Source organism: Tachysurus vachellii, chromosome 4 (assembly GCF_030014155.1).
Source record: "Tachysurus vachellii isolate PV-2020 chromosome 4, HZAU_Pvac_v1, whole genome shotgun sequence".
In the NCBI taxonomy this organism is placed as follows: Eukaryota; Metazoa; Chordata; class Actinopteri; order Siluriformes; family Bagridae; genus Tachysurus; species Tachysurus vachellii.
In genome coordinates this window covers 17,290,842-17,435,020 of record NC_083463.1, presented here as the reverse complement: position 1 = coordinate 17,435,020, position 144,179 = coordinate 17,290,842, and the positions used below count along the sequence as shown (strand labels likewise).

General features: G+C 38.5%; 4 protein-coding genes across 14 annotated transcripts in view; 1 reads left to right on the top strand and 3 right to left on the bottom strand.

Moving 5' to 3' along the window:
• LOC132844556 (membrane-associated guanylate kinase, WW and PDZ domain-containing protein 3) overlaps nt 1–35,220 on the bottom strand; it is a 104,149-nt gene extending 68,929 nt beyond the window's left edge. For 2 of the 3 annotated variants that reach the window (XM_060868114.1, XM_060868115.1), the window contains exons 1-2: nt 35,043–35,220; nt 34,181–34,639 (exon numbers count right to left, since the gene is read on the bottom strand). In XM_060868114.1, coding sequence (XP_060724097.1) covers nt 34,181–34,487 — 307 coding nt within the window. In that variant the 5' untranslated portion in view covers nt 34,488–34,639; nt 35,043–35,220. Of the gene's footprint in view, nt 1–34,180; nt 34,645–35,042 lie in introns of all 3 variants that reach the window. The other variant, XM_060868113.1, reaches the window with a different exon arrangement.
• Nucleotides 35,221–38,299: 3,079 nt separating this feature from the next.
• lrig2 (leucine-rich repeats and immunoglobulin-like domains 2) lies at nt 38,300–57,481 on the bottom strand. Of its 3 annotated transcripts, none has more exons than XM_060868116.1 (18): nt 56,902–57,481; nt 55,645–55,719; nt 54,939–55,073; nt 54,407–54,547; nt 54,038–54,181; nt 53,683–53,826; nt 52,933–53,076; nt 52,110–52,190; nt 50,799–50,870; nt 50,600–50,668; nt 49,343–49,506; nt 47,781–48,092; nt 46,741–47,022; nt 46,152–46,595; nt 42,811–42,963; nt 41,865–42,017; nt 41,521–41,742; nt 38,300–40,245 (listed from the first exon to the last, which is right to left on the bottom strand). In XM_060868116.1, exons 1-18 carry the CDS (start codon nt 57,087–57,089, stop codon nt 40,058–40,060), a joined length of 3,111 nt encoding a protein of 1,036 aa, XP_060724099.1. In that variant the 5' UTR covers nt 57,090–57,481; the 3' UTR covers nt 38,300–40,057. The 3 variants fall into 3 exon arrangements, with proteins under 3 accessions (XP_060724099.1, XP_060724100.1, XP_060724101.1); XM_060868117.1 differs by having other exon boundaries at nt 41,521–41,751; nt 41,877–42,017; nt 56,902–57,480; XM_060868118.1 differs by having other exon boundaries at nt 41,877–42,017; nt 56,902–57,480.
• Nucleotides 57,482–63,982: 6,501 nt separating this feature from the next.
• Nucleotides 63,983–77,308, top strand: padi2 (peptidyl arginine deiminase, type II). Of its 2 annotated transcripts, none has more exons than XM_060868110.1 (16): nt 63,983–64,181; nt 67,446–67,620; nt 68,718–68,787; nt 69,345–69,406; nt 69,503–69,620; nt 70,870–71,022; nt 71,398–71,588; nt 71,699–71,802; nt 72,584–72,695; nt 72,902–73,009; nt 73,779–73,930; nt 74,394–74,541; nt 74,721–74,814; nt 74,897–74,970; nt 75,149–75,280; nt 76,401–77,308. In XM_060868110.1, exons 1-16 carry the CDS (start codon nt 64,024–64,026, stop codon nt 76,632–76,634), a joined length of 2,085 nt encoding a protein of 694 aa, XP_060724093.1. In that variant the 5' UTR covers nt 63,983–64,023; the 3' UTR covers nt 76,635–77,308. The 2 variants fall into 2 exon arrangements, with proteins under 2 accessions (XP_060724093.1, XP_060724094.1); XM_060868111.1 differs by lacking the exon at nt 63,983–64,181 and adding an exon at nt 65,821–66,046.
• A 238-nt stretch (nt 77,309–77,546) lies between these two features.
• rap1gapb (RAP1 GTPase activating protein b) lies at nt 77,547–115,704 on the bottom strand. 6 transcript variants are annotated; one of them, XM_060868105.1, is made up of 24 exons: nt 115,542–115,704; nt 111,678–111,713; nt 97,119–97,215; nt 88,140–88,187; nt 87,616–87,654; nt 87,330–87,518; nt 87,031–87,134; nt 85,360–85,438; nt 85,224–85,277; nt 85,056–85,139; nt 84,871–84,971; nt 84,524–84,653; nt 83,761–83,916; nt 83,511–83,582; nt 83,292–83,378; nt 82,035–82,178; nt 81,774–81,905; nt 81,217–81,326; nt 81,017–81,130; nt 80,341–80,482; nt 80,065–80,170; nt 79,602–79,663; nt 79,438–79,486; nt 77,547–79,224 (listed from the first exon to the last, which is right to left on the bottom strand). In XM_060868105.1, exons 1-23 carry the CDS (start codon nt 115,583–115,585, stop codon nt 79,478–79,480), a joined length of 2,139 nt encoding a protein of 712 aa, XP_060724088.1. In that variant the 5' UTR covers nt 115,586–115,704; the 3' UTR covers nt 77,547–79,224; nt 79,438–79,477. The 6 variants fall into 6 exon arrangements, with proteins under 6 accessions (XP_060724088.1, XP_060724087.1, XP_060724091.1 ...); XM_060868104.1 differs by having other exon boundaries at nt 81,017–81,133; nt 115,542–115,701; XM_060868108.1 differs by lacking the exon at nt 115,542–115,704 and adding an exon at nt 114,833–114,885 and having other exon boundaries at nt 81,017–81,133.
• Between the last annotated feature and the right edge of the window lie 28,475 nt (nt 115,705–144,179).

The following is a 144,179-nucleotide window of genomic DNA, read 5'->3' as shown; positions in this document are numbered from 1 at the left end:
GTGTTGCCACCTTGGTCCTGTTTTCCTACCAAAAAAAACCCCACTCATGTACGGTCATGCACAGTTCGCCCTTTCAATCAGGTTAATTTGGCAAAGAAGCATTATTGTTCAGAAGGCAGCTCTTTATACAGTATATTGTATGTGTAAATGACATCTGCACATATACTATAAAAATTCTACAAAAATCACTAAAACTCTTCTTTGCTTGATTGTGTCTGGTTATAGACATAGTGGGAACCTGCATCAGTATAACTGCTAACCTAACAGTACAATAAGCTGCAGCTTTTTCAGGAACCTCAACCAGTTTGGAAACAGCTCCTTTAAGCACCAACCATGTGGGTAAGAGTCATTCCTCAAAGGACCTCAAAGAACCAGCAGGATTCTCAGTCACTGACCTCTTTAAAAGTAGTCTTAAGGATTCTACAGAGGCTTCTGCTGCTGTAGTAAACCTCCATAAATCACAAAGAAACCCCAGGTATCTTCTCATTTTATAGGACAGTATGTTTACTCACACAGCACGTGAGCTAATTAACACATGATATATTACCACTAAACATTACACAACCTGTTTATCATGCCCCAATTCTGTATTACTGCAATATGTCCCTAATCTTTAGGAGCGCCTGGAAGAAAAAGCCATATAAAACATTTAAAGATATTTAATGCGCAATGACCACATTATATCATGACATCGTAACAATCGTCTTAAACCCCCAATTAGATCCTCTTCCTAGTAAAACATAAAATGCACTTTACCCTAATTAGTAAAATCAGAAGCTAGGCAATTCACCCACGCATGTTATGAATTAACAGCCTTTCATATACATCAGTATATTCCAGATAAACCATTAGTAGTCTTTGCCCACACATGTGGTGGGTGGAGGTGAACAAGAGTCAATATTCAAAAGCACTTCCTTAAGGTGTTGCGGTGATCACGCTTTACATCTTATAATGAGCTTTGTGCAATGACACTTAGAACAAAGCAATTATATATTAATTGGTTGGGAAGGATAATCCATACCCTTAACCACTTTATAGCTATTGCATGGGCTAGTCACAATAAATAATCACCTCACTGCGATTATTTAAACTGATCTGCATCATTTGAGTTGATAAGAATGAATCAATACCTTCCATAATCCAGTGGTTATATGAAAAATGTATGTAGGTGGCAACCACAACACTTCTTCTTAATAGCTTGTAAATGTAATGGAACTGATGCATTAACAAATGTAATTATTATTTGAACATATTGAGGGTTTGATCTAATTACTGTTTTGTAACTATGTTGATAGAATAATCATCCTAACTGTAATTGTATATTGTCCACTTCCACGCATAAAGATTGAATTTTTTTTTTTTTAAACACAGAGATGGTTTTACTTTCACCAGTTTACTTTACAAATGGTTTATTATCACTGGCAGTGTGTTATTACTCTATTCAATTCTACATTTATTGTATCTTATATTATGAAGTCAACAGAATGGGCCCTTAAACAGTCCCGGGATTATGTAATATGACAATTAATCTTCATCTTCAAATAACCACCTGCTCCTGGTCAAGAAGGATCCAGATCCTATCCTGGGAACACTGGGGCAATGAGGCAGTTACACAACCCGGATGGGACCGCAGATAAATGCTGGCAGCATATACGAAGTTTAGTCAATAGGCAATTCAGTGTACTCTGTCCTTTTACTGGCTCCCATATATGTTTGCACAAAGACATATAGAGAACATTCAACTCCACACATACAACAACCCAAGCTCAGGATTAACCCTGCCACCCTGGAGCTGAGGCAACAGCACCACACACTTCAACCAAATTTCATAAGTGTGATAAGACTATTCTCATCCCAGAATCCACTACAGTTCACTTCGAGCTGAATGCAACCTAATTTTCTGCGGAGGTCCATCTTCAGTTACATCACGGTCCTTTCCTAGATTTTATTCTCCTGTGTAAAAGCTTTCTTTCTTTCATTTGCAGTCCATATGTGACAAGTAAGCAACAAAAAAAAGAAAAAGAAAAACACCCATGACCCCAGCAGATGGCCTCAAGATCAGTGCACTAGAGCCAAATGAAGAATGCTGTGCATGCTAAGTTGAAAGCATTTAACTCAAGTTAATGCATCCAAGAACAGTGATTGGAATATGATTATATGCAGTCAACCATGCTCATATTTGCTGTGACATGTGCTTATTGGAGAAGATAAGCAACAAGGGATGAAGGACAGCTGAACTGGGAGAGGAAGGATGTGAGAAAAGGTGTCTATCAGCAAATGATTGCACTGAGTGAGTGTGTTATTACATTTTGGTGAGGTGTCAAAGTGTGTTAGCCCCCAGATCTGATTACAGTGCCATAGCCATGTATAAGTTAAAGCTATTCTGACATGCCTTTAAGTCCCCAGTGTCCTCTGGGTGAGTAGGAGCTGCAAGTAAATAGTCTTTGCAGTGTGATATTTCACTTAAATGGGAGTGAGAACAGAGAACAGAGCCGGTGAACAGAGACCAATATTGTGTTAGACAGTTAGCATCACTTGTTTTTTGCATTTGTGTATAGTGAAAAAGAGCCATAGTGTATAGTGAAAGGAGGGAAGGATGGGTATTTCAGAATTCTACTAAATATGTTGATATCAGTTCAAGAACTCCTACAGAAAACAGCTCTGGTAATGAGTCATTCAATCGATTAAATTTTTTTTTTTGCTACATCAAAAATCAATAAACTCTCAAAATAAAGGCCTTACTGCTTTCACGTTTGAGATAAAACAAAAACTAATGGCATGCACTGCAGAAGAAAACAGTGCAATGGGAAAATGGCCTACAGCAGCACATTCTGGATTTTGTGACCTACAAAAATAACCCAACCAGTCCAATTCTTTAAAGCCAACTGCCCTGAACAATTCAGTTTTCCCCAATTCATATGTTCCACACTAATAGTGACCAGCAACGATAGAATCTCAGGGTAAGTGCGCTTTAAAGACACTGTTAAAAAAAAAAAAAAAAGGCTTATTCTTTTTGCATGGACGCAGCCAGGATATAAAACCACTATCAATGTGGACAACAAAGGCACAACCTTTTGTACAAGCAATAACTGCTTCAAAATGACTCCTATTGTCTTTGGAAGCTTGGGAGTTCAGAACAAACACGGACTGCTGGGCAGGTTCTCTGTCTCCTTATTGCGACTCTACAAAAGTAATGTGATTATGAACGAGCTCCTGGAAAATCAACCCCCTTAGGAGATGAGACCAATTACTCTGTTGTTTGCTTGCAAGACTAAGACCACTCCTGAGTTTCTTAAGTGATTACAAGAGAGAAAGTCAACCTACACAGCAATATGACAGTTTGCTATATGATGCCTTTGTTGTTTGTTTATGTAGTGGGAGTCGCTAAAGCCTCTTAGTTTGGTCGAGGTCATAAAAATGACTTCAATCCTGTTTGCTCTGAGGTGAAACTGAATGCTGAAAGAGAGTTAGAGAGAGAAATACAATGATGAAGGTTAGTTTTGCAGTCCATCAACCCACTGAAAATATAGAAAGACATTAAGCCAAAAGATAGCATTACCCCACCACAGCAAATCTATCCTACTTGTTTAGAAAGGCAGGAGATCATTCAGGTAGAATGAAATATGAGCCAGATAAACACCTTCCTAAAGAAAACTATGTTACCCAAAGAGCATTTGGTTTTATGATGGCTACAGTAAGCCTTCTAAATGCTTTGGAGGGCATACACAGGACCACAGATAAGGCCAACGAGCATCTGCATTTTCCTTTCTGACACCATGCTGATGTTTATCTGCAAGGAGACTGACACTGCCAACACTCATGAGACCGGCTAACTCTCGAAGCTGAACAGACAGCACACACTCACACACTTTCAGAAAGCAGAAAAAAAAAAAACAAGAAAAAAGGCAAAACTCTAATCATCCCCAGTTCTTCATTTCTCACCATCAAACCCTTTAGAAATGCAATTCAGGACAACTAACCCCTCTATTATCACAGCAGCAATCTAACAACTGGTGTTCTTGCAGCCAACAAGAAGTCATTATTTCACTGCTGATGATGATCTAGGAGCTGTGCAATGATTGAGTTTTCTACACAGAGAGAGAGAGGGAGAGAGAGAGAGAGAGAGAGAGAGAGAGAGAGAGAGAGAAGCAAGATGATCTGGGCATAGGTTGAAAGAGATACAGCATGAATAACAAGGTAATCGTGACTGTATGACCCCTACTGTGTAACCTCATCATGATGCGACCAAGGCAAGGTTCTGCTCTGGTTTATGTGAAACTCAGCTGGGATCTCTCTGCTACATTACGTATTCCATCAATAAGCCCATCTAAGCTCACATCATCATTACTACTGGGAGTCACTGCAGCTACCAAGCAGAGGATATTCAGGGTTCCTCAGCTTCATACAGCTAAAGATATGGAGGGGGTTTTTAAATATGTACCGTTCCTCTCGTTACAAGACTTCGCCATCCATTAGAGCGTACGCTGCTTCCAGAATTTTTTTGTTCTGAAATTCTTCTTAGACAGCACATAGTTTCAAGTCATTATAAAATCCTTGTTATGTTCATACACAGTATGTTATACCTTGATATCTATATCAGCGCTGAAATAAGTAATTTCTGCTTTCATGGGGAAAGTTTTAAACCAATTTAATTGTTAAACCAATTCACAGATGTTACATCCACAGAATGACCTGATCATTACCCAATACTGTTAACACACTGCACGGTGTGACAGAAAAATGATCTTCAATAGTAAATGAAATGACTGAATTCATCAAATCATTATGCTTTTGTCAGCATTTTATAACAGCAAAAACCACTCAAAGGTTTGCTTTACAGTGGTATTATCAAGGATTAACATCGTGCTGAAAAGTAATCAACACCGGGGTGGTGTGATGTGGCCACACTGAGAGCAGAGGTATGTTATCATGCAAAAATGGAATCTTTTCAGTAATGCAACTCTGCTTAGTCAGAAGGCATGCCTTAATGTCATATAACAGTACAGGAAGTTCTGGTCAGAACATGACTAATAGTTTCACAATTATGCTAATTCTTTAGTAACAGCTTATTTAAGGGGACTTGTACAATGGAGTGTACTCATGGTGTACGTCTATAGTAGTTGATGTGGTGATGTTTCTTGTTAGAAGAAATGTTACATTACTGGAAGGAGTCTCAGTTATTTATAACTAGCTGACTCGCTTTGTAACAAAGTGCATTCTTAAGAGAGAGAGAGAGAGAGAGAGAGAGAGAGAGAGAGAGAGAGAGAGAGAGAGAGAGAGAGAGAATGATAGTGAGAGAGAGAGAGAGAGAGAGAGAGAGAGAGAGAGAGAGAGTGTGAGAGAGAGAGAGAGAGAGAGAGAGAGAGAGAGAGAGTGATAGTGAGAGAGAAAGAGAGAGAAAGAGAAAGAATGATGGTGAGAGAGAGAGAGAGAGAGAGAGAGAGAGAGAGAGAGAGAGAGAGAGAGTAAGAGAGAGAGAGTGAGAGAGAGAGAGAGAGAGAGAGTGAGAGAGAGAGTGAGAGAGAGAGAGTTAGAGAGAGAGAGTGAGAGAGAGAGAGAGAGAGAGTGAGAGAGAGAGAGAGAGAGAGAGAGAGAGAGAGTGAGAGAGAGAGAGTAAGAGAGAGAGTGAGAGAGAGAGAGAGAGAGAGAGAGAGAGAGAGAGAATGATAGTGAGAGAGAAAGAGAGAGAGAGAGAAAGAATGATGGTGAGAGAGAGAGAGAGTGAGAGAGAGAGAGAGAGCGCGATAGTGAGAGAGAAAGAGAGAGAAAGAGAAAGAATGATGGTGAGAGAGAGAGAGAGAGAGAGTGAGAGAGAGAGTGAGAGAGAGAGAGTAAGAGAGAGAGAGTGAGAGAGAGAGAGAGAGAGAGAGAGAGAGAGAGAGAGAGAGAGAGAGAGAGAGAGAGAGAGAGAGAGCGAGAGAGAGCGTGATAGTGAGAGAGAAGTGTGTTTATTGCAGCTATAATGTAAGTGAGAACAGGAACCTAAGACATTTTAAATGAAATTAAATTACACATTGTATTTGCTGACAAATGGCTGTGGTAAAAACAAAATAAAACAAAACATATGCCAGTGTTACAAGATACAAAAATGTATTATTCTCCTAATACTCCTTCTCCTCAGGAGCTCCATACGTATTGTTCTCCTACTTCTCCTAATCATTTTTTCACTGATAGTCATGTTGTGAGACATCTGAAAAAAAAACATAGTCCATTTAACCACTTACATCATAGCAGCTATAAATATTTGTTCTTTTTTCATTTTGTCTGGAAGTTAATGAGCCTAAATAAAGGCAGGTTCCTTTATATAGGTTCCTATGACAAACCTCTGACTGTACAAAGTGCTGACACTGGAGACTCCTTCAAAAAATGGAAAATCAACAGAAAAACTTAACCACTTATATTTGCAAAAAAACTATATATGAGGTCTTTGTGTAAGCAGCGTAAGACTGTGTGTAAGACCTCTAAACAGTAATGTGCTCAAATGAAAAGAAAATCGAGAGCTTGTTCGACTATACTGCCTCATTTACAGAAGCGATCTGATCGAGGCACAGTAATATACATTTAGAAAGAGATAAGCTTTACTTTTGAATTATCATAACGTCTAAATATATTCGACTATAAGAAGTGCACTCGAGAGTACGTTTGAAAGTCTGCAATTTTGCTTTTGTGAGTATATTTAAGATAAATACACTACGTGCTATGACAAGTATTAGTGCATTTTTCTACGAGTTTAAGTCGATGAGGAAAACGGCAGAAGGACAGACGAATAAAAATATAATGAGAGGATGGTCCGTATGCCAGCAGCAAAAGCTGTTAGTAGTGTTGCACTTGGAAGTCGCTTCTCAAACAAATCACATCTTTCAGAAGCAGCAAAGGACACATGGAAAAAGAGTTCCTGTTACAACAAGATTCAGGGCTAGATTTATTAAATTGTATGCACCTGATTTAATGTGAAGGGGGGCACGGTGGCTTAGTGGTTAGCACGTTCGCCTCACACCTCCAGGGTTGGGGTTCGATTCCCGCCTCCACCTTGTGTGTGTGGAGTTTGCATGTTCTCCCCGTGCCTCGGGGGTTTCCTCCGGGTACTCCGGTTTCCTCCCCCGGTCCAAAGACATGCATGGTAGGTTGATTGGCATGTCCTTAGTGTGTGAGTGAATGAGAGTGTGTGTGTGTGTGTGCCCTGCGATGGGTTGGCACTCCGTCCAGGGTGTATCCTGCCTTGATGCCCGATGACGCCTGAGATCGGCTCAGGCTCCCCGTGACCTGAGGTAGTTCGGATAAGCGGTAGAAAATGAGTGAGTGAGTGAGTGATTTAATGTGCAATTAGGCTGTATTCTTAATAATAATAACTTTTGTGTCTAGTAGCTAAATGTCGTACAAGCTTACACACACAATGTTGCAGGTGGGAAATATTAAGGGGGGAAATAGGGAAAAGAAATAAAGTGTAATTGCTTACATATTCCAGTCATTGTTCCAAATTTTGGGCAGATAGCAGCTGGAGGTTTTTGACATCCCCAAATCAGCAGTACATTAGCACCATGCATGCTCTGTGTGCAGTTCAAATCAAGTGAAGATTTCTCATTCCTCATTTGTCATCTTTCATGTCATTTTATTAAATTCCTCCTGTAACTCCAATAATCAGGAAAGTATTGTCGTTTCTTCAGGAGCACAGTGTAACACATTACGTTCGTTAGCATGCCATACGGTACAACAAGTAAAAATAGTGCAAATAAATGACAGTAGGAAACGAGTGCAAAATGCACGATAAATAACCAGGACTCTAAGTACTCAGCACGAGTACATGGCAACTAAACAGGACGACAGAATAGTTGGAAGCTAGATGAAAGAAACCAGTGCAAATAACTGTCTAAACTGCACATATCATGAGGTGAAAAAGCAGATTTAAAAAATGTACAGTAGCACAATGTCATTGCCCATGAGATTTTTTTTTCTAATAAATTATATTTATTAGTTCCACAATATGTAATAATGAATGGCCACTGCATTACCTTTGTGAAAAAACTATTCAGAAAAGCTACATCAATTAATACCACTATCTTTCTGGAAGCTTTTTTGGAGATCTGGCAACCAGATATAACTGTCATTGTCATTGCATCACATTTATTGGAGTAAATCGCTCACTTTTTTTTTTAATTGCACACTTTTTTACGAAGCTGATTACTCGGCTCAAAAAGTCTTTTCATTAGATCAAATCTAATGGACGAATGAGGCGAATTAATGCCCTGCACACCGATTACTTTTTCTGAAATGAGAGTCTTCATTTAATAACTTCACTTATTAATGCATTTATCTCTTCCATACTGAACTTGCACTTCCTTATTAGTCCTGAGCTTTAGCACAGTTCCACAATAGGTCATTTCCATCACTCCACCTCGGAACAAACTGCAGACTGCTACTCGCACCAAGTGTTTAGTGTTTAATAGGCATCCCAGGCACACTTTGCGTGATGAGCTACAGCCTTAGCAATACTAACATTAAAGCCTGAAGTATTATAAAAAGTGTGTGTGTGTTTGCAGTTATATTAAATCATATTTCTGCCACGCCTCTTCATGTGCGTACATCCAGCCTCGGTGAGCAGTGAGACAGTCGTTCATGGAATTTTTATTAGAATCAGCTCTAGGTCATTGTCAAACACTCGGTTCTGTAGAGATGCACCGCACAATGCAGGCCAGGTGTTCAAAATGCAGTATTCATTAATATAATGCACTATAACCCAGACGTAATTATGGCTATTCGCAGACATCCAAGCAGACTCCATTTAAAACCCTAGTCCCAGCTTTCTCCATCATTTAATCATAGAAAGATGCAGCATAGCAGGATGGAGGAATGATTTAGAAAGAATACAACTAGGACAATGGCATTAATAATAAATTGTGCTGTGTCATTTTTACATATACAGTATGCTATTTGATAGATTTGTTTCTATTGAACTAATGCATTCATTTAAATGTATTTCTGTATCTAAGCTGAATGAAGTAGCAGAGTCCGTCCTTTAACCCGGTAAAGTCACGTCTGCTGGGGTTACACCATCAAATTTCATCGTCTCTGTTATGGGGTATTGAGTCTTCTTTGCCTGTTTTTTTCCTCTGTCATTTTCTCTCTTTCCTTCATGCACACAATGCTCATTTAAAAACTACTGAATGTGGGATTTTAGATTTAGATTCACTCTCTCTGGTTCTGAGAAACTCTATTGCCAACTATTTACTGCAGAACAATTTGTAATGTTTGTGCTGTGACTTGCTGTTTAGTTCGGTAGTACACAGTTTGTGAGCTAGCTCAGTATTTACAGTAGTGTGTCTCATATAGTAGATATTTCTCATTGTGACATTCCGAACCAGCATCAGCGCACATGCACCACTTATATACTACAGTGTTCGTTCTTAAGTCTCATAAAAAATACATATTCTACAGAATGAATTATTCACCTAGCCATAACTAGCTAGCTGAATTATACACTACGGTTGAAGGGGAAGAGGTCGACCTGATGTAATCTTACCGTGAGCTGTATGCACTGGATTGTGGGATGAATGCAGAAGGTTTAGTCGATGCTCTGTGATTCTCCAGGCCTGTTAGATACAGCTAAAACACCAAGTCTAGTTATCTGGCTAAAATATAGAGAAAATGTAGAGAACACAACTATAATACCTCATCATTTTAAATTGTTCCCTGTTATTGTTTGCTCTCCAGTCTGTCAAATAAAACTGTGTTTTATCTTAAACTCACATGGATGAAAAACACAGACTGGAACGAGCAGAGAGCTCAATGTAAGAGTTTGTGTAAGAGTCACCAACACCTTCTATTAATCACAGGTCAGCTTTCATGAGCTCTCTAGATCAACCTGCTCAAAAAAAAACAACAACAAATATAAACCAAATCAGCTGTTATTTAATAGCGTTCCACCAAATGACAATAATGTTTCTTATCCTGAAAAAAAAAAAACTCTATTGGTCTGTAATCATTATTCCTTTTTTTTTATACAATGCAAAAGAAATGACATCTTAGCAGGTGAAAATATCTTGAATGTTAAATGTACCTAGTATTTCCTATTACAAGGATACAACAATCAAATCAAATCAAACATACAATGATTAAATGGTAAATTTCTAGAGATTTCTATTGTTTAACCTTTAAATTTTCTTAATCTACTGGCAGGTGATTGCTTCTTTCTAGAAATGAAAGTTTAGAAAGAGCACAATATTCTGCCAATAACAAAAAAAACATATAAAGTATGAAATAAGCAAAACAAATCTAAAAATAGGTTTAATGAGCATATATTTGGCTCACTAATTTTATCATAAGAAATAAATAAATCTGACAATATCAAAGATATTTTCTCTTTGTAAGGTGCCATTTTTGCAGTGTAGTATAATGTTGGACTGTTTGACTCCTCACACACTCTCCTGATTGGCTGTGGCTCCTGTCATTAACTGCGTAGCAGGCTTCAGTTTGGGACAGGAGGCTGTTTGATATGTCTGAGCTGACACACAACATGCAGACGAATTTCTTAGCAATTCTGATCCATGACTGCTGAGAGTGAATTAATATTACAGAACTGTCATGCAATCTCACTGCAGCTCAGGAACATCAGATTATAGTGAACGTTTCTCAATAATCCTTCATTTGAAATCCTAAGCAATTTAGCTTTAAGCATCTGTAAGTAAACAAAACTGATTGCTTATTTTGTAACTGTGTCTGTGTCTCTATATGTGTGTGAATGTGGGATAAAAGAGACACACAGATAGAGACAGATAGTCAGGAGAGAGACAGACACACAAACGCCATGGGGGAACAGAGAGAGATGGAGCTCCAAAGGCATTTGCCTATTTGATAAGAAATGAGAAGAACCAACTGTGCATCTGAGCTTAGAAATGGATTTATTCAGGCTTAGACTTTTTCACACAGACAAGGTGAAAGAATCCTCCAGACACTGCCACACATTTATACACATTTGGGAGAGAAAGAGTTACAAAAGGGAGAGAGAAAAAACAGTAGAGGAGGAAACGCTGAGAGAAAGACAGAGTGGGTTGGAGGGATATTTATGCACATGGTGGTGAAGGTCAGAGTGTTACTATCTACATCAACCCTATACACTGACCTCAATCTACACACATACACACACTCTCACGTACACGCTCACATACATACACACTCACACATATACACACACATACACACACTCACATGCACACAGATTCACAAATATACACACACACTCACGTACACTCTCACATACATACACACTCACACATATACACACACATACACACACACGCACACATATACACACACACATACATTCCCTGCTACACACACACTCACACATATACACACTTACATACACAGAATTACATACACACACACACACTCACACATATACACCTACATATACACACATACAAACACACACACATACACACACAAACAGAGCCATCCTTTATGTTCTGCTATCATGAGGCTGAACCTCTGATTAAAATGGGCATTTGTTTATCGTGTGTGTGTGTGTGTGTGTGCACAGAGGCCACAGGCTTGCTGATGAGAGAACAGGGCAGATGTAAGGTTATAGAGATAGAGGAAATGATAGGCAGTTCAAAGATAATGCTGCAAAATGGATTTTAGATTTTCTGCAAGACAACCACATATTTTTTGTTTGCTTGCGTGTCTTTTGAGGATACAATTTGCTTTCAGGCATTTATTTAAAAAAACAACAAAACATCAAACACACAGATACATGCACATCTGGTGCTCGACGCCTACATGCTAGTGTTGAGACAGTTTATTTATGATATATTAGAAACGTTCCAGACAAATAAGTCACAGGGTCACAACCTGACACAGCTTGAAATCTGTCTTGATCTCAATCAGTCTCTAAAACAAGCTTCAGTGCAAAATCACGCAGACAAACGAGCTGTACACAGACTGTGTGACATGCATGGCAAGAGAGGATGTGGCAGCTTGATTACTTTCCTCCTAGCTTGACATCACTTTCGGTTAATCCATCCGACATCCCAACCATGCAGCTATATCTGTTCAAACGTCAGCCTTCTTCTATTACTTTACGGCGCTAGCTGCAGATCTACCTGTGAGGGGAAAAAACAGCTACCTACAGTACATTCACCCACTTACATGCCTTAGTTGCCTGGGTGCACTGGGATAATGCAAACTGCTACACTAATGCAAAGTGCAAGTGCTAATTGGACTGTTAATGTTGGTGTTAAGTGTTTCCAGGCTTTTTTATCTGTAAAATGGACTTTGCTGGCCATAAGAGGTGATTTCGCAATGAATGAGCAATCTATACAGACCTACACTGACAATGCCACCTTGACTACGTGATAAGAAATGAGATGTATGATACTTTAACAAGGTTTCATTTACATCGTACGATTAGAAGATTAATATACAAATAGAGTTAATATTTGTACCTTCGAGGATCAGACATAACATTAAAACGACTGGCAGGTGATGTGAATAACAATGATTATCTCTTACAATGGTACCTTTCATGGAGTGGGATTTATTTGACAGCAAGTGAAAAGTCATAGTTCTCATGTGTTGAAAGCATGAAAATGGGCAAGTATAAGGATCTGAATGACTTTAACAAGAGCAAAAATATGATGGCTAGATGACTGGGTCAAAGCATCTCTCTATGTGGTGGTTAGTACCTACCAAAAGTGATCCAACCGGTGGAAAGGCGACGGGGTCATGGGCATATGAGCATCAGAACTGGACCATGAAAGAAGGTGGCCTGATCTGTTTAATAACAGTTTATTTTTGTGTGTGAGTCTTTTAACTAGGTAATATAAGTTCAACATGTGAAATCATTACAGCATGAAAGGATCCCCTAACTGAAACAAACGCACATCTTTCAGGTCCCTCTTTTTTTTCCCCCTTTAGTTCAATGATATTTATGTCAGGTAGATTTTATTCACATTCAGTCTGACTCACATTTCGCTTGAATGAGTTGGTTTTTAAGTGTCTCGCATTTCGTCTTAGCAAGAAGTCACAAACGTTACAGCTAAATTGTAGATGGTGGGAAGGGATATAAACATACATGGAAATGAATAATAAACTTTTGCCTGTGAAATCTGTTGGAAAATCTCTTCTATCCTCTGTGATAAATCTCTCTTCCTCATATTATTTAGATATATCTATAAAAAGCATGAAATCAAAAGTAATACACGAGGATGTCTTGTGCACAGTACTTGTTTGTCTCTTTAAAAACAAATAGTCAGAGAGAGAGAACTAGTCACTGCTGACACTAACCACCAACTTTCTCTTCAGAGTGGGCATTGTTACTGGACAAAGCAAGAGTTTGTGAGTTTGCCTCTGAGTAGAAGGAGCAAACAGTGGAAGAAATTGGAGCTTGTGTAATAAAGAATAGCAAACAAACAAAAAGAAGGTGGCTGCTTCTGTGCAGTAATGCTGTGGCAGGAGTAACAGTGAGGTATAGGAATATGTTGGAGTTGCCTTAAACTCACAGAGCAGAGCTCAAATAGCTCAAAAACACTAGCTTCAAACTCGTTCAAAGGCATGCGATCGATGATAAAGGTAAAGCCGCTGAGCTTTCAACTTCTTTACACATATGCCTATACAGAGCATAGCATAAAATCTTTAAGGACTATGTCTTAGGGCTAAAAACCTTACACACAACTAGGCAACAAGTTGTTCCGTGTGTGTGAGTGTGTGTAGAGATTGGGCGGCAGTGAATTTGGGCTCTGGGCACACTATTCTTTTCTGGGAAGTATTACCTGAGTATGAAGAGGATTGTTTTTGCTCACTTCATTTCTCTAGTGCTGAGATACGGTAGAGAAATTAAGCATGTGTGGTGTGTGTGTCTTCAAAAAGAGCTTTGAATAGGACACAGAGAGCTTAATGAACTATTGTGCACTGAAATCCAAGTAAAAAAAACACTGGCTTTAATCTTTAGCAATGAGGAATTGATACAGTCTCATGAACTGACGTTCCATTAACTGGAAAACAACGATGCTCTAGAGCCAGGAGCATCAAATGGAACGGGGTTTTATCTGGCCTCAACCCATCCCAACACATTTTTTCTTTAAAATGACTTCTGTAGAAAGTGTAAAAAGAAATGTCTATAGAAAAAAGATCTATATGGTCCTACTGTCAAGACATACTGAAATATAGAAGCATATACAAGTGATACTGTAAGTCACATTTAAACCTGCTTCTAAAAACAGCCCTGTCTGAGTGTGTGTGTGTGTGTGTGTGTGTGTGTGTGTTTACAAACAAAAATGCTGTCCTTATCTAGTAAACTGAAAACGATAAGTGCTTTTAAGCTGAGCATCAGAAAAAAGCGCGGGGTGTGAGAATGCCAAAAGGAATCGCTAATGAAAAATGGACGTACACTTCTATCAGCAGTTCTGTTTTAAACAAGATGACCTCCTCGTTTTAAAGGGGATTACTTATTAATCTTACTTGTAGTAGTAGTATTTTTTCATTGCATTACAGTAAATTTCTATCATATAGAGCAGTATATAGTGTGTATGAGAGAATTCTTTTATACCATAAGTAGAGTTTATGAAACATGGGTGAAATGCTGTTAAAAAAAATAAAAAAAAAAATAAATAAATAAATAAATAAATAAATAAGCATGGCTCTCGAGTGAAGCAGGTGCTAGTCTTCAGCCTGCACAGTTGGTAGCTGTCAAGTCAGAGCTGACTGGAGCATGGGGAATTGCAGGTGACCAAACTGTGGAGAAAAATGTAATGGAATAAATCACTGTAATTAAATTTCTGCAAAATATTCTGCAAAATGTTGGGATAAATACATTGTTTTCTTTCAGCCATCATAATTATTGTAGGTATCTGTTTAATGTGAAGCAGTGGGTGATTGCTCAAGAGAGTCCGTTGAATTGAATGAGTGGGTTTGTGTGTGTGTGTGTGTGTGTGTGTGTGTGTGTGTGTGTGTGTGTGTGTGTGTGTGTGTGTGTGTGTGTTTTAGATTAGTTGGGTTAAGGCCTATCACAAACAGCACCCCAATAAAAATTGAATGAATAAGCTGGTTCAACAAAGGCAGGCCACACTCTCACTCACACACACACCAACACACAAATACTTATTTAATAAAACAATAAAAACATATACACACAAATATGCATATTCAACTTATTCACTAGAACAAACACATCCCACTGAATTTCACACACACACATACACACACATACACACACACACACACACATACACATACTCTCTCACATTTCGGCTATTGTCAACAGTCGACAGTTCTAGGAAAATAATTTGCAGTCATCCGATCAGTTGTGTGATTCCTGTTGATTGGAACACAGCGTGAACTATTTCCTCTAAACAAAGGACAAAAGATCATATACACGCACAAGCATACACAAATACATACACACAAACAGATAAAACAGCTCCCATCCTTTCAGCACCACTGCCCTCTGCTTTACCCTTGGGCCTGTAACCCATAGCAACACTCACACACACACACACACACATCTCACATACCACACATATCACCCAAACCTTTTGACTTTAAGCTGGGTCTGAATATATTATAACTGTCAAGCATTCAAATATATACACACACACATACACACACACACACACACACACACACACACACAATAGTAGAAATAAACAGCCAAGGAATCGTGTATGTCCTTGGACATAAGCGCTAGCTCAGTGGAGCAAAAAAGGATGCCATTCAATTGAAAAAGAGGTCATCTGAGGGAAAGAAATGGTGAAAGCAATGTCAGAGAAAGAAAGAAAGAAAGAAAGAAAGAAAGAAAGAAAGAAAGAAAGAAAGAAAGAAAGAAAGACAGAGAGAGAGAGAGAGAGAGAGAGAGAGAGAGAGAGAGAGGGAGAGAGAGAGAGAGAGAGAGAGAGAGGGAGAGAGAGAGAGAGAGAGAGAGAGAGGGAGAGAGTGCACTTGATGTGAAAAGCTAGAGAACATGTCTGTGTCCTGTCACTTTGGATGAAGCAGTAGCAGCTGATGTCTCAATACGATTTTCGCCGTGAGATTGAGAAGAGAAAGAAAGAGTAGCTGTAGCTCTTGTGGGTCATTCCTGATGCCCTTGTTCACTCTGTAAACAGGGTTGAAGTTTGAATGCTGTATTTTTTTCTCACCCCAGTAGTGAGACATGTTCCCTGTGGCACTAGTTGCTTTAACTGCTATCTTCCTGTCCAGAGTCCTTTCATACATATCTATACAGCTTGGTACACTAAACTATACGACCAGCTCACACTGTCAGCTTCAAGCCCTGAGCCTGCTCCTGTAGCAAACTAGCAATTCTCACTGGCCAGAGCTCAACACGGCCACTCGAGAGAATGCTTCAACTGAAAATAGATCTCCTAGGCTCACAGTTACCTGCAGCTGAAAGGCTTTGCTGACTCTTTGACACACTCTTTGATATACACAAGCTGTGTATATCACATTTTATATCAAGCGTATAACAAGGGTTGACCTTTGCAATCTCCTACTTTTTTCTGTTTTTTTCTACTTTAGTCCTGCTTTTCCATCAGAGTACGTAAATGCCGGGTAATTTACCAGAACTCTGAATATGGTAGTTTCTGAGAGCAGCTCACATAGTTGCTGATATACAGTATGAGGCACGTTTTCTTCATGATGCAAAGGCAAAATAAAGAGAGGTGGGAAAAATGGCATATGCTGTCCAGGAATATGGAAGAAATTATGTAAATATGAAGAAATAAGTTAGGAAGGGAGATGAAGAAATGAAGAAAAGCACAGAAAGCACAAAATGCCATTGGCTCCAGCTGGGATCTTGTTGGTAAATGAATGTCAACTCTAGAAGAGCATGTTCATCACTATGGGGAGTCAGAAGCACAGGTAATTTTCCAGCTCTATGTCAGTGACTCACATAGGGAGCCACAAACAACAAAATGACATTTCTAATTTTTCGATTCTCGGCTCTCTTCTGCTCATGATGTTCCTTTTTGACCTGTCAGTGATAATGATATGTTCTGGGCAGAAATTCTCCCGCTTTGGTCAAATCTCAACCACTCGATAACTTTCTCCTGGCACAAGACAGATACCAGCTGGGGAGGATGAGACAAACACATGCTAACTAAGCCAACAACTATATATTTTCAATGTTCTTTCACAGGGCAGTGTATCGCAGTCAGAGGAAAATGATATCTGCCCTCTTCTGCATAAATAAGCTCACAGACACACACAACTGGCTGTGATTGACAAGGGATAGAGAGTGAGAATGGGATCCCTCCAACCAGAGAACACAGCTCTCTAGATTCCTGGCATCACTGTCATTAGAATTTTCAAAACTAGGGTTAGGGTTAGAGTAAGGGTTTTTTTGTTTCACCTCTCAAGAGCCACGTTTTCTGGTTTTGTGGAAAGTGATAGCTCAGTGGTTAAGATGTTGGACTACTGATCAGAACGTTTTGAGTATTTTACAGAACGTAAATATCAACTCCACCAAGCTGCCACTTCTGGGCCCTCAACCTTCAACTGCTCAGTTGTGTAAATGAGATAGATGTATGTTGCTCTGAATAAGGGCATAACGCTGAGAGCTATGTGATGGGAGAAGTGTGATTGTAAACAGGTAAGTGTCATTAGTAATCAGGTCGTGTAGCCTGAGGATCAAGGGAGTTTTAGTCCATAGCTGCGAGAGTTACAGACACCGGTAACACTTTCAATGACCATTAAACACAGCAGTTTTAATATTAAATGACAGCAAATTGGATAAATGGGTTATAAAATGCCAGAATAGTGAATGTCTAATAGTGAATGAATTATTAATGTGTACTACTCATAATTCTTTCCAGACCGGTTGAATAAAATGTGGTTGGAATCCCATAACTAGTAACTAAAGTAAGACATCTCCCAACTCATTTCAGGTTAAGCAGGTTTTGTTCTGCTTTCACACAACCGTACACATACACACCCACATACAGACTGGTATGAAGAGATTCCAGACATTCTCAACATGTGTGAAACTACCAGCCCTGAATGTCCTTTCTCCAAATACAAGTTGCGAAATGTTCTTTCTCCCCTTCACCTTTCTCTCTCTCTCTATCTCTCTCTCTCTCTCTCTTTAATCCCTGGCTCAGACTTCAGAGCTGTCACACAGTGTTCTCCCATCATAGCAGATAAGTCGTCTCGGCTTCTGTGCATCTCCATGCAGCTCCGTGCACCAAGCAGTCTGAAAACACTAAAAGTGTTGTCCACAGCATCAAGCCATTTTTATAGAGTGCCCAAAAATGTATTTTAATCCAAAATGAAATCCAATGCTATAGAATATCCTAGCATGCATAATAATGTGTTTATATCGCTGTAGACAGTATGGAATCAGTTCGGTAATAATATGGAGGATGGGACAGAATGTAGCAGTGCATCTGTTTATCCAATTGCAAGGCAGCTGTTTTAAAATGTAGGTCTCTAGTAGGGGCAAAAAGGAGCAGATCTTTCTGTGTAGTATATTTCCATTTATGTATATGTTACTACAGTTACATTATGTTATATACACCTAACCTAAACCTCAGAACTTTGCAATCCACCAGAGCAGTTTCAGTGCATCTGGGCATTGATTCCAAAAGTCTCCTAAACTCTACTGAAACACCATGAACCCAATTTATTCAACAACTTTTTATTCAACTCCAAATTCAACTTCAACTTTCCCTCAGTTGGTTTTTTGGTGATGGCAGTAAAGACAGCAGTGAAAGGTCCAAAATCAATCCAAAATCTCCCCTAGGTGTATAAGTGAATCACGATCTGGTGACTATGAAGGTCACAGGATATAATTTACATCATTTTCATCCTCATTAAACCGTTCAATGAGCCCTTGAGCTCTGTGGATGAGGACAATACCATCCTAGAGGAGACCACTCTCACAAGGCTAGAAATGATTCTTCATAATATAATATATATATGAAATATATAAATATAAATTTAGATATTCCATTCATTCTCTCCTATAAGGAAACACGATAAAGCCAATCCATGGAAAATATATTCCACATGATAAATAGCTTTAAGGTAAGAGTTAGGTGCTGACATAATACAGTATTTATGATCATTGAGCCATATTGAATAGGGTTATATCATAACTGTGGCAACAGCGTTTTTAATATTAGATACTCTGATTTATTTGTACAGTCCAAATAGATTCATTCAACCCTGCCGAACAGAACTGAAAGCTAAATTATTGACATCTAGTTTTAGTTCTTACTATGTTATAAACACTAAGTAGTTTCAGTTACTTCTGGTCAGTGGTGTTTTTTTTTGTGATGCAATCTAAAGCAACACAAGATGTTATTTGGCCTGAATGAGCCCCTTTGGGCCTGATTAAACAGATTTTGTTTTAGGGCAATACCAGATCAAATTTCTGATGAAAGCACACTGTATGACATAACTGGAGCACACTGATTGGCTTTTACAGCAACCTGTAGAAAGTGAGGTGTTTCACAAGCAGTCTATCATATCCCTTAAGAAATTGTTTCTCTCAGTGTATAGACTGACAGCATATTCATATAGCAACGGTGGATAATTCTTTAGCAATGCCATGCAGTCATTTCAGACTCAACATAACTATTATAATTTTCAAAGCATCTGTTCAGTAACTGACAGTATTTGATTCATACACACAGAACACGTTTCATTTGGGCTCCAAACTACTACAATTGTATCTGTCTTGTGTTTCGCCAAAGAATTTAACATCATAATGTAAATTCTAGCAAAGATTTTGCAAAGTACTACTCAAGCATTTGTTAGAATATTATCTAACAGTAATTCTCATTTTTACAGGGAGGAGAGGAAGGTAAAAGCTTCCTGTATTTTTTTTTTTCTGAACTTGATATTGACTGGAGGCACGGTGGCGTAGTGGTTAGCACGTTCGCCTCACACCTCCAGGGTTGGAGGTTCGATTCCTGCCTCCGCCTTGTGTGTGTGGAGTTTGCATGTTCTCCCCGTGCCTCGGGGGTTTCCTCCGGGTACTCCGGTTTCCCCCCCCAGTCCAAAGACATGCATGGTAGGTTGATTGGCATCTCTGGAAAAATTGTCCGTAGTGTGTGAGTGCGTGAGTGAATGAGAGTGTGTGTGTGCCCTGCGATGGGTTGGCACTCCGTCCAGGGTGTATCCTGCCTTGATGCCCGATGACGCCTGAGATAGGCACAGGCTCCCCGTGACCCGAGGTAGTTCGGATAAGCGGTAGAAAATGAGTGAGAGTGAGTGATATTGACTGTTAAAAATTTTAAACAAACCTTGTGCTGAATTTTTGCTGTGTTTGTATTAGGGATGTACCGATACCACTTTTTCTCTTCCGATCCGATTCCGATACCAGAGTTTGCCAGTACCGGCCGGTACCGATCCGATATCTGTGTTCTTTTCTACCTCTAAAGAATGTACAACTCGTTTAGTTATTAAGATTTATTTGTTTCTGGCAAAGAAATACAAAAATGCCCATTACTGGATGAAAAATGAAAACACAAGAAACCTTAAAAAAGTATTAATGCAGTAGCAAACAGTACATTTAACAGTTAGAGGTATAACAATCTAAACCATATATACTGCAATTATTAAATGAAATTATTTTTTGAAGAAAAGGCAATATTTTAAAGTGAATCTTAAATTAGAACTCTTGAAACACAATGCAAACTGTATTAAACAGTAAACCTTGCACCCAAACGAGCGACATGTTTAACGAGGTAAATGAAAAGGGCGCCTGCTAAACTTGCCTGTCTGTCGCAGGCGGTTGTGCAACATATTTCCTGTAAAACTTATTATATTTATTTTCATTAATGTAATTTAATATATAAGTGTATTTTTCTTATAAGTTCAAGCAATAGTTAGTTAATTGACATTATTCAACCACCATGGGCATGGGCGTCGGAAGCAAATAAAAAGTGGGCGTGTCCTGTCCCACACACATATAATGATTCCAACGCCCAGGATTTCAGGGAGCAGGAGCGTGGTCAATGCTGTAGGTAAAAAGCGGAATGGAGTTTAATTTACTAGGGCATTCCTCAATCGGAATGGATTCGACTGGCGGTGCTCTGAAAAGTGCGATACCCATGACCACGGGTATCGGATATGGATCGGTCACGCGCCACTGATACCCGATCCACTCAAAATGCTTGGATTTTGGATTTTTTCTTGGCCATCAGAATGAGAAAAAACTTTGATTCAGAGAGTTTGTTTGTGGCATGATGTTGGTGCCAGACAGACAGGTTTGAGTAGTTTATCTACTGTATAACTGATGATCTCTTGAGATTTTCACACACAACAATCTCTACTCAGAATGGTTCAATAAAGAAAAACATCCAGTGAGAAGCAGTTCTGTTGATAGAAATGCCTTGCAGATGAAAGCGGTCAAAGATGAACGGCCAGACTGATTCAAGCTGAGAGAACGACTTCTGTAGCTCAGTGAACCACTCTGTACAATTGTGCTGTGTGAAAAGCATCTCAGAATGCACAACATGTCAAACCTAAATATGGATGGGCTACAACAGCAGAACACCAGAAATCTGAGGCTGCAATGGGTATATAGGCTCACCAAAACGAGACAGCTAAAGACCGGAAAAAAATAACTTGGTCTGATGAATCTCAATTTCTGGACGCAGGATGTGACAAAGCATGACAATGAGCTCAGTGGTCTTCCCAGTCACCAGATCTGAATCCAGTGGAGAAACTTTGTGATGCAGAATCTTTGGGATAGGACAGGAGATTTGTAGCCTGAAAGTGCACCTTAAAAATCTTCAGGATTTGCGTGATGCAATGTTTACATGGACCAAAATTTCAATATAATGTATCCAACATTTTGTGGAATCCATCCATGCCACAAAGAATTAAGGCTGTTTTGCAATCAAAAGGAAACCCTACCCGTATAATGTTTAGCTACTATTTAGTATAGTGTTCCTAACAAAGTGCTCAGTGAGTGTAGCTTTATCCCTGCTATAATACAGCCTCTGTCTCTGTTTAGACTCATCCAGATTAGATAAGGCAGGAGACTGGAGGATTTGCAATATTAGAGTTATATAAAATCCAATAATCCCCAGGCTGTGTGTACATGTACACATGAAGTCTACATGTATGCGTTTAATGTGAGATGGAGAAATACTCTAGTTATTATTTTCCCTCAAGCACTAATAGTCAGTCCCTTTAAATCAAACCGTAGTTAATGCAGTGTCTGGATAAACATGATATTTTATTGATTGACTCATGATGCATCAATTCTGAGGGCAAAATGTAAGTTTCAAATCTGTTTGTGCATATTTTATATGTAATTAAAATCTGGCATGTTATATAGTAATCTGGCATACGCTTGAAAGACTGAATCTTAACTGTGCATATGAAACACCATGTACATGCAAAATGCACTTTTCAGCATCTTATATATGCATTTGGTGGTGGAAAAAATATTAGAGAAATAGGTGGAGAAATAAAAAGTGGTTTGGTTGATTACATGTTCCAATCATTGGGAAAATAAACCAGACCTTAGGATGTGAAGCATTGTGCATAATTTAAAATACTATTTACTAAAATAAATTTCAAAACCAGGTAAAAATGATCACTGTGTGTGTGGCTTTTAGTTTTATAGGCAGTCTCAAACACCGGCATGTTTTTTTTTTTAATTCAGTCTCATAGATGAGTTTTATTTATGATCAAATGTATAGAAATATGAGACCATTTTAGAACTGTTTAAGAAAACTACAGTCTGTTATTTTTTATTTCTCTTTGACAATTTGACTGCTTTTGTCGAGAAGCTCTGGCAGCATTCATGATAACACAAAACTCTACATTAGGAACACGTCCTCCAGTTTTGTTCACATCAAAAAATGAAATTCAACAGATTATACAGGACTTCTTTTTCACATGCCAGTTAAACCCAAAAAAAAGGAGTACAGTTTAATTGCATACATTTACACAAATGAATCACTACTATCATTCTGCTGAAAACCGCTTTTTTATTAACTCTTTTTACTAGAGGTCAAAAAATTTAATTTGCGCCTGTTTTGCTATGCCTGTGATCAGCATTGAATATTTTTACCCAATTATAGGTGGACAATGGCTCATATGAAAGTAGACACTCTGTATATACCTAGCCTACTAGGGGTAATAAAAATGTTTATATCTTCAAAGATAAAGATGATATATTATACAAAAACTGTTCTTTGAGGTGCCTTAACCACTAAAACTCTGTATGACGTTATCCAAAATGAGGTAAAAACAACTCACACTAAAAGCCAACAGTTTCCTGACTAACTTTATATCAGGTGATAAAATTTAAAATTTCAGACAAGTCTATTGAACGCCAGTGTACTGGTAAAAAGGGTTAAAACCAATTAGTACTCAAATATCTTCAACCACAATAACGCCTGTCACATAAATTACTTTTCTGCTTAATTTGCTTTTTAAACCAATTATTTCTGTTGTTCAACTTGCAGCTCTTCAGAATTACAAAGATGCTGCCGTCCATTTCTGCCACTTCACCTCAGCTTTTAAAGCAGAGCATTTATTAAGTGTCGTAGGCACGGTTAGTGTGATGAGCTTAATTTTACACACATCTAGCCACGAGTGTGTTAGAAATATAATATAATAATCACACACACACACACACACACACACACACTCCTAGCACGAGCTAGTGATGGTTGCTGTTCAGAGAAACCCAGCTCTTGTCCAGTCATGGTGGTGCATAAATAAGCAGAGCACTGGGGAAATGAGAGGAAACCACATGGATTGGTCTGGCACCATGCCTGTTGCTGTGCCAACCACAACAATAAGCCATACCATCTCACACATACACACACAAAGGAGGTTTAACACTAGGATACACCACTTTAGTCAGATTCTAATTTCTGGTGTGTTGCTCAATTTTGTGTTTATTGTTTTATTAACCTGCTGTCCTTGTAATAAAACCCCCAAATAAAGCTGACTTGGAAATATCATGTATTTGGCCTGCATAATAAGAGACTCCAGATGAATAGGCCAGGATATTAGGAGAGGGTTAAGAGCAACAGAGCAAGACAGTAATTAAATCCAGTAAATGACTAGTAATGACTAGATGAGAGAAAATGCCTTTTTGTACATCAATCTGTTATCATTTGAACTATTAAGGTTGTTGTTTGTTTGTTTTATTAAATATAACAGAATTGAACATTTTTTTTCCAGTTTCTTTTTAATATATTCTGTAAAATGTAGCTATAGTCACCATCCACCTACCTGACACTCACTCTGACTGAACCTGGACCTGTCACTCACGTGGCTTTAAAGGGGTTGTCAAGTGTTAGGTTATTTAAATACGCTCCTTTTATGATGCATGGTATTGAAAGGCAATGCTGTCTCATTCCCAGGCACTTAAAGACCGCCTCTGGGACAGGTACACAAATTAGATAATCATTGGCACTAAACTTATAATACTGTTAAACGCTGTGATTTTTCCAGTTTTATAATATTCTAGAGCCTGTGATATTAGGATGAGGAGGAAAACTCCTCAAAGTTAATAAATCTTCCTCGCTGAGGAATTTTGGAGTCAGTGAATGCTGTTAGAATTATAAACTTCAGGGGGAGGGAGAAACGAATGTTACTAAACATAACCAATGTTTCCAATTTTACAAATTGCAATTTAAAATGTTATATATCATTTACTTTTATATGCCTATAATCTGACACACAAATCTCAGGTTTATATTCTACATTGTATATTATATTATACTGTATATGTGCTCTTCTAATATGCTATCGTCTCTATAGTAATAACTTCGCACTGTACATAATTGAAGTCTAATTTTAAACAGATTAAATAAACAAGAAAAGCAGTTCTTTTTCTGCAGTGTCAGCACGTTGTTGCAGTCTGAGGAAAAGCTGTCAGTTTTCTATCATGGAAAAGTCAAGACAGAGAGCTTAATGCTTTCATGACAAGCTGCATTTTATTTACTTTTTTTTGTCTTAACACCTTCAAGTGAGAGAAATAAATAGAAGCCGATGAGAGAACTGTTTATAGCTGTTTTATTCATAATGGATAACTTAAATTTAAGATATATAAATGTTCATTCATAAATAAAAATAATTTAATGATTGCCATATTACTGAAATATAAGAGGAATGAAGTGATGTCAGTAATTCCATTTCAAGTCAAGCCGCAACATCCAGTCGCTGATTATTACATCACATTCTGTTTTATTACTTACATGAACCTTTCCTATTACTACAAAGATAAAATATATATTCCTCTGACTACCTGTCCCAAGGAGATTTCTGAACAGTGATTAAGTCTGGTTTTAAGATTAAAAGATATAAGGCTAGCTCTATAATTCACAACTGAAGAACTGTTTAATCAAAGATCAGGTCTAATATGTATGGGAAACAGACCTCCAGGGTTCAAGACAAGAGCAATGATAAAGGGAGGGCAATGTCAATCATAGAAAGATTTAACCAGCTTTCAAAGCCTTATCTCTTGTAGAATACCAACGCTTTGAAATAAGGTTTTAGGAAAATCAGCTAGAGATATCTGGTAAATTCACACATATTCTTTCAGCAATATGCAAAGTAAGTTCACCACTTAATGTTATTGATGGAATATTATATGAATCCATATTAGCAATGCATTTCAGTGCTCCTTCATGCCATCAATACAAAGGCAATGCATGCGTCGTATTTGTTTACCGTCAAACTCTCGATACGTGCAGTGCCTTTAACAAGACAGTTACTATACTCTCAGTTGAAACTGTTGGTATGCCAGTGACTCACAGAAATAGAATGTCTGCATCTAAAGAGGATGGATGAAGTGCGGGGAGGTGGATGAGCAAGGAGAGCATTTCATAAAAAATAAAAAACAAGAAGAGCCGGAACCACTAAAGACATGATCGAAAAAAGGAGATAGATTCAACAAAAGTGGCCACATAAACTGTTAGCCTTTGCTGTGCCAATGTACATGTACACACAGATTCTGTCAGCTCTTATGCCACTTTGTTACAGTGATGTATGCTTGTATTTTCTGGACATGGAATTCTAGTCTACACAAAGTGACAAGCTATTTGTATCTATTTTTTATATGATTATTAATCATTGAAGGGTTAACAAGTATCCTACTAACCCTGCCTCATATAATAACCTGTTAGAATTAACACAAGGTCTGTTTCCTGGACTGCTGCATTCTTGCCTTTGCCTTTGACTGAACATGACATTACAAAAAATCACATTCATCAACCATTAGGAAAACCAAAAAGCTTTCAAAGAGACAGACCACTGTTAATATGTGCAGGTAATTGATATAAAAACACATCATTGGGCACAATCAGGGACAGAAAAACAAAACAAAAGTTTACAAAAAGGAACAGTGAGATGCCAGCATTACTAACAAGAACATCCTACCATGCATGGAGGAAAACTACATTTTAACTCGACTCCCTAGTGAATTTCTTTTTATATTCACATCCTATCTCCTACAATAAATTGGCTTTTCCACTGCTGAATATTTTTTGTGTTTGGTCTATCCGCTGGTTTAGCTGAAAAGCAGAAAAGCATAGATTTGTGATTTCTCAAAAATAATAAATCATAAATACTACTGCTGTACATGTTGGCACCTCTGCAGATGAAGATTTGCTAGAAAATATGAATCCTGAGCATAAACATGCCACATATTGAGAAGGACAGTGAGGAAACCTCACCAAGTGGCACTACTATTTGAATTGTGCCTTGTTGACAGATGAGACCACAACTGAACTTTCTGGCCATGAACAGAACCTGTATGTTTGGGGGGGGAAATGCTGACAACATACAAGAAACTGTAAGCAACTACCAAAGATTCTGGCCAACCGCACCTAACTAATGGGAAAACCTCACCCGAGTGAACAGTACACCTACACATTAGGGAACACCCACAATTCCTCCAAGATGAATATGTTCTGCGTAGGCACATGAAATACCTTGGTAATTACATTTCAGTATGGCTGTAACTATTTCTGTTAGATGACAAATTACTAGCAGTGTCCCATTCCTACCACTAAATACTAATAAATGAAAATAATAACAATTCACTTAATCAACTTAACAATACTGAGATACCAACAGCCATGCAAACTTAGGTGTAAGTAAATTCTGTTTCTTTATTCAGGTAAACACTACCAGCCCAAGTTTCTCCAAGATTAGAAACTAAAATAAGTTATTAATATTTAATGCTAAATGATTAAGACACCTTTTCTCTTTCTCCTCTATACATTTATTTCCTTTCTCCTACCTCCTTTTTCCTAACAATGCTTGTATAGGTTATATATGTGTATGAACGCATACTCACATCTTCTCAGTTCTTATTTAACTTGCACTTGGTATTGTTCTTCATATTTGTGTTACACTGCACTTTATTGTCCAAGTTCTGTGGTAATAAAAATGAAGAAAGAAAGAAAGAAAGAAAGAAAGAAAGAAAGAAAGAAAGAAAGAAAGAAAGAAAGAAAGAAAGAAAGAAATTCCAATTTCAAAAATGTTTTAGGTTGCTGTACCAAGCTGAAAGCTAGAGATTTGGAGTGTGTGTGAAACATGGTGTGAAAACAATTGGGGCAGATACAAGAGTAATGAAATGTTAATGAGTTTGTCCTCTTAATCAATTTCACAGTGTGCAAACACCTGACAAAGACAGGTGACTCTTTTTTCTTTGCTTTTCTTCCCTTTCTGATCCTGTACAACCCACAATTTTAAATAAATAGAACTCAAATTAAACTAAATAAAGATGATCAAAGTACCTGTTTCAGCTTTATTTACAATGTAGTAACTGATGTCTTTAGATTAGAGGTGTGAATATATATATATATATTTATATATTTTTTTCAATCTTTACTGCATGGTACTGCATGTTCGAAAACGTTTTAAGCGATGTTACATGACCTTATATTTTGTGCCACAAAATAGATGCTTCAGGCTTTCATTTCTTATAAGTGCTACGATTGCAACCTCTTCTTGCCTCTATATATCCTTCTTGCCCCTATATATTATAAATACAACAATACACTATAAAACAGTTTTCCAAGATTCCTCCGAACTACAGTACATTACACAGAAAACATTAAAATAGTTGTTCATATATATTCTGTGCTTGCTGGCAAAGGATTACACACCACAGTAATATAAGATCTTAAATATAGCATAATATTCTCTGCTCGACTAAAGTATCCAAAAACTCTTCATGCACCCTGAAAAGAGACAAAAAAAAAACTATCAGCCTTGAACAAATTATATTCCTCCTTATTGTCCAGTAATTCTGGTGCCTTTGACAGTTTCCAGTATTGCTGGTTATGATGCCTGGTTACACCGTGAAATATGGCAATGGATCTGGTATTTTTGCAGCCGGTGGTCAAGCGGCTCTTGTCAAGATTGATAGCATCATAAATTCTGCTAAGTACCAGGATATTTCAGAGCAAAAACTAATTAAATTTGGTTAAAACATGGCTGTAGACAGATTTTCAAAAAAGATAATGATTTGAAACATACATCTAAATCAATACAGAAACAGATGATTCATTACTATGCAGTAGTCATTTCAGGCTCTGGATTTGAAGCCTGATGAAAAAATGTGGTCTGAACCGAATAGGGAATTCCACATGTGAAAAATCTTTTTAGCAGTATAAAGAAGTTTCAAATATTCCTTTATATTCTGAGCATTTCTGTAATATTATATGCATAAAAGAAAAGTTTTACCAGTATGTTTTCAGCCCTACACTCCACTGTGGTTTAGTTACAGAAAATAGTATCTTAATCACTAAGGAAAAAATATAGAATCAATTCGTTAGATTTATTTTATGAAGAACTGCGTCACTTAATTTGGAACAGAAAGATTTGCTTTGTCTTACACTATACTATTGGCTTCATGAAGCCCAGTGTTAGTGCAGTGTTCCTAATAACGATTTCCCTGAGTGTAGACGCCATACCACAAGATGGCCAAATTTGAATGTGCAAATAAATACAGAGATGAGTCACAAAGGTTTCATCAATGTGAAAGAAAAGCCAATGTGTGGCAAAAGAAAGGATCTGCTCATGATCCAAAATATATGAGCTTGGCCAAGCACAGTGATGAGTTTTGCTTACCTAAAAATCGAGTGGACTGCCACCAGAATTTGTTCCAAAATCTGTTTAATCTGAAGTCTGATCTGTTTAACACATCTAGATGTAAATATTAGGAAATGAAAGCCGAAATGATACTTTATCATATTCTGCGTTTGAATTCAAGCCCAGCTATCTTTAGTGTTTAGCAAAAACAAAACAGTGTGCCTTGCCGTTTCATTACTTTTGGAGGGGAATGTAACAGATGAACGATGACTTGTAGAATAAACTGCTGTATCATTTCTCATTAAAAGCTGATCCTCATGCCTCTTTTCTTTTGTCTGTGTGCAGGAATCTGACTCAATACATCTATTATTTATAGACACTAAATTACACAATAGGCCCAGACCTGAGCAACATACTCACAGGAGATGAATTCCTCTACAGTCAAACTTACACAAAAGACAACAGAGACACACACACTTATCAACGTATGCACACACATGACCGGAAGGCCTAGGTCTCAGCTGGCACTTCAGTAACACTTCCAGTTGAACTGTTATTCACAACCCAGCCCAATTTTCCCGCCACACAGCAACTTTCTTCCAACTACACATCACTATATTTACAGATCACACATCCGCTCTGACATGGCATCAAAAATTCATCACTTATCATGCTCTGTAACAGCACAAACGCATCATCAAAAATCCATGCAGGCTGTAAAAATATTAAAGCCCATCCAAGTATGAATAGGGTTTTACTGCAAACAAAAACATAACAGATCAGTCATCACATGTACACTATATGGCCAACATCATTTGGACACCTGACCATCATAATCACCGGACTGAACATCAATGCCTGATCTCTGGATGTTGTGATATTATTGTTTCCATTCCAAGAAACTTGAATGGCTGTATGTTTATAATTTCCGTGCTATTAGACTAATGCTTGTATTCTAAAATATATTAGCATTTAGCAAAGAAAACACATAACCATTGATATGGTGAAGTTTTCTGTAAAGCTACTTTCATTTATACATTTATATAGGGTCTCCAATGTCAGTTGATTGTAATGGTAAATATTCAGTCTTGGAAAAGTCTTCATGTCAGAGGAGTTTGCACTTTCCATTTTGAGCTGATAATTTTGGGTTGTTTTTTTTTTTTAAAGAGAGAGACAGACAGACAGAAAGAGAGAGAGAAAGAGAGAAAGAGAGAGAGAGAGAGAGAGGCTGGTGAAGTGGCTAAGAGCTGCTATTATGTAAGAGAGAACTGCATTTTTGCAGACAATCCTAGAGAATATAACTATAAATGAACAGAGTGTCATTCTATAATCTATTAAAAATTTGGTTTTAAAAAACACAACTTTGGTGTGATAACAGTATTTATGCTCCACATCAAGCCACAGTGTTGTTGATTATTTTCCTATAAGGATGTCCTGTCAGATAGTTCTCCCTTATTTATTTAGAGATTACTTTAATATTGTGTGTGTGTGTGTGTGTGTGTGTGTGTGTGTGTGTGTGTGTGTGTGTGTGTGTGTGTGTGTGTGTGTGTGTGTGTGCTACTGGAAGTCCAATTCCTTGTGTTTTTAGTCATATTTGGCAAATATAACTGCTTCTGTCTCATCTTTTAAGGCACCATTTGCACAAATATTTAGTAAACGTATAGAAAACTTACTCATTTTAGTTTACACTATCTTACACAAAATTATGTATGGTCTACAGTTTATGGAGCTTACCATGTCAATATTTATTAGCTGGGACGTGCTGGCTTAGTACTACAGTAGGTTTTAACAGTCTAATGGATTTTATGGCCTATGCTCAGATTTAGCAACATTACATCACTGACTTAAGGTGAACAGACGGTGTACAGAATCTGAGGTATTTTTAGATTGCTATGTGAAGCAGCCTGTCATTCTCACTACGAGACCAGCATTGTCCCGGTTTCTATAGCCATGATGGGTATTCTAGTTTTACCTATGTTTGCACAGAGCACACACACACACACACACACAGCACATGTACACATACTGCTGTATGTTTTTAATATTTTGCCTTGAATCTTCTTACACAGAAATGATGAAATTTAATTAAATTTTATCTTCACCCATCAAGTTTACTTAGGTCATGTGTGCCTGAAATATTGGTGACCTTTTCTACAGTCACTGCCTGTTGTTCTTCCTCTCTTGATGGTCCTACACCATTTTTAATACCATTCATCATTTCTATGGTAATAACACTATCTTTCCTCTGTTCCATAGCAACAGCCATATTTCCTTTCCATTTCAAACACTTTAATGCCTCAGTAGAAATAAATCTATCTGCAGAGTTGAAGAAATGCTCACCTTTCATAAGAGACAAGCCATTTGCTCAGATGGAACAAGTTGAACATGTTCCACATACACTGATTTAGACTTCAATCAAAATACAGGCAGGTTAACAGGCACTTATGCCAGTAATACAACAGGTCATGACTACAGGCTGTTATTTGTAATATAGTGATGAATGTCTATATTTTTTAATTAAATTTGTGATATTGGTGTTAATTTGTTTCTTATCCACTATTCAAAGCTGGCCCAATATCCCAGTCCCATCCCACGCAACCTTACTCTCAATTACACTGACACCTTTTCAGTGAATTAAAGCAGAAGTGTTCAGATTTCCGCATGTAGTTGTTTGGGCCAACTCAGAGTCCTCTGTGTGCATGCTGTAGAGATTAGCTGTGAGATTTGGATCTGTTAAGCTCCCTTGGAGCTCGGACACACCTGGTTCATCCTTCATGCACAATTCTGAGGCAGGAAACCACAGAGGTATGAACAAGGCTAAGAACCAGGGCAGCAGACTTTCCACTGACACATCACTGACAGCGAGTTCTTCAGAGAGGGAAAGGAGAAAAGGCCTTTCATTTTTTATCAACCCCATATCCACAACAGAATACCAAAAATGTTCCTACTCCCTATAAATGTGTACAACATTCAGTATGAAATACTACCTCTTCTGGTTCAGTATGAACTCCTGGTGCTTTACAGCTGGACAATGAACCGAAGCATACTTTTGAAAGCAAAGAGGTGGAATGTTCTGCAATGGCCAAGTCAGTCACCTTACCTGAATCTAACCAAGCATGTCTTTCATTTTCTACAGGTCTGGCAGAGCACCACCAGGGAGCAAACCCAGTTCAGATCAACTATATGCAAGTATTAAAAATAACAGTTTCATTTACCTAAAGTGAGATTCATATTCACATTCAGTTCATATTCATTATTTAATTTCAACTCCTACATATGGTGGGAGACAGTTATAACTATTAATAAATAAAGTAATAACTATTTTCACACACACACACATATACTATATATATATATATATATATATATATATATATATATATATATATATATATATATACACGTATATATATACGTATATATATATATATATACGTGTATGTATATATATATATATATATATATATATATATATATATATATATATATATATATATATATATATATATATATACACGTATATATATATATAACAAAACTTAACCTGACTAAAATTCCAAATGTCATGTATGAAATACATTATAACAGATATAGAAAAGTAAAACACATAAAATGCTTTATGCCCAAATGATTTCTCTATGCTAGTTACAGAGCTAACTTTAGCAATAGCGTCTGTATCAATAAAGTTGGGTTAATTAGCTGTCGCTTACCTGAGCGCACTGCTATGCAGTATCTCTGCGAAAATTGTCAAAAGCAACTGGACAACTACAAGGTAAAATAAACCTTTATAAAACCACTACATTCATATTTCTTCGTTTGATTCATTTTTTTTGATGCTTCGTTATTCTCAGTGCATCATTTAACAGAGCAACAGTTTTAGCGCACATGCTCGTTAACAGAGTGTGTTATTGTATATCTGTACATTGCTGTGATTTATAATCTCATTATTTTCCGTCACCCCAAAAAAAGAAGGGTTTCCCTTTAAATCTTGTTCCTTTCATGGTTCTGTCCTCTTTTCTGCTCTGAGTTTTTCCTCTTCACTGTCATCTATAGCTTTAGATTTCACTAAGAGGAGCACAGGCTTTAATTTTTAGTCCTACAATAACCCCAACTGTCTTCTTATTGGGTAAAGATGTGGACTATTAATTGCATTCTTATAAATATTTGCCATTTTTATACAGATTATGGTCTTTTGTCCACACATGCATACTGAACCCGCAGCCAACCTACACTGACTGACTCAACACTGACTGACTCATCACCATCACAAAACACCAACACCATCACACAACACCATCACACAACACCAACACCATCAATACAATCACAAGAGACTTTTTTGCTAGATGGTAACTTTTTAGTCATCTTCACTTTTTTTTAACTTTTATTCGACTTTAGCTTTAGGTCGAATCAGAGCCTGGCAACAAATCTAGTCAAACATTAGTGAGTGTCCTGCACTTGATATGGCTTCTCCAGCTCATGTCACATTGTGCTCTTTTGACCAAAGTGTTTCTGAGCAAGTCTATGTTCCCAGCAACCAATCACTGATCTCCATTGTTCCCCATGACCAATCATTGTTCGCCATTGTTCTCATTGACTAACCACTGATTGCCATTGTTTCCCATGACCAATCACTGTATGCCATTGTTTCCCATGACCAATCACGGAATGCCATTGTTTTCCATGACCAATCACTGATCGCTCCCCATTGTTTACTATGACCAATCACTGGCATTTAATCTCACATCTGATCACTAATATGTCTCCAGTATCTTACCTGCACACTTCTCTCTAATCGGAAAGCAATTTATCTGTAGCTGTTTTCCTTCATGCCTGGTTCTTTTTGTAATTATGTAAATACTGGGTCTGTTGTGCCAAGACCAAAGCCTCCTTCTTGTATATGTACGACGTTATAGTCTGTTCCTTTTAAATTCAGGTTAAAATAAATCCCCCCATTCCATTCCATTCAATTCCATTCCTAATCTCTCCAGATTATATTTCTTTGAACAGTGACTTTTCAGATGAAAATATCAGATATGCATGTCGTCATCTGGCGACTTCTAGCTACTTTTCGAACATGCATTAGCTACTTTCTTCTGAAAAGAGTTCGGACACACAAAGACAATACAACACGCTGTGTGGTAAACACGTGTGTAAGGGACCCTTTTACCTGGTTTCACGGTCTTTATGCGGATGGGCTCTCTGAAGTGGCGGATCACGGCGTGCGTGTCTCGGTTGGTCAGGCCGCTCACGGGCGTGCCGTTCACCTCCAGTAGCACGTCACCATAGTAGGGCAGCGAGCCAACGTGACATACGAGTGCATCGAGATCCATGTGTCCGAGGAAGGGGAAGAGGCCATGTTCAGCTCCTCCGAGCAGCTCGACCACGGAGCCGAACTCTCCCGCACCTCCCCACGACACGGCGCACTCACGCACTTTGGTCGCCCAGTGTTTCTTCCTCTTCAGCGCTTTGGACATGCTGCTCCTCTGTTTCCTTCAGTTCAGCTTTCAGCAGGAATCAGGTTGCTCTGCTTTCAGCCCAACATCAGCGCGTAGATGTCCAGATGTTGCTCCTCCGACCTCATCATTCACAGCCGAGTCTCGCTACATGACGCGCTCCACATCTGGAGCTACACTTCAAATAAAAAATAAATAAAAAAACAAGCTGGAAAAAACGAATTTACATGACAATTTGTTTGAAGTGTTGGGTTACGATTTTAAGTTCATCAAAATATTCTATTTAGAAATAGTCGCGCGCAAAGACTGAATACGGTCCTTTGGGTTGGTTCTAAGTTCCCCAAAGTCACATCAGTAAACAAGTGATAAGTGAATGCACAGATTTCCTCCCAGCGAGCTCGAGACTGTGCATCTACAATAACACCCCTAACGAGTGACCCTTTGAGATGTCAGGGTGTTACAATGACATCACTACAAACATCCTTTAGTCCTTTAGTCTAATGCATAAAGACGGCAATCACATCTGTAGCGGGTTATCTGAAACTGTCATTCCGCCTTCATCCGGTCTCCACGCACCTGACATCACTGACCAGCCACTGATTATCCAGACGGACTGAGCTGTCTGCTTTATTCTCTACACCAGCAACACCAGGCGTTTCTTCTAGCCGCTAAAAACCGCTTGCAGCTTTTTATCTTCCACAGGCGATGATTTCATACAGTCGCTTCCGACGCGCGCGCGCAACTGCCGGCTAGGCGAGTGCGTGTCTGTCTGTGTGTACGTGTGTGTGTGTGTGTGTGTGTGTGTGCGTGTGCGCGCTCGAGCTCCTGTCAACAAAAACGTAAAGAGCAGACGAAACGGCCCTGTGATTGGCTGTCTGACGGGCGTTATGTAAATCAGCCCGGTGATCAAACCCCTGTATAGTATCCAAAACAGTGCGGGGGGGATTAGTGCCACAGGTGGCGCACTATTATAGCAAAATATCATGCTTATAGAAAGCTACGTCTGTTACCTAACACTGCCTTGCTATTAGCAGACTCTTTATAGAGGTTTTTTCTTTCTTTCTTTCTTTCTTTCTTTCTTTCTTTCTTTCTTTCTTTCTTTAATTTTTTTATTGCCTTAAGGCGACATTATACCATTAGAGGAAATCTAGGTGTCATAGACGAAAAAGAAACATTTATAAAACATCAATCTGCATAGCCAACATCATATGCATTAAAAAGCATTGTTTAATCATCCTCAATCTTAATCATCATCATCACTTTCTCCCTGTAGATTTGATGCCATCACTGTACCTCCATCTTCACCCTTGTCATCATCCTCACACCTCACTATTTCTTTTTCCATGGAAGTTTGCTCATCATCTTCCACCTTACTAAATGCCAGCTCATACTCAATACCATCACCTGGGAGTTCTACCTCTGCATTACTTTATTATATTTTAATTTAGTAGGGCTCGGATTTGACTAGATTTAGTCAAACATATAGAACTTGTTCTAAAATGTGGTACTACATTTTATGGGCTGGGATGTGGTAGCCTCGTGGTTAAGGTGTTGGGCTACGAATGGGAAGGTTGAGAGTTTGATTCCTATGTCCACCAGGTTCCCACTGCTGGGCCACTGAGAAAGGCCCTTAACCCTCAATTGCTCAGTTGTATAAAAATGTAAATTTCTCTGGATAAGGTTGTCTGATAAATGCTGTAAATGTACTACAGAAGACGCAGTTTGTCTCTACAACTTCTATTTCCAATGGTTACCATGTAGAAGGATCCTCATAAGACATTGACTTGATGCAGCAAGCCAAATTGTTCTTGGTTCAATAGATCATTAGGGTCAAATTATATATCGGAAAGTAATTTTAAATGTATATTGTATGCATGTTTCATTTGAAAGATGTACCACTGATGGCTCCAAACCCATCTGCATATAACCTAAAATATCCACTTAAAATAGCTTACATATTAATAAAAAAAAAACAACCTTTGCCATTTACAGCATTCCACAGACACTCTTACTCAGAGCGACGTACATTATCTCACTTTTATACAACTGAGCAATTGAGGGTTAAGGGCCTTGCTCAGGGGCCCACAATGGCAGCCTGTTGGATTTGGGATTGAACCCACAACCTTCTGATTGGTAGCCCAACACCTTAACCACTAGGCTACCACATGCCTGACCGAGGTTAGACCGAGGTTAAGCCGAGGTGCACCTTCATCTGATTATTCCCTTTTTTAAATAGTATAATTGTCCCCTACAAAAAAGATTCAATGCATCATATACATAATTAAGCCCAAATGAATAAATCTCTCCAGAGCACCACCTTATGGTCAAGTGCGGTAACACTACTTTTTCATACCAATCTCCTGATCCTTCAATTTGCAGTGACTTAATGAGGCACTTCACTGGCACCCAGACAAACCTCTGCTGATTTCATTTGGCGGTCTGTAAATTAGCTTAATCTTCTGCTTAATTAAAGACATGTAAAGACAAGCTGATTTTAAGACCTTCACAGCACATCCCCTCTCCTCTCAAAGCCAAACACTTCTCAGTGAAAACAGCCACCTGGTGTCATGTGAAGCAGTTTACATTTCACATATTCTGACAAAAAAGGGATGAAATAAAAAGTCTGAAAGCAAGAGAGTCAAGAACGAGCAGATCTGCCATAACATACTTCTAACTTAAATCATTTGTGAGTATTAAATTGATAAATTCACCATAGCTGGAGCTCTCTGAAGGCTCAAGATATATAATTGCACTGCATTTGCTGTGGGCTTTGAAGTTTCATGTAGTGCAGTGTTAGTCTGCATAAATATCCCTCTGAGTTATATAGAAAGGGTGCAGTATGTTGTTGGATGATGACTTGGTGTATGCATCTATTATTGATGACACAGCAGCGCAGTTTAGTGGCAGACAGTGGTAGGGGCTTTGATCCCATCCCCAGAATATCCTGCACAGCACTTCGCCCATAAGCCCAGAATGAAAACTTTCAGGTGAAGTGTTTAGTGAGAGGTAAATGTATCTAAAAACAATTTTTTAAGCCAGCCAACACTTTACTTTTCATGAGATGTTTTGACCCAATTCAGTCATGGTGCTACAAAAGTGCTACCTTGCTAACATGAGCAGCTGCATTTCTGAAGCATGCAGAAAGAGTCATATCAACACTTTCTGGTATCATCATTTAGCTGTAGGAACACAAAGCATCAGCGTGTAGACACTTAACATCAGAATTCGCATTTTATTGTTTAATATGCAACGTTTTTTAAACAAAGTTCTTTATACATGCTTTACAGAATGTACAGGTACAATAATGGAAAAACAAATAAAAAAAAAACCAAAACATTAAAGCAGCACTGGAAGTGTCAAAGCATTAAAGCTAAACTTTGGTTCAATTTCAGAAAAAATTGATGTGTGAGCTGTGAACTGAATGCAAAATTTCCGCTTACTTTTGTGCCCTTCAACACAAACGATTAGATCATTCCTATTAAGAGAAGTTCAGTAAAAACCTTTATAACTGTACCATTACGTGTCTTCCGTATAGGACAGAATTTACTTTGCCTTGAATTTCCGACAGTATTAGTGTGCAAGTAGCTGCAGTGATATGCTCTACAGTTATTAACTCCAAATCTTTGCTGCTTTTAATACCTGGAAATCTTCACCATAAAACTCTGGGAGCATACATGTTGATCGCTGTTGATCTTCATAGAACTGGATGAAACCGTAGGTTTGCTCACGGATTTGTAAAGTGGAATAAAGGATTATGTGCAAATCAAGACAGCACGCTGAAAAGAAAGCAATACATCAACCTATGTTCATTAGATTGAAATAATAACCAAATATTAGAACTGATTCAAACTTTAAATAAATACAACAGAACACATAACCGATACATACTGTATCTAGCTGTAGTGACGTAATGCTGTAGTGCATTGCACAATACATACATTTTACAATTACATGTTAGAGTACCTCAGTTTTCTCTCAGTCTTTCATTCTTTTTTTTTCACACTCATACTCGGTAACACACAAACTCTTTGGAACACATTATCCACCTGTTGGATGTGCAGCATTTATAGGATTGTACCAAGTGTGGGTGAAATCAGACAATCACAGAAAAAAGAAAGATAGAAAGAATGTGGCATTCTGTAACGAACGTCTGTCTACGTACTATAGACAAAGTGTTAACGGCCGGGACAAAATCGGCCGCTAAGGAGAGGAATTGTTTTGTTTCTGGTCCAAACATACAGCTTATTTCATGGTGATATATTTCTGTAAGCTGATTCTCTAAGTAGTGTCCCTCACTACAGCACTGTTAAATTACAGAAGTAGATTTCAGACACATACAATTTAGCAGTGATGGGAATAACAGACCAAACTAAATATATAAGCGCTGGGTTTTTACTTTAAATGGAATTTATCTCTGCAGTCTTGTGCATCATGCTGAACATGATAACACTGACGTCGTCGCTGTTATGAACGTACCCGATGCTGTCACTGACTCGGATGCCTTAGTGGTGCTTAGTAGTGCGGCCATCTTTAAGAGTATTAAAAACTGATCTGTGTTACAGATATCTGATCTGGTAATCAGCTCAAGGCCAATTGTACAAATAAAATTCAGAATTAGACAGAGCAATAAACCATGTCTGATACACACTTTAAGTGCCCTATAGGCTTCAAAATGCATGGGAGGAACTGGTACATACATTTATCAGTACAGTGAAGGGAAGAGCCATAGTAATAGCTACAGAACTGGATACAAATAGTCAAAAAATATAGGAATGCATCGTATTTGGGGGGGAACGTGGTCATGGACTCTATTCCGTGTGGAGGACCCTGTAAAACTGCTTTAGCTCGATTGTCAACGTTGCAACTGTTGCAATGTTTTTTTTTAAACAAAGAGGGAATGGGGTACGTCTGTCTTTGTGAAAAGCACTTTGAAACAAACAACAAACAACAGATAAAACTTCGTTTTATAATACTGGATAGGAAGCAGGGGAACGGCCTCCAACTGTAATAAAGCAAAAAATGTTCCCGGTCACCTTTCACGATGCAACTAAAAGGAAAAAGTAATGCAGAATGGATAATCGTCTCCATCTCTGACTGCCTGACCTCCTATGTATTTTCGACATTTCTCTATTAATTCATAACGACTATTCAACAGAATTAATTCGTATAAGAATTTTTTTTTAAAGCCAGTGCAGCATAAAAGAGGGCTGGCTCAATACTTTGGCATACACATGGGAGTTTGTGTTCACCACAGTAGGGGATGAAAGGGCAAAAAAAAATCTTTAAGATAAAAGGCAGAGTGAGAAAGACTCTTTACAAGAAACATTACATTCAGAGTCTTAACTAATAACAGAGGATTAGTGTGCATAGAATCATGGGGAGGATCATCACCTTGTCCTAGAAAAGGTTGTTCTCAAGAAACACACACCAGCAGGATCCAACGAGGAGACGTGACAGGATGTAAACACAGAAGAAAATAGAATTTGGGATTCTTTTTTTCTTTTTTTGACAGAGTACGAGTTTTCTTGGAAGAGGTAGTGGGATTGTAGGGCGCGCTGAGCAGGGCGTAAATGCTGGGTGTTTTTTGGGCTCTATGTGTTCGGTGGGTTGTGATCCTGAGAGTTAGTCCTGTATGAGGCTTCCTCTAGCCCTCCTATTCTATCCTCATGCTCGTTCCCATTAGAGGGAGCCGTTGGTGGCTTGTGTACAGTCACTGAGCCTTGGGGCAACTCGGAGGAATGAGGGTCTACTCCGCTCCAAAACGATCTGCTTGGAATATCTGCAGAGACACAAACAGGCTGTGTGAGAAAGCAGAATGAGCAGTACGGTGCTGTGATACTGCAGTTAACAGAGGAAAGGACGCTCCATCCCTTCTAACCAAACGGCACAACCATTTTTTCACCCTTGGCACCGAATCACAGATGGACAATGCAATTTATTTTTTACATTAGATTTAACAATGGAACAATCCATGTATACACATCAAGCCTCAGAGGTACATTATGGATGAAAAAAAGATGCAAGACAGCTGACGACACTGGTAGACAAGACATCTTACAAGCGTCTTAAATTAGCCCACAATGAGCAATTTTGTTCTGTATTCTGCTAAAGCTAGTGGCATTGCATTACATATGTTTGACATTTGCCATTGACTTGGAAATGATTTATATTTCCGGTTAGTATAGCACTTGGGGCTTAATATTTTTCTTTAGGAATAAACATTTTATGTTTTACAGAAGCAAGTGTTTATATTGGAAAACATCTAAATACTTTTTAAGTCATTAAAAAAATCTAATGAATATTTATATCGTCGCTGTCGGGCGGAAACCTCGTATGTCCAAATTTTGTCAATTTCATATTTTTTCACATATCGATGCTATTGGTCAGTCCCCACGTGGGTCTGTTATTTTTACTAGTTATTAACCAATCTAAAGTCTTGAAAATAGCTTGAGTGCAAATCTCTTAACTCCATTGGACACTTCAACTGTCTGAGAAATCTCGTAACTCCACCTCTTCTTCACTCCGTGGGAGCGCTTCGCAGCATTGCATTATGTGTATTGCATCACTTATAGCTCTTAAACCTTTAAAATAGAGTTTAGGAAGATGTATGCAACTACAGTCATTAGCTGTGGTTAACTATTGAACCCTTGTCTCTTGTCAAAAGGCTCAACGTGACCGCAGACTTTATTAAACACTGCTGGCAGCAGTGACGTCTGTGTCCGTACCATTCTTATCAATGACAGCATAATCTCGTATCTCCCTGCTCCCAAGTCATAAAGCTTGTATCTCCGATAAAACATGACTTTGGGAAAATGTTGTGTTAATGTTGGTACACAACAGTATGATAGCAATATAAGGTATAACAACAACTTTAACGATACAATGTTTAATAACTCAAAAAATACGCCGTTTTTTTTTTATTTCCTGAAAAATAATGGTTTTGGAGATACGAGGATTCCGCCCGACAGCGACGATATTTAATTGCATCATGAACTGAGCGCATTACCCCATGTCGTTACCCCAATATATTATTTATTTGAGTGTGTGCTCTGACCTTTGCTTCTGTAGTGGTGTAAGACATGGTGTTGGGTCTCCTGAGTGTCCGGGGTGATCATTGTATCATCGTGCTGCCCCTCTCTACCTGTGTCTCTGGGTAGCTGGGCATCCAGAGCATCATCTTCACTCAGATAGGAGTAGTGGCAGTAGTCCCGTGTGCGAGAGTAGATGTTAGCGTTGTCGTAACAGTCTGAGCAGATGACCAACGGGGCCGTGCCGCCTGAGAGAGCTGGAGAATAAATGACAGTGTTAGCATCTGTTCTATGCATCAAGTGCTGCATTTTCCTCATCCCAAAGAGTTCAAATGATTAATAAATGTGTTATCATTTCTGTATGTACCACATGACCACAGACCATTGGACACGTGCGCTAGATTTTCCCTCGTCTCGCCCGGATGGAAGCTGCTTCGTCCAGCAAACAGAGACCCGACACGATTACCCAGCATCCCACTAGTCTCTGGATCTATCTCTCCTCCCACATCACCATAACACACACCTAGGGCAGAAGAGAAAAACATAAATGTTTGTTATATCTTAAAAAAAATAATAATCTAAATGAATTGCTGAATTGGTGTGCTATAAGGCTTGTGATGCTTTGTGTAATGTCACTGATGTGCTAGTATTTCAAATGTTAAAAACAAGCTTATTAACACAAAGGCCAAGTTTGCTACCTTACTATGTATTCCTCAACATTTAGATGTGCTATCGAATCACAAATACAGCTCAATACAAAAATGAATTTAAGAGCCATTATAAATTGTTTCCCAAATTAAGTCCTGAAAAAAAATAAATAACAGATTTAACATAAATGTATACTCACTGTACACTTTTTTTTAGGAACACCTGCACATTCATGCAGTCATCTAACTAATAATGTGGCAGCTTTGCAATACAAAAAAAACCTTACTGATAGACAGGCTAAGTAACGTTCATATCAAACATCAAAATAAAAAGAACAGGATTCTTGCTTTGTATCTGATTTGTGTGTTGTGTTGCTGCCATATGACTAGCTGACTGGACAACCTCATGAACATGCAGGTGTAAAAGTGTCCCTATTTATGTCGACGATCACCCCACTTTATCTACACTCCATTTCTGATTCCCACAGAGGGGAAACAAGTGTTTTTTTTAGTCCAGGGAATATATAGTAACTTTCAAAACTTGGGGGAAAAACTTCTGAGTCAAAGTTGTGCGCTATAATGTTTAAATGTGCAGTGTCACCCTTTCTAATATGTCTGTACACAAGAAATCAATAAAGGTTCTTTTCTGCAGAGAACCCGACACCTTACCATCAGTTCCTTTATGAGCATAGCCATTAGTCAGGGAGGGCATGAGCTGCTGATGACTTCCTGCCTCAGAGTTGCTGTAGCCTTCCTGAGGTTCAGACAGCGTGCCCTGGGATGACAGATAACTGGGGATGTCCGCTGGCAGGTTCATTTCATCTGAAACACAGTTTTACCAGTTATGTTCGTCTGTGAACATTAGGAGAAACATAAAGCACAGCCTATGAACAGACACAGGCCTAATGACATTTGCTTGTTGTGGTGGCATTTGTCATTGTGTGTCTATGTGAAATCTGAAGTTAGGAGTGCTAGGTAGAAGACGAGTTTCTTCTAAAGCACTTAAATGAAACTAATTGGACGTGGATGTTATGTTCTTTATTAAACAGAGACTAAGAAGAGTCCAATTGAGTATGTAGCTTTAAATATCCCTCTTGGATACCACTACACACAGAGAACTTGTCCAACACACCATGGAGTTGGCATAATTTTAATACCCTAGACATTACTTGGATATCTGGATAGGAACACTTTTTTCCCTTTACTCAGTCTACTGTCTACTCAAAGTTCTCACTAATTATTGTTTACAAGCCATCAGGGAGCAATTATAGAATTCCTTCAGAGATTTTTCACACTTCCTCTCAAATTTAGTTGTTTCAGTAGAAAGAGCAATGATAAGGAAACATTCATCTTGATTATATAGGAGACCAACTGACGTGTGTTTACATCAGACCCACTCACTACGGAGAGCACGTCACGTCGTCGCTGACAATAATAATAATAATAAGGAATCTCTAAAGTAACATTTAGGATTTTTTTTTATTTTCCTGCCCTAAGCCATTGCACATATGTTTACATATAGACCACAAGAAAAAAGAATTGCATTTACACAAATGAATCAGTTCAACAGTTTAAATATACTTGATTTTTAATACTGTGTGTTGTTCCCTCGATGATCAACCGCTATTATGTTTTGTTAAACTGCACACTGTTCCTCAGAAAAATGCTCCAGGTCTTGCACATTATTTGCTTTTCCTGCAACCTCTGCATATTGGACCTCTTTCCAACAGCAATATGGTTCAGAGATCCATCTTTTCACACTGAGGGACTCGTAAAGGGCTATTATAAAAGGTGCAAACATTCACTTGAGAAGGCAACAAACCACATTAGTAGCTAGGGGTATGTAAAGCTTTGAACAGGAAGATCTGTGTAAATCGTTATTATTTTCTTTAAATATCTTTAAAACCTTTTCCTTTTAGTACTTCCCTTTTTTGCTACAGTCGATATTTACATGTTATCCAAAAGACAAACTGAATCAAGCATATGGCAACTTTTGAACTGTATTTATGTAAATACAGTTATTACTGTGGCTCATGGTACAAGTCAACATCTGTTATGTGAAATAGCTTATTCGGGGCAGAATTCTGTATAACTGTATAGATGAACTGAAATGATATTTGTTCACGACAACATTTCATTAGAACAAATTTCACCAGAACAACTGGTTTTACTCAAAACATTTCAATAACAGACAACTGTCTGTCTTAGAGCCACTGCTATATAATTGTCACATGCACACCCCAGGGCTCCTATTTACAGAAAGATTAGATCAGACATTTTGTGTCCCTTCAACACATTCAGTACTGTAATTATTTCTAATCTCATTATTGGGTGTCACCCTGAAGAGCATGGATTCACTACTGAGCCACTGCTCCACTCGGGCATAAAACAGAATGATCCTCTAAGATTCAGTCGCTTGCATGAAGAAAAACCTCATCAAGTCAAAGTATTATCAAGTTTATTTTAACTTTGATTCTAAATAAACTTTAGGGATTATTACACACAAATGTTCTGTAATCACTTTTAGGTTTTTAATAACTTTTTAAAAGCTTTGAAGGCTGAGTTAATCTTCCCATTTTAAATTCTCTCTAAAACCCAATCCACCATTATTACTACTCTGTGAATTAACACAGACCAACTGCTCCATCCTTTAGGCTTCATAGCCTTATCCATTTACATGCAACACTTAGGCTTTATGCATAGTTTCAATTACGGCTGTCACAGTTTTGATCCGTTTTAAATCAGGCTAAATTAGAAAATTAACTTCCCTAAAGGGCATACAAAAATAACGTTTTTTAAAAGCTCTGTTTCTGAGTTAACTGTGTACTGGTGAAGTTGTATAAAACTGTAACAGGGAACACTTGAGAAATATCACCCTTATATTTATATACCGTTTTTTCCGCACTATAAGGCGCACCTAAGAGCCTTAAATTTTCTCAAAAATCGGCCGTGCACCTAATAATCCGGTGCGCCTTGTGTGTGCACTGAGTTCCAAAAATCTGTAAAAATGTTGTTGTGCGACTTTGGTAAGCACTCCGCTTGATTGACTGTCAGACCATTTCCTGCTGACACAGGGACGTAATACATACATTACGCTGACAGCGATAAACCAATCAGAGAACATTACGTAATACGTACAGTGCGTACGCTTATCTCCGCCACGCCAACCGGTAGGTATACTACCGGTATGTTGCAAAACAACATTTGTTTCTGCCTAACCATTATGCGCTCCACACTCCAGTCCAGTAGGTGGCAGTTAATGCACCTTAAGTTGGTTTGCCATCCACCAATAAAAATCAGAAGACGACGACGACAACATTTTTTTGTCTAAGGACCGCCAAAAATGGCACCATTGAAGAGACATGCTTATGAGGCACAATTCAAACTACATGCTATCAGTTACGCGGTTGTAAATGGGAATAGAGCAGCTGCGAAAGATTTCAACATCAATGAATCTATGGTTCAGAAGTGGAAGAAGCAAGAAAATGAACTGCGCCAAATTAAGAAGACACAGTAGATGAGGACTTTGATGGATTTGTGGGAGAAGATTGATTAAAAAATAATGTGTGTGTATTGTTAAATAGTAGAATAAAGTTTAACTAAACTCACTGTTTTGCTTCTGTTACCTTTTTTGTAGACCGTATGTTTTAGCATGCGCCTTATAACACGGTGTGCCTTATAATACGGTGTGCCTTATAATACGGTGCGCCTTATGTATGGGTTAAGTACAGAAATAGACCCCGTAATTGAGACTGCACCTTATAAGCGCGGTGCGCTTTATAGTGCGGAAAATACGGTATTTAAACTTTCTCAGCTGTTTGTGAAAGAGTCAGTGTGCAGGTGAGTCGCACTGGGGAAATACAGCTTTGTCTTTACGTGTGCTACTGCAATAAAGCCTGAAAGAATATTAGTAAATAAATAAGTTTTACAGTTACTGTGGCAGCAATGTTTCAGTGCCCTTAGTGAATTATTCGCTTAGTGAATTATTCTGTGCTTGCCGAGCCACCTACCTGTGTTAGTGATGCTGTAGTCCTCACTCTTGCGTCTCATGTGGTAGATGACTATCACCCAAACCAGAGACGTGCCCACCACACAACACACAACCACCATCACCACAATGCCCACTGTAGTCCAGCCATCCGGGTCGTAGCCACCGCTAGCCGGCTCACAGTTAGGAGAGGATGAGACGCTGAGGTAAATGTGTCCGCGCTCCGTTCCGAGTGTGTTGGACATAATGCAGGTGTACTTCCCTGCATCTGCAGACCTGGCATCCACGATAATAAGCAGCTGATTGGCTGCTGCAAAAAAGTGACGCTCCGTCAACAGCAACGGGCCGTCATCTTTTGTCCAATTCAAGCGGGGAGCGGGGCTCCCACGGGCTATGCACTGAAGAACAGCAGTCTCACCACGTGCCACTGTACGATCCTCTAGAGGGCGCTGAAATGATGGCGTTTCTGTACGGTGAAGGAAAAGAAAGAAATTAATATATTTCAAAATTATCCAAAAGAATCTGATTTGTGAATGTTTTCATTAGATAAAGACAATGCACCCAAATCCTGTTTCAGCATGTTGTGATGTTATTAATTATACAGTGCATACCCAAAACAGTGAGTGTGGCATTAGCTGACAGACTCCCCGCCTCGTTTTTGGCAGTGCAGCTGTACACGCCCATGTCCTCTGCCTTCACGTTGGCGATAAAAAACATGTCGTCTTCTGGCATGACATGCATCCTTCTCTCACGGGCAGCAGGAAAGTTGATGCCCCCATCCTTCTGCCAGGCAATCTGGGGTGGAGGGTGTCCCTCTGCCGCACACTCCAAACGTGCCACGGTGCCAGTCCGGATCGTCAGATCCATAGGCGTCTTCAGGAAGGAGGGCAGCTCTGGTAATAGTGCATACTTAAAGTCAAGGATTCTGTTACAAGATTCAAATATTTTGCTTGTCTAGCTGATTATTTATTTTTTTTTTGCATATAACAGGATACACCACCCCAGGCACACACGCAGGCCAAGACACAGCCTTGTTATAATAAAAATAAACAACCCAGATTCCTATTAAACCCTATCCGTATGCATGTGTTTTATGTCCTGCATTTGCAGTTCTGTGATAATCTTATTTGGGCCTGAAATTTTTGTTTCTCAGTGCTGCTTGAGCACAAAAGCCCCTCACACCTCTGAATTACCAAAAGCCAGAATAATCACATTACCCTGGCTGGCTCCCCAGAGGGCTACATAATCTTTGCTCTTCTGAAATTGGAAATTAAATTAGAAGAGTCCAAAAACAACCACACAGAGATACAATAGCTAAAGAGCAGAGGCAGAAAGAAAACTTATTTCACAACCAACAAACGCAAAATAGTCTTCCAGTAGCTCAGCAACACCAAAACCCAGAAGGGATGCAGCAAAATATTCCGCTATGATTGACACAGTGAGAAAAGCTTCATATGGTCTATTCATAGAAAGCCTAGGGCTCTTTGATATGTAAACATCACTGCTTGTCATTTGTGACTGAAACATTTCCTAAATCTAAAATTAAATACAGAACCTAGTTGCAAAGCCGAGACTGCAGTTTAATGCAGTTTAATTTAATCTCCCATTAATGGTTCTGCATGCTTCTGTGAAGCCTCATGGCTGAACGTACCATTGACCGTCACTTTAGCCTCAGCGGAGTAGTTGGAGCTAAAGCTGTTGGAGATTACGCACTGATAGTGTCCTTCATCGGTGAAGTTAACGTTAAGTAGATGGAGCATGCTGGTGTAAATGAGCTGCTGGTCCTGGTAGCGTGCATAGTTTTGCACCTGCGCATCAGACAGCACCTCTTTGTCTTTCCTCCAGGTGGCGTTCATTGAGGAGTCACTAGTGCTGAAGGCAGAGCAGTTGAGAGTGACATTGGTGCCACGCAGCGCCACCACAGTCCTGGGGTTCCCAGTAATCTGTGGCCGAGAGAAGCCATCTGAGGAAAACAGAGGAGTTAAACAAGGACAAAAAGGTTATATTAAGTGAAAAGTTACCATTGAGCCTTAGTTATGGATTATTTAATTTCCAGCTTCGTTCGGACTCGGTGACAAATGTCAGTGGTTGTGCTCACTTTATCAATCATTCAATCAATCAACTTTTATTTATAGAGCACCTTACAACAGCCAAAAGGAGCACAAGGTGCTTTCCAGAGAAACAGCAATAAAAACAATAAAAATCAATAAGAACACAAAGAACATAAAATAGCAGTTGAAACAGGGTCTACATGTTAAAAGCTTGTTTGAATAAATGAGTTTTCAACTGCGATTTAAAAACACTCAGCACAGTAATGGATCGTAAGTGTGCTGGAAGTGCATTCCACAGCTTTGGACCCATGATGGCAAATGACCGGCCTCCAAACTTCTCATACTTGTATTTGGGAATGAACAGAGAGGTATGTCCAGAGGAGCGGAGAGTTCTGGCTGGTTTGTAGACTTTTATTAATTCGGCGAGGTAGGCTGGGGCAAGACCATTGATGGCCTTAAACACAAAAAGAAGGATCTTATACTCCACCCTAAACCGCACCGGAAGCCAGTGAAGCGAGTGGAGGACAGGGGTGATGTGTGAGCGTTTGGAGGTGTTGGAGAGAACCTACGCAGGTGTTGGAGAGAACCTACTTTAAACCTACGCAGGTCACATCTGAATTTGTCTACTCTTGATTACCTCTAGAAAAGCCTCTCAAACTCTTATTAGAAGAGGTTTGAAATTACTGGATTAGCACAGGCACTTAAAAAATAACAACAACAAAAGAAATCTGGCTGTAGTTCAGTGCCTAGCTTTTAAAGCATGAGCACCATGGATGGCATCACTGATTAGATCCCCTGCTGCCAGTTGTTACAGCCAACTACAATGATTTATGCAAGTTATTTATCTGAAGGCAGTCAAGAAAGAATTACAGATTTTTAACAGATGTTATATTACATTCTTCCTTCTCTGGCTGGGCAATTAGGCAGTAGTCCTTTTATTTGCTGCTTAAAATTTCAGAACAATTATTGTGATGCGTTTAGAGCTCATGGCTGGAGTTAAAAGTGGCAGCACGAAACGCTGATAAAACAGAACCGTTTCAAACTGAACTAACATAACCAGGAATTGAACAGAAAACTCTCGACATTCAGTATTGGCTGTTTATTAGGATCACATCACATGTAACACAGAAAGTACAGCAGTGATGTACAAGATTTCACTCACCACAGACAAATCCTTCTTGGGGGACATTAAAGACACTCCTGCCTGCCAATGGGGCAGGATATGCACACACAGCGGTGCATGGCTGCTGAAAAAGGCTGTCAATTAGCCACCGGCTGAGCCACTTCAGATTGCAGTCACAGAGGAGACCACTGGTGTTCAAATGACTAAAAAAAAAATTATATTAAATGACATTTTTCCTTACAGAGTTTCTTCTGCATCAGATCTATAGCTTTATGTGCTTTTCAGACTATAAATAAATAAAATAAATAAGGACGCATAAATAAGGAGCAACAAGACAGAAGCAGCTACTGGTGTGGTCTTGGGAATGGATACAAATTGTTAGAAAGCATTGAATAACAAACTATTGCTAACTTAATCTAATGAAGTACTTGCCACTAACAATCTAGCTGCTATTTTGTGTCATTGTTTTTAGTATGTAAAAGACAATAGAAAATACTTTTATATATGTCTAAAGATATACACAGTGAGGTGAACCAAGATCTGCAAGAAGACACACAGACATTAAAAGGACTTGAATTTTTAGAAACCAGATGCCAAAATTTTACTTTCTGAACATTAAAAAAAAACATGTATTAGCAAATGAACAATTTACATTAGGTAATAAAACACTAGTCTGTTCTCCTTTCTTAACTGCTTTCTCTATAGAGGGAAGAAGTGCTATCGGATAGTACATTTATTTACTAATGGATCTCCTTAAGGTCAAGCTTTTAGATCCTTTTACTAAATCACTAAGTACTACATGCGCATCATATATTCAATGTTGAAACGGTCCCTCCACAATCTATTGTTAATTATCTGGGAGTTATTTTTCTATGATTGCTGCAACTATAAATTAATGACAAAATTTGCAATGCAACATTTTTTTTGCAGCAATGCAACATCTCTGCAGAAAACTACTAGAATTGGCAAAATTCCAGGCACAGGATTTTTAACTACTAGTGAAGACATATGTAATTATGTCTATGTCTTTCTATGATAGCTGTACTCAGGTTGGATGCCCATGAATCAAAGATGGCTTTAGCTGAATACATGACGTGTCTTGGCTGAAATCTGTGGAAAATCTGCAGTGATTTAAAAACAATTCAATGCTCCTCCAAATATCAAGCTTGCTTGATTTTGCATTCATTTCTATTTATCTATTTCTATATAACCTTGCATGATAATGTGTGCATGCTGCTTGTATAGATCTTTACAGGACAATAACCACAGCATATTTAAGAAATAATAAAGACTTACAGGGACTTCAGTTTTAAGTGAGACAATGCCTCGGGGTGAATAGAGATGATCCGGTTCTTACTCAAATCTCTGAAGACACAAAGAAAACCTCAATGATGGAGACATTAAAACAGACATTTAAAGAAGTTGATATCCCATGTTATGCTTTGAAGAAAGTATAAACATCTACAAACTATAACGATCTTAAAATGAAACATACAGATGCTCTAGTTCCTTTGGACCCTCAAAGGCCTTCTCTGTGATGGTTCTGATGTTGTTCCTCTGAAGTACTCTGAAAATCACACACACAGAGCCTTATGTTTTTTGTGTGTGTGAAAACAGGGGGTGTGAACACAGGGGGGCATGTGTGCAGGCATTTGCATAGGTCTGCTTTCAGACATTGACCAGAATGTGAATGTCCAGTAGAAGAAAGAAAATGACACGCTTAATGAAAGTCTTCATACTTCATGACTAAAGCTCATAAATCAGAACTGCTGTTCTCCCACTAGGGAAACATGGACACTGATCAGAATCTCCACATGGAAAATCTCACTTATGTCCATATAGCTGCTCAAGCCGTTAACAGTAAATAATCACTTGCATTACTTTAAAATGTTTACAGGAAACATCTTAACATTTTTAAAACAAAGTAAAAATTTTACTTTAGCTCAATTATAACCAGCTGGTTAAACAAGCAGTGGAGTATACATAACCACAAGTTACATCATACAGCACTAATCCAAGCTGAACAGAGATTAGAAGAAGATTGATACTACTTCCTTTCATCATCTAAATGTTATTAGGTGCTTAAAGCTCCAACTAGGAAACTGTTAGCTTTCTTGTGTGCGTATATATATATATATCGTTGCTGTCGGGCGGAATCCTCGTATCTCCAAAACCGTTATTTTTCAGGAAATTAAAAAAACGCCGTACCTTATCTGCAGTGCACAGGGTTTAGTCTGCATTGCAGTGGATTGCCTTGCGCTAAATTCCTGTCCTCAGATGAGCACCAGAACTAGCGGGGGTCAAGAAGCTCTCCCGCGGAGTGAAGAAGAGGTGGACAGTTGAAGTGTCCAATGGAGTTATGAGATTTGAGCTCAAGCTATTTTCAAGACTTTAGATTGGTTAATAACTTGTAAAAATAACAGACCCACGTGGGGACTGACCAATAGCATCGATATGTGAAAAAATATGAAATTGACCAAATTTGGATATATGAGGTTTCCGCCCGACAGCGACGAGATTATATATATATAAAATATATATATATATATATATATTTATATAAAATATATATATAGATATATATATATATATATATATATATACACACACACACATACACACACACATATATATCTTGTATTTCAGTATAACACTGTATCCCAAATACTAACATGAAGTCAAACACCAAATTAAATCCATTAAAATAGAAACATAATCCTTCTTAATACGTCACTGAGCAGCAACGTTAAGCTGTAACATACTGCTACATCTAGAATTCTACACATAAAGAAAAGGGACCACTTACAATGTGTTGAGGTTTTTCATTCCCGCAAACAAACTGACTGTGTCCTCAATAACAAGAGAGATGTCATTGCTGCGGATATCCCTGGAGGGAAAAAAGAAGACAAGTCAGTGCTAAAAGAAAAGTTTGATGTTACTAAAACAATCAAACTTCAATTCACATTCAAGCGAGTCTCCTGTTCAGCACCAGGTAAATGATTATGTGATCATCCAAGTAGAAACTGTTTTCCACCAACAGCAAGATTGATTTTATGAAGATTATTTCTAATACATTGATCTCAGTTGGTTTGTGAGTATTATATTGATGGGCTCTCATGGTAATGTTAATTCATCCACATGAGTAAGACAGGAAATAGACTGCATGATCATGCTGGCATTTTGTAAATTACTGCTTTTTCAGTATAGAATAAAAAGCCTTTGTGTAGTCATGGTGTAGCAATCTGAGACAGTGCTGCAAATCAAATATTTTGAGTTGGTCAGTGACACCTAGTCAAGCAGAGATCCATGATATGCACCAGACTGCATTTACACTACTGTTTGTTTAAATGCATTGCATTTGGAGCTAATGTTCTTAGTAGGAGTTGCAAGAAGTATTATGGGGATATGCGGCTAGTTAGAAAGCGAAATCTTGCCCACCTCAGTACTGCAGGGCCAAGACTCTACAACAGTGTATGTAAAGAAATGTAAAGTTTACTCAACCCATGGAAATGAGCAATAGCATTCAATTCTGTGTATGTGTGTGTCTGTGAGAAACAGTGTGTGTGTGTGTGTGTGTGTGTGTGTGTGTGTGTGAGTGTGAGAGAGATACAGGACAAACAAGTTCTTACAGCATGCGGACGTTTGCCAGGTTGTCGAAAACTCCTTCCCCCAGGTGCATGATGCGATTTTCGCCCAGATTTAGATTCTGCAACAACCCGAGGCTAGAGAAAGCCCAGTCCTCCAGACGACTTAAGTGATTATAGGACAGATCTCTGATAAACACACACACATCCACACACACGAACATGCACACACACACACACCCACACCCATAGCCACAGGACAATGATTAAAAGGAGTCACTAAGCTTTCTTAAGGAGCAACTCAATCAATCTAATCTTAAAATTGCACATCTGAAGATTACTAGTTTGATCCTAGTAATATCGCTAATAATTCCAACATGTTTCCATGTAATTAAGAAAAAACTCAGAGCTAGAATGATTTATTGATGGGGCAGTCCAAAACACACATTTAAAAAATATTTATTTATATTTAAATAAGTAAATAAGTAAATAAATAAAGATGAAATGTGGAGACAATTAAGAACTTAACTAATGTGTCAAAAAGACAAATTTGTGACTATGTTTTGGACATAAGAACATAAGCAACCAGAATGACCAAGAGTCTCTCTCATCTGAAATCATGCTTTATTTTTAGACTGTAATGAATTTAGCTTTAAATATTTGTTACATACTTGCTTGTTTTGACTGTTCATTGACATCTCCATCTACTGACTAACTGCCCTCAGGGTTTCATTATGAGAGTTTCATTGTAGGAGAAAAATTGCCCTAAAGCACTGGGATATGCGCATGACTCACAGATCTTCCAGGCGGCGGCAGAACTCCCAGGCGTCGGCTCGGATGAGACCAATGTTATTGTGGCTGAGTCGGAGTACACGAAGCATATGCAGGCCGTACAGCCAACCCTTATTTAACTCAGTGAGGTTATTGTGTTCCAGCTCCCTGTAAAGACAAACAAACATTATATACTAACCCAAGAGTTAGCAACATTTAAGAAAACACTACAAGGGATTGATCAATCCCAGTCCTGAAGGGCAGAAGAAGAGTACACTGTTTGGGTCTTTTTCCTCTCCCAACACAAATACATCTGATTAACCTCTCTTAATTGTAATGAATCCTGAAATCTGAAATGTGCAGAGCAGAATCTACTTACAGTTCCTCCATATCAGCAAGTCCAAAAAGAGCTCCATCCATCAGCTTTGTGATGCCATTTCTCTGCATCTTCAGAGACTTTAGAGCCTTCAGTTCCTTAAAGATTAAACTGTCTACAACTCTGATCTTATTGCGTTTTAACTCCCTAAAACAAGACAAGATGAATCTCAGAGCATATTTAAACCAGGATACTAAAAACAACCAATAGCAGTATTAATAAGTAAACAAAGCATCTCCTAAAAAGTGCCTATATGATTTAATGAGAATTTTAAAGTGAAGAGATGTTTTAAGGTAAATGTTTTAAGCTAGTATCAACTATTTATTATTCAGTGCTATAACAGCACAATGAAACTCGAGGGAGTCTACTTACAGAATTTGCAGTTGAAATAGGGTGAAGACTTTAGTGGGCAGTAGTGATAGACGGTTCCTGTTAATCTTCAGCACCAGCAGCGAGCTGATGTTGTTAAAGCAATCTGGTTCTAGATAGCTGATTTTGTTGTTGCTCAGATTCCTGAATCCACAGACCAGAAAAATTATTGATAAAATGCTCATCAAAAAAAAAATAATAATAATTTGAATGAATGTAATACCTTTACAGCTTTAACATGATACAACAAATGAAATAATTTTGGGGCAATTAAAACAGGCCAATTTTTAACACTCCATAACAGCTCAAATTAATATCTCTTTAATGTATCAACAAGACAGAATGTGGTATAATCAGTATGTAGTTCTTCATGACTTTAGGGTTATAAGAGCTAAAATGCCAGAGCCATCTTTATTACCAGCAGATTTCAAATATTGTTTTGCCTTTAACTTGTCTAGAATGGATTATTTTACTAAAATCTGTGGTATTAGTGTTAGTGTGGTAAAAGATCAGGGGGGAAAAGGTGTAAATGTACAGGTATTTTAGCTGCATAAGAGGAAATGATCCAGCTTTCAGCTCGGATATAGAGTTGGAGCTCAGATCCAGGCTTTCCAGGACTGAATAGGGCAGAAGCTGTTCGGCCACCACTTCAGAGATTCGGTTATAAACCCTGAACACACAAACAAAAAGGAAAAACATCACTGTCCCTAATCTGGGTCATTCCAGTCAGCTCTATAATTATCTAAGCATTGCATCTGTTTTAAATGACAAAGCTATCAGAACAGATTAGTTCTTTTCACACACCAGAACAAATGATTCATTCAGTAAGGTGTCCCTCCCCTTCCCAATTTGGTCATTCACCAGTGTTCCCACCCACCAGTGAGCATGACAGCTACCAACCAAGTAGGGTGACTGCTAGCAAGTGCTTTCGCTGAGACACGACAAGCCAGTCACTGCATCTTTGCAAAATGCTCCCCATGCTACATCACAGTGCAGAGATAACAGTTGCCCATGATTGCTTAGGGTCATGTTAAGTGACAGGAGAGAGAAATGAAATCCACTCCAACCAAGAGCGAGCAGGCAGCTTTACTCTCTATGACACGAGGTCATGGACAGCCATGGCATCTTTAGGGTTTAAATCAACAAATCGCCCATTAACAGGCCAAACACTTGTTAATACTTAAGTAGAAGATGCAGGATATTGTAACAATTTGATGAAGAGTGATTGAAGAGATACTTACAAGGATAACACAGTGATGTTTGATGAAACATCTCCAAGAAAAGGCACACCTGAGAGCTCATTATGATTCAAAGACCTAAACGCAAAGAACAGCATGAATTTACGAACAGACGTGAAATAAATAAAGACGAGTTGAGGACAGGATGTTAAAATAGACCTGTTAAAAGAACTGCACTTCAGTAAGGGTTTTTATTTTTAAAACTTGTACAAACGATGGCTGTAACAATCAAATCTGCACAGAAATTAGTAAAATAGACCAGAAAACAAAGACTTACATACAAACTATTTCACACCTGATTCAAAATACTGATTTGAGCATAACTAATAAATCAGCTTCATTCAGGTCATACACATCAATCCTTTATAACATACATTCAAATCACACTGATTTACCAGAAACACCTAAAGGTTCAATCACGTGGGCATGTGGTAGCCTAGTGTTTAAGGTGTTGAGCTACCAATCAGAAGGTTGTGTGTTCAATTCACAGGTCCTAGTGTTTAAGGTGTTGGGCTACCAATCAGAAGGTTGTGTGTTCAATTCCCAGGTCCTAGTGTTTAAGGTGTTGGGCTACCAATCAGAAGGTTGTGTGTTCAATTCCCAGGTCCTAGTGTTTAAGGTGTTGGACTACCAATCAGAAGGTTGTGTGTTCAATTCACAGGTCCTAGTGTTTAAGGTGTTGGGCTACCAATCAGAAGGTTGTGTGTTCAATTTCCAGGTCCTAGCGGTTAAGGCGTTGGACTACCAATCAGAAGGTTGTGTGTTCAATTCACAGGTCCTAGTGTTTAAGGTGTTGGGCTACCAATCAGAAGGTTGTGTGTTCAATTTCCAGGTCCTAGTGGTTAAGGCATTGGACTACCAATCAGAAGGTTGTGTGTTCAATTCACAGGTCCACCAAGCTGCCAAGAGAAATTAAGACTTTATACCGTAAATAAAAGAAATTAAGACTTTATACCGAAGCTGAACATAACTGAAGGTTTATTGATGTGATGTCAGTTTTGGGTCACGATTTAGTAGAATTTGAAGCCTCTACATGACTAACAGCGCTATGATGTAAATATTTTCACAGATTTATAACTATGCAAAAAAAATACTGGGTAAATAAAAGGGTAGCAGGCCGTAGAATAAACCAAGCAATTAAAACGACTTTCATTTTTAAACCAACACTCTGCTTTTGTGTGTGAGTGAAACTAGCGTTAGCTACGAGCTCCACAGCAGGCCAACCTTCAAAACATGTAAACAACTGGGCCTGTGACTTACACATGAGTGACCCATGCTGGGATTCCCACAGGAGGATCAGACAGCGTTTTCCGACTGCAGTCCAAAAGTTTGGTCCCGTCTGAAGTTTGTGAACAGATACAGGCTGCCGGACACGGGTCCAGGCTCACAGCAGCACTCAGTAACATCATAAACATGGCCTGGGGGAGGAAGGGCCACGACGCCGCCATTTTGAATATCACTTACTAACCGTTTTTTATTTTTAATTTTATTTACGGCATTAATAGGAGAAACCGGATAAGAATAAGTTTATAACGCCTCTAAATCAGAGCGTGTGTTCCAGTTATATCGACTGCTATAACAAATCTGTTCCGAAATAAATCCAGAGCATCTCTGATCCATGGCTGGTGTTTTTTTCCGCTGGAATTCCTTCTTCTTCCGCCTTCCAGTCTGCAGCAGCTCCAATAACCTCAGCGTGGCGTCAAACAGCCCACAAAGTACCAAAGTCCCCGTTAATAATTCATCACATATAATCTTATTCTAAAGTAACATCACGAGTCGCTTAAAAAAACAAAACGCTTTTCCACGACTTTTTCCTCAAAGGAAAAAAAAGGAAAAGAGCGTTTTTTTTCTCCAAGACGACGTCCCTCTCGGTTCGCGCATGCGCACTGCAGTTTAAGGTTTACTGAAAAACATGTTTATACTAAATCTCTTTATCACCCTGAACATCTAAGTACTTAAACTAATTTCATACTTTCCACATCTTACACGTTACAGTTATTACTTTTCAATAATACTTTTTAAATAGTTCTGATATCAATGAGGTTCCGTTTGTGAATGAACAAAATTAGGTTGTCATTGTACTTTTGCACTGTATTTATTATGTGTATTATTACTGAATATGGACTTGGAAATGTGGAAGCTTAAGTTTTGTAATGTAAATGATCCACTTTTTTTATCTGCTCATTGGAAGTAAAAGGTCTGGATCATATATGTGGATAAATAGAATATAGGGTCTGAGCCTAAGAGGAACTCATACAGCTATGTGAGACCTATATAGCTATTTATTATAGATATATGATAATACTAATAATTATTACTTTTGATTAGGCCCACAAGTTTTTATACTGAGTTCTAAATTAAATTGTATTAAGGTTTCATATTAATATTTCTAGAAATCTACCAGCTCCAGTTAGACTCTGCGATACTAAGCGGAGATGCCAACTGCATGTGGTCTTTTGCATCAATACAACATTTGTCTGACTGTATATTTATAATCACACCCTCCGGTGTCACCCATATGAGGATGAGGTTCCCCATTGAGTCCAGTTCCTCTCAAGGTTTCTCTTCCTTCCATTCAAGGGAGTTTTTCCTCTCCACTGCTGCCTGAGTCACCTCAGACTTGCTCACTGGGGATAAATACAAACACATTTAAATATAGCTAATATTAATCTTGATTTTTGTATTCTTTTAATCTTTATATTATTCTTTATAATAACCTTTTGTTCTGTGTTTATGTTCTGTAAACCTGCTTTGAGACAATGTCAATTGTTAAAAGTGCTATACAAATAAATTTTAATTAAATTGAATTTAATATTTCCCTAACCTTGTTACAACCACTGATACCTATGAAGAACCACCATTTCCCCCATTGGTCACTGTTGTTTATTGTTCTAGGTCCATTTTCTGTTCTTGTTCTATTTGACCAGTATAGTCATTAGAGATGCAACAATACAGTTTAGCACTATTCAATACGTACCTCGATTTTTTGCTCACGGATTTCAGTTTGCACAGGCCACCTTTTATTTATTTATTTATTTTTTTTGGTACAACATTCTTAGGTGTTTTAGTAGATGCTATACAGTACAGTAAATGCCGGTTTTATTCGAAAACTATTTCTTTATTTGATATTTGATCAAACGTTGCCACGCAGGCTCACACAGAAAGCCCATTCAGAGATAAATATGAGAAATTTAGTGCATTGAAATTATACGCAAAACCGAAAATACTGCACTTCATAAACATGTATTGAACCGTGGATACAGTACCGGTTCAATAGTATATTGAGGATTGTGGCATCCATAATAGCCATCACAGTTATGGACACTTGGTGGCAGCAATACACCTACGAGCATACAACCCACCATGCAGTCCAAGAAGAAACAAAGAGTTGTCCTCAAAAGTTTGCAAACCCTGAAAGAAATTGTAAACATTGCCATTTATTTGGAAAATTTGACTGATAATGCAAAAGAATTGTCTCTAATTTAAGGATAGTGGTCACGTGAAGTGATTAATTATCACATAGTTGTTTGACTCCTTTTTAAAACCTAATGATAACTGATCATCTAAACAACCCTGATCAAAAGTTTACATATCCTTGAACATTTGGCCACATTATAAACACACAGACTGGCACACAGAGGTTTAAATGGCTATTAAAGGGAAGTTTCCGCACCTGTGACTCATTGTAATTGTTATTATATTGTAATTAGTGTCTATACATAAATAGTCAGTGAGTTTCTCAGCTCATGAGGTGATGCACTGACTTGGCTGGATACTGCACCATGGGGAAGTATCCAGGTATCAAGGTGGTTGAGCTTTATAAAGCTGGAAAATGATATAAAAAGATATCTCAACACTTCCAGTCAGTACTGTTCAAACTCTAATAAAGAGGTGGAAAATAATAGGGTCTGTTGATACTAAGCCACGTTCATGTAGAAAGATTTCACCCACTACTGCCAGAAGAATTGTTCAGGATGCAATGAAAAAGCCATAAACAACTGCGAGAGACATACAGGCTGCTCTGGAAAAAAGTGGTGTTGTTTCATGGAGCACAATAGGGAGGAACTTAAACACAAATGACCTGCATGGTCGAATTGCAAGGAGAAAGCTGTTATTGTGCCCATATAAGCCTAAGGTAAAAATACACCATCCCCACTGTAAAGCATGGTGGTGGACCCCTTATATTTTAGGGCTGTGTAAGCACAGGAAAGTTAGTAAAATTTGATGGCAAGATGAATGCAGCATGTAATCAGAAAATACTGACAGACAATATGCATTCTACAGCATGAAATTTGCGCATGAGATGCTCAACATGACAAAGATCCAAAGCACAAGGCAAGGTTGACCCTCCAATGGCTACAGCCGAAAAAGGTGAATGTTCTGGAGGTTATCACAGTCTCCTGACCTCAATATCATTATGCCACTTTGGGGAGATCTTAAACATGCAGTTTCTGCAAGAAAACCAAGAAGGCAAAAACCATTTTGCCAAGCAGCTATACCATCTCAGAGAATTAAGAACCTCATACACAATTATTACAAAAGACTGCATGCCATCATTAATGCTAAAGGGGCAATACACAATATTAATAACTAAAGGTATGAAGACTTTTGAACAGGAATTATTTTCTTTTGTTATGTTTTGTTTTTGTCATTCTGTTATACCTTACATATTAACTTGAGTCTTATAAGAAATCAAATCAATTTTGCCTTCTCGTGTATTCTTTAAAAAAATGGTACACATCTTACAAATTCTCGAGTTTTGCAAACTTCTGAGCACAACTATGTTTGTGTCTGTGCATAATTGCTTATCATGTCTTTTAATAACTAGTGCTCATGAACACACATACTAAAATCATTCAATAAATTGCTCTTGATTCTCATAGATTAAATGCCAACAAATTTTAGATAATGGACAGAGAAATGTGTAGAATAATTTAAATAAACTGGAGTTGATATTAATAAACAGACAGAGAAAGCATGCGGGGCATTTTATACAATTGATTCTAAAATACCAATCCCAGTTTCTCAGATGATCGCAGAATCGATCAGAGAACTGACTGCAGTATTGAAGGCGTGGCTCCCAATTACCAACAAAAGTTCAATCCATAGGACAAACACTGATGATAGAGAAACACAACACATAATGACTTGTGGTTAATCTCCTCCTTGTCTCTTGTTAATGAATTATACTAGGTCTATATGAAGAACCAGATAAAAATGTGTAATGTCCAGGTGGATACATTTTTCATAGCCAAAAGAAATTAATAGATAAATAATAAAAACATTTTAACATGATAACATTTGACATTTCAGACTTTTTTTTTTTTTTTTTTTTTTTTACTAATATTTAAATTAAGAATTGGAAACAACATAAAAATGAAAGGTGTTTAGTTCTTATTCAAAACATAAACTGGTTTAGTCACTTAATTTGCATCTGTGATCTGGATCTGTGGTAAATTTGCTAGTTCAGTTAGAAATAACAGGATTTCATGGTGTGAATGAAAAACCAGCAACTAGAATGTAGAACATAGGACTACTTCAGCTTTATATAGAAGTACAATGTTACAAACAAGGCAGGAAATGCACAGACTGGAATTTGATACGGCAAGAAGCTCCTCTTTAATGCATGCTTTCTGGTGGGCAGCACCATGACAGGGGGCTGGGTGTAGGTGGGTGTAGTAATAGTACCTTCCTGGTTATTTGAGAAGCGAGCATTCACTGACATCTATAACTGCAGGGTAAGACTCCACTGTAGGGTCATGTGGGCTTAGTAGACCCAGCAGAAACCTCAAGGCCACCACTCTCTTCCAGGAACAAACTACTGTACAAATTGCTTTAATAGAAATACATGTATTAAATGATTTGATGTGTTTAATTTCCGTCATTAAATTAACTATGCATGTACAATCCAGGTCATGGTGGATCTGGAACCTATTACAGGAACACCAAGCATGAAACAATTTACTCTGGCTGGGATGTCCATTACACAGCACCATGCACACACATTCATAAACTCATTCACAAATAGGGACAATGCATCTATTGCCATATTGTTGGAATGTAGGTGGGAGGAAACCATAGAACCTGCGGGAAATATGTATGAGCTGACAAAAAACCTTTATACTAATAAGATTTACATTGAAACCACTTTTAAACCAAAATGAATGTTTTGTGTGCTGTGCTTGCAATTACAAAAAATGAGACTTCTTGCACAAGAGCACAATCAATATATAATAATAATAAGACATTGTAAAATCGTTTAGTGTTAAATGAGCCAACGATTAGGGTGAGAGTCTTTCCCACTGACTGACTAGACAGTGTTTGAATAGACAGTGCTTGTTGTGAACATTTGAACAACACCTACGCTTTAGGCACACAAATGAATGAGGTTTTGCCTAAAGCTGTTCTGTTATTAAACTTAAAGTTTAAGCGTACCCTCAGGTCTTTGCATACCTAAAAGGCCCAGACATGTTGCTCACCATTACTGACACACACATTTTTTTCTCACATCTCTTCCTATATAAAATGCAGTGGTCCAAATATGGTTACTGAAATTGCTTTCAAGAACAAAAGAAATCCTCATAGGCCTATACAACAAGACCAAATATTTTAGACACTGTAATCTATTTAAAACTCCAAGAACATACATATTTGCTGGTATTTGATAGGGATCTCACTATCTCGCTAGCTGAGGTGGCCTATATATAGTCTTTCCTATGATAAACCTTTATTTGTTAGCTCTAATTTCCAGATTCTAGATAGGGATAGCAAAAGTGAGAACAGTGTAGTTTCTTTAAGGATAAGTCTTAATGCCTTATGCAAAGTTAGATACCCCCTAATTCCAGGAGAGGAGCCCTCATAGTGGGATGAATTGCACTACCAAAGCTAATGCTAAGGCTCACCCACGGGAGCCCCACACCTCTCCACTTCACATACAGTATCTAACAGGTTTGCTCTCCTTAGTGAAGCACCCATTGATGCTTGCAGCAGGTTATAGTCGCTGGCGCTCCTCAGGGTTGTGTCCTCTCCCCACTGCTCTTCTCTCTGTACACAAACAACTGCACCTCTAATGACCCCTCTGTCAAGCTCCTGAAGTTTGCAGACGACACCACACTGATCAGCCTCAGTCAGGATGGCGACAGGTCTGCTTACAGACTGGAGGTTGAACAGCTGGCTGTCTGGTGCAGTCTTAACAACCTGGAGCTGAACACGCTCAAGACAGTGGAGATGATCGTGGATTTCAGGAGAAACCCCCCCTGCTCTCCCCATACTCACCATCATGGACAGCAAAGTTACAGCAGTGGAATCATTCAGATTCCTGGGAACCACAATCTCCCAGGAATCTGAAGTGGGACATTCACATTGACTCCATTGTGAAAAAGGCTCAGCAGAGGTTGTACTTCCTTCACCAACTGAGGAAGTTCAACCTGCCAGAGGATCTGCTGAAACTGTTCTACACTGCAATCATCGAATCCATCCTCTGCACTTCAGTGACTGTTTGGTTCAGCTCAGCTATCAAATCCGAACTCAGAAGACTACAGAGGGGAGTCCGGACTGCTGAGCGTATCATTGGCACAACTCTCCACACCGTCCAAGATCTGTACTTCTCCAGAGTGAGCAAAAGAGCAAAGAAAATCACTCTGGACCCCTCACATCCAGCACACTCACTCTTTGAACTGTTGCCATCTGGTACAGAGCCCTGAGCACCAGAATGACCAGACATAGGAACAGTTTCTTCCCTCAGGCAATCCAACTGATGAACTCTTGACATACACAGAACAAACTCTATTCTTACATTATTTACACATACTTACTTATTTATGTTTCAATTTGCACATTTATATTTCAATTTGCACATTTTTCCACTGTACATACAACTGTACATACAACTGTACATACAACTGTACATACAACTATCTTTATTATATATGTGTTATCAATGGCATTCTGTTTAGACTGTGGAGCTTCTGTACTAGAACAAATTCCTCGTATGTGAAAACATACTTGGCAAAAAAGACCTTTCTGATTCTGATTCTGAACTGCTAGATGTCCAGGTGGTGCACAAAAACTCCTGATTCCACAATTGCCCTTGGCTATACAGTACACAGTTATGGAAAGAACATATTCTGTATTTATCATTATATTATTTATTTATGTCCATTGTTAAATATTTAAACTTTAAAATATTAATTCAGGTTTGTGGTGAAAAAAGCAATTATAGCCTTAAGTTTGAACTAAGCACAAGGGTTAAATGGATTACTGGGCATGAAGTAGGGGGCAGGTGAAAACACGCCCAGGCTTTATATTCACTCAAACAAACTCAGGTTACACAAAACAGCAAGATACCTGAGAGCAGAGAAGAGTACACACGTACGTGGCATTATGGAGCAGCAAAAACGCACTACAACTGTGTCACCTCTGAAGACAAAGTTTTTTGAGGGAGACAATAACGTGTCAGAGAGAACTTATCGCCTACAAATCAACACCACATTAAGAACTATTTGTGTTGTTGGGACGCAGCTGAAGATTGCCCTGAACAGGTATATGTGTGTGTGTGTGTGTGTGTGTGTGTGTGTGTGTGTGTGTGTGTGTGTGTGTGTGTTTGTGTGTTTATATCTTGGTGGGACAGAAAATTATATTAATTTTAATTAAAAAAATTTAATAAATGAGACTAAAAATTCCTATTGGTTAAGGTTAGGGCTAGGGTTTAGGTGAATGTATAACATTTTCATCTGCATTAATAATAATAGTGTTAGTAATAATAATCCACCTCCTCCCTGTATGCACGTTTGCATGTTCTCCCTGTGCTTCAGGAGCTTCTTCTGGGTACTCCAATTTCTTTCCCCAGTACAAAGACATGCATCCCACAAACCTGTGTAGGATAAATGGTACAGAAAACAGATGGATGACGACTAATAATGGCAGTGGAAGTTCCTCACGAAGATAGCAAGATTTGCTTGTGCTGTGCAACATTACTTGGTAGAACGAAATTCAGTATGAAGCAGACACTTTTCTAGTATAATAAAAATGAGGTGAAACATAATATAAGTCATTCAAACTAAAAGCCAAACTCTAAACCAGATGTATGCTTGACCTTGACATTATTAAATCTAGAAAAAAAAATGGAAGACTTAAGTTTCGATGTTGGTTAGTAAACAGGGCTGGTCAGATATTTGTCACATGTAAACAGCACCACCTAGTGAATATCTTGTGTCTTAGACATAAAAGGTCATGGTCAGTTGATGTGTACTGGAAAAAAGAAATAGCATGTCAGGTGAGCACATTTTTTAATATATATTTTGTACATTTTCCCTATTATGGAGAAACATGTATATTTTACACTTTTAACACTACTCTAAAATGTAAATATGGTAAATTTCTTCTGTTTCCACCTAAACTCTATCCTCAACATCCTCTACTCTCGCACCAGTTAACTTCATGTCCTCATTTAACACATCCACATATCTTGACCTCTTTTACCTGGCAGCTCCATCTCCAACATCCTTCTACCAATATAACCATCCCCTCATCTCCTCTTCTCTGCACATGTCTCAGCGTCCCTCTACAGCCTCTAAACCATACAGCAGAGCTGCTCTCACTACTCTCTTGTACACCTTTTCTTTAATTCCTGTTGACACTCTTCTGTCACACAACACTCCTGACATTTATCCACCAACTCCAACCCACCTGCATTCACCTCTGCTTAATTTATCTTCTTGAAAATATTTTAAAGCTAGACTTCATCCATACTTTAATATTGCAAAAGTGCGTAAACTGTACCAGCGTAATTAGAAATAGCACAGTACTATTTTATTTTTTTTGAAAGTGTGTCAACTTGAACATACGTTGTGTTGATGGAAAGTCCAGGAGTAAAAGGCTGTAAGGTTTGGAGAGCCCTGGTGTTAAGTGTAGGATGTTGGACAGCGCCGCTGCTGGTCAAATGGGTGAATTGACGCACACGCAAAAAAAAAAAGAGGCTATAATGTGATCAGTTAGACATTAATTTTATGCATGATCATATATCATATACCCCAGATTATTGCTCATGGGGAGCTCAGATGAAGTAACTTGTGGATCAGAGCTGACTCCCTAAATGAATCTAGTGCGCTTTCGGAACTAATCCTCTCTCCTGGCAAAAGAAGGAAAAGTAGAGGTTAATTTGAGACACAGCCCTGTCAGCGGAAATGTACCTGCTTTACAGAACCAATAGCAGCGGCAGAGTAGTTGTGGACTTGTGGATCCAGGGAGAGAAACAGTGTGCGTAAAAGTCTCCGCAGGTGATAATAAGTGTAGCGACAACAAATCACAGCACCATGAATTCAACCCGGACGCTGAGACTCGAGATTGGCAAGACCAGAAGTACGCTGTATGTGTTGGGAAGAAAACTGACAGTGAATTTAACAAGGTAACATTGACCTTTATAGTTCTGCTAGAATCTCCAGGCTCGATCAGAGCTTTTCATTCAGTCTGCTGAGGTTAGGTTTCTCTGGAAACTTGACTCTGACACTGATATGTTTTGTCATAAGGATTTTAATCTAAATACTTGACAATGTGCGGTGCAAATACATTTAAACCGAATTCATATATAGATTAAATCATCTCATGTGTCTGCCTTGTGCATTGAGAAAGAATACAGCTCAAACCTTTCAGATCAGTATCAGTGCTCCTCAACATCAAGCAACAAGTGATTACAAGCCTCCTTTGTTCATATTTGTTCTATCTGTTAGTCTGTTTGCTCCCTTGAATCTAACCTTAAAGTGAATCAACTTCAATAGCTCAATAACAAACAAATAAAAAAAACAATGGAAACTAATAAAAATGTCACTTGGTACCTGTTCTTTATTTTCTTTCATAGGCACAAGAACAGTAAAGATCACATGTGAATATGGCCTTTGTTTCTTGATTTTGCATTGGTTGCACATTGCATTGGTTGAAGAAAGCCTCTGTCTTACTTGCATACTGAAAGCTATTGTTTGTATTCGGACAGCATTCATGTCTTTAGTAGGCTGCTGCTGCCTCTCTGCCTCTTGCTTATCTTCACACAAAGTGTTTTTGATATATGTCATGCAACGGTGTACAACAGGAGATTGTTTTTGTAACACTGCTCTATTGTTAATATATACAATACGTTCACATTGCTTTGTAAGGTTTTATTTGTCAAACATTTCCTTTTCTCTTGTTAGATACTCTTTAGATCTTATTGTCTAATCACAAAAAGGTTCTGGTTATGGGCTCAGTAGTTCACATACAGTATAAAAATATAGCTCTGCACCATGTGACTGGTATGTGCCCAGACAATTCTAACTGTAAGGCAACCATGCTCTGACTGAAATAGGAGAAGTTCCCCAGACAACATTTCCTTCTTGTGTGTACTGAGCATATTAAAACACAGTAATGTAACAATTTAACAAGAAATCTGTTTTTAAATCTGCTAATCATGTTTGAGCCATTTTCAGTTTGGGGTTTTGAGTGAAACAGAGGGCTGTTCCATGGTGTCTGTTTCAGTGTATATGATTCGGTCAAGTAGTAGTCCTTTGTACATTTTGTTTTTTCTGTCACCAGACTGCTTACTTTTTCTTCCAGTTAGTTTGTCACAGAAACCATATGACTGCAATTTCCTGAAAAGTTTAATTACACAGTCATTTTGAAAATGGAAAACTTTCGTAACCTTTACTTACTGTCATGCAAGATGTGTAATAGAGGCTGCTTCTTAATTTGAAAAGTGATGCAATGTCAGAGAAACCTGATCTAACTTCCACAATCCACTGAAGATGATCTCTGTCTGTGTGTGTGTGTGTTTACAGTTGTGCCCCAGTACAGAGCAAGTTCTACTCAGTTAAATGCACCCCCAATGTGCAGTGCCAGATTTTGTCTTCAGTCCAGGCTGGGAACTCGCTGTTATCACCACAGCCGCTCAGCAAAGACACTGTGCTGCTCGTTTCCATGGGAGCTGCCAGCTTGCATCCCAATGACAGCAAGGTAAACCAGTCTTATAAACAGTCTGAATGGGCTGGACTTTCTTAAGGCAGGGATTTCCAGTGTTTCAGCTTCAAGCATCTGTACAACATGTGGCTGAGAGATGTGCTCATTCAATAAGCAAAATTATTATTGTCATTGTATGACTATATTTTGTAAACTCATACATTCCAACACAGTATTCAGTTATTTTGTTAAATGTCAAATCATATCAATCAGTAAGTGTTATGAGTTATTAAGTATAGACAGTGAAACTAACTAGCAAAGTTGTGACATTTTGACAGTGCGGAATGTACTGTAAGTCTGGATCTGCTGATAGATCTGGTAATTGTAAGGGGTTCATCTTTCCTTATTATAAATGTTGATGTCTTGGGGTGGCGTTGGGTGTTGCTGTATGGTGCCACAAGGGTTCCTAGTTTAATACTAATTGTTCTACACATTTTTGTGTATTTTCACTGTCCCCAAACCTCTGAAAAGCACGTCAGTATGTGGATTCACTTCACTAAACTGCATGTAGTTGTGAATCAGTGTATGCACTGTGCCCTGATGTGGGCTGCAACTTTTACATTTACAGAATTTGGCAGATGCCCTTATCCAGAGAGACTTACATTTATCTCATGTATACAGCTGAGCAGTTGTGGTTTAAGGGTCTTGCTCAAGGGCCCAGCAGTTGCAGCTTGGTGGTGAACTCATTTGAACTCATGACTTTCTGATCAGTAGCTCAATGCCATAACCATTGAGCTACCACTTATCACTTTCCTGCTATCTCACCCAGTATGATGGATTGGATGATGTTCCAGTTCCTCCATGATCCTGACCAGGATAAAATCCTACGTAAAGAGATACCAGAGTAATTTACGAGTTTGTAGCCAGTGTCACTGCTCAGGCTTTCAGCAGAATTTTTGCTTAACCAATAAGTTTGTGATTCATGATAGTGTCGTGACTACATATTTGTAATTTCTCAGTGAGGCATTTTTTTCCCCAATTAATCAATCAAAAAGTATATTAAGCAGTGCATTTTTACCATTCTTCATGAATATTGCAAAGCAAAATGTGATGATAAATGTTTCTGTTTAACATAAAGTATATATATATTTCAGCTGTCTGTGAGGTTCTATGGGAATAATTCAGAAAATCTTGGAAGTGCTTTGCTACATCTCACAGCTGTTGGTATGCAATGAGTTCATCTTATATACACACCCACACATGCACACACCCACACATGCACACACACATACACACACAAACGGATATGCTGGCTTAAATTTACTGGGCATATCCCTAGCAGCAGCTTTGAAGAACTGTGTTAAATATCACTACTGCCTTGTTGTGTTAATACTGTTACTGTAATACTGTACAAACTGGTATATTCAGTATAAAAGTAAACACCTATTGAATAAATGAATCTGTGTAACCATGTTCTCCTAGTGACCTGCATGTATGATGATGTCTCTGTCATAATAAAATTTCTCTAGAAATTTTAAAATAAATCAGAATTCAAACTTATTGTCAGATATTCAGTACATGTACTGGATAGTGATTTATTTTTTTTCTTGGATTATTCCAAGTCTTGGACGTCAATCGGTTGCTCTCCTTTAACCACTAAACCACCTAATGTACAGTACTTAGTCTATGACTTATAGTAAACTAGTGACATAGGGAGACATATAAATGTTACCTGCAAAGAGAGGACATGTTCTCATCAGCTTGCCTCTGTTCCCTTACAGAAATCTCCCTAGATGTTGATGCAGATCGAGATGGTGTTGTTGAGAGGAACAATCCTAACAAGGTGTGTATCTCTTTTTTGCCCCATGGTACTGCTTACTGGGCCTGTGCTCTTTGAATACCAATTTCTCTCTCTGCTCTCTCTCTCACTCTGTCTAAGGCTTCATGGAAATGGGGTCCTAATGGACATGGTGCCATTCTGCTTGTCAACTGTGACTGTGAGTCTTCCTACTTTAAGAAAGTGGACACTGAGAATGAAGAGGTCTCTAAAGTGTCAGGTAAGCAAACCTGATCGTCATAATACAGTGCTTCATTTATACAAGATTCCAAAATATTTTCATTTTACACATACACACAACAAAATCATTTGTCATTACGCCTGCCACAACAATTATTTAACTGCACAATTATCTGAGCCGATGAATTAATGTGAATGCAGCTAAATGTATGTTTTCATAAATTACGTTGTTTTTCCAATTTGTGTCTTGATATGATTAAATTGTCGTATTGCATAATAAGATTAAAAGCATTATTTTCATTCTAGGGCTTTAATTTTTGTGGGTTATTTGTAACAATGCTTTGTTAAATTAAAATTGTAAAATGATTTTGCAATAATTTAGACACTCTTGACGAATACATTAATACAGAATATTACATTATGCATACTGCAAAAATGAAATCTGGAAGCAAGTGGAAATACATTGAATTACAATCCAGTTGGTATTTCTGTGACAACTTCACCTACAACACCGCCTCCTGGCTGCCCGAGGGCACCCTCGTCCCCAGACACAATGACACATGCTCCGGGTCGAAAGGGCACTTCCTGGTTTATCCCTTCATAACCATGCTCATGCCACCACTCTATTCGAAGTATTTAAGTCCTGTACTGCTTATCATGCCATTGTTTCTGATTACTATGCATTTGTCATTGTGTGTATACAGTATGTGTATATATGTAATATTTCTAAGTCTAAAATCTCCAAAAGGTTTCCTGTGGTAAAAAATAATTACTGATTTTTAGAAAGTGCTGACACTGGAGAATTCTTTTATAAATATTCATTAATGTTTTATCATAAACCTTTACTATATCAACGGTTATATATTTTTTTAAATATATTTTTATATTTCAAATAAAATTTTTTTTATTATTAATCCTAAATGACATGAAATTACTGTAGAAATAAACAGTAAAAAAAAAAAAAAAAAACAGTTTCCTGCACCTACACTCCTGCTCATAATTACTGGTCAAATGCAACTGTTATTTGAAAAGTGTCAAGTTGCCCAAAATGACAATCAAATAAATATTTGCAATTACGTGTCTGACAATTAATGATCATGCCAAACCTGTTTATTTGTCACGTTGATGTGGAGATTAAAAACTCCTCTGCAGCAAGGAACACAGTTCACAGCTGAAACAGTCCTACTGTGTAAACAGAGTGTGACATTGATGTAACATTTATATGTAATGACAGAATAGTTTTCTTTGAAATTCTGATCCACACCGGAGCTTATTCTCTCAAATTCCAGATTTAAAAGACATGTCCAAGATGATCTTGCGCACCAGTGGTCCATCTGAGCTTCCAGAAGGCTACAATCTGAGCTTACATATCTCACAGACAGACGCTGAAAGAGTGAGAATCTTTAGGGCTCGAACAAGCAAGCAGGCAGAGTCCTCTCTGAGTGAGTTACAACAGAAAAGCTTTCTTGTTTTAGTCACATAGCATTTTAGTTATAGCCTAGCATGAGCACTGACACACTTAACACATCTGATTATAGTCAAAAAGAAAGGTTTATAGTAATAATGAGTTTTATTAGGTCACAGAAACAAACTGAAGTAGTAATGAATTGTTCAGATGATCCGGCCTAGTTGATCCTACACCACATGGCTAATGCAAAACATGGCATGTTCACCTCAGAACGAACAACAAATCAGACCTTTATTATAAAATCTACAAAGTAAAATGTTTGAACATTGACCTGTATCTATTAGCAAAAGTTCAATAAAAAACTGCACACATTAAAGTGAACTGATCTTAATTATTTGCTTTATTCCAGAAAATATGTTACTCGGTTTGTTCCAGAAGGAATATCCTTTAGTTTTGAGCAAAAAGCAACTGGCCAACGCAGTCCCCTATCAAGGTGGCAAGTCTGAGCTAGTGTTCTATGTGGAGGGCCTTAACTTTCCAGATAAGGACTTTGATGGGCTACTTACGATAAACCTTAGTCTTTTAGAGCCTGTTGGCAAGGTCAGTAAAGCAACTACTTTGTCCATATTGCAATATATTTTTAGCTTTCTAACAAATTTTTAGCAAAGAAATAGAAAATAATTGATATGACACTGTTTTTGGTTTTCTAGGGTTTCCCAGAGACCCCAATCTTCACTGACAAGGTCATGTTCCGTGTTGCTCCTTGGATTATGACACCCAATACCCTCAGACCTTTGGAAGTCTTTGTCTGCAGGTAAGCAGATTTATATGTCTAGGTTATTGTTAATCATTGTTTGAACTAAACAATACTCACTATTCTGTTCATTGCTTATCATCTTTAATGTTTAACTAATGAAAGATAGTACTTGTTGAACAATCCAAGTATATTTCCAAGTGATGTTATCACTTAGAGCTAAACGTGTGCATCGGGACTGGGATCAAAGACCACAAAAAACAAAGAACTTGTGTGAATAAGTGGTTTTTACTTTCATTCAGGTGGTACAGTAGCAGTCAGTCTGATATGAAGCTCACTGGGAAAAAAGGCCATGTTCCTTATCGAGATAAAGCACTGGGTTTGTAATCAGCTCTGTTGAATGAATTTACATTTGCATTATGTTTATTCATTCAACCCTATTAACTGCTTTATCTGGGTTAGCATTGCTGTGGTATAAATGACTAATCTGTTTATATTTTGTGAGATTGAACCAATAAAGTTCATTAGCAAATACCACTAATAGGTACAGACCAACTTAAAATGCAGGAAGGGGATGGAATTGTTCAGGAGTGACTGCGAGAATGGGTGTGATTGTGAATGGTCAAGAGTTTGATGTGGGTGTGATTGGTGGGTGTGATTGGTCAAGAGTGTCCATGGGTGTGGGTGGAATTGATCCAGAGTTGGGAATGGGTGTGATTTGGTCAGGAGTCACTGCTGGAGTGAATTGTATTGGTCAGTTGTGCTTTCAGGGAATCCATGGGATTGGTTGAGGTTGTGTTTTTGGGAAGATGGTGATAACACCCTTTCTTTGTCCCAACAGCACACGTGATAACTATGAATTTCTGAAGGGCATAAAGCAACTGGTGCAGAAGTCTGGACTAAAACTGAAGATATGCCATGAGTACATGAACCGTGGAGATCGCTGGATGCAGGTTTGCACAAATGAACTGTTTATGACACTGATCTCAGAACATTTTAAAATTTGTTTAAACTGCAAAAGTTTTACAAAATATTGACAGAATACAAAATCTATAATAACATTTATTTGCTATAATTGCAAATATATGTCTAAGCAGATTGAATTATTGATGAGTGATAAGTAATAAGATGAGTAATTCCTGATGCTGTTCCTCTGCAGGATGAACTTGAGTTTGGATATATTGATTCTCCACACCACAGTTTTCCTGTTGTCCTGGACTCTCCACGAGATGGAGACCTTGGGGAGTTCCCCTATGATGTCTTACTGGTATGACTTGAGCAGTTGCAACTGTCGTGGAAGTTATGAGGTTTGAGATATTTAAAGTATAAAGTATCACACTGGTAGTCACAGGCAAGAGTAAAAAAGGTTTCACAATTTATTGTGGACCCAACACTCCGCATATAGCAAGAGAGATGGATGGCCCCGATCATTGATTACATCACGATTTTATAGACAGAACTCAAGTAAAGAAGATATGTAAAAGCAAAACATTATCAATCATTGGCTCAAAATCACTGCATGCTCATCTCCTGATCAAGCTAATCTGGACCGGGCCAAGGTCTGCTAGAAGGCCTACTAGAAGATTTACTGGACGTTTTTTTATGCCTAATTCCCGACAACTTGTCTCCAGTCCCTACTGCCCTTGTCATAATCTTAAGAAAACAACCAATGACTGTCAGTTTCTGGTCACTACAGATACAAGGTAAAAGCATAGAATGACAAGGCCTTATAAACATCTTTTAGATTAGAAATTTTTCACTACACAACATTATGTGCAGTTGTCCACTTAAGTCCTCTGTTAAGAAGTCTATGTATGTGAATAGTACTTCAGAAATGTGGTCTATTTCTATTGTTTATAGAATTTTATCTTGTTAATACTAATAAGCACAGGATTTGGTACCATAATGTCATTGAATGTTGCTGTATTTAGAAAATCCATTTCTAAAGTTTTCCTGTTTGCAGCATTCCTAACAAAATCCGATTTTACATGGCAAAAACAACTTTAGATTAAAATATATTAAAACATCTGTCTCAGGGTCCGGACTTTGGCTATGTGACCCGCGATGCTTTAAGAAAAGAGGTGAGCAGCTTGGATTCATTTGGGAATCTGGAGGTAAGCCCCCCTGTCACCGTGAATGGGAAGCACTACCCGCTGGGACGGATCATCATCGGTGTTGCCTTCCCTACGTGAGTATCAGGCATTATTTATTAAGCTGGATTCTAACAAATGTATTTGTAATTTGTTTGCAGGAGCATTTAGAATAGCAATGTTAATGAAAATCCATGTTGTTAGGGAAAAATTTTGCAAATTTAGAAGACTCACCAATATGAACATTGACTTCAAATCATATAAAAGGCCTGACTTCCTGGAATTTTGTTTTTATTTATTAAAATGTCACTTTTTCTTTTTAATGACGTGAAAGAAATACAAATCTAAGTAAATTAAGACATTTGATTTTTTGTTATTGTAATTACAATTACTATTTGCAGTGAATTCTCCAGCCTTGTGCCCACTGTTTGTAAACCTAATTAGGAAAAGCATTAAATACAGCTGTACTAAATGATAAATGAGGGATATTGTTTGTGCTATTATACAATTCATGTATACACAAGGAATGTTAACAGCTTTATTTCCTCTTGGTCTTAACAGCACAGAGGATGGCCGCAATATGACCAAAGTGGTGCAGGATTTCCTCTGGGCTCAGAAGGTTCAGGAGCCAATTGCTCTCTACTCTGATTGGCTCGTTGTGGGTCATGTGGATGAGTTTATGTCGTTTGTTCCAGCTCCTGACAGAAAGGTAAATATTAAAGTCTGGTGTTGGTCCATATCACTTTGAGGCTTTATTTACACATCTGATTCAGGTGTCTGTGTGTTGACTTGCATTAGTCAACATTAAGTGCATATTTACCTTCTATCTTGCCTCTTTTACCTCTGCTATCTCTTTTAATTGACTTACATCCTTTTATTATTGTACAGGGATTCAGACTGCTACTAGCCAGCCCTAATGCAGCATATAAAGTGTTCAGGACACTGAGGCATAAAGGACATGGGAATGCTAAGATGTTTCCAGGTGAATGTTTGCAAGCGATAACGGCCATAAAATCACACCTGCCATGTTATTAGTAAACATGAGCAATCTTTTATTTTAACAGGGACAGAAGAAGAGGTCAGCGTTGATGACATTTTAAGTGACAAGAACTTTCAAGTAGAAAACAGTTATGTCCAGGTCAGTAATTTGGTTCAAATCAGCAGGCCTGTGAATATACAATAGATACTAGTAGGTGGTACAGTAACATAAATTACTATATTTTACCATGTCCATGTGTTTGTGGAAGAAATTAAATTCTGAAAACTTAAAAGCTGTTTTTTGCTTCCATAAATTTCTCTTGTTTTTTTCCACCCAGAGTTGTATTGACTGGAACAGAGACGTACTAAAGAAAGAGCTTGCACTAGATGATGAAGATATCATTGACTTACCTGTGCTGTTTAAAGTGATACATGAAAATAACAGAGCTGTGGCCTTTTACCCTGACATGGTATAGTTTGTTACTTCAGTGAACAATTAATGCAGTGTACATGTCATTTGAAAGTTTGTAAGCCCTTTTAGAAATGTCTATAGTTCTGCATAAATATGGCAGAAAACATAAGCAGATGTGAACCCAATCAAAAAATGATTATACTTCTTCATTTAATTATTGAGAAATATGATACAACATTACATATCTATGACTGGCAAAAGTCCCTTTCAGTATCTGTTCTGACACCTTGTGCAGAAATAACCGCAAGTAAAGTTTCCGGTAACTGTTGATCATATTATGACATTTAAATGAATGAAAAATGAGTATAATATTTATCTGATTTGATTGGCTTCACTGTCTGCTTTTAGGACTTGTGTGAAAATCCAATAATGTTTTGGGTCATATTTATGCAGAAATATAGAAATATAAAGAATAGTGACACTGTATGTGTGGTCACCGTAGAAAAAAACATTTACAGTTGTAAAATATATTTTAACAATATAGTTCTAAAAATGACAGGATTTCCTGAAATGTTAGGTGTAAGTGCATTTCACTAACTATTTAAAAACTCGATCAAAGTGTGTGCAGATATCACACAGGATGTTGGGCATCTATATACATACTGTTGTTTTTTCCACAAGGTTCATTTAACTGGCTACTTATTGAAGATGATCTGTAAGAAAAGAGATAAGGCAAAACAAAAAAAAATTTAGATTCTTAGATTTAAGGTGTAAGTGTATGTCATATGCACAGAAACTGTTTTGGGCAAAACAATGTACTTTATTTAAGTTTGGGTAAAATATAGGACTTTATACTCAGCAATATCTGACAGGTTTGACTAGACAACACTCTCTCTCTCTCTGTCAAATAACATTTTGTGTTTCATTTGAACAAAGAAACCTTTATCCATTCAATATTCCATGTTTAGTCCCAATCGTAACTTTTTTTTTTTAGTTCTGAAATTTAGCTGTATGGACTGTTTTCTACATACTTAACATTTAACAGTGCCTTAATATACTATTTTAATGGATTTAGTCTGAACACATTTTAAACAAAGGACTTTGATGGCTGATTTAATAAACAATTTCATGTATTATCCTTCGTGTAATGATGTAAACATTACCTCTTGTTCTTGTAGGTGAACATGATAGTGCTTGGCAATAACCTTGGTATTCCCAAGCCGTTTGGACCGCAGGTGGGTGGTAAATGTGCCCTGGAGACTGAGATGCGCTCCCTGCTTGAGCCACTTGGCCTGAACTGCGACTTCATTGATGACTTTGCAGCCTACCACAAGCTTTTGGGGGAAGTACACTGCGGCTCCAACGTGCGCAGAGAACCTTTCCCCTTTAAATGGTGGAACATTGAGCTGTGATGAAAAAAGTAGGGTAGGGTTTGCTAACCTCTGATTACTATACCAAGAACTGTTTTTATTTCACTTACTGATAACTAATATAATGTATTTTCAAAACAAGATGACATCATTCCTCATTAGTATAGGTTTGCTATTAATATTATTTATTGATGGCAAAAAGCACTGTACAGATTCCATATCAAGTGTTGGCTGTTATGAGATGATAGCATGTGTTTAAAGCATATGTATTACTATTTGAATTAAAAAACATTTCATTTTTTTATGGAAAAAATGATGAAAGCTTGATATTCAGAAATAAGATGAATAATAATTAACTGTGTAAAAAAAAAATTTATTTGGCATTTAGTAAATTGTGAAAAACAGTTCTTGGCCTGACAGATGTTTTGACACTACTGAATAACTTTTACCTGCAAAAAATATTATGCAGTTTCCAGAACAAACAGAGTTTTACATTTTTATCGCAAAATATCAACCACTATGTGCCTGAGAATCAGGGTTTTTTTTAATACTCCTGTGTTGTTGTTTTGTACCGCTTACTATATTACAACAACTGGTGTCTTAATATTGAGACCTTCTGACAGAAAATGATTTTGTGTTGTTTTACTTAATGAGAAATAGTGTAACCCAGCATGTAGTTACGCTGTACGAAATAATCAATAAAACTATTCTAAACATTCATTGTTACTTTCATGAAACAGGATTAATTTGGAAAAAACATGGGTTGTATTATATACAGTGAAATCACACTAAGCCATACATTAATTTTTATTAAGTAATATCAGTCTGTTATAAATGAGTTTGTGCTAAATAGTAACTAGTGTAAAAAGTGTTCAGGACAATGCAGCATAAAGAACATGGGAATGCAGGTGAATGTTGGCTGGTGTTTTTTTACGGCAATTATGTCTTACAACGTTTTTGGTAAACATGAGTAATCTTTTATTTTAACAGTAATTTTTGATTATGTGCAAGCACACACAGCAATTCGACAACAGTTTGATAAGCAGTTTGACAACGGCAAACTGTACTAACAAGGCTTTAGCACACACTTCACTTTAAAAGATTCACCAAATGTAGAGAAAATTTAGATTTTTCTCACATTACTGACAAACGATTTCACTTCAAAACAAATCTGGAACAGAAAAATACACAAAGCTTGAATTTCACTTGGTAGTAGTAATAATGAAGCAGTCACATTTAATCAAAATGACAGATACATTCCAAAATTTTACAGTTAACCAAATCACAGCAGTAATAAAGTAAATGTTTATCAAACCATAGTTTTCTAGACATGATAGCTGAAAATGTATTTTCTTGAATAAACACTTGAACCTAATCTCTATTTACTGAATATAAAGCAGGTGTGGAATAACCACATCATTTTGTCACATTCCCCTGTATGAGGAAAATATCATAAATAGATAAGATAGAGATTAGGCTGAAACCTGCTTGAGGATTTAGTCACCATGATTGTATAATCATTTTATTGTTGTTTATTGAAAATCCTATAATTACCCAATTGCATTATTATTTACATTTAAATGTTACTGGTGCTTTCTGCAGGATTCAGTAGGATTTCACACAGAGCACATAAAGCTATAGAAGGCAACTTGAAAACGTCTCACAGTAGACAGCACAGTGAATAGTGAACCTCAAGTGCTCTGCAGTTACAAAGGGTCAGGTGTGTTTAACTATACACTATATCCATCACAATCTAAAAGTCTGAACTTGTTCCCAATGCAAATAGTAAGTTGTGAAAATGTGCATAAAAACCCATAAATACTTATTAAAAATGAAATAAATAGTATAACTTATTATACATAGCATTACTTGTTAGAAACAATTACTCACCTGTCAAGATAGTAAATGATTTGTATATTCCAGCACAAGTCATTTCAATTAACAGCAAATAACATTTATATATTCACAAAATCACAAAACTGATGAAAATAATACAAAATGTACTTTTGTTAAAAAAAAAGAGAAGAGAACAGCTTACGTACAATTCTGGTGCACTGCTGTATGTGTTCATACATGTGTGTTTTGTTGCACAAAAATATGTTCAGTTCTGTTGTACTTGTTTGAATCTTTGAATAATTCTGTTAGGATGTCATTTTCCTTAGGCTGCTGTGTCCCTGTGAGTGACAGACTGCCTGCTGTTACGATTCTGAATAAATAAATACACACCAACAAGAAGTAGACAAAATTAGAGCCACCAGTAATCTGTGTTGTGCTTAATGACACAGAAAACACAAAATGAGTGACAGACAGATAAAAACAAAAATAATGTCATAAAAGGTATATTATTTCTGGTTAAAGCCGTAACACCATTTACTGGTTTTGCAGGCAGACAAATAATCATAAAAATGCACTCCTGTTACTATTGGCATCTGTTTAACAGACAGCAATCTTAACCTGCTTAGGCCTAAAGGCATGCTGAAAAGCAGGTTCAGTCGCATGGTGCAAACAAAATGGTGCAAGCCCTAAAAAGAAGAAATTTGTGGCAACAGGCCCTGTGACTGACAGCTCTCCTTCTGCAGCGGGTCTCTACAGGAGCCGGCGTTGGTTTCTTTAGGAGCTGCCTATGGGAGTACTGTAAATGAAACAGAGCACTATAGCTGTTTATATATCTCAAGGCTTATATCTTAAAAATTTTTATTTATTTATTTTTTTTTATAGCTGTATAATCATAGTAGGCAGTTTGGTTCTATAAGGGTAAGGTTAAGGAATAAAAAGAAATCTAAAACATAACTGCCAACATTGTGAAATGCTTTCTTTAATCTGTAAGTGATAAAATTAGTCAAACCTGCCGATGGACATTCATGAAGATATCTGGACGAAAAGGTCTAGCAGTTCTGCACAGCACAGCACAACACACACACACAAACAATTAACATCCACTATTACAACCTGTGGTTCATGCAACAAGCAGAATCAATGATCAATTAATACAAAAGTTAAATATCTCACTGAAGCAGAATGTTGTCGTTGTGTTCTGGGCCGAATGGGGTCAGACAGCTGACGAGAGACAGCTGTGAAGTCAAACACAAAGGCATTTTAAACAAAAAGCTGGAGGATCTGCAGGGTGTTATTTTATCAATTTCCCACACACTATTTTCTAATCATTGCTGTTAATAATTGAGCTATTTGAACTATTCACCATCTGCTGACATCCTAAACATTAATGTCAAATTTACAAACCAATAACAAACTTTTTTTTTTTAAAACATACATGTGCTTTATAGACAGCATGTGTTAACTCCCCGTCTTACCCTCACAGATTGGGCAGATGCAGCAAGTGTGGGAACTGGAAATAACTAAATTGGGAGCAACTAGAGCTAAACTCCCACCTAACACTCATCAAAATGCTTACTCATCAAAATGTTCACAGCTTTTTAAAGATACATAACAGATCGTATTATAAACTACTGACCTGGTGGGCTGCGTTGGCTAGTGCTGCTTAGACTTTCATCAAACCAACTACTGGTGTATGTGAATGAGTCCCGCTTGTGAGGGGTACCAGCAGAAGACAGACTTTCCTGAAGCACATAAATAGGAAACCATCAAGGTTTCACTTAGCTTGTCATTTACTTTCAAATCACTGACAACTGTTACTTTAAGAAATGAAGAAATCTCATGAGAATAATATGTGTAATTGATCATGTTGGCTGCATCGTGATGTCATGTGGTAGATAAATTAAGGAGTTACCAGTCCTGTGTCATAATCATCCGTAGCCTCATGCTCATGGTCGTTCTCCTCCACCACACTTGTGAAGCTGCTGGCATTGGACGAGGACCTCGACAGACTGTGGGTCTCCGGAATGGAGGGGGCTCTACAGATTAGGGACGCACTAAGAAGAAAAAACACCCACATGCTGAATGGTCACTAAATCCAGTGTTACATTTTATTTCATCTACAGGTATTTGTAAGTATTGTTGGCACAATGAACCTCAGAAATGCATAGCACACATTGTCAGTATGCAATTCAAGCAACAGTGGTTGCAGAATATTATGCTGTTCTACAAAGTGACAGCACCCACAAAAGTAGAGGAAGTTTCAAAGTAACTGCTTGTCCACAAAATAACCACATTGCATGACAGCTCATTGCCACATCACAGCGACAAAGATGCTTGCAAGGAAAACTGGTGTGAAATTACAAACATTAAATGGGATTACATGAATATTTTGACTTTTACTGCTCCCTAGTGGACAGAGCTTGTAAACGGCCACAATCATAAAATCACACAAACAATACAACACACAATGCACACTCATACATATGTGAACATGCTTCCATTTGCGATTCCAATGCAATTTCTAGCATTCAACATTTTCATTCACATATTTTAATAAACAATTGCGCCTTATGTATACGGATACTCACCTAGTCCTGGTAGTAGGCATATCAGGTGAACTGTGATTGGAAAAGTCAGTATTTGGCTCGTGCAAGGCATGGCCACCATCGGGTATCTTTTGCGCACTGGGAGACACCTCCCTACTGCTGCAATATAAACAATGAACATTTCTGCACTGTCAGCATACACAAGATAACATTCTGAGCTTCGTTTGGGCTTCTGTCTTTACCTTCTCTCTTGGACTTCCTGAATGTTCTCAATGCCGATTGCACTGCTCCTCCTGGAACTAAACGGACCCGATTTTTTTCGTGTCGGGCTCTTACCGGGAATGATCAGAGACTATAGAGGAGAAATCAGGAACTTGTCAGATATGGCTCTGATTTAGGGATGCCAACTAAATATCACACATGCAGTAACTGACTACTGGAATACTACTTTTTTAATTTAAGTTTTTTATTTTGATTTGTGTAACTACAAATAGAGTGCAAATATAACAGCATTGCAGCTGATATTCTTATTCAAAGTTCTGTAAGCTGGATATTAAAATACAGCTTTTATCAGCTTGCCAAAAGTGGCTATGTTTGTTGCCATGGTGTTTAGTACAGTCTATTGATGTGTAAAGACCCATCTGCTACACTGTCCAGCATCCTGCTTCACTTCAGAGTCATAGTCACATAGCCCAAAGTGTAGGTCATGGAGGGCAGAAAGACAACAACACAATCTCTGAAATCTTTTCCAAAACAGTCTGCTCCACTCCAACTGCATGTCAGTACAAGGTATACTCACAATCCCGGGGGTTTTGGGGATATCTGGGGAATTATGGGTAAAGCTGCCGCTGTGGCTGGTACAGACAGTGTGGGGCTTCTTGTTGCTTAGGCCCATAGCGTCCATAGACTGACTCCGATTGCGAATTACTCTCTGACCACAGAAACAAGTATGGGAATATGAACAAGAACAAAAATTACTGCATCATTTCCTCTTCTGATGCTGAAAGTCAAATTTCTTTAAAAATGAATCACACTTAAACTTAAATACAACAAAAGATACCTTAAAAGACTCAAAGAAACCTCCACCTCCACCTCCTCCTCCATTCTCCAGTTTTTCATCATCTCCTCCCAATCCCATCATGCACTGGCTGTTCACATGCAGCTCCTCGTACAATGTTTCCAGCAGTGCAGAGCGTGTTCTCTCCTGTACATAAATACACAGTGCAGTAGGCTCTTCACACAAACAAATCCTCATCCTATTTCTTACATACACTTACCAAACACATTTTAAACAACACTATAATAATACTGGGTAGGGCTTCACTTAACTCTCAAAACAAGTCAATTATTCATGTCATGGATCCGTTAAGATGAACTATTCATTTGAGAATCTGGTCCATGTTGACATGATTGCATCACATAAATCCTGCATATTTTTTCAGGTGGACTTTCATGCTATGAATCTCCATACTATCACATCCCCAAAGGTGCTCTACTGGATTCAGATCTGGTAATTAAGAAGGCAATGGTCATACTCTGAATTCATTGTCAAGTTCATGAAATAAGTTTGAAACAACTTTTGTATTGTCATGCCGGAAGTAGCCATTAACTGATGGGAAACTGTGCCCATGAAGGTATGCACATGGTAAGCATCAATACCCAAATAGGCTGAGACATTCAAGTGATTATGTAGAACACATTCCCCACACCATTACACCACCTCCACCAGCCTGGACTGTTGAGGTTCAGTCCATGGATTCATGTTGTTGATGCTACATTCTGACCCTACCGTCTGTGAGCCTCAGCCGAAATCAAGATTCATCAGAACAGGCTAAATTTTTCCTTCAACAGTACAGTTATGGTGAGCCTCAGCTTTCTGTTCTTGGCTGACAGTAGTGGAACCCACCATAGTCTTCTTGTAGCCCATCCACCTCAAGATTTGACATGTTGTGAAAAAAAGGTGTGTCCTTCCAAAATCACTGCTCAGTGCATGTTTTTCTTTATTACACTATTCTGAGTAAAATCTAGAGACTGTTGTTTGTACATTTGATTTCATGCGATACACTGCTACTACACGATTGGCTGATTAGATAATTGCATAAATGTGTAGGAGCACATGTGTTCTTAAAAATGTTTTCGGTTTCTGTAGAGCTTTTAGACTTAAATCAAAACAAATACAGCAAATACTATTTTAGTGTTTGCTCCAAAGGAACATCCATGTGTGTTATAATTGTTAGAAAACTTGAATTTTAGTGCAATAGAGGGAACTTTACAGAAAAGGATCATCTTTCTCTTGTTCACATACACACTTGCTCACCTCCAGCTTAGCAAACTTCTCAGCCTTATAGCAGGAATACTCAGCATTGATGAGTTTTGTCAGGAGGAACTCGTGGAACTCTGGACTCTAGTCAGTGAACAGAATGTAGTGTCATATCATGCAAATCAGCTTTTGTTAGTTGCAAGAATGATCTTACTCAAATAATAAATAATACCACAAGGGATTTATGGTTTTTGAATGGATCCATAGGACTCTTACTTTTCTGAAATTGGCTGGGTCTGGGAGAGCAGGCCCAAAGAAAGGCACATCATTTCTTGAAGTCACTGATACCTGCATTGAAAGGCAAAAAAAAAAACATTAAGCAAAATACACAGAAAATATAAAGATATTTTTAACAATTAGCTTATAAAGTACATAACAGCTTTATATAAAGAAAAAAAAATATGAATATTTTACTGAATACAGAATATTCTGTATTGTGCACATAACAACCAGACAGTTTTGTCACCTTGTAAAGGACATTGTCTGTGCAGGCATTCTCCACTTGCACCACCACATAAGCATGCAGGAAATTGGATGCAATCATATCTGGTACAAACGGTGTGTTTTCCTCTTGAAACACGATAGCCACAATGTCATTTCCTATATGCCTCTTCCTCTGCAGCTGGAAGCAAAACACATTGCATCTTTTTATTTTTCATTATTATGTTGTGAAACTAAAAAAAAATCGTGGATCACACTATGAACAACAAAATGGCATATTTCTTCCTCTGTTGCTGAAAGAACATTTATCCACCTAGCATACAGTTCACAGCTAGCTGATTGACATAGAATAGGTATTTAGTCAGCACTCTATCCTGCACTTTATAAAGTGCAATAATCCATGTGTAACTATGAAAAATTTCTGAGCAGATGATGCTTGGAAATTGTGCTTGCTGAGTGGCAACAGTAGCTCAATATTACCTGTGTCATAACATTAGGTGATTTTTACTCTCTGATTAATCAGACAGAAGGTGCTGAAACAGATGGATTGCAATGGCCTGTTGTTCAACACTGTCGTGTGGTGCCCTAATTAACCAAGCATATGTTGATATGCAGTTACAGAACAACGCCCAGTGCTCATCACAAACAGCTCCTTAGACAGGTTAAAATAATACTAGGAAGCCACATGAAATACTTTTAATCTTAGTAAATATGTTTTATCTTTATGTCTAGTTCAACGCATGACCTTACATGGTGACTTTAAGTGAACACCTATTGATATTTCTTACCTGCTGTGAGTCTCCTTCAGTGTAGGGTAGTTTGGTGGACACATGGAACATAATCTCCTTGTTGTGGAACTTGTGGTACACCGACTCTGTTCCCGTCTGCCCATGTGTAACATCCAGACCCCCACGAAACCTGTCATATGGGCATATTCATAATTGGCCAATTTAGTATAAAAGTTCAGTCAATATGTCTGCAGGGAAAGTATTTCATATTCAATGTTGGTTTCTGCATTCACTTGTATGATGATTATATGAACGAAAACGACATTTCATTGTAAATTGCTATTACCAAATTGCATGGTAGATTTATTACTAGCTACCACACATGCATTATCTTAAAAGACAGTTACCCTTTAAAATCTTGTAGCTCAATCTTCTCCCCCAAAAACTCCAGGAACTCAATAAAGGCTGGACTCTCCTCACTGTTCCCAAAGAGCTCCTCTTCTGATGTCTATAGGAGACACAATGCTACTCATTAAACAAAGATACTCAGTATTTTTATAAACCCAGGAAAGAAATAACTTGTATTTATTACCTGCCCAAACTTCTGATAGATGACTCCAAACTTGAAGTTGTCGCGTATGATATGTTCATCAAAAGTTACGATGAGCCTGGAAGCCTGTGGGAACACACAGTATAGCTAAAGGATAGAATGTACCTGATACACAAGCAGTGATGTGACAGTGAAGATGTGGACACTGACCTTTGGATAGAGGACTGGATAAAGTTTGTCCACATTTACTTCTTCACACACAAGCTTATGGAAAAAAATACTGTCAATGCAAATAATCAAGCAAAATTTCTTAGAATTCACATGATGATCATTGTGTTTCTCCTACCTTTGCCATTTGTACCACATTGGGGAACTCATTCAGGCAAGAAATGGGTATCACATCATGGTAGGTTTTGCACTTTGTCCTAGAGGAGATTAAATAAGTCTGTTTAATTTGCTAGTGACCAGTGTTGGGCAGTAACGCTTTACTAGTAACGCGTTACTGTAACGGAGTTACTTTTGACAGTAACTAATACTGTAACGCGTTACGTTTTAAATAAAGTAACTCGGTTACCGTTACCATATGGTGCGTTTGTACGTTACTTTTTTAAATTAATTCATTTAATTTTTTACAGCCAACCACTGTAAACACAAAGACGCACTGTGGGCGTGTTTCCATTTATTCAAGTATGTGCAGCAGTAATGAGGAGTCAAGGTGCTCATTATTTCACTTTAGTTGAGCATAAAGACAAAAACATTTTAGTCAAATGTAAGCTGTGTCTTACTGGTTTGAAGGTCCTATCTACTGCGATAAACAGCAACTCCAATCTGTCGAAGCACCTCCAGAAACTACATGCCTCGACGAAGCTAGAAGCTAACCCGGTGTCGGTGGACACACTCAAAATGAGTCAAGCCCCTCCAGCCAAACATCAGCGACTAGATTTTAACCGGACTTTTAGCCAGGGACAGATCAACAAACAGTTTTGTGTTTGTATAGACCATAACGCATAAAAGGGCATTAATGGGAACATTAAAGAACATTCTTTAAAAAAGTAACTAAAAGTTACTTTTAACAGTAACGTGTTACTTTTTGGTGTAAGTAATCAACAAAGTAATTGAGTTACTTTTTGAATGAAGTAACTAGTAACGGTAACTAGTTACTATTTAGTAACTACCACAAAACTGCTAGTGACTGACATTGCTTCCAAATACAAACATGCCTGGTAGTATACTCTAACCCCAACACTGACTGACAGGTTTCTGTGCAAGTCAATGGAAATGCAAATGCAAAGGGAACTGCAATTCAGGATGTCTGACATTTGAAATTTGGCCGGCTCCATATGTGGCACAGAGTGAAATAGCAAACAGGAATTGCTATTGCTATTTCAATATTATAGAGTCAAGAGCTGGGAAATGCAAGCACAAATGCACTTTGCTTTTTCATATGATATTTGTAAGACATTAGTAGGCTATATGTTCATATAAACAAAAATGCAAATACAATGTGCATTTTCATTTGAATTATGTCACAATTTATGCATCCACAAATAGATAACACAAGTGCAAATACAATTTGCAATTTGTTTTGAAAATTGTCTGGAAAATACTTCCATACTTTAAGGATGTTTATGTCAGATATGAAAAGCATATTGTTGCGGTATTTGCCTGTGAGTCAACATGACACATTCTTATCACTGGCCATGCCAAAAACACTTCTATCGGTCAATGATTAAAAAATGAATTATAACAGTAAAACAAGCACATAGAACAGAGGAATTAGATAAACTATATCCTATTAATATAAAAGTGCAGAAGAAAGGAGAGGGACCTGAAAAGAAGAAAAAGGTGCATGAGTCACAGAGGAGTTGAGTGGCAAACAACTTCATGTAGCACAGACAAAGTGAGAACAAAAGAAGAATGAGCGAGTACAGTTGTTCTGGCAAGAGATGAGACTGTGTGTGTGTGTGTGTGTGTGAGAGAGAGAGAGAGAGAGAGAGAGAGAGAGAGAGGGCATTACCTAAGCAGTAATCGGAGGTGCTCTTGGTCCCCAATCACGTCATACTTCACTGAGAAGACAAGGTGGCCCAGCGCTGTGTCCACAGAGTAATAATTAAAGTGCTCCTGTAAGGAGTTGCAATTGCACATGTTCACTCACACATACAGTGTATTAAAGTCTATATTATATTTTATTATTTTACAGCTGAAACTATATTTTAACAAAAATGTTTTCTAACAAATTTATATCCATAAATAAGCTTTACATTTATTTTCTGACTAAGTGCAATTATCAGTACCATTATCATTTCCTGTTCTCACCTTGCCCAAGAAATGTTTCCTGTATATTTTGGCTATGGTATTACTCTCCAGTTTAATCTGGGATGTTGGACATGAGGGTGGCTCCTCCTCTGCTGTGATGGTACAAATCTCATGATTGGTTCCCTCAATCCAGTAACCACCAAACTGAGGCAACAGAATCAGTGGAAATGGGGCTTTACGTCCGAGCACCTGTCAATTAGAAGGTTATAAACGTGTACTGATTAACTCTGTGGGAAAAGTATTATACTGTGTAAGTATCATATGATATTTTTGACATATTATTTACCTCATGAACACTTGGATACGGAATATAATCTTCTTCTGTCTGTTAAATAAACACAAAAGCAATTACATAATCAATTTACCAAAATAAGAAAAATATTAGATATAAATCTATAATGCAATACAAGGCCAAAAGAATGTCGACTGATTCAAAAAAACAAGGGCATTAATATTGAGTTCTTCCCCACTGCTGCTAGAACAGCCTACACTCTTCTGGTAAGGCTTTCTACAAGATTTTGGTGTACAACTATGAAGCAACAGTTTTGGGAACATTTGTCCAGTGTATGCAATGTAAATGGAAACATTCACATATTTTGCAATGTTTAAAATAAGCTGAGTGCACAAACACTCTCTTGCTCTTCTTAATAAAAATCCCAAATCTGCGAAAAGCTAGCTCCAATTGAGGCCTACACAAAGCCTGGACTTTACTAATGCTCTTGTGGATGAATGGACAAATCCCCAGCCACATGTCCACAAACGTTTGACTGTATTTACACTATACAGTATCTGTTTAAAAAACCCACTTACTTTAAGAGGAGGTGGAAGTGTGCTTCTCTGCTCATCCATTCTGCTGTTCTATAGAGCAGAAAATAGGCTGCAATTATATTGTGTCAGTACCATTATTACACACTCTCAAACAATTGCACTTGCAGTTTATCCACAAAGCACATAAAAAACATATAATGTACTTTTCATCTCATCTTTGCAGAATGCATATAATACAGGCAAAAGCATTATTTAAGCTATATAGTGTACAGAAGAGCACACAATGATATAGTGTCATTGTGTATAGTGTCACAATGAGCAGACTGAAAAGTAATATATAATGAGATTGAGAAAGTGCAAGAGAAATGACTCAGAATGTCTGCAGAAAGAAGAGTGTCACTATCGAGGCCATAGCAACAAACAAGGGTGTAAGAAGACACAAAACAGGATCTTCACTCTTTTTCTCCAGGGACTAGAAGCAATCTCTGTTTACCTGCATCTGCTCAATCATTGCAAATAAATCTGAATTCTAGGGACAAATCGAGAGAGAGAGAGAGAGAGAGAGAGAGAGAGAGAGAGAGAGAGAGAGAGAGAGATGATAAGATAAAATTTTTAATTAACAAATCTAAACTGTTATTCTGTTCTGAAAAAAATCCTTGTCTGAGCAATCCCTCCTTATATATGGTGAACAGTATTAGATAGCAGCACAGACATTTTTATAATAAATTATAATTAATTCTAATGTTTTTCTGAGCATCACGTGTTCTTACATTATAGCCTAAATTTACCCAAAAGGCAATCATTACTTTAGCTTCTAAAACAACTAATAACTAATAATAATAATAAGCATAATAACACCTATTAATTTAATTGTGATGGGCTTAAATCAGTAATTACTGTAATTACATTGTAAGGGCAGCTTCTAATTTCAGGTGAGAAGCTTTAATGAGATGGTGAAGCAGACTAGCCCACCTATTTACATATAATTGCCACAGCGTGATTACCTTTAAATCTTTAATATCTGATACATTTTCAAGCTCATAATTAACAACCATTTTCACTGACTTGCGGCAGCATTACAACAAACACAAACATGTTACGTAAATCTGGGATTGTGACTGAGTAGTAGTATTTATTATTTTCTATGATGGCTGCTTTCAAATAATCTGGAAGGCAGAAAGATTCTGGCAGCACTTTTTAATTTACACTTTGGCAGTCCATCCAGTCAGCAAAAAGTGGTATTGCCAAAGCATGTCAAAAAAGGTGCAAGTACAATTCACAAGCTTTAAATTACATAATATGCTAGCATGGAAACTGTCTTGCATCACATCAGTGTATATTGGCTAAACTTTGCTTTCAGGATTCCCATTAGAAACACAAGTTATTCAAAACAGTTAGTGGTGCAATATGCATGTTCACATGGAGGACAGGAAGATTTCAGCATAACAGATATTATTTTATTTCCTCTTGCCTCACTGAGACTTTTGGAATTGTGTTTGCTCATTCAAGTTATTACAGATGTTTTTTTTTTTGCCATGAACACAGTTATGAATGAATCTATTTTGGTGAGTTAAGCACAATGATTCTTACTAAAAGAAAAATCTGACCAACAATGGATTGGATTGGTTAAATGGATTGGTTAAATAAAGTAGAATTGAGTATAAATATAAGAAAAATACATGCCTTCACAGGCATGAAAAACAAACTTGAACATGAAATACTGAGCAATAATACTGAATAATGATTACGACTTAACTTATGTACTTTAATGGGATCAGTCATGATGGTAGACATGAAGGAATAGCTGCCATGTATATAAAGTATACTGGTATATTTACAGTGTGTAAATGCATAATTGAACATACACTTGGTTTATCTGTGCTGTACATCCCAGTAAGGTAATGTATATAAGTGGTAATGATCCCAGCTCCCACTGTGACAAATTGTGAAACTGTAAATCCAACATACTTCTCCTTGTGGGCTGCTGATTCAGCAATTGTGCACTAATTCACAGGATGAAACATGAACCCAGCTCCACTATATGTATATATCTTATAACACAATGGACTCACAGCAGCTATAATCCACTTGTATTTCCAAAAGTCGTTATTCCATTAGCACATGAAACAAACTGAAGCAGAATCACTTAAGATTGCTTGTTTTTGACCACTGTGAAACTATTCATGCACTTGATTATTAGTACCCTAAGCTTTAAAGGTTAACCGGTAAACACATAGATTGTTTATCATTGCATGTGCAGCCTCTGAATAAAGATAATTGTACTCACATCACTGTGTCGTCTACGCTGACGTGCTGCCCTAACAGCTGGATTGATGTATATGAAGGACCTTCTGGCCATTGTGAAGTTAGTCTAAAGAACGCTAAAGCCTGTGTGTGTTGTCCTGTGACTTGTTTGTTGTACTATGAGAACCAACAGCGATAGACTGGATATTAAGAGTGACAGCAGGCACTTCCTCAAACTGCAGCTACTTCCCTAAACTCAGATTTCTTACAAAACACACGATGGTCACTAATACAAAGTCTAAACTTTATGGTGTTGAAATGTGAATGTACCAGAGTAATCCATGTGTATCAGATGCATAACACTGCAGTAACCATCATTGTATTTCAAATTTTTTATTTTCATTATATAGGCCTTAAGTTTATAAATTCACCTGGAAATGGCATCAACAAGATAATGGATGTGCTGTGCAGGAAGGATGTATTATGTCACTCTAACTTGTTCAAAAAAAATAAAGCTTTTGATTAAGTTGTGCCTTGTAATATTTTTATCAATGCTGAATGGATTTTCAGACTATGATTCATTTTAATACACATTGCACTCTAGGAATTTAACAGGCTGTTTAAAAAGTGCCACATTTATCTCTGTGTCTGTTTTGTGTGTCTGAAAAATACTGTAGTTTGGACATACAAATATGTTCACTTTTTTCAGAATATCAAGGAAAAATCAGATTTTTGCTTACAGAGCTTCACTCTCTGGGTATCCATGTGAACTGATACTGAACAAAGAAAAGTTGCTAGATAGTCCCATACTTTAAATTTGGAATGACAGCTCCTGGGTTAATTTAATTTGGAATTGAAAATTTATTTGAAAAAAATAAAAATAAATAAAAAATAAATCAGACCAAGCAAATGGTACCCTGTATTCATTCATGAGATTGTGATTCTGTAAGGAATAATTAGCATAGAAATTGCATATTTTTCATGCAATTTCATGATTAGACCACGGTACTAATTAATTATGCACTTTCACCAAAAAAAGCACTTCAGAACTGCAGCCTCTTAATTATAAGTAGTACACAGATTTAATAAATGTGTGATATTCCTAAATATGCCATCAAATTGTTAATGGCTGTACAGGATAAGGAGGCACAGATGGAGGAATAAAAGAGTGTCAGTTAGTTAATGGAGAGAAAAATGTCTCATAGGTGACTGTGTGATCAAAGGACCTATCTGAAGCTGAAAACGACACCTGACCCTATGGGAACGCCAATACCCATGCCGCCACGCACCGGTCGATGACTGTGGCCAGAGTCCATGAGAAAGCACAGGCAGACTGGGAACAGAAAATCAATAGCCCTGCAGGACCTGGGACCCTGGAGTGGGGTCCAGGTCCAAGTTAAAGAACCTGACAAAGGTGTGCGGAGAGGACCATCCTGCTGCAGCACAAATATCTTCAAGGGGAACACCCCTTGTTAGGCACTGGACGAGGTAATACCCCTAGTAGAGTGAGCACTGATGCTGAGAGGTGAGACAAGGCCATGTGCCTCATAGGCCTGAGTAATGGCCTCCACTACCAAGTGCCGCTGGCGCTGTTTTTAAACCAGATTACCCCTGTTCCCGCTCCCAAAATAGACAGAAACGATGCCACAAGCTTGAGCAGTGGACATAAGTCCTCAAGGCCCTTACTGGGCAAAGCAAATGCATCCTCTCCTGTTCCGCCAACTCATGGGGCAGAGAACAGTAGGCCTGGGTTAAAGTTGAAAATTGCTCTTAGCAAAAGAAACCTGGTCACTGCCTAGAGCAGAATCTGCTGTGCCAACCTAAACACGAGGCACGAACACCACCGCAGTGCGAAGACATAGCAGTCCCTGAGGTGTGGGAGAAAATGTTTCAATGCTAGTAACACGGCCCTCATCTCCAGGCAATTTATGTGCCATGAGAGATAAGGGCCCTCCCATAGATCCTGGGCAGGGCAGCCATCCAAGATCGCTCCCCAGCCCAAAAGTGAGGCTCCGTCAAAAGAGTCCTGCGACTGTGACAAGCGCATAACCCTTATAAACCTGAGGGGATATCTGCGAGGATGAAATCCTGCACTCCTGAGCCAGAGCTGGAATGGCCTCATGTGAAGCAGACCTAAAGAGATAATGTTGGCTGCTGCCGACATGAGGCCAAGAAACCTGCATCGGCGACAGAGAGTCTGCGGCCTAGCCGAATATCTTTCATTGCTGACAAGATGTATGCCACCCGAGTGGGGGACAGATATGCCTGCATTGTAGTAGAGTCCCAAAGGGCTGTGCTCTGGCAAAATGCCTATGTGAAAATAAGCGTCTTTGAGGTCCATCTTCATAAACCTGTCCTCGGACCTGATCTGGAACACAATAACCTTGAGTGTGAGAATCTTGACCTTGTAAGTCTTCAGAGTACAGTTCAGAGACTGCAGGTCCAAAATCTGACGCAGCACTCCATCTTGGGTACAACGAAATATCAGCTGTAAAAGCCAGGGTCCCGCTCTGGGAGGGGAACATGTTCTATGGTTCCTTTCCTCAGGAGTGAGAGAAGTTCTTGGAGAAACACCACCTAGTGTTTGGCAACAATCGTGGGAAACACACCCTGAAAACATGGAGGACGAAAGGTGAACTGGATCCTGTACCCTTTTTCTACAGTATCCAGAACCCAATGAGACATAACCTGGCAGACGTTCCCATGCTGCCTGGTTGTCTGAGAGTGGTGTCAATTTCCCTGGTGCCCTGAAACAGTGCACTGGCAGGTGCTAACCCAGGGTACAGATACATGCAAGGAAGAGAAGCGTGCACAGACCCTACTGCTCTCTGAAGCGCCGGAAGCAATGGGGCGGGCAGTAGGGGAAGACTTCCTGAAAAAGATGCTCCTAGGAACCCCAGCCACTGAGTAGCTCTCCTGAAGTAGCTCTACAAGGCTTGGATGGAAGTGCAAGCTTCCTCCATGTGGGCATTGTAGAAAAGTGATAGCTCGCAAGCGTCTCTTCAACCCCAGGCATCACCCCATACCCATGGCTTTCAAGCCCTATAATGGCTGAAAAGTCAGACATGGCCGGGGAAAAAAGACACGCTGAACAGGGATTTCCCCAACACCTCAACACCTCTGCATGGAGGTCTGGGAAAAATGGCAGCCACCTGTTTGGAGGTGGCCTGCGGCCTGAAGTCAGAAAGCGGTCATCTAGCTTAGAACGAACAACACTAACTTCCTCTTCAGGCCAATCTAAATTCAATTTTGACACAGCACATGTCACCACCTGGAGGAGCTCCTTGAACGCCCTGATTAAGGCAGGAGATCATAGGAGGAAAGCCCCTCCCCACTTGCATCAAGCTCCTAAGTGCCCGACATAGTAAGCAGCATGCTCTGTTCTGGGTCGGGAGAAATCGCCGTGCAAGCTCCCGAAACAGAGCAAACGGAGTCAGGGGAGCGGGCAAGAGAAAGGGAAAGACCTGTCTCTTGCTTTGCTTCCACTAACTTAACCTGCGAACTCCATGATCAAAGCCGATCGGGCCCGAACCACGAGGTGCAGGTTGGCTAGAAAATACAGCCAAGGGGGATCGGAGGTTGTACAGAGAGAATCCCTCACAATGCACACAACTGGCTCCCTCGAGAACCGACCGAGCATGCTCCTCTCCCAAACAAACAAAGCAAAGAGAGTCTGTTAGATGCCAACATACTTCTCCCTGCCTATATGCCTCACTAAATATATATATAGTTGTGTGAAAAAGTGTTCGCCCCTTCCTGATTTTTATTTTTGTTATTTTTTTATTTTTTTATTTTGCACCCTTTTCACACTTTAATGTTTCAGATCATCAAACAAATTTAAATATTAGTCAAAGATAAATAAAGGTTATTATTATTAAGGGAAAAAACTTACATGGCCCTGTGTAAAAAGGTGCTTTCCACCTAAACCTAATAACTGGTTAGGCAATCAAGAGTTTGCGATAACTTGCAATGAGTCTCTTACAGCGCTGTGAAGGAATTTTGGTCCACTCGTCTTTGCAGAATTGTTGTAATTCAGCCACATGGAGGGTTTTCGAGCATGAACCGCCTTTTTAAGGTCAGGCCACAGCATCTTAGTAGGATTCAGGTCTGGACTTGACCACTCCAAAATCTTCATTTTGTTTTTCTTCAGCCATTCAGAGGTAGACTTGCTGGTGTTTTGGATCATTGTCCTGCTGCAGAGCCCAAGTTCGCTTCAGCTTGAGGTCACGAACAGATGGCCGCACATTGTCCTTCAGAATTTTTTGGTAGACAGCAGAATTCATGGTTCCATTCATCACAGCAATTCTTCCAGGTCCTGAAGCAGCAAAACAGCCCCAGACCATCACACTACTGTACCACCACCATATTTTACTGTTGGTATGATGTTCTTTTTCTGAAATGCAGTGTTACTTTTACGCCAGATGTAATAGGACACACTCCTTCCAAAAACTTCAACTTTTGTCTCGTCAGTCCACAGAGTATTTTCCTAAAAGTCTTGAGGAGCATCAAGATGTTTTCTGGCAAATCTGAGAAGAGCTTTTATGTTCTTTTTGCTTGCAGCGGTTTTGAACCATCTTGGAACTCTGCTCTTTCCCAGTCTCTTTCTAATGGTAGAGTCATGAACACTGACCTTAAGTGAGGCAAGTAAGGCCTGCAGTTCTTTGGATGTTGTTGTAGGGTCTTTTGTGATATTTTGGATGAGTCGTCGCTGTGCTCTTGGGGTAATTTTGGTTGGCCGGCCACTCCTGGGAAGGTTCACCACTATTCCATGTTTTCGCAATTTGTGGATAATGGCTATCACTGTGGTTCGCTGGCGTCCCAAAGCTTTAGAAATGGCTTTATAACCTTTTCCAGACTGATAGATCTCAGTTACTTTCTTTCTCATTTGTTACTGAATTTCTCTGGATCTCAGCACTATGTGTAGCTTTTTAGGATCTTAAAAAGCTTAAAAAGGTTAAAAAAAAGGGCTTTTAAGAAGTGTCAAGAATGAAGGTTTCAATAATACTGGGTAAATGCTGGATATTCAATTTCAAAATTAATGGTTAGAAGAAGAGACTGAACTTGTTTAACTAAAACTAAACAGACTTTTAAGACCATTGCACACAACCTGTGTAACTGATGGCACAAAAATTAAGTTATTGTATGACAACCTGTGTTGATTAGTTTCTCGTTGATGACATCAGCTACATATCTTGATTCTCAGTGGTCAAATCTTGAGTTGTATTCATTTATATTGAATACATTCCAGCTTCCTTAACTTCTTCAGAAATTTGTTGTTGGATTAAGAGACTGATAACACTAATGCCTTTGCTTAATGTTGTATTGGACAGCAAAGTCAAAAGGGAACCTCTTCCTTTATGTCTTTATGTCTTTTATGCATCTCTTTACTCTTTTCAGTTCATTCACTGCCGTGTGCTTGCAGACAGGCATCATACTTGCTGAGCAGCAGTATTAATTAAAAAAAAATTCCATTATCTAAAGTCTTCTAAGGAATAAGCACTCTCGTTTATCACGACGAAAAATAATCCCCTGCTTACCAATGAACTTGATGACATTAATCACACATTCCATTTTCCTTACTTGACTACTGATCTGTCCCTTGTTTGCCCTTAGAAAATAGGCCTCTGCTCTCTCTGTGGATTTTAATCCCTTCATGCTCAGCAATTCTTTGATGAACATGTTTCCGTATGCTCATTCCACTTTTGATGAATGAACTATCACTGGCTGAGGTTTTGGCAAATGCCAGACAAATAGAACAGTATGAAGAGTGTGACTCTTCATAGTATGCCAACCATTTTCTATTTATTTTGTCATTGCTGAAGAAGATGTTAGGAAGGGCTAGTTTTGGGCTTTGCTGTGGACAGTAGCGAAAAAAAAAAGATCTAAATCCTTAGGCTGTGCAAAATAATAAAAAACTTTAGGGTTAGGTTTAGTTAATTTAGTTAATTTAATTTAATTAATTATTTGAATGCTGAATTCGGAAATGATCATTTTAGTGTGTGGGCAATAATAGAAAATAAAAAATAAATAAATGAACAAACAAACAAACAAACAAACAAACAAACAAACAAATAAATAAATAAATAAATAAATAAATAAATAAAAAGGTTTGCTGGTAGCAGGCCAAATCAGTCACCAGGCCACTGCTCCCTACTATATGAACGGGACTGCTCCCTACTATATGCACTATTAAACACTGTTTATATGTAATAAAAGCTGTCTCAACACTCAAAAGCTGTGGTTGGATAAGAGCACAAATAGATATAGATTTTTTTTAAATGTTTTAAACAAAACAATAGCTATCAAATCCTTGAACTAATTTGAATTTTATCATTGACAGAATTGAAGGGATTCAAAATGACAATACTTTTCTTTTGGAATTCTTAGAAATATTCACGGAATATATCGTGCACTTGGAACAAATATTCTAGTTTTTTTTTTTCCATTAATATATTTTTATTAATAAAGCATACCACCAGTCTATTGTCCTGTTTTTCCACCACAAAATCAAACCTAAAAAAATATGCCTTTTAAACAGCTTGCCAAGACCAATATATACATCCGGTGACAATCTTGCCTTAACAGGAAATCCGGCTGGAGTGAAGAAATTGCAGCAATTCATACAGCGGAGATGAACAGAATGATGGAAGAATTAAGCAGACTAAGCTACTGAGTGAAATCCAAAAAAATAAATCAGTGATCAATGCAATGAAACAGTCACTTTACAAATGATCCATGTGAAAAGAGAAGTATGTAAAGTCAATAAGACAATGTTACCTTTAGAAGTGCAGAAAGCGGGGACAAGTGTAATGACTGGGTCAAGTGAGTAGACTCTAATGCATTAGATGTTTGAGAGATTTTGCCATCGTTTTTCCTGTGGAAAGAGAAAACACACACCTCTTCAGCACAAAAGCCCTAATTTATAGTAACAGAGATCACAAATTTTTGTCTTTGCAGTGCAATTATTTGATTATTGTTTGTATATGTATGTTAGACTATATGTACCGTAAAAGTTACCGAAAACTTTACCTACAGTTATTGCTGCACAAGGGCTCATAACAGACACTGAAAGTGAAGGTTCTTTTGCCAGTCACAGATATGTAATGCTGGATCATTTTTCTAAATAATTAAATACAGAAGTATAATATTTTTGTCTCATTTGATTGATTGGGTTGACTTTGTCTACTTTGTCAAAGGTATGTTATTAGCTGAGGCCTGAATCCAGTGGCTCAAACCTGCATTATTTCGCAAAACAATATAAACAATTTAACTAGTGTTTGTTTTTGTTTTGTTTCCAGTTTGTTTCCTTCACTGTACTATACAAACCTAGACGTTTACAGTCATTTGTAAATCTAGTCAGTGTCTAATCACTTGCATGTCTTTGCAGGTACACACAATGTGATTCACCAAATCTGAGTAAATTTCACAATTCTTTTACACTACACATAACCAAATAACTGAGTATAAACATACAGGGATTGATCCAGTGGTGGGGGAACCTAAGTTTTTTCAGACTAAAAAGTCAAGCTTCTAGCTCCAAGCTTATGTGTACATAGTAATGACAATCCATGGGAGCTCATCTCACGGATGCTCAATCAGAGCTCACGTCAACACCCTGAACTCTTTGTCATGTTCCTCAAACCATTCTTGAACAATGATGAATGACGGGTGTACTTGATCAAAGTAACATCAACAGGAATGCCAGGTCCTATGGTTTCCCAACATAACATTGCCCAGTGCATTACACTGCCTTAATAGGCTTTCCTTTTTCCTGTAGTGCATTCTGGTGCCATCTAATCCCCATGACACACACACATACACACCACCATCCACATGATGTAAAATAAAATATGAGTCATTAAACCGTATGCAACCTGCAAGCTGTGTGCTCTGACACCTTTCTTACTAACCAGCATTAACCTTCTAACCTTCTGGAGATGCTCTGGCCCACTTATCTAGCCATCACAGTTTGGCCAATGTCAAAGTCGCTCACACTTGCACATTTTTCCTGCTTCCAACATGTCTGTCTAATATATCCCACACTTTTACAGGTGCCACTGTAACAATATAAATGTGTATTTTCTCCCACAATATTGGGCAAGAAATATCGTTGTAATTCAGAGATTGGTATGCATAATTACAAACTACTGCATATTTTGTTCTAGCTAATAATTTATTCATACAATTATTAGCCCTTTAGAATCCATTACTCTCATAGCCATGCTGGTTACAATAAATTACAAAGGACAATATAAGTAATAAGCCTTCAACTGCATGAGGGGACAAAATAGTTCCAGAAAAGTGTGGTAACTACAATGGTTGTTTGAAAAATTGTCTAAATATGGATGAAGACTGCACAAAGTAAAAACTACAACAGAAAGTAGCAGGTACAGTATGTGGGTAGAGTAAGTGGGTAAACTGTTAGAGTTTGTATGTTAAAAACCACTCATGCCTCTTCATGTTCCTGCTTTATGTTCTTGACAGGAAGTGGAAACTGGTCTTCTGCAGTAATAACACCAAGGTTTGATTTGTCTTGTGTTCTGAGATGCTTTTTTGCTCACCATGGTTATAAAGTGTGGTTAGTTTAGATTGATATTGTGACATCCTGTCAGCTCAAACCAGTCTGGTTATTCTCCTCTGATCGCTCTCATAAACAAGTGGTTGCAGTCTGTAGACCCTCACATCATTCTGTGTGAACTATGGGGCCTTTTGTGTAAGAAAATCCCAGAAGCTCAGTCATTTCTTACTAGCCCATCTGGTTCCAGAATACATGCTATTGTTATAGTCACAGAGATCACATTTTTCCCCATTCTGAATTTTGATGTGAGCCCTAGACCTGTAACAGAATAGATTTATGCATTGTGGTGCTGCCACATGATTGGCTGATGGAAAACTGCACAAGTTTTTCAAATGGAAGGCCTTTGTAAACAAAAATTTCAAGGACTTGTACAACGTGTTATTGTATACATCGATAATATACTGATTTACTCAAGCACCCTCACAGTTTCACAGGCATACAATCTCCAATGGAATAGCCAGAGCCTACTAGCATCAAAGAACTTCAACTTTTCCGCGGAAATGCCAACTTCTACTGGTGGTTTATACTGAATTATAGCGAGTGGCCAAGAAACTCCTCTGGTCCACAACCGAACAGAGGGCCTTCGATAAGCTAAAGACTAGGTTCACCATAGCTCCTTATAGGATTCACCTATGCTACGACACCCCAACCCCGACCTATCATTCACAGTCTAGGTATATGCTTCCTGCTGTGGGATTGGGGACATGCTTTCACAATGCATTAGCTCACATAGCAATTTGTGGCTAGAAGGAGCTCACCATAACTAAGAACCTACTCCTCCGTTTACCTGCAATAAACTCAGTCCAAGGTTCACAGGCCCATTCAAGATTATGTATCAAGTCAATAGCATCCTACCGCATCTCACCATCGTTTCAAATATTACTGCTCAAACATGCCCATGCTATTCGGCTACACACGTTTTCAGGCAAACCACACACGCTAACAAATAAGTAACAGTAATCAAAGACTTACTAGTGTAGCATGCACTCACTTAGAATTACCTTGTTCATAAACTACTTTAATATTTCAGACTGAATAACTACATACATCAATGCTAAACAGCAGCATCTTTCATTGGAAAGACAGAGAAAGATGGGTAGGAGATGGGATATACTGTAGCTGTAAGAGCACAATTTAATGCACATAGCAAAGAGAAGATGAGATAGAACTCTCTCTCTTTTTCTCTCCCTCTCCTCTTTCCCCTTTTTGAACTGTCTCACCACTAAAGAATAGTATCTACAGTATATCAGTGCATACACAATTATCTAATTTACAATCTGACTCAGGATTTTTCACGTGGTGCCATTATCCCTGCCTAAGTGTGCACTACTAAGAATAGCATTGTGTTTGTGTGTGTGTGTGTGTGTGTGTGTGTGTGTGTGTGTGTGTGTGTGTGTGTGTGTCCTTTTACAATCTTACTACAGCCCTTTTACAATCTTACTACAATCCACTTCTGAGCCCTCTAACATATCCTCTATCCTCTAATTTACTATAACGTGACTGGAGAGTGAATTTTCCCAGGCTCCAAAACCACCTCAGAAAATCCAACATCCCAGAAGAAACATCCCAGACACTACAAATAGTTAGGAGCAAACCCAAAAAACAGAGGCAAAACCAAAACTGAGGCAAAAATAAAAACTTGTCCCCTAGTAACATTTGAGTAAAATTTGAGTGCAATATCCCTTTTTCTTTTCCCATATTTTTAAATTAAGATAGTGATATTTATGGAAGCAGTATTACTTAAATTACCTAACTAACCAAAATTATAGCATTTTCATTCAGTTAACAGCTTACATTTACATCTTATATATTTTCCTTTTCCACACTTTGTCCATTTGCGACAGTATCAGATTTTTTTCTCAGAAATCTAATCCAGTGTTTTTACTTTTTTCTGCCTAATACCAGTCCTGAGCTTTAACTAAAAGTTGATTTTAATGCATGAATGCAATCAGAATTTCATTAACCACAACTGAACATCTACATTGTCATCTATAATTGTCCACAGCAAACTCCACTGCATCAAATGTCTTACACTGCCAGACTTCACTTTGAAAACTAATTTGATTAATGCATTCTTACTGGTCTTACCACAGGTTGAGTTTAAACAGGACCTCTCGCGGCAGGCTGAACCTCTTGGTAATTGTATTCCTTTTCTTGGGCCTCAACATCATCCAGACTCGGCACAGGTCAGAGACAGAATATCAGAATGCACTTCTTTACATAAACTCAGTTTGAAATGAGGTTCCTCTGTTTGCTTTTCAGTGTGAGAGACTCCAGAGACTGGCACTGATTGCTGGGTTTATTGTTTGTTGGCTTGTTAAGTCAAAATGAGAGTGACAGAGAGGCCAAACCTGTTTCTAAGTATTGTCTCAGATTGGTCATAACGATTGGTCATAACAAGCAGGTGGGTCTGGAGCCGGTGTCAGGTGGACAAACACTGCCCTACCCTGAGGGCTAAAGTAACTGACAAAAGAGATGACAGACAGAAAAGGCAAGGACAGAGCTGCCAACATATCTTCTAACCAGATAATCCTTGCAGACAAAGAGAAAAAAACAATTACTACAAAAACCCTAGGGAACGTCTGCAGACAGGATGCCTCTATGATAACAGAATAAATGAGGAAAAAATTGTTCAAACAATACAAAACCATTTGGATTTAAAACATTTGGATTTGAAGCAACCAGCTGAGTATCAGCACACTGCAGTTCAGTTAACTTTTTAGTACCAGCCTACTAAACAGTGAATATATTTATTGTCCATTAACTGACTTTTCGGTCAAACTGAGCATCAGTGTAGAGAAAAAATGGCCTTTACACATTTATCGCACAATTAAATCGTTTGTCAGAATAGGAATATTAAAAAAAACATTAAAAATCCACTCTTTACTCTTTACAATCAACTTTTTTCACCCAAATTTCACTGTTCTGTTTTCTTGCTGATGGTCAATCAATCAGTCAGTATTGATGACACATGATTTTGGATCACAGGGTTAACATTTTTTGTTTTCTAACAATTTTGTTTACAGATATTCACCAAGCAACAATAAATAACAGCAAGGCAAAAGCTCTTTATGACTTCTGCTTTATAATATGCAACTTCTCCATGTATTTACTGACCACAAAAATCATAGTCCCAACTTTCTCTTTGCTCACAAAACCAAGGCTCTTGAATTTTTACGTCAATGTCATATAAATCAGTACACCACAAAGTGAAAGAAATCAATACCAGAAGCTAATGTTTCAAATCCTTTGTTGTTTGCCCTTTTATAAACTAGTTTTTCCAGCCAGGTGAATTTTAATTACATTTAGCTGAGAAAGCAGAAAAGTTGTAGTTTCTGGTGTCTCCTTTATCCTGTTTTAGCTGTCCAAAAACCCCAAAATTCTACGGCTAAGAATTCTCTCTCTTGGCACCACTAGTAATATAAATTTTTCCTCTTAACATGTGCTCTTATTCTACCTTTCGAAAATGTCCACACTGGCCCACTTAATTGTAGTATTTTATAAAGATAGGGAAACCAGATTTAAGTTATTTCTTTTCTGTTACAGAGCACTTAATCAGTTCTGTCTTAGCAGGACACAGCACACTTGGTCACAATTGGTTAATCATTTAAGTTCTGTATGTACAGTATTCAATGTAGGTAACCCAGACCTAATTTCCCATAGACAGTTTATTTTTAAAATGTTATTTACCATTAGAGCTAATAATACAGAAACAAATAATACGCCAGTAATAAACTGAAAAAGACACTCTCAACAACCTTAGCTTTCAAATGTAATGTGTACAAGCTAGTTCATGAAAGGAGACAGTATGAGGAGCTTTAAAGATTAGAGTCATAATCAAAGACCCTGCTAATAAAGTGCAGTCTGCTTTTTAATAACACTAAAACTCATATATTAACATGACTTACCTTTCTTGTTTATCTCACACACACACACACACACACACACACACACACACACACACACACACACACACACATCAGTGTCTGTCTCTTTTTACTACTTCAACAGCAATCGAACAAGTTAATGATGCATTAAACTCCACTTGAGAAGAGACAAACAAGGACTAATTTAAATGCTTCAATTGGGTCTATTCATTTACTTTTTACCAAATATGTTCAAAACAAGTGTGAAAGGTGTTCAGTAGAGTAATCTTACATGAACATGAAATGCTTTGTATTTACTAATGTAATTACTCCAGTAAACTCTTGATGCTTGTAATATAACCGGTCAGAAACCATGTGGATCATTTGCTTGGGGCAGCTAGTTTTTTTGCAGTCACATACTGATTTACATTCATGTTTCTTCCTATATTATTCACATAACTCATAATTCACATAAAAAAGATCAGGATCAAGTACATTTCTGTTACTGATAGGAGATTTGGTGACTGATAGGAGATGTGACTTTGAGAAAAGTTAAACTAGAATAGAAGACTATTTTTTACATATCCATTACAGCACCGTGAAATTAGTTCTTCACATTAGAAAATGGGCAGGGGACAGGGTCAGACATGATGTCCACAGAGGCAGCTTGGCAGCTTGGAGCTTGAATCCTGATCTTCCAATCAGCAATCCAGAGCCATAACCACCTGAGCTAGCCCTTCTTACAGGCTGTGTAAATATTCTTTAGAACTGTCCGCACTGGTGTCTGACTACACCCCCAACCACCAAAAATCCCCCTTGACCCTGCTCCTTTTCCTCACACAACTGCTTGTTAAGCTGCCATGGAGATTTTAAACTGAAAATCGAATCGTAATGTATTAGGTATACAGATCTAGCAACCAATAATAGGTTGTCTACTACCACACACACACACACACACACACACACACAAGCGAATAATTAGAGTTAGGTGAATAATACTGATTACATAACAAACATGAAGAAAAATAAAGAAATTAACATGCAAGAAAGCAGATGTTCTTTCAATGTATGTCATAATCGGCATGAATATAGTAATCACCTAACTATGCCACGAATATCTAATTCACAATCCATAATCAAACCTCCAGGTAATTTAAATAATTCTGGATGAGAGTAACAATTGTTCATTGTTCAAACACACTGGAACTACTGCCTTACAGTTACACAATTATGCATAATGGGAGTGAAATTTGTGAAAGCATTTCTATTAGTTGTCTCAGCATAAAAGAGAAAATCTCAGCTAAAAGTCCCATTACAAAACCCATTAACAAGAACAGTAGAGGCGCATCGGTGATAATTGCTGCTTTTGAGGGTTTAGTACAAAGGTCACATGAGAGTTATAAAATGGTAGAGATCGTGTGAGATGGTGTACAATGTACCATCATCCTATCAGAACTTCTAATCATACTATCCATTACTGATGATAGTATCGCCTGTGGCTTTGTAGAGGAAAAGAAGGTTGTGTGGTCAGACAAAGTTAACATATGTCACATATGTCTTACATCAGTACAGATACGAAACAGCTGTAGCTGCAAATCGCTACTATTAGCTTCAAGTCAGGTATTTGTTTGGCTTAATGAGCAGTCAGATGTGAATGCTGTAAAATCAGGTTCAAACTGTAAATAAACAAGTTTTATATATGTAATATATTTTAAATACAACACAATTTATTTTTGTTAATCCTAAAACTGCAGACACCGTGACATATGGCATGTTTAAATTGTCTAACTTGACATTCCTGACACTTCATCATCAATCATCCAAAACCTAGTCAGTTGGAACTATAAAGACAAAGTCTGGGAAAACACAGCAACACTCCCTGTGTCTATATATAATATTTAATAAATTAAACACTGCGTATTTCACAAAACTCTGACTTCATAATACACTGCCTCGGTTCAAGCTTTTGTCTCCACAAAACTGCCAAGCTCAAAGGATATCTGAATTCCTCTATTTATTTATTTATTCATTTATTTTACAGATTATATAATTCATTGTCATATATGTTGTTTTATCTTTATTTATTCATGAATTTTATTTTGTATTCATTATTTTTTGTATTTCTGTGTTTCATTTTCCTTATACTAATAAGGTGGCTGTCTTCAAGTGTGTCATCCTCTCTACTTATTCCCGCTGGCTCAATAATATCAGAGCTGTCGCTTGATTGTCCCTGCCGGCTGTTCTGAATGTGAAACACACTGCAGCTGACAGTCAGAGTTGTGAGACAGTTGACTGAAGTGGAAGAAAATTGTAGGTTATTTACTCCCTCACGTGGAGGTGCTGGCTTGCAGTTTGCTGCACTGATAGACGTCTGCAAGCTTACAACTATAAAACTCATATCAAACTGCTGTTCTTTTATCCTCTCTTTCTAACAGGACTTACGTGGCAGCATATTTCAGATGCACTGTTGACATTTTAACTGTGTGAATAAGTTTGTTCAAGCCCAAATCCCTGATATGTACCACACCAAACCAGTCAATCAATGTCTGTGGCATCAATGTCTCAGTGGCTTTTAGGGCTGTGCAATTAATTGCAATCGCAAAAAAATCGCGATTTAAGCACATGCGATTTCTAAACCGCATAAGGCTGCGATTTTATCTATTAAGATGTTAACCAATCAGAGCTCACGCAACGCACCGGGAAAATAACAGCTAAGCAGAGCGGGAGAAAGATGTTAACCAATCAGAGCTTACGCAGCGCACGACGAAGCTGAGCGGAAGAACCAAATAGGTTAGCGGGAGGAAAGAACATAAAATATGGATGCCGGTCAAAATAAAAATGATTTGGTGCCAAAGAGAAATTCAACGTCAGTCATTTGGGAGTATTTTAGATTCAGGACAGAGGATGTGTCACAGAGCAAGGTAATTTGCAAGACTTGTGAAATCTGTTCCAATACTTAAAACAGCACCATAAAAAACTGCATGATCAATGCATGTCGACAAAGTCCATCGAAACAAACAAAAGCACACATCAAAGCCAGCCCGAACAGATCAAGTATCCATTGTTCAAGCATTTGCAAGCGCCATGCCTTATGAGAAAGGATCAAAACGGCACAAAGAAATTACCGACGCGGTCACCTATCATATATGCAAAGATATGATGCCTGCGCGCATCGTCAGTAAAGACGGCTTCCGAAGACTAATACAAACGCTCGACAAAAGATACCAGCTGCCATCTCGCACTCATTTCACACGATTTGCTATTCCCAAAATGTATGATAAATGTAAGGGCGGGCGTTGAATACGAGCTCAAGCAGGTGAAATAGTATGCCACGACCAGATATGTGGTCCAGCAGAACGATGAAGCAGTACATGAGTACATGATAACGGTCCACTATATTAATGACAACTTTGAAATGAAAAGTCGATGTTTGCATACAGCATTCTTCCCAGAAGATCACACTGGAGAAAATATATCTGAAGGGTTAAAAGAAGCTTTAGCATCATGGGGACTTTGTGAAGAGCAACAAGTGTCTATCACCACAGACAATGGAACTAATATAGTGAAGGCTGTCACTTTGAACAACTGGACACGATTGCAGTGCTTCGGACACAGACTGCATTTGGCAATTCGTAAGATATATTTTATTATACATTTATTCTACTTTACATTAAGTAATGTATACTTTACATTAGGGCACTTTATAGGCATACTTTTTTATTAAGAAACAAATTGCGCAAAGATGTTTAATATGAAAACGTATTATAATGTTTTGTAATAGTATTTTCAACTTGTACCATAGTTGGTAACACTTTACAATAAGGTACTATTTGTTAACAGTAGTAAATTGCAGTGTTTTCCTTACATTGAATTATTTGTGGAGTTATTTCTGAAGAAAAACCGACTGTCCTCAGAAATTTTTGGATGTCATTTTCTTTTTATTTTGCATGTAATGCCTGATAAAGCAGCCGAGCTTTTCTTTGTATACAGCGTTACCAAGAAAAAAGCTCTCTGTCCCACGCTAAGCGCCTCCTACTGGTGGAGAATGAATTTACATATACGTCGCCACAAATACTAATCCATTAGCTAACAATAAACAATTTTTTCCAGCATTTATTCATTCTTGTTAATGTTAGTTCATGTCAATACAGCTATTCATGTTAGTTCATGTCATGGTGCATTAACTAATGTTAACAATGACAATGTTTGATTTTAATAATGTATTAATAAATGCTAAAATTAACATGAACTAACATTAATACTATATTAGTATTGTTCATTGTCAGTTCATTTTCTCATTTCATCAACAAGTTGTTAACAAATAGCACCTTTTTGTAAAGTGTTACTCAATAATTTTATATTTAAATGAATGAAATACATGTTTTGCAATTTTTTGTTTTGTAGAAATTGCAATCAAGGATGAACCTCGCATTTCCCGCGCCAACGGCTTGTGCAAAAAGCTAGTGGGACATTTTTCCCACAAAAGAAGATGTTAGCCGAAGCCCAGGAAGAACTCCAGCTTCCCCAACATGCCCTCATAACATCATGCCCAACAAGATGGGGCTAAATGCAACAAATGATAGACAGGGTTTTGGAGCAACAGAGGGCATTTTCTCAGGTCCTTTCAGCTGAACGTAAAACAAGACACCTAGTGCCCCAATGGCAAGACAAAGATGTTCTAGAATCTGTAATTAAGGCATTGGGTCCACTTCAGGAGTTCACGGATGCCCTTTCCAGTGAAAACTACATCAGTCTGTCGTATGTGAAACCGGTTCTTCACCTGCTGAACACAAAGACTATAAAATCAAAAATTCTGAACTACATCAACAAACATTATGAGGATGAAACTACCCAAGAGCTTCTGGATACAACAACATTTTTGGATCCCAGATTCAAAACCAGCTACACTGATGAGGATAAACATTGGACAAAAACATTTCAAACATTAAGGCTAGGGTCATGTCTGACATGGAAATGAGTTCACACAAGGTGAGTTAATTTATGTAATCTGGATGAAACTGTCATCTCCTTAGATAAACACTCTTTTATATGGCTTTTTAATCTTTTCTTTCTGTTCTGTATGTCAAAGGATACATCTGAATCTGTGAGTAACACATGCAGAGAGAATCCTGACATCAATCTACCTCCACCAGGAAAAAAAGCACAGAAGTCCTTAGGAAGCTTCTTCAAAACGACTTCAGCCATGCCAGCAGCTCTGCGACTTGAAGAAGCCATAGCCTCTGAGTTAAACAGCTACAGTACCTGATTTCTCCATCCATTGACAGTGAGGAAGATCCTCTGAAATGGTGGAGACTCCATCAGATAAATTTTCCAAGAATGAGCAGGGTTGCACAAAAGTATCTTTGTATTCCTGCCACCAGCTCACCTTCAGAGAGAGTGTTTAGTACTGGGGAGAATGTGGTGACATGTCACCGTTCATGCTTAAAACCAGAAATGGTGGACATGCCAAAAAACCTTTAAGAGAGCAATCTGTTTTTTGGTTTTGATTTCTGTTAGTTTGTATTTATTGTTATGACTGGAGTTGAGGTTAGTTAATCTTAATTTATTTTATGTTGTCTGTTTTAAAGACAATTTTACTACAGTTTTGTTTATTAAACTATTAATACTGTTATTTCATTGTGAAATGTTTTGTTATGCACTTCTTGTGCACTGAATACATTTAGAAAAAGCATGTTTGAAAAAGTTTGAAAAAGCAAAAACTATTGCCAAAATCGCAAATAAAATCGCAATCGCAATATTCATTCAGAAAATCGCAATATGATTATTTTGTCCATATTGCACAGCCCTAGTGGCTTTTCTTTTATTGTAAATGATCAAATAATGTTCATTAATTCAAGCAAATGTTCAATGGTGGTTTTAGGCATAACATTTGAATATGATCCTGTATGCGGTTAACTTTGTAGGGTCAAATGTTGTGTCTATTACCTGGCAAGTTGAACAAGCTGAACCACGTACATGCAACACATCTTGATGTCACATCTCACTTTTATGTGCACACACTGTCTATAAATGCATGATGTAGCAGATCAACACAATGACATAAATGTCAGAAAATCATGTGGAAGGTCATATCACCATCTCCACCTACAAATCCTAATCAGTCTTGTAATCAAAAGTTCTGTATCACTAATGCTACCTTCTCAACCTTGTGCTCCCACACGCTCTCCTACCCTTTTACTCAGGGCATGATTGCTATGCCTTATATACCTAAACACTCACACTGCGTTACCATATCGATGAAAAAAAAAAACCCAAAAAAACAAGATAAACTAAAGAATACATAAAATAATAAATAAATAAATAACTGTATGAAATACACAACAAAAAAAAAATATATAAAATGATATAATAATAAATAAATCAGTGTGCAAATAAATGAATTGAGATATTTCATTCATTCATTCATCTTCTACCGCTTATCCGAACTACCTCGGGTCACGGGGAGCCTGTGCCTATCTCAGGCGTCATCGGGCATCAAGGCAGGATACACCCTGGACGGAGTGCCAACCCATCACAGGGCACACACACTCTCATTCACTCACGCAATCACACACTACGGACAATTTTCCAGAGATGGCAATCAACCTACCATGCATGTCTTTGGACCGGGGGAGGAAACCAGAGTACCCGGAGGAGAACATGCAAACTCCACACACACAAGGCGGAGGCGGGAATCGAACCCCCAACCCTGGAGGTGTGAGGCGAACGTGCTAACCACTAAGCCACCGTGCCCCCCGAATTGAGATATTTACGCAAAATAAAAAATAAAACTAAATTCAATACAAATGAACATAACATAAACATAAAATATACACATTTTCCTTTTTTTAAATAACTGTTTAATTGATTTATTAAGCCATTAATTTATTCTGTTTTTATTATTCATTTTGGCATAACCTGTCCTTGACCTGTCCTCAACCCACTCAGTTGAGAAAGCTAATCAGCTGGCCCACGTCTGAGGCTTAGTCACTCCGAGGTCTGTGATTCACAGGAGAAATTATACCTTAGAGAGAATGGCAGGCAGATGAGTAAGTCTCATCTGAATAGGCTAATCATAAGGGCATTGTGCATTCCAAACAATAATAATCGTGACATTAGGACTTGGTCTTTATTCAGGAAAAGTGCTACAATGGCATTACTTTTTTATCATATGATTCCTGGCAGTGTGTTGGAGTGACACAAAGAAAGATAAAGTCACAGTGCTGTTTTCTATCACACAGCCTCCATTTTCAGTGTGACACACATGAAGGCATTAAGGATGGAAACTGTTTTGGTGATTTCAAATGTCAACATTGGCTTTCAAACAACGGAGACCCTACCTTTAACAAAGTTTTGATTTCATCCTCATTGGCCAAGTTATTTTACTGAACAAATCATTTACAATTTAAGTCAAAGCCAATAAAACACACAGAAACACTTTGCCTTACAATTTCTGTAAGGACCTTCCACTGAAATAATAACAGATTATATACTGCTATTCCTACATCAATCCAAATTTAACCAAACATAACAGCCTCTAAAGTTTGTACAGAATGGATTATTGCTATACAGAAAAATCCAGCAAGTGGAAACTGGTTGATGAGAGAGAGAGCAGAGGTGAATGACCAGACTGGATGGCAAGATGGCAGGAAGTCTACTGTAGCTTGTGCTACACTTTATGACTGAGGTGAGCAGAAAATCATCCTATAATATATATCAAAGGTGGATGAGGTGGAGGAACTACTACAGCAGAAAACCACAGCAGAGGACCAGGTTTAACTTCTGTCACCCAAGAATGAGAATCTGAGGCGTCTGAGAACCAGCACTTAAGGTTAAAAAAACGCATAAGCCACTCTTAAAGTTATTTATCCAATTTCGATATTTGATGTCAACTGTAACTGAACTTAAGATCTATGTCATGCATAGATCTGGTGTGCATGACTGTCTGTTTCATGAACGGGAAGGTACTGTATTCCTAATAAAGAGGTCAGTGACTCTATATAGTACAGCATGATGTATAAACTGCACAGTTCCTCATTCCCCTTCACTCCTGAAAAAAAATTGTAATGAGTGAAACTTTTTAATGATATTCGTTCACCCAAAGGAAAACAGAGGCAGGCTTCAAAAGCAAGAGACTGTCATTAAGCATCAAACTGATGCTAATCTCAGCACACAAATGAACAACACTTTGTGTCTGAATGTGTATGTGTTACAGCTTGTGCGAAATAGAAAATAGGTAGAAAATTTAATTATCTCTCTTAGGTATTTGTTCATATTAGCATGTGCTACCAGACTTTTGAGCAGATTCATGCAGAAATGTAAATTCTAACATAATTCCATTTACCAGATGCACTTCATCTTCCTTCATCTAGTATAGTTTTAAAATGAACTGGATTACTTTCACCTACATAAGCAAAGTCTTTCTTACATCATTACTGAACTTATCCAAATGCAGTGCTGTTAAATGTTATAGTTGAAATATTCAAAATGCATAACATAGAATTTAAAATGAATTATAGAATTTAAAGTAAATCGTCCTGTGGCTTTATGAGTGGGACAACAGTATCGTATGCTGTCCTCCTATCATCAAAATAGATAAAACGTTAGATCAAATCCAGACAATGCCTCAGTCATCCCAGAGAGCACAATTGCATCTTGCGAATATGTAGCATTCACAAAAAAAAAAAAACAAGTGGAAATTATGTGGTTTGTTCCAAACACAAACAAATTCTTTATTTTTTTAAATAAGAAATTAACACACATTTCCATAATTTATCAACATGGTTTCCAATAAGGTTAATACAATTACTGAACCTTATTATTATTGGCCAGCTAATAGATTTTATATCTTACATCATTTTATAAACTTATATACAGTAGAAGCCGTCTTACCATAGACCTCTAGCCTTGGAGAAAGTTTTGTCCACTCTGCAAAGACAATAAATATACTGCTTTACTAACAAAATAATTGGTTTATATTTTACAGAATGCAAACAATTTAATATACATAATTTCTCCCTTAAACCCTGTGTCCCCTTCTGCTAGAGGTTAGTCAATCTAGTGCCAACAGACTTATTACCCCCCCAGGCACATAATGGTTAAACCTATAATTTAGGCAAATGTCCAAAGTTAACTGGGTGCGTTATAAAATGAAGGCACAGAAGGTCATCCTTTTTTTATGTATAAGGGGGGGAGTCGTGACCTAATGGTTAGAGAGTCTGACTCCTAACCCTAAGGTTGTGGGTTCGAGTCTACAACTGAGGTGCCCTTGAGCAAGGTGTTCACGGTGTGTGTGTGTGCACTTTGGATGGGTTAAATGTAGCTGTATGTCACATCACTTATATTATATAAAATATATACAGTATATATATATATATATATATATATATATATATATATATATATATATATATATATATATATATAAAAATTAAAAAATATTTATTACATTTAAATTTATTTCAGTGTATAAAATCATGCCTGAGAAGTTTAATATTTAATCCTGTCGGTGTTTACTCACTACAGAACATTTCCCTACTTAAATCAGGCATAAAATTCAGCTGTTCTGAGCAAATATAAGTTGACTGCTATACTCTGTTGTGATATCCATCTTCTTCAGCCATTTTTAAATGGCTTTAGAATAAAGTTACAATAATATAAACTTGTGATTCCACTACTTATAAACCTGATATACACACAACATTCTCACACATATTTACATATTCAATAACACCTAGGGGCAATTAAAAGGAGTCAGTATACCTATTGCTATATTTAGGGTACATGGAAGAAAACGCCTCCCAGGAACACAGAGAGAACTTCACCCAAACAGTACTTTAGTTCACAATCAGACTGGGAACCCACAAGCTGTGAGACAGTAACACTCCCTGTGGCTGTACCACACATCTTTACTAAAAAATAGTGTAAACAAAAGCCCTTGTCTATCATTGAGGTTATGTTTTGTCTGTAAATCTATACAATTAATATACATTCTGCGACCAAAAGTTTGTAGACACCTGACCATCTCACACACACACACACACACACACACACACACACACACACACACACACACACACACACACACACATACAGTATGAATGGGTTTTCCACAAACTGTTGCCACAAAGCTGGAAACACTTAAATGTTTACAATGTCTTTGTATGCACCAGCATTAAGATTTCGCATCATTGGACTTAAGGGGCAATTCCCCAAGTGTGGTCCATTAAGAAAATGTTTACCAAAGTTGAAGTACAAACCTGGAGTTGCCTGACCTCAACACCACTGAATATTTTTGGGATGAACTAGAAAACTGACTGTTCCCAGGCCTCCTCAACATCACTGCCTGACCTCACTGATGCTCTTGTGACTGAACAAACAAATCCCCACAGGCATGCTCCAATATCTGTTGGAAAGCCTTCCCAGAAGAGTGGAAGTTATTCTAACTGCAAAGGAGGTCTAAATCTGGAAGGAGATTTTCAGCAAACACATATGGGTATGATAGTAACATATTTATAATGTGCTTTGGACAAGCTTGATTTGCTGCTTTAAATTAATCGGTTGGTGTAAACAAGCTAACATGGGCAAACTAAACAGGTGGTATACTGTAAGTCTGACCTTCTGCAAGCTTGCAATTTTTTTATTCTTCATTACTTGAATGATCATTTGATTCTCATGATAGGAAAATAAATCACTATCAAGTCTCTGATGAATTTGTCTCATGCTGCTAATCTTGCCTTCTGTTTACCTGTAGTAAATGTCAGAGCCCCAGAGGAGAGTGTCAATCAAAACACTGTGTGTTCACATGGATCTTGCTGACATGGGATAAAAAGAGCCACTGTTGTGTCAACAGTACAGATAAATCTGCCCACTGCTAGATGCAAAACCTCTAACCTTTAACCTAAACCTTATTTAGCATAACTAGCTAGTCAAAGCAAGCTTTCAGCTCTCTCTTCTCAGCTCTCATGAATGGGTCTATTAAAATAAATTAACTTAATTTGTGAGTGTTAAGTAATACATGCATAAAGGTATGACACTAATATGGCACTTTTGTGTATGAAAATTTTAAAACCTCAGTTCTGAGAGTGTGGCTGTACAGAAAGATCAAACCCTCACATATTCTAACTTACTGCAAATGTCACCATGCTGTAACATTAAAACAGCCAAGCCTTCATTTATGGTAACAGTGACGACACATGAACTGTGAGAAAAGACTAAGCGGGTCGGTTATACTGTATGTGTATCTACAGCATAGTCAGTCTTCTCAAAAATAATCACTCTATCACACCTACACTGAGCCATGTACAGAATGTGTTTAGCATGAATATCACATAATCTCATATCACATAATCATAGAGGAATGTGGTAGCCTAGTGGTTAAGGTGTTGGACTACCACTCAGAAGGATGTGAGTTTTAATCCAAGGTCCACCAAGCTGCCACTGAGCCCCTGAGCAAAACCTTTAACTCTCAATTGCCCAGTTGTTTAAAATGAGGTAAATGTAAGTCGCTTTGGATAAGGGCATCTGCCAAATGCAGTAAATGTAAATCTCACTGTGCTCATCAAGGTAAATGAAGAAATTAAGGCTGAAAGCCAATTCAGAGCAAAGCAATAAAAAAAAAAAATATATACATATATATATATATATATATATATATATATATATATATATACATACATATATATATATATATATATGTAGTTGGTTTTATATATATATATATCCAACTAAATTAATTAGAATATTTTGCAAGCCAGTACAAACAAATCGACTGGCTAAGTAAGTTTTACAAATACAGCCAAATTCTGATACAGATATTTGAAATCTGTAAGCACCTAGATTTGAGAATAAGACTCATAAGACATACTGTATTACACTCATTATAATGTGTAGGCTACACATTATTGCAGTTATATTATAGCTATTCTGATCTGGTCAAATAATAAAATTCTTTAATTCACAAACATTCCTGCTAGGAGTATGGCATCTACTTTCATTAATATTTGCTTACATTGTTAAAACATTTGATTAAAATATGATAACCTTACCTCTGTTATGTACAAATTTAAATTCATTGTACAATTTCAAGTTTCTATGATAAGAAAATGTAGAGACCAAAACTTCTTTAGTATATCTGAGAAGGTAAACAAATGGTGCCTGTTGCAGTTTAAGTTTCTCATGTAGTTGAGTTTGTGACACCCATATTTACACAAAGTGCTGCTGACTGGTTGTGTTTGTAACCTGATGATGTCGCACATGACACCAAACTGACAGTGGGTCTGCAGTAAACATATAGACCAGACACTGTACAATATATAAAAGTGTTCAAAAAAAAAACAGTGAAAGGTAGCAGTTATAACTAAAGTTAAAATAAACTAGGGAAAACCTTTCCCAAGTGTGATTGATTTTTAGGAACGGCAGCCCTGAACACATCGTGTCTGCACACTGGTTTAAGCACAATTTTGTGTTCTACTCTCCATGTGGTAGGACACTTCTCTCTTTGTTAAGTGCACATTAGTGCTTGGTTTTGAAGAACAGGCACTCATTAATGACATGCCTACAGACAATAAGAGGACACAGTGTGTTGCTTGACCTCGTTAACAGATTGTGCCATCAGTAATTTAGTTAGAAGTAAGGAAAGATTTTAATTTAAACAATTCTGATTAATTGTAAACATTATCTTATAAAACACATACAATTATATAATATACATACACACATGCACACACATACACACACATTCAGTCTTACTCTTACCCTCCATATGCCCCAAAAGTGAAGCTCCTCTTCCTATAAGACATAATCTGCAATAGACAAGGATCTTCACACCAGCACAGCTACAATCACTTCTGTTATTCTCCCTGTCTCACTTTTTATTTGTCTTCGTATGAGTTTGCTCATGTCCTGCACCTGTGTCATTGTGCCTGTCCTTCACTGCCCTCCCTTTCTCCCTCCAGGTTTTTCCTCTCCAGAGGGGTGAGGGAGAGGCATGTGTTCAGTTATTCTGGTGATTGTGATTACAAGCCGATGCATGGAGGGCAACTCATTGCCTTCCAGTCAGGGAGAAGTGGATTTCTTGGGTCATACGGTAGCTCCTCTCACAGTGTTCTGAGCAATGGGGAAAATAGAGCATTGCTTCCAACTAATGTAAATTCAAATTTGTGGCACCACACCTGAGAAGAATGTTGAACTTGAAAACAGAGACTAGAAGAGTCTCAAAGAAAGAACATGTAGATAATTGTAAATTCATTGTTTTAGAATTGCAAATTCTTTTTTAAACTGTGAAGCACAAATTCCATTTAACTGCAATACTCTAATTTCACTGAGTGTTTGAAGAAATCCAATGTATTTGCATTATATCATTAAGGTATGGACTCCACAACACCTCTGAAAGAGTGCTGTGGTCTCTGACACTAAAACATCAGCGGCAGATCCTTTAAGCCCTGTAAAATGCAAGGTGGCCTCCATGCATTAGACCAGCACATCCCACAGATCAGATTGAGATCTGGAAAACTCTTTATATATACTCTTTATATATACTCTTTATATATAAATATTTCATATTACAGTCTGGCAGGGTCCATGCTAAAAGTAGCCACTGCCATTAGGGAATACTGTTGCTATGCTGGGGTGTAGTTGGTCAACAACGATGTTTAGGTAGGTGCTACGTGTCAAAGTAACATCCGCATGAAAGCCAGGACCTAATGTTTCCCAGCAGTTTCCCAGCAGTTTCCCATCATTGCCCAGATCATTTACAGGTGCCATTGTAATGAGATAATCAATGTTATGCACTTATTGATTCAATGTTATGGTTGATTGATAGAAACATCAGGCAGCGTCGACTTTGCAATACTGGGCACTTTCCAGATGAAACACATGTCACCAATGATGGATCACCATAATGTGAAAAGAGCTTCAGTAGCATGCAAATGAGTATTTACATGAACAACATTTCTGAGAAAGTGTATCAATGTCTACTGCCTAGTTGCTGTGTCCTCACTGTGCACTGATATCAACATGTCCTTGTCCTCTATTAACTGGAATGTTGACTCCATCAGAGCTGAATCTTGCTCACTTGGGTCATCATAAATCAGATCACTGTGACCTCTGTGTGCCGAAGGGAATCACATGCTTGATCTGTTTTCTTCTTCTAAAGTCTAAAAACCACCCACAGTGCCTGCATCCCTCATGTACCAGTCTGATAGCTCACAATATACATATCAACATATCCCCAATAAACAAAGCAACACAGCAACAAAGCCCTGCTGGACTACTGTATAAAGGTGGATTATAGATAACAGTTGTAGCCTAAAGGTTATTCAGAAAGAAAGCAGCACAAAAAAAAAACACAAAATGTTCCCTGCTACAAACTACACGACTAGATACGTAGTCACATAAATTCAACATATCAGTAATAGAGGTGGAGAGATTTTCTTCCAGAGCTGATTAGAGATGACAATTGGTATTGTTCTACAGTTGACTTAAAATAAGGGAGCTGATGAAGATGAAAGGGAAGACCTACAACCAATTCTAAAAGAAAACTCAATGTGGGCCTAATAAGCAGCAACTAGCCAGCTAGCTGATGGATATCAGTGAGTGCAGATTCTTCAAGATCTATTTATGCTAAAAGGTGAAAAAATACATAAAGCATTTGGCCAGATTCTGTCTAAAATATTAGTTTATCCAAATTAATTCTTTGCTTATAGGAATGTTGAACAAAAGCAATATTGCACTATTGCTTTATTTTGAAGTAAACTAGTAAGACATTAAGACATTCCTAAACCTATTCACTAACGATCAGAGTTAAACTATAACCACAGTACTGGGGTACTGACTTTCTAGGACACACAAAGTCAGTTTCATAACACATAAATTAACAAAGTGCAGGTTATTTGACCTTTCATTCACAGAGACAGACACTGTCTAGACGGTGAAGTACTGTAATCTCATTTTAAATGGCAGAACAGCAGTGGGTGCATTTCATCATAGAACTTCAGTCCTCCACTGCCTCCTTAATGATGATCCTAATTTATGCAAATAAAATATCTTGTTTCACATTATGTTACAGGGGAAAAAAGCTTTTTTATTTGTAATTGTTATTTAGCAACTAATATAATTAATTACTTAGAGTTTTTCTGTTCGAATTTGGACAGCTTATGTCATTATCTATAAACAGATTTCAATAGTGTACCTAGTTGAATGCACCTGATGTTTTGTTTCATGTGCATTCCCTTGTGATTTGCTCTAAAGAGTGTTTTATAAAAGTAGGTACTACTGTATATATGTTGAAGACTGTAGATAGCAATGGGCAAGATAACACTAAGTTTAAAATTGCCTACTGAACATTTTGTATTTTGTTGATGTACTTTGTAAAGTAAAGCAATTTATGGAAGTTTCCTGCACATTATGTCTGTATTCCCTTCTCTGACCAGCTTCTGCCCACACTACAGTAAAAAACCTCCCACTCCTGAAAGAGTCTACTTTACATCTATTATTTATTTCACATAATAAAATACATCATCAAATTTGATATTTTGCTGCTGGAAATGTCTGCAGTAACCTATGATGCAAAAAGAGCTGCCAAAAAACAACCACACTGCTAATTGTGCATTTCTTTTTGGCTTCAGTCTCATTTAATTTTACCCATTGTTTAAAAATAATTGTTCTAAATTTCATTGACTTTTTGTAACTTTAGCCTTATAGTCACTTTTTAATTTTAAAGCCAAATGTGACAGTGTACCAGCACACACTAGAACAGGGGTCGGCAACCCGCAGCTCCGGAGCCGCAAGTGGCTCTTTCATCCCTCTGCTGCAGCTCCCTGTTGTTGCGGACAAAGCACCACATGCACCTGAACATCAACGTAGAGAGGCATCACAGGAGTTTTAGTCACTTCCGGACTACAGTTCCCAGACCGACGCACCAGGACTAATTACACCGCCAGCTGCTGTCAATTTCCCACGCTATAAGAGACGACGTGAACTTGACCTCATTGCGAAGTCTCGACTTGTTCCTACAGTCATTCTGAGCGTTCCGTTGTCTGATTCTGTTTATGTTTCTGTTTATTGACCTGTCTGATTGCTTGCTGCCTGCCTGTTTGATTATTGTCTGCCCTCTGATTTCCGAGTTTGCAGATTTCGACCCTGCCTGTTTGACTTTGTGTTTGTTATTAAAGTACGCTGCAAATGGATCCCCAGCCTTACAATGCCTCATTACAGGAGACTTCACTGCCAGAAGATCCAGCAGCGGTTCTCCAGCTCGCAACCCAGCTCAAGCCAACCCAAGAGCTCGCCACGGCGCTGCAAAGCCTGCAGGGAGCCACCGCAGCACCGAGCCCTCAGCCGCCAGCGATGACTCCTCCGACCGCCGCGTACACCGCCTTCTGATGCAGTGCTCACTCTTCGTGGCACAGCAACCAGCCATGTACCCGACCGAGGCCAGCCGCGTAGCCTTCGTTTGCTCGCTGCTCACTGGCAAGGCGCTGGACTGGGCTACTGCGGTGTGGAGAGAGAACGCCTTCCCCACCTTCGAGGGTTTCCTCGAACACAGTTTCGTGCGGTCTTCGACCACTCCGCTACAGGGGAGGGCGCGGAGGAGCAGTTATTGGCCATCTCCCAGGGTGATCGCACCGCGGCCGAATACGCGCTGGCCTTCCACACTCTCGCCGCCGAGGCAGGCTGGGAGGAACGCCCCCTGAGACTGCTATATCGCAAGGGCTTAAACCCGGACCTCCAAGCCGAGCTTGCCTGCTGGGATGAGGGGAGGAATCTGGCAGAGTTTGTGGAGCTGTCAGTCCAGCTTGACAACCTGATGCGCTCCCGCCGAGGTCCCGCATGAACTGCAGCACGCGCTGCGCAATCCGAGAACCCCGATGCAAGTCGATTTCACACGTCTCACACCGGAGGAGCGAGCGCGCCGCTTCCGCCAGCAGCTCTGCCTCTACTGCGGAGAGCCCGGACACAGAAAGTCCACCTGCCCGACCACCTCATAGGCACAATAACCCGGTGAGTCAAGATCCTGCCGTTCATCAGTCACAGAGCTGTACACAGATCAGCATAGAACTTGAGGTGCGAGGAGGGAAAATTAAACTACTCGCTCTTATCGACTCAGGCGCAGCAGGGAATTTTATGTCTTGGCACTTCGCTCGCATCCATAACGTCCCAGTAATTCCCCGTGTTTCCCCTTTAGCAGTGGAGGTGATAGACGGGCGGCCGCTTGGAGAGGGACGCATCACACGCCTCACCAAGGAACTCAGCCTGCAGGTGGTGGACCACCATCACGAACGCATCTCTTTCCATATCATCCATTCTCCTCGACACGCCCTCATCCTTGGGTTACCCTGGCTCAGGCTCCATAATCCTGCCATTTCCTGGCCCCACCTATCCATCTCAAGCTGGAGCAGGGCGTGCACCTCACATTACCGAACCACGGAGGAGCCGCTCCAACTCAACACCACAAACACCGCGAACACCAAGCCTGCCGCCTCCGATATTCTCGAACTCCCACCCGAGTACCAGGACCTCGCAGAGACGTTCAGCAAGACCAAGGCCACTGAAGTACCACCACACCACGCCAACGACTGTGCCATCAAGCTACTGCCCGGCGCGACACCGCCTAAAGGAAGAAGGCAAATCAGCGGCCATGAACGCATACATCGAGGAGGAACTGAAGAAGGGGTTCATCCGACCCTCCATGTCCCCGGCCTCTGCAGCTTCTTCTTCGTCAAGAAAAAGAACGGGGGCCTCAGACCGTGCATCGATTACCGAGCCCTAAACAAGATTACAGTTAAGTTCCGATACCCCCTGCAACTCGTCCCGTCCACCCTGGAACAACTCCGCCGAGCGCGATACTTCACTAAACTCGACCTCCGCTGCGCCTACAACCTCATCCGAATCCGAGAAGGGGACAAGTGGAAGACCGCCTTCTCGACCCAATCGGGCCACTATGAATATTTGGTCATGCCGTTCGGCCTGGCTAACAGTCCAGCGGTCTTTCAGTCCTTCATTAATGATGTCTTCCGTGACATGCTGGACCACTGGGTAATCGTATATATCGACGACATCCTCGTCTACTCGGAAAATATGAGGGAGCACGTTCAACACATGAGGGCGGTGTTGCAACGCTTAATGCAACATAGACTATACGCCAAGGCGGAGAAATGTGAGTTCCACCAGACTTCGACAGCCTTCCTGGGCTACATCATCTCCGCTGAAGGGGTCGCTATGGATGATACAAAAGTGCAGGCGGTGCTACAATGGCCCCGGCCACGAACTATCAAAGAACTACAACGTTTCCTAGGATTCGCAAACTTCTACCGCCGCTTTATCCGCGGGTTCAGCATAATCGCTGCACCCCTCACTTCATGTCCAAGAGTGCACCAGCTCACCTCAGTTGGTCACCGGAAGCGTGCTCCGCATTCCAACAACTGAAGGAGAGCTTCACTTCGGCTTTGATCCTCCACCATCCTGACCCAGACCGACCGTTCGTAGTGGAGGTAGACGCTTCCAGCACGGGGATTGGATCGATACTGTCTCAATGCCAGGGACCCGCCAACAAGATGTTCCCGTGTGCGTACTTCTCCCGCAAGCTATCGCCAGCAGAGCAGAATTATGACGTCGGGGGCCGAGAGCTTTTAGCCATGAAGGCGGCATTCGAAAAGTGGAGGCATTGGCTAGAGGGCGCATTGCACCCATTCACTGTCCTCACAGACCATCACAACCTCGAATACCTGCGCACCGCCAAACGTATGAATCCACTCCAGGCTCGGTGGGCTATGTTTTTCACTCGCTTTCAGTTTACGGTGACCTACAGGCCCGGAAGTAAGAACACTAAAGCTGACGCTCTGTCACGCGTGTACCGAGGGACGGACCAGACCAAGCCTCCCAAACCCATCCTTCCCGAGACTCGCATCCTCGCGCCCATCCAGTGGGATATCCTGACCGAAATTTCCCAGGCCAACGCACAAATGCCACCGCCCACCGAATGTCCACCGGCCAAAACACATGTGCCTGAGAACTTGCGCACGCCTCTGCTGGAACTCCTTCACACCAGCCCTGCCTCCGGACACCCCGACATCACAAGCACAACCCACTTGGTCCAGAACCAGTTCTGGTGGCCGTCACTAGCCTCGGACACACGCGAGTTCATTCGGAGCTGCGCAGTATGCCAAACCTCGAAAGCCTCACACCAATGCCCAGCGGGCCTGCTACAACCTCTCCCCGTGCCGCAACGACCCTGGTCCCATATCGCTTTGGACTTCATCACAGACCTTCCCTGATCCGATAATCACACGGTTATTTTAACAGTCATCAACCGTTTCTCGAAGGCCTGTCGCCTGATCCCGTTAGCCAAGCTCCCCACGGCCATCGAGACGGCAGAGACACTGTGTAACTGCGTGTTCCGCTTTTACGGTCTGCCTGAGGACATCGTTGTGGACAGGGGCTCTCAATTCACCTCTTGCGTCTGGGCAGCCTTCTTTAAGCGTCTCAATGTCAACGTCAGCCTCACCTCGGGGTACCACCCACAATCCACAGGACAAACCGAACGGCTGAACCAAGAAATCATCTGCTTCCTCCGGTCCTACTGCCAACGGAATCAGAATGAATGGAGCAAATATCTGATGTGGGCGGAGTATGCCCAAAACTCACTAATCAAGCCTGCCACCGGCCTGACTCCCTTCCAACGCGTTCTGGGCTACCAACCTCCCTTATTCCCGTGGTCCGACACACCCACCAATCTGCCGGCCATAGATGACTGGATTCGTCGGAGTGAAGAGACGTGGGACGCAGCGCCCCGACAGCTCCAGAGGGCCGTCAGGAGGCAAAAAACCCAAGCCGACAAGCACCGCAGGGAACACCCCGACTACCAACCCAGCCAGTGGGTGTGGCTCTCGACTCACGATATTCGTCTCCGTCTGCCTTGCCGGAAGTTAAGCCAGGTTCGTGGGACCGTTTCAAGTCATCAAGCAAATTAATCCAGTCTCGTACCGCCTCGCGCTGCCCCCATCCTACCGCATCTCACCTACCTTTCATGTCTCGCTACTGAAACCCGCCATGGAGCCGAGGGGGATTCCTGAGAACATCACCGGTTCGAGCGAGCCGCCTCCACCGCTAATCCAGGGCGAAGAGGTGTATCAGGTCAGCGAGCTGCTCGACTCCAGGCGCCGGAGGGGGCACCTGGAGTATCTGGTCGAGTGGGAGGGATTCGGTCCGGAGGAACGTTTGTGGGTGAAAGCGGGGGACATCCTGGACCCCTCGCTCATCGCCGACTTCCATCAGCGGCATCCAAACAAACCAGCTCCCCGTTCCCGAGGTCGACCCCCGCGCCGCAAGCGCCCTTGCGTCGGGAGCCGCTTGCAGGGGGGGGCTCTGTTGCGGACAACGCACCACATGCACCTGAACGTCAACGTAGAGATGCATCACCGGAGTTTTAGTCACTTCCGGACTACAGTTCCCAGACCCACGCACCAGGACTAATTACACCGCCAGCTGCTGTCAATTTCCCACGCTATAAGAGACGACGTGAACTTGACCTCATTGTGAAGTCTCTCATTCTGAGCGTTCCGTATTTCCGATTGTCTGATTCCGTTTCTGTTTCTGTTTATTGACCTGTCTGATTGCTTGCTGCCTGCCCCGACGTTCTGCCTGTTTACCGTTGCCGATTATTGTCTGCCCTCTGATTCCCGAGTTTGCCGATTTCGACTCTGCCTGTTTGACTTTGCGTTTGTTATTAAAGTACGCTGCAAATGGATCCCCAGCCTTACGATGCCTCATTACACCTGTAGATTTGGAAAATAAATATTTAATTTAAATTTATTTTATTTTAGTTAGTTTTTTTAAAAATCAAATTTTAAGATTATGATGCTCTTGTAACATTAAAATAAACCGTGTTTAATTTTTTTGTCGCTCAAAATATGCGTCATAACTGCCGACTTGCGAAATCCAACACACAGAAGCAGACACATTTTTGGTTTGCTGCAGGCGGCAAGTTAAAATTTTGATGTCATGAATACGGAGAGGACTCAATTAGACATTGAACATTTTATTTAAAAGTAACCTTCAACCCAGCGTCTTTTTGTTAAGGTTAGTTCAAACTGTTCAAAATATCTTTGTTTGCTTGCAGAAATAAAATTTCGTTTACTCGGTAGCAGTTCATTGATTTCATAAATGCAACACACTATTTTCTATATTTTCCATAAAGGTAAAAAAAATATATGCAGTGTTATCTTCATTTTAGATGTCAAAAGGGTTTTGTGGCTCCCTGTGTTTTTTTTCTGTGGGAAACTGGTCCAAATGGCTATTTTGAGTGTTTAAGGTTGCTGACCCCTGCACTAGAGTATAACAATGTTCACTAGTAACGAGTATATACAAATAAATCTCAGCCAATTTGTATTCAAACAGTTCTTCCACACCAGATAGATCCAGATGAGAAATGTGATTTTTGGACATGGGACTGGAAATAAGTAAAAGATGAAAAACATTCAACAATGTTAGGGAGCACTGTCTACACTCAGACACTGCACAATGCCCTCTACTGGAGACACACACAATACAATGTGTGACTGGAGGGTCAGTGACCTTCAGCACCCTGGACAGTGAAAGAAGGGAAGACGAGGTCAAATACAAGGTAGCTGAGGTTGAGAAACCAGGATTCATAGATCATACCGACAGTGCTGCCATTTCAATCTCTGGGTGTTTTTCTGGTGTTTTTTAGTGTTTCCAGAGTGTAAATTACTAAAGTTCATATAAAAAATAAACATCTGGTTTAATCCATGCCCTAGTTAGACAAATTCCAGGAGTACTTGCAATGCCCTAAAGATGAAGAAGCTGCTAGTTACTGAATGTGTTGAAAGTGCCATGAAGAGGTGCTAAGGGTTTGTGTTTTTTGTGTATGGGTACTTTTTTATCTCTGCTGTCCACAAACGCAGCTCTATTACTACTCTACTGTGGCTGTTCAAAGCCTTTTGCACTGTTTCATGCTCGACTGTTCAAGCTGACCAAATTCTCCTCCTGCTGTGTGTGAGTGTGGGCCCACGCATATGTGTTTTGAAAGCCTGACCAATCTCTACTCCTACTGTGTTTGACCTCAAAATGATAGAGAATTCAGTTGGTAGTCCACAGCTACTAGACATCAGAGAAGAGTGTGTGTGTGTGTGTGTGTGTGTGTGTGTGTGTGTGTGTGTGTGTGTGTGTGTGTGTCTGTACTGTATGTGTGTATGTGTGTGTTTGTGTTCCTTTTCATTTCAAAAAGGAACACAAACACTTTTCAAATAAAAACAAAAAAACAACCAAAACACTCAGAACTATTAGGAATGCCTTTTATATCTATGCATTTATGTAATTATCTAATCAGACAATTGTGTGGCAGCAGTGCAATGCATAAAACCATACAGATACAAGACACAAAACTTCAGTGGGCACAGGCAAACCAAAACTGGACAGTTGAAAAGGGGAAAACATACCCTGGCAGCCTGATTTAAGAGCACAGAGTGGATCTACCCAGTATTAGTATCTTAACAGAGTGTATACATCCAAAAATCTTTCTAGCCAGAAAACTTTGTTATTTGCCTCTGTCATTAATATGGTAGCCTGGTCATGCAGTGCCCCCACATGAAAGAGATAAATATAATGTTCATCCACAGCTCAATTTGATATGCTCTTTTATTGGGCCAACGCTGTCTTGAGGGGTTTTGGACATAGAAATGTGGTACAGATGGCTGGACATCTGTCTGTGTTTAGCTGTTCAGCATTCTTGCATTCAAGTAGCAATTGAGCAATAACATTTTTTTTAACAAACAATCTGAAAATCTTTATTGGTTGAATTGGATATGTTTCACTCATAAAGCACTGCCTTGGCAGAAGAGATACATGTACAGTCTGTGATACAATGATTTATGTAGATGATGCCAATGATGCCTCAGGTTTTTGAGAGTCATTATAGCCACAGAACAATCCACAAGTGGAACACAATTACAAAAAATGTGTTAAAAAGTTTTATATAAAACAAAGCAGCTGTACCATGACCTTTGTGTCACTTAACAGTGTGGAGTGCTGCTTTAGTATTTACTATATGAATGCAAAAAGCCTTTGTGTTCTACTTTGTCACTGCTGAACGCTTGTTCTCACTTATGTTAAAATACGAACAAGAGCATCATAAAAATGACTGGTTGTCATAGGAACAAAGAAATATAAAAGTTAAAGAAAAAGAAATAAAAGATAGCAGAAAAAGTGAGTGGCATCTAAATTGACAAACACAGAGCATAAAACATTTGAAGCATCTGAAATAATTATGGCTGTGAGTACAGTGGTGCTTATCAATCTGCTACTCTGGCAGACTGTGTGCATATGTGTGTATTGTTTGTCATCTGTTTGTCTGTGTGTAACAAACAGAAATCAAAAAGGCGGCAGGGTCTTTTGGTGTGTGTGTGTGTGTGTGTGTGTGTGTGTATTTATATTTATATATATTTCTATATATTTCTATATGCCCCCAAACCAACTAGCAAACTTTACAATTGTGACATTTTGCTTGTCCCTTCCAGAAAAACTGGTGTTGTTTTATTGCATCATGTACTGCATCACCCTCTTGTGCTACAACAATCGAATAAAACAAGAGCAGTAAAAGCAGGGTGATGGTGCCTCCTTCATGTGAGCATGTGCCACCACCATTCCACTGACAGCTCATCTGTCTAATAAAATGTACTCTTTAAATATTAAACACAAGGAGGTGGGAAAAGCATTTTACATTACAGGTTTCTAGCTGTGGTTATACTGCACCACAGCTTATGTATTGAATCAGAAGGTGTTGATTAGTTTTCTGTTACAGCACTAAAATAATAGGTTTCCAATTATGCACTCAGTCTAATATGAAAGTCATCTCAAAACTAGGTGCTTAAATCGTCAGCACATTTTGCAAACGTGAATTGATTCCAGCTATTTATTAGCTATTATGTTACTTACCAGTATCTCTTTTTGTCTCTCTTGAAGTCTTTAATAGAACTTCAGCACACGTTTTTGCTTGTTATTTTTATTTTTTACCTAGATTATAATAATAACAATCATTTTCAATTATTTCACATACATTTTTTTATGTTTATTTTTGTATCCAAGGAAAAGAAAGCATCAACCTTGGCACCTCTGCCTCGACTGCCTTGAATAAATATACTTTAGATTAAATATACTTTATATAATAAGACTTCAAACTATTGTAGTATATATAATAAGACTTCATAGTATTGTATTAATATTAATGTTGTAACTATAGAATAATATAATAACTATAATAATTTTATAATATGAACATTTTTGCCTAATGTAAATCTATATATTTTATTTCTTCTGTTTTCTTGACTGTCTGCTGGGAAAAGGGGAAAAAGCATAAAAAGGTTTGTGATATAAATGATAGCCTTGAAGGAAACAATGAAATCACTGACTAAGCAAATAACTGACAAAGAAAAGCATGTTAGTACTTGCTGCATTAAGTGACAACATTATGTAAAACGTTTACAAATCAGAACAGAAAAGCACTTGCCCTACCATCTACTGTAAAGTTTTCAATGATGCCACAGCCATCTGTGACCAGGAGCCCAAGAGAACTGTACTTTCAGGGAGGAAGAAGCTGCCTTTATCAATCACAGTTACAATAACTAATCATGGGAGTCTGTCAGCTTGCATGATGCATGCAGACGAGGGCAAATAGCACTTTCCTTGAAATATCCTCATGAAGTGGATGGAAACTATGAGTAACATAGTGTTAAATGTCCACACAATCACCTCGATCTTACAAAAATTGTGTTTTATATGAAAAACTTAAAGAGAGAAAAGAATTCCTTTCAATTACTGAGGATCCAATTTCCTGTCTTTGTTGACATGCAGGTTAGTCGTTCTTTCCTAGACTGGAGCTCGGATGTCAAGGATGAATAATGCCTCAGGTTAACAAAGGTGGACCAAAGGCAGCAGTGTGTGAGTCCCTGTATGCCATTTTCACCATTACCTTATAGTTAGAAATATAACCAAATGGTATAAATGCTTTCTGTCCTTGAATAGTAAGATCAAAACTATCTGGAATCATTCATCTGAGCCTGATTAAATTCAGATGGATTCAAATGAAAGCTGTAAAAATGGATGCAATACTGTCTTTGCTACGGTAGAAGTCTCTGCGTACACATAGAGAATACTAATGTGCCAAAACTGACATCTCCTGAATTGGTAAAGACAACTCGGAGGGTCATCGCAGAAGATTATCATAAGGCAGCAAAGAGAAAATAAGTGACATGCTGAACTTTATGATGCAAAACAATGGTGTCATATATAAAAAATGCTGTGTTGCAGAGGCACCATTTATCAAAAATGGTGCCACTGTCACACAGCATTTTTTATATGGCGCCATTGTTTTGTCATAGACCCAAACAGTACAACTCATAACTTACAAATCAAGTAAATAAAGGTATTAAATTCATAATCTTAACTATCAAACAAAATATATGATATAATATTTAACTACATTAAAGTCATAATCTTATTTTGTTTTTTAAATGATGAAGGAACATGTACAGCACGTCTACAGGCTGAAATAAAACCCATTTTTATACACACTCAAGGGTCTCCTACTAAATGCCTATACTGGCATCTTATGTTAAAAAAGAGCAGGGACAAACAGCAGTTTCAGGATATGAGAAATTATAGCTTCTGTATATTTCTGCTACAATGATGATCTCGCTGCACAATAATATAAACTTATATGCAAAGGTGCCTTAAAGATTTTATTAAAGTTCGTAACGTGTTTCTTACAACACAAGACCTGCCTCACCCTCTCCCTCATCAGAGGAAGCCTTCACCGAATCACTTCCTGAATTCATGAACATTTAAACCTGTTAAACTTCATTGTCCGTGAATTTGTTACAGTGTTCAAAATGACTGTTAAATAAAAACAAACACAACATATATTTATATTTTTAATTTTATTATTAAGCATGGCACCAGAGGAATTCACTCTCTTAGGATCTAACTAGCTTAACTAATTTCTTATTAATGCAAAATAAAGGCTATTGGCAAAACTGTTACACAGGCAAGAGTAGTTAATTTTTTAATAAAAAAGGTAAATGAAAATTCTGTTTTAGTATGATAGGACAGCAGCAATTTCTAACTTTTTATCTAACTCAAGTCTCAAGCTTAAGGTAGCACATTCAATATTCAAGTCAAATTAGAGACTCAGCAACATAAAATATGCAAAATTATTTACGGAATACTGTAGAGTAGACTCTTAAGTAGGTACTGCACTATTGTGAGAGTCAGGGGAATAAGGGGAAGATTATTGTACAATATATAACCACAGTACACATGGGAATGGGTCCATATGTTATACATCACCAATTATCTATAGACTGAAAATCCAATAGCCTGAAAACTGAACATCTATAACTCTAAGACTTTCTTGTCTCTAATACACACTAGACAGAGTGTTAGAGACAAAAAAAATAATAAACATTGCTTGTGATAAAATCTTAAAGATAAAACATCTGTGCATTAACTGCAGTTCCCTGAGCTGCTAAGAGAAAACAGCTCAGAGAGGTCAATGGAGAACGGCCAGACTGGTTCTAGATAAGAGAAAAGCTTAGATAACCACTCTGTACAATTGTTATAAGCATAAAGGCATCTCAGAATGCAACTCCTCAAAATATAAGGTGAAGATCATATCAAACATTCATTCAACCAAGAACAGAAAGCTGCAACTGCAGTGGAGACTCACAAAAACTGGACAGTTAAAGACTGGTCAAACAGCCTGCGATGACAAATCTCAGTTTCTGATTGCAAGGACAGAATTTAGTGCAAATAGCTTGAACAAGTGCCTTGTGTCAACAGTCCAGGCTTCTTAGGATCGTGTAAAGGTGTGGGGATTGTTTTCCTGGCACACTTAATACCTTGTTTTCCGGGCCTGTTAATACCAATCAATCAACATTTGAAAGCCTATTTGAGTATTGTTTGCCGTCTATATACATTTCTTAATGGACAGAACTGTCCATCTTTTAATACTACTTCCAGCATAATAATGCACCACGTCAAAACGACAACATCATCTCAAACTGCTTTCAGGAACATAACCATTCACCGGATCTAAATCCAAAAGTATACCCTTTAGATGTGGTAGGACACAGGATGTAATGTGCACCTTAAAAATCTCTAGGAATTGTAAGATGAAATCATGTCAACATGACAGCAATCCATGCCAAAGGGAGGCGATACTAAGTATTAATAATTTTCCTAATATATAACACTACAGGGGACAGGCAGGGTTCAAAACACCCACACAATTGTCAGAAAAGTTGGTGTCTTAACAGATAAAATACAGACGCAAGTGCAGGGATAACATAAATGCAGAAGGAGGGAGCGAGGCATTCAGCGAGGGAGGAGGGAGGAGTGAAGCACACGGTGGCATAGCCAGAGTGGGCTGAGCGATGTCCACAGCCGAGCAGAAGGGCCGAGCCACGTCCCGTAAGGGAGGGAGGGAGGTAGGAAAAAAACCCTCCACGTCACCTCCCCCACAGGAGCACAAAAAAGTCCAAGAAAAAAACAACTGAAAAAGGCCCAGTGGGCAAGAAGTGAGGCAGGATCCTCCATGGAAAACAGGAAGTAAAGTGATGTCCCCCACAGAAACATGTATGGAGCGATATCGCAGGGCACCAAGAAAAACAAACAAACAAAAAGAGCAGGCTGGTGACATCCTCGGCAGGCAAGAATTGAGGCGGCATCCTCCACAGAAAAACAGGAAGTGAAGCGATGTCCTTCACAGTAAATCATAGAAACACAAGGAACAGGTGTGCAGAGGCGGGAACGGATTACAGATAGGGCAGGGCTAACACACGTGAACACAAAACAAAAACAAAGACACATGTTACAAGACACACAAGAATGTTCACCTAGTCTCCAGGCAGGACACTTTTTTCTTGTTACTTGTTGTGTGTTTTCCTGTAACTAGCCAACTGTGTCCCCACAAGGTCAAAAAAATATACATATGCACTCACACACAGACACACATGAAGTGGTAAAGGCCTGTCTTTGACTGACCCAATGGGATTAATTAAAATCATGCCAGGGCTTGAGTGAGGCACCGAGCAGCCCTCTTGTTTTAAAAGGAGGGAATAATATCTCCTGGTATTATAGCTGTATGCTGTACAAAAATGCCTCATGAATGTCAATTATGCATTAAGATAAAATGAGACATTAATATTCGATGAAATACTACATATAAAATAATGCAGTGTTATATATTTTTCATTGTATTTGCACACTCTTTCCATTTTCTTATCCAGTTTCAGAAAGATTTCCTTGAAATTCTCAAAAAGCCAGAGCATTGCTTTCAAAATACTCAAAGTGACTCATAAGTCATTAGATATATGTTAATACAGAGCCAGACAGATTAAACAATATAAAACAGCCCAGTTACAAGTGAAGACTCTAAGAGCTGGTATCTAGGAGTGGCAGTGGAGAATCAAAAGTTGTGCCTGAGACATGAGGTCTCTTCTGACAGGAATATACCAAGAAGTATCCTTCAGAGAACCTTTAAGAGAATCCTTAAGAGAAGAGCCTGGTTAGCAACACTAGCCTTCCTCTCCGGCCTAGTGGCATTAGGCTGAAGCCAACGGCTAGAAGAAGGCCCAGGTTTCTGACTGCTGTTTTGCCTCATGAATCCTATTGTCAACAAGATGCCCTGGAGACACCCTGGGATTCAGAAGGAAAATCTTTATCTTTTACGACTTCCAGCAGCTCCACAAACGCAACTGATTGCTATTCTTTAGGAGGCAATTCAGTGGCAGCCTGATCATAATCATCCACATCCAGCTCCTCAGAACCTGAAGCAAACAAAAACAAAAATCTCATTCGGGTTGGGAGAAATCATGGAGGAAGTGTCAGTGTCAGCGGAGAGAACAAGAGAAAAGGATTTAGGATTTGTTCAATTTCCGCCAACTCAACCTGTGTTCTCAACCTAGGGAAATCCAGGCAAGCGACTCCCAATGCAAACCCAGTACATGCTGCTCACCCAGACAAACAAGGCAAAGATATTGTGTCATCTACTCAGATAAAGCACAAACAGGAATGCACATTTACAATAACTTGTTATAACTTTCAGAAATTAAGTCATCTCGGTCAGACGTATCAAAAGGAAATGAAAACTAAGGTAGACTCAAATTATGTCTTTTACATGCATTGCATAAAAAGAACAACGAATCTCACAGCTGAAATATTTACCAATGACTTGATGGAGAACACAAACAGGATGTACTCCATCTATTTTAAATGTACTTAACTAGTAAACTAGCACAAGACACATTATTACATTCTGTTAGCTACCATGTAGCAGCATAATCAAATCTGTTTCCACGCAAAAAATTACATGAAACTGGGTAGCACACTAGAGCATTGTTTGCCAGTGAGCTAGCTAATGAACCCTTTGTCCACCCGATGTATGTACGTATGTATGTATGTACATGTATGTACAGTATGTAGTAAGCTAGAGGTTCTTGAATCTTGCAAAATTCAAAGCTTTATTTTTGCAGTTCTGTGTTCTGTGGTAATGTACAGATAAGGAACATCACATGCAGTAGTCAACTGAGTGATGGAGATTGAAGACAAAAGGGCAAAGTCTTTCACCAACAAGAATCATGACCCCTCAGGCAAGTGTGCAAGACTGTATGGTCTCTGTGTTTATGTGTTCTGCCCTTGTAGTTCACCTTGGCATACAGACAGAGAGAGAGAGAAAGAGAGAGAGAAAGAGAGAGAGAGACAAGTCAAGAATAAACACTCTTGTCTGTTTTATGTAACAGTCGCATTTAGATCTTCATCATACTTCAAGAGACACAAAATTAGAACATTTGGCCTGTAGCCTTCCTTCCTCAGAGAAAAGCACTGCTAACAAAAAATGCTCTATGAATGAATTGAGCTCAAAATAAACACTGAGTGAAACTATTACCTAAAACTGGTATTAGAGAAGAAAGGTGTTCATCTATCAACAGTGCAAGCCAACTATTTATTTATTGGGTGCAACTATCCATTGGGTGCAGACCAAAAACACATCTGAGACCAAACAAAGATGGTCTGAGGCGTTTACAAGAGAACTGCTACAGTTTGATACAGTTGCAATGCAAAAATAATTCAACTCGACTTCAGAAAGTGAGTCATACGTGTTATGTAATATGGGCAATTGAGATGCAAGCTGCTAAATTTCAACTGAGCCAAAAAGACTCAAGTTGGAGTACTAGAAGATCAATCAATCAATCAACCAATCACTCAATCAATCAATCAATCAATCAATCAATCAATCAATCAATCAATCAATCAATCACTCACTCACTCACTCACTCACTCACTCACTCAATCAATCAATCAATCAATCAATCAATCACTCACTCACTCACTCAATCAATCAATCAATCAATCAATCACTCACTCACTCACTCACTCACTCACTCACTCAATCAATCAATCAATCAATCAATCAAAAGATTCATGGATTACTAATACATTTTTTATAAATATTTTATTTTGCACCAAAGCACACGTTTTCTGTGCTCATATACATTTTAGAATTTCTTGCTAAAGATTTGCTTACATTTTTTGTTTGAACATTTATGAACAATTAAATGTATTTTATCCTTTACTCTGGCCACATGACCCTTAGGCCATCCTTAAAAATATTTTGGTTTGCAGTAACAGTAAAAAAAAAAAAAAAGGGTTGGTAGGTAGGTCTATTTTTTTTTTCAAGTTTCAATGTAAAAAAAAAGTAAAACTTTGGTGATGGTGATTACGTAGGTATGAATTTAAACAAATTAGCATATCATGACGTACCCGTGCCTTCGGTCGAACACACCATTCACATTTCTGTTGTAAAAAGAGAAACATTGTGTAGAAGTATAATTTGCTGTTATGCGTGTGTGTCCGAAGCTGCAGCTGCTGTGTGACGCGTTCCAAAAATAAAAAAAAACCCTGGACACGCTCCGTGAGAAGGCCGTTAAAATCAATTTTCTATTTTCGTTTTCAAAACTTGTGTTGGTTGGTCCAATCGATTCGTGCAATAGAGTTTTTTAAACAATAGAATTTGTATTAGTTGTTTGAAGAGTAAAAAAAATAAATAAATTGGTCGGTTTTAACGTAAATTTACAACCGGCAAGTCGGTCAGACTTAAAGCAAAAAAAAAAATTTGAGTTGGTCCTAAATTGACAGGGTCGGTCGGGTTACGGCAAACAAGAATATTTTTAAGGATGGCCTTAGCAGGAGTTTTTTCGTATATTCTTATACACTGTGGCAAAACAAATCAAACCGAATAGTAAATGAACCAAAGATGGTTTGGACAATTCCCTGCCAGGGGCAGATAAGGGGCCATTTGTCTTGTTCCATGTGCTTATTTTCCTTTGTGCCGTGCCCCATCCTTATTCCGTTCCTGCCTCTGCACACCTGTTCCTTATGGTTCACTGATTACCTCCTCTAATAATACTATGTCATCTTGTGTCTGTTTTTCAGTCACTGTGTGTTTTTGAGGACACTGAGTCCTTGTGTTTGTCTCATGGTTTAGTCTCCTTTTTTTGGCTACTGGTTTCATGTTTTCTGTTTTGCTTTGGTAATTCTGTATTTCAGTCACTGTTCTCCTCCAGTGTTTTTACGTGTTTGAATTTCTGTTATTTTTTAATGAATCTGTTTGAATCTGAATTTGGATCGCTATCCCTGCATTTGGGTAATTTTTGGCACTTGTTTTGTGACACAAATGTTAATTCCTTAATAACATTTTATTCAAAATATAAACATGGTCTTCAATACCTGACCTCACCATCATGCACGTGATATTTTAAAATTTTTACATGTCGAAACAAGGATTTCAGTAAAGCCGACTCAGTTACTGAGGTCACTATCAACAAATACCCAGAGCTTTGATGCTGAAAGACGGGCCATATGCATTATGAACTAGAACCACAGGGGTGAATGATTTGGCTGCCCTGGCACGGCAGACAAGCTGATTTCAAGTCAGATTTGTTCATCATCGTTGCTTACTTGTCTACATTTGCATGGGTGATGAATAGATTCACTAGGTTGCAGTTCAAACATGTTTTCTCCTTTCTAAACAGTGTAATTTCATCACTGATCTTTCACATACTACCATGCACAACAAACAGCCTTTTCAGTTACTTATTGGCTATAACATGGCAGGTTCAATCTTATGCAGTCATTTAATTGCAACTCTATACTTATACACCTCATGGCCAAAAGAAGGCGCTCCGCCTCAATGACTAAATGATTTCAGGTGTTTCAGCCACACCACCTCAGTCAACCTATTCTTATTGTGTTGCCAGGAGCAACAACAGCTCATCCCTGAAATTTTAGACCAAGCAAACTTACAATATGAGACAACCGAATGCTGAATGCATCTGGGTTTAGCAGCTGCCAGGAGAACGCAACCTTCCGTTATACCTATTGCCTACAGTAATACAGTGGCCCCTCATTTTTAGTGAAGGTTAATGTTAATGCTATTGCATATAAAGATATTTTAAACTTTTGTTTTTTTAGGAAAGGACGTTTACTGCTCCAGCATGTGCCACTATGCTCAAATTAAAGTACATAAAGACATGGTTTGCTGCTGATCTTATCCTAAATGAACACCCCTGGGGTGAACTGGAATGCTGATTGTGGTCCAGAGCTTCAGAGACAGACCTATAAAGCGTGTGAATGAACTGGCACAAATTCCCACAGACAGACTCTAAAATCCATCTCCCTTTTGTGTAGGTTCCTTCCAAAAAAGCTCTGAAATACACTGTGGATATTTTTTGTCTGACTCTGACAGTTCTGTAGCATGCTCAGGAATTCTGTAATAGATAAATATTAAATTAGGTCTAGGAAGAAAATCAGCTCATATGCTACAGACAGCTAATCCTGCATAATTTGCATAAATTTGTTTTGGATTTGGACCAATAGACAGTGAAATAACCACACACTCCTCTTTCTGTCTCTTATGCACACCCACACACTGACCATAACTGCAAATAAGGTTTTTTACAGGAAAAAGGTTTGACAGTTTGTTCAAATTGACCATCTCAATGAAGACACAGTGTGCAGGGAGAATGCACCAAAGTGCACGTAGTGTAATTTTGTTCAACCTCATCTTGCCCTCTCGTATCTGCCCTTCATTTATATGTGCATTTCAAAGAAGCCAAAACGATTCCCTTTGGACATGTTTAGTCGACAAGGGAATAGGAATATCATATTATCAAAAGCTCTCCACCAGGCATCACTTCCACACCATAAACACAGGTTGTACTTAAGGTTAATGGCTCAAAAGCATGAATACCTTGCTCCTGTGATAATGATAAAAACATGGCCAACAGCAGGGAATAAAACACAAAGCTGTGGGAGAAGTGTGGAGGATCAAATGAATGGTACAAATCAGAGCAATATGAAGATGGGTTATTTTCTCTTAATTACCATTTTCACTGCGTTGGTTTCAGGCAATGTTCAGGGAATGTGGTACTACCTGTGTGAGAACAAGGAAACATTGAAGGCAAAAAAGAAAATGCAAGTCGGAAGAAGAGACGAGAGAAAATAAAGAGCATTTTAATCTCTAGTGGAAAATCTGTCTATCGGTGACTGCTGCATTTAAGCTTGGTGAGAAACGGAGAGTGAGAAAGTATTTAGATCAAAGAAACATGACAGAAAGAATAAAGCTGTGAAAGATTGTGTGCAAAAGATAGACAGGCCGATAGAGAAGGCCATGGCGATTTAAACCATTACGCTGATAAAATATTATTGTGTTAGAGAACTGATCCCTCACATCACAGCAACTCTACTGTTTTATACAAACTCTATATACAAAGAGAAATTCCAGATTGCACACTGCACCACCAACAACACCGCCTGTATATAAATGTCAAGTCACAGGACTGCAGCATGTGGATTAAATGCGTGTTGCAGTCAACAAAACGACAACAAAAAAATGTGTGTGGCATAATCGTTGCTGTTATTTATGCTGGTTGTAGCGAAGGATTTTGTTTGGTAAAGTATTGACTCAAGAAAAAAAAATAAGGCAAGTGCATAAAATTATTAAGAAAATGAAATATGGATCCACTTTCAGCACTTTTATTTCTTAAAGGGTCTATCAAAGCACACATCATGTCAATTGATAATGTGAACACAAAACAAAAAGAAGGAACATGTCTCCAGTGAGCACAGAAGCTTTAAATCTGGACTAAAGTAGTTTGTTTAGATGAAATCTGGCTTCCTTTTGTACCATGCTGCAAGGATCAGAATTTGGCACAAGTGACATAGAGCCGTGTGATTTGGTGGCAGCAGGGTATTAACTTGGAAAATGTGTTCCGTACAAAGATTAGATCCCCTAATACTCTCTGCTGAATGCCTGGATGGTACAGCACATGTCATCATCAGGAGTGGCCAAGTTTATTTATTCATTGCTTCGGGTAACCGATACTTAGATGGATGCAACAGGCATGATAGCGCACCCACAATATCCATGCGTTTAGGAAAAATCTTCCTGAGTGAAGCTCCAAGGATGTTGAGAGGATGTCCATGTTGAGATGTTCTCAAGAATGTCCAAAATATTTGTATCACAAATGCTGTTAATTAATAAATTAAAAAAAAAGCAAAAACACAGAACAAAATTGTGCTGATAAAACTACACAATACTTTTTATCGAAGTATTGCAGATGTAAAGCAATGTTTTTTGATATAAGTGACAAATTACAAAAGAATAATGGGGATAAATAAAAACAAAGGCTCATATTTATACCTGGGCAAAGTGCACTTAGATTTAATTTTAGTCTCTCAGCAAATCTCAAGCAACAGAGTTGTATATAGAATTTATTCAGATTGAACCTGATGTTAAGACTGTTAGTGCTGCTTTAAATTAGAGATCTAAATCAGTGGAAAAACACAACACATGCTAAAATAATTTCTGTAGACAGCAATAACCATATCAGCAGTTTTGTCCTTTACCATAAGGGTCAAAGTAACTTGTATATACAGTACAAAGTAAATGTATGAAGTCGTGTGCTTTTCATCTTCTTATGGAATGGCATAGTCCATGAATGTCAACTAAACTCAAGCATCTGCACAGCTGTAGGTCTATGACATTTACTGTATAATAATTTTCATATTGTACACAAATTACTGCTCGACGCATCCGGCATAATGTACAATCCACATCCATTTGAATTCATTTTAAAGGTTAAAGCAGGAACATAGTTTGAAGTGCCTTAGAAACATATGAACACATACTGAAATTTTATTTGCTCGGGTTTCAGCTACAGTTTTGTGAAATTACTAAAAAATACATAAAATACATACAATGCAAATACTTAAAAAACACATACAGAGAGCTTTGAGAGACATTAAAATAAAATATTTGAATGCACATATTAGGCTTTATTTATCAACAAATAATTGATATTAATAAAGTTGTGTTTAGTGTAGTTTTTGTTTAACGTTTGTGTATGCTGTGCTAGTGGGGGTCACAAGGTCTTGTCAATCTTAAGGGCGGGAAACAACAGGCAGGTAAGGACGAAGTACCGCCCACATAAACACAACAAAGCGTGTGATGAGGAAACACCTGCCAGCCTGCCCTCTGGTGGTCTGGCAGGAAGCTATTCAAGCTCCTGACACAGTAGCTCACCACAACATGAAGAGTTTTTTTCATCCATTACGGCAGATGTGAAAGAAAGGATCCTGACTACAAAGCAAAAACTCTACTACTAGAAAATCAATTCCAAAGCAATCTATTTCGTCTCCTTTTCTAATCGTGATATCGTGGTCCGTCAGTGAGAGAGAACGTGCTGATTGTGTTTAACATCATATCTGCAGAGGACAGAGGATCTCTAAATTGGCCTGTCTTAAGTAATTCTATTGTAATAATGTAGAAACCGGCAATGATGAGATTGATGCTCTATAGAATGCCACAGGATTTGTTAAAGCGTGTTCAGGGGTGATGTCAGGTTGACACAAAGATGTTTTATTTTTGATGTGTTGCTTGAAGAGCAGATTTTTTGTTCCAAAGCAGACCCTTTTGTTCACTCCCCCTCCCACTACAGAGAGCTAAAGTCTGTAAATCATTTGGCCTTGATTGCCTTTGCTGTAAAAAAAAACAAAAAAAACAAAAAAAAACCACCCCATCTAAAGTGATCACACTCTGAAGTGTGGCCTTGTCTCCACTACTATGACTTCTACTTGCTATCAAGCATAATTCCTCGTATGTAAAACTACATAGGAGAGAACTGTCCAAACAGCGTAGCTAGATACACATGAATAAGAAGATTTGCTCATCTGTATGTGTCTATAGTTAGACAACTGCAACAATTTCAAGCGATTATCTACTTGATAAGGCTCATCTCATACAATAAATTAACATAAACACTGCACCCTAGCAATTTTTGTAGTCTAAAATCATGGTAATGAAACTGTTTGCATTCAGTTATTGTAAAAGTGTGTACACTACACCACCTTTCACCTGGGGACCTTGCCCAAAGCAAGCCTCAAAATCCCCCAAATCTCCAAATCCTGCCTTCTGCCAGAGCTGTCTTTTATGTGACTATCAACACTTTGTAAGGAAACAAAAATACAAGTGGAAAATAATAGAAATGTTGATTGGGAGCCAAAAAGTTTCTTGTAGAAGCAATGTTATTGTGCTGATATTTTGTCCCCACACTCCTACATACCGAGATGGATAAGAGAACTGGGATCAGAGATGAATTTGATTTCCTCTCAGGCTCTGATCAGTTTTTCTTAGCATTGTACTTGCATCTAGTGACAGCGGGGTTCACAGTCCATAAGTGATTGTTGAGAAAAGGAAGCATGCTTGGAGAGCATCATTTTCAGTGTTGTGTGCATTGCTGTACAGAGCACACAACACTACTAGTCACCATTGGAGCATGCAACGAGTAGTTGGTTCATTCACTGGGTGCCAAAATAGGCTAGCTATATTGTGCAAAATGCGACAAGGCTTAAGACATAACAGACAGATTTCTCTGTTAGAATCTACAAAAGCTTCTTCATCTTACTCACCATTTTTGAGAAAGGAAATCTTGCAGATCTTGTGTTAATGATAAAAATGAATATAGAGATTGTTCAGCATGATTTTTTCTTTTACCACCTCCCACATTTAATTTCATTATTGTTTTGTTTCAGCAGAAAAAGTTTAGCTAGTGTCTATCTCTTCTAATGGTCCACTCTATTGTCCATTAGCTCATCCAAGCTCTATTATTTTGTGGTTCTCCAGCAATTACACTCAACCAACAGCCATGACTAGTTGGTTTTCCTCTGCAGAAACGCCCAACTGACAATTCCACTGGCAAGGTCACAGAGAGAGCAATCACTAATAACTCTAATAGCTCTTGCCATCAGCATCATCTACCCAAATCTTTTCATAGGCTCTTCATACAATAATAGCAGCACTGACCACAAGAAATATGAACCAGAGTCAAAAATAGAGAAAGATTTAAGAGTGTGAGACATGGAGTGGGAGAAGGAGAGATGCAGCGAAAATGCAGAGACAATTCAAGAGAAAATTGGATATGTACCAAGTTATTCACTTACGTGGCCTAATGTATCAGCTTTCCTGACTTCCTTCTTTAATAAAGCAGTCCTGTGTAAACACAATCTGGCTTACTCTCTCTATGTGCATCTGAAAATATTCAGACATCTCTGTCTACAGGCACCTTACGCAAGCAATTAATCCGAGACCCGAGCCCTGTTAGTGCAGTTTCTGTCAAGAGGTACACGGAGAATATGATGGCTTCAACTAGAGGTTCTTCAGCAGATGCTGTGCAGGTACTGACAAAGGTAGAAAAGAGGTAAACAACAGCTGTGTTTGTGTGTGTTAGTGGAAGGATATAGCAGGAGAAAATATATACAACTTGTATGATATCAGGTGGAAGCATTTTGTTCTGATTGCAGTCATCTTAATGCACACTGTCAAAAGATTAGACAACAAATCATATCTATTACATAAACTCTAACAAAACAAACCCAGCCTAAGCCACTTCAATATTAACCTGTATAATTAACTTGTGATCTTACATGGTGTCCAAGACTTATTTTGCAATGGAATTCTTTTTTCCATTGCAAAATTTATTTTCTTAACATGTTGTGCTATGGGGGGCACAGTGGCTTAGTGGTTAGCACGTTCGCCTCACACCTCCAGGGTCGGGGTTTGATTCCCACCTCCACCTTGTGTGTGTGGAGTTTGCATGTTCTCCCCGTGCATCGGGGGTTTCCTCCGGGTACTCCGGTTTCCTCCTCCGGTCCAAAGACATGCATGGTAGGTTGATCTCTGGAAAATTGGATCTGGATTGGAATTGGATCTCTGGATCTGGATTCCCTTTAGGAATCTCTGGAAAATTGTCCATAGTGTGTGATTGCGTGAGTGAATGAGTGTGTGTGTGCCCTGTGATGGGTTGGCACTCCGTCCAGGGTGTATCCTGCCTTGATGCCCGATGACGCCTGAGATAGGCACAGGCTCCCCGTGACCCGAGGTAGTTCGGATAAGCGGTAGAAGATGAATGAATGAATGAATGAATGTTGTGCTATTTTCACTTTTATCCCTAGTTTCCTGCATTACCCACAATACCATTCCCCTATGCTGACAGTAATGGCAAAAGGATTTATGCTGTATTTGCAAAGGTCATAACTCATAATTCACCCACATCCAGCTAGTGTTTGTTTTAGATCAATCAGACCTATCCTTCCATTTTCAGTATGGTTTATCCTACACAGGGTTGCCGGGACCCTGTGCACAAGGAAAGAGACACCCTAAACTGATGAAGTAAACAGGGCACATTTAGACAATTTAGAGATGCAATCAGACTATAACACGTGTTTTTCCCTGAGGAGGAACTCAGAGTGCCTGAAAGAAACCCAAGAGCCAGCAAACTGAGTGCACAAAGGATGGAGGTGGTAATCAAACCCCCAACCCTGGAGATGCTAGGCAAACATCCTAACCATTAAACCTGCCCCCTGACTAGCTTGTGTCTAACAAAAGATGAACAATGGTGGCGTCCATAGATTTTTCCCACCTTGTACCTCAAATGCATGATAAAAAAATAAAGTCAATCCAGGCTCCAAGTTCTCACTTGAGTTACTTCTTGCTTCATCTCTTAAATTTCGATGCAGTGGTGCTTTAATTCTTTACCCTACCCAGCTCACTCACTTAGTCATTTGTAGTCATCAAACACATCAGTTTCAAAACCTTTAACTTTCACGCAAATACTGCCATCATCACTATCACACTGATCATGTCATTTACTAACTATCCTATTAATATGACATCGAATGTAACTGGAAAACGGTAAGCAAAAAAAAATAATTTTACAGTACAACAGTAAAATGTGCATTATAGATCTTCTGTTTGATATTATTTATGTTTCTCTCCCATGAAAAGTCATATCTTCTGTATATCTCATATCTGCAATGTTCCATGTGTGAGATCAGTGTGTCTGCTAACTTCTCACAGGAATCATGAAAACACAGCATCAACCAATAAAATCACTAAACATGTCATGAACATTTCAATATAAACATATTTCATGTGTGTGGTATTCCTAAACACATGAAACACACGTGTATGGTATTCCTAAACACATGAAACACACGTGTATGGTATTCCTAAACACATGAAACACACGTGTATGGTATTCCTAAACACATGAAACACACGTGTGTGGTATTCCTAAACACATGAAACACACGTGTATGGTATTCCTAAACACATGAAACACACGTGTGTGGTATTCCTAAACACATGAAACACACGTGTATGGTATTCCTAAACACATGAAACACACGTGTATGGTATTCCTAAACACATGAAACACACGTGTATGGTATTCCTAAACACATGAAACACACGTGTATGGTATTCCTAAACACATGAAACACACGTGTATGGTATTCCTAAACACATGAAACACACGTGTATGGTATTCCTAAACACATGAAACACACGTGTATGGTATTCCTAAACACATGAAACACACGTGTATGGTATTCCTAAACACATGAAACACACGTGTATGGTATTCCTATACACATGAAACACACGTGTATGGTATTCCTAAACACATGAAACACACGTGTATGGTTTTCCTAAAAACTTTAAACAGAAGTGTATTGTTTTCGTAATAACATGAAACACACGTGTATGGTATTCCTAAACACATGAAACACACGTGTGTGGTATTCCTAAACACATGAAACACACGTGTATGGTATTCCTAAACACATGAAACACACGTGTATGGTATTCCTAAACACATGAAACACACGTGTGTGGTATTCCTAAACACATGAAACACACGTGTATGGTATTCCTAAACACATGAAACACACGTGTATGGTATTCCTAAACACATGAAACACACGTGTGAGGTTTATAAGCCACAAGTAAGTACTGAAAATCATGTGGAAAAAAATTCATAAATCCAGAAGCACATGAATGAAAGTATGTTAAACTACCGTTGTCTTTTTAATACACTTTTTATATAATATTTTTAATAAACCCCATATCCAGAGCATGTTTAATGGCTGCTATTATTGGGCATTAGGCACAGTTAAAAGCTCTTGTGCAAAACCTTGAATAAGGTAAAATTGAAATAAAAATCTAAAATAAAATATACAATTCCTGAAACCACTTCCAGACAATCCTGCTATCGATCTCCAGCCAAGTTAATGATGGTAATAAAGGAGCTGTAACTATAACCACAGGACCACACGCTCTCAGATAAAATACACTATTATTCACCATTATCTATAGTAAATCCTTTAAAGCTTTAAAAGAAATTACAGAAGGAATGTACAGCTTTTTTGTAAAGGTACATTACAGAATATCCACATTATAGAGGTGAATAGTGAACAGTGGAAAGGCAGAGTTTAGTGTTTTGTTAGGATTTCTAGAGTGATGAAGTATAATGAATATATTATTTTGTACGTGAAGGTGTAGGAAAAAAAGTACTTTCTTACCTCAGTGTGTGAAAAGCATCTGTGCTTTCGGTGGGATGGAGAGAGAGAGAGAGAGAGAGAGAGAGAGAGAGAGAGAGAGAGAGAGAGAGAGAGAGAGAGAGACCAATTTTCCTCACGTATAATACCTGTTTTATTGATAATAATGTCCAAAAAGTCGAAAACCGACCAGCTACAATCGAGTAATTTGTCCTAACCGTCGTGCACGAGCGTGACTGTCCTCACTGGCTGGGCTTGTTGTACAGATTGTAGCTCAGCCTCCTCTCTCTGCTCCAATAGGCGCAGTTCTGTCACGCGCTATCCGCGCACAGCGGCAGTTACGCTCCCTCGCGCACCACAAGCTGCTGGTGATTAAACTGTCAGAGCATCACTGAAGCACCACACATTTTACACATATACTAAGTA

What these genes read in the sequence shown, in the direction of transcription:
- lrig2 (XM_060868116.1), bottom strand. Translation starts at nt 57,089, where the DNA reads ATGGCGGCGTCGTGGCCCTTCCTCCCCCAGGCCATGTTTATGATGTTA. An exon ending in TGCCGCCGCCTGGAAGATCT is followed by an intron (nt 53,077 to 53,682) that starts GTGAGTCATGCG and finishes TGTGTTTATCAG; the next exon opens with AGATCTGTCCTATAATCACT. An exon ending in GGCTAAAGTGACGGTCAATG is followed by an intron (nt 47,023 to 47,780) that starts GTACGTTCAGCC and finishes CACTATTACCAG; the next exon opens with AGCTGCCCTCCTTCCTGAAG.
- rap1gapb (XM_060868104.1), bottom strand. Translation starts at nt 115,585, where the DNA reads ATGTCTTATAGGAAGAGGAGCTTCACTTTTGGGGCATATGGAGG. An exon ending in CACTTCCACCTCCTCTTAAA is followed by an intron (nt 87,655 to 88,139) that starts GTAAGTGGGTTT and finishes TTTATTTAACAG; the next exon opens with ACAGAAGAAGATTATATTCC. An exon ending in CGTATCCAAGTGTTCATGAG is followed by an intron (nt 87,519 to 87,615) that starts GTAAATAATATG and finishes TCTAATTGACAG; the next exon opens with GTGCTCGGACGTAAAGCCCC.
- padi2 (XM_060868110.1), top strand. Translation starts at nt 64,024, where the DNA reads ATGGAGCAGCAAAAACGCACTACAACTGTGTCACCTCTGAAGACAAAG. An exon ending in GTGGAGATCGCTGGATGCAG is followed by an intron (nt 72,696 to 72,901) that starts GTTTGCACAAAT and finishes GTTCCTCTGCAG; the next exon opens with GATGAACTTGAGTTTGGATA. An exon ending in GAATGCTAAGATGTTTCCAG is followed by an intron (nt 74,815 to 74,896) that starts GTGAATGTTTGC and finishes TTATTTTAACAG; the next exon opens with GGACAGAAGAAGAGGTCAGC.